Source organism: Bubalus kerabau, chromosome 17 (genome assembly GCF_029407905.1).
Source record: "Bubalus kerabau isolate K-KA32 ecotype Philippines breed swamp buffalo chromosome 17, PCC_UOA_SB_1v2, whole genome shotgun sequence".
In the NCBI taxonomy this organism is placed as follows: Eukaryota; Metazoa; Chordata; class Mammalia; order Artiodactyla; family Bovidae; genus Bubalus; species Bubalus kerabau.
In genome coordinates, this window is record NC_073640.1 from 36,124,653 (window position 1) to 36,268,831 (window position 144,179).

Below are 144,179 nucleotides of genomic sequence, written 5' to 3' on the forward strand. Positions count from 1 at the left end.
GCCATGCCCTTCTCCAAGCAATCTTCCCAACCCAGAGATCGAACCCAGGTCTCCCGCATTGCAGGCAGATTCTTTACCATCTGAGCCACCAGGGAAGCCCTGGTTTGATGACTGACAACCTTGGAGGCCTCATATAAATGGAATTGTGGCAGGAACTGGGGGAAGAGGGAAATGGGGAATGGTTGTTCAGTGGGTATAAAGTCTCGGTTGTGCAAGACGAGAATGTTCCAGAGATCTGCCCTACACTGTGCTTATAGTTACCACACTGTACTGTACACAAGAAAATTGGTTACACTGTTAAGCGGGTAGATCTCATGTTACATGTTTTTAATTAAAAGAGAATCTCTTGTTTTGTGTGGGTCAGATTTGGAGAGGTTTAGTGAAGGCCCTGCCCCTGCACCAGGTCTTCCCAGTGAGGACCACATGGCTACCTGCTGTTTTTCAAGAATGCCAGACAACCTCTCAGGACTCCTCCTGGGGGTAACCACTGTCTCTGACTGTGGAGACTGGCCTCCCTGCCCTCCACGCCTGGGCTGTCATTAAGGAACCATTCAGCATCTGCAGACGTGATCCCGCAGCCTCCAGACCCAGCTCTGGGCTCAGTCAGAGCTATGTGACACGCATGCACATGCATTTCCCGGGCCCCTTTGGCTTTCATTCTCCGTTTGAAGCCAGGGATTGAGAATTTTGTGGAGCTGACCCGTTGGTTTTTCAGCGACTCCATAGCTTGGTGTTAATACCCCAGGGCTCTCCTGGCTGTGTTTGTCATCACAGTTGCACCACCAAGGAAGAAGCAAGCAGAGTGGCTGTCGTTTCATACGAAAGAGCGGGAAAGTTATTTGCTTGTGTCCTAGAAGTGACATTGAAACCTCTGAAAGGGCAGAGGCTGCTCAGCTCTCGCCTTCTCTTCCTCTGCCGAGTTCCCTTTGGGTTTCCTGTAGGAGCAGCCGCTGTCGTGTGCAACTTCACCAGAATTTCTGTCCCCATCATCATACATCCAGCTCGCCTGTACTTAACCCCCTGAGGGGATGCACTCGGCTCCCCTCAAGGTGACCTTGAAGGCAGTGCTAATGATGGACTTGCACAATTTCACTCCTGACTTCCGAATACATTTTGGCTGCAGGACACCACGGGAGGGTGAGGGGCGGCGGTGGTCTGCAGCCAGCAACCAAGCTCTAACCCTGACTTCGTTTAAAGAGCCCTTAGCCTGGCTGCACTGGGGATTCTTAATGCCTGGCGATCTTGCACCTTGCTGGAGGAGCAGGCCAGAGCACGCACTAAGCAGCAATGGCTGCATTCACCACCCCGAACCTCTCACTTTCTAGCGCCCCGTCCTCCTTTATTTACCTTCCTAGCTCTCATTTGCTTAACGCAGTCCACATCTTTCCTGGTTGCCTGTCTCTTGTCCACTCTGAGATTTAAGGCAGTGTGCTTTCTTTCTTGCCTCCTGCTGTATTCCCAGTGCTGGGAACCTTGCCCGGTATATAGCAGGCCCTCAGTAAATATTTATGGAATAGATGGGCGGACTTGATGACACTGTGGGCTTGAGATTAAGCAGACCACAGGGACAATTCTGGGGCTAATAATGGAGGGCAGTCTGTTCCAGCTCCAACTCCTCCCTTCTAAGATCCTCAGTTTCAGCATCTATGCAAGGAGGGTCGTAAATACCCAGACCTCCCAGAAATCTCGTCAAGACTGCATGGGAGGCTGCAGGTGAAAGTGTTACTAAACAGCAATATACCTGCAATGTATGTGCGGTGTGATTTCTTTGGCCAGGTTTTAATGTTTTGGTGGCCTCTTTGTTTTTGCTCTAAGTTACAGTCCTTTTGAAAGCATGTGGAATATAAATGATATAGGTGGAAAAAGAAATTAGATAAGGATAGTTCACAAATGAGCATGTAGCATTAGCAGAAAATTCACAAAAGAAAAAAATGTATAAGTGGTAAAATTATATAAGAACAATGAGAATTAGCCCACTCATAAGAGATGCTACTTTAAGAATCAAACTGATGATAATTACACACACACACACTCACACACACACACACACACCCAGGGCAAGTAAAGGCCCCATGAGATGATACTCATATGTTCCTGGTACAACTATAAATTTTTTCTAAAAAATTATCATCAAGTACAAGAGCCTTAAAATGTTCATGTTTTTTGATTGACTAATCTGTTTGGAATTTATCCAGTGAATAAGTTGCAGGCAGTTAACATGTACAAGACTGTTGAACATTGTGTTGCTTATATTAGACAACTGTTGGTAATATCTGAAATCCCTGACAATAGGGGAAAATTCAGTAAATGTTTCAATAAAGAATAATGCGTCTAGAGTCATCCATGAAAGAGATTGTACTCTAAGAATATTTAATGTCAGAAGAAAATGCTCTCCATGTAATGTCAAGTTGTAAAAAAGAAATAAAATGTACATACATATATGCAGTTTCCCAAGTTTTCAAATAAAGCATATCTATATACAATAATTACATCAAAAGCATACAAACATAGAAGTAAAATTTTCACTATCCATAACTATGATAAATATTGAATATTTGCAAATCTTATATATATGTGTATATAGGTATATATATGTAATTCATTTTCTATTAATGTTTTTCGACTTCTTCATGTTCTTCCTAATAATGATGTATTACTTTTGAAATGAGAAACCACTGTTTTCATTGGCAAAATTTAATTTAAATTCTAATTTCCAATTTTCGTATTATACACTAGTAAACAAATATATCGGTCATATTATTAAACCAAGATACATAAATATGAGATTCGTTTTCAATGAATAAAGCATTTCTCAGCTGGAGAAAGACCTGAAATAACCAGCTGAGACCGCGTTATCCCTGCAGATGCTCTCATCACGTCCCGCCCAGCCCCTCCCCAAGCTGGTCTTCTTTCCCATGCCCTGAGAGCTGGACTGTCCATCTTCTGTCCTTTTCTATCTTCCCATCTCTACCTCTTTTGCCTTCTCTCCCCTCTCTCTTTCTTACAAAAGTCCCCCTGTTGAGAGAGCAGGGACATCAGGGAAGAATCCCAGATCAATTTTGAGCTGAAGTAACTGACCTGACTTGTGCCCTGTCCTTCTTGTGGAACTGAAAGGCCCCCAGAACCGCCTCCACCTGAGTCCCCCTCACACCCCTCAGCGATTCAGGCAGAACTCAGGTCACCATCTTGGCATTCCAGGGACTCACGCTGAGATTCCGGAATTGTTTCTCTTCCACCCAGGTGTAAACATTAGAAAGATTCAAGTCACATGGACTGAGGTCCATGTTAATTGGACAAATTAGACAAGAATGCTGGATATAGAATTCAAATTTCCAAGTATACTTGGATTATATAGACTCCAGTTCTCTATGCAGATGTATTCCACATCTACAGAAGAGAGGTGAGAATACAGACAGAGGCTTTAGAGAGATGAGATTGTGCATTCCCTTTCTGTTTTTCATGATTTTATTAGAAGTCCCTCTAATGTGGCTTACATGATATAATCATGTCATAAAAGGCTGATTCTTGGGACTTTCCTGGTGGTCCAGTGGCTGAGACTCCATGTTCCCAATGCAAGGGGCCTGGGTTTGATCCCTGGTCAGGGAACTAGATTCCACATGCCTCAACTAAGAGTTCACATGCTGCAACTAACACCCAGTATAGCCAAATACATAGAAATACATATTTTAAAAGGTGATTTTAAGTGTGGAAATGCATTCAGGGAGTTTTAGCAACTGCCACCCCACCTCAAACACACAGAAGGTAAGACACAGAGCTAGGATTCAAGTTAGGGCTCCTCTGACTCCACCGTCTTTCTAATCCCTGTGTGTGTGTGTGGGCACATACCCTCAGTCATGTCTGACTCTTTGTGCCCCCATGGACTGCAGCTTGCCAGGCTCCTCTGTCCATGGGATTTCCCAGGCAACAGTACTGAAGTGGGTTGCCATTTCCTCCTCCAGCGGATCTTTCCGACCCAGGGATTGAACTTCAATCTCCTGCAATGGCAGGCGGACTCTTTACCACGGGGCCATCTGGGAAGCCGTTCTAATCTCCACTTTATAGCATTCCTATGAAATGAGGTTAACCATCACAACATTCGGCACAAAGAATTTGTAAAAAATTTTTACTTAGAACCAGAAGACAGTATGTGAATGGGGGAATAGGAGGATATAAAAGAAAAAAATGAAGGAAAAAAATGAGTGCTGTGCTATAGATGATATTGATTTTGCTAAATCATGCCTTAGAAATTGTTCAGACTTGAGAGTCAGAAAACTTACTGCCCTCTACTTCCTATATTTTCTGTACTCTAATTCAAAGCCCCCCAATTAGTCATCCTCTTAATACTCCAAAAAATGACTTTATGGCATTTATCTCAGTTGCAATTTTACATTGATTTTTGTACTTACTCAGTGCATGTCTTATTTAGTGGCTTCCCTTGTGGTTCAGCAGTAAAGAATCCGCTTGCAATGCAGGAGACAGCCTGCAATGCAGTAGATGTGGGTTCAGTCCCTGGGTGAGGAAGATCCTCTGGAGAAGGAAATGGCAACCGACTTCAGTATTCTTGCCTCGGAAATCCATGGACAGAGGAGCCTGGTGGGCTACAGTTCATGTGGTCACTAGAGTCGGACACAACTAAGCGGCTAAACCACCACAGTGGCTGTCTCCCCAACTAGACCAAAAACCCCATAAGGGCAAAAATTATGTCTGCTTTTGTTTACTCTGTGTTCCTCAAGTTTAGAACTGAGTTTGGCATATAGATGATGCTCAATTAATGCTTGTTGGACAAATGGGTGGGTGATGACTTTCTGTCCATCCTGATGTTTGAGGTGCTTCCTCCAGTGTCTGTATTTCTCCTCCTTGGGTGTACTGAGAGCTGGAGAGCAGGTATCATCCATGCTCCATTCCCCTCACCCTTATATCCTCATGCTAAGCCTTATAGGAAGGTATCCTTCAATTCCTTGGCAGAAAAGTACAGGAAGCCTCCCCAGTGCTCCTTCTGCAGCCCCAGACCTGAGCCCCAAGAAACAACCCCAGGAGAAATGAGATTTTACCCACCTGCAGGCTCCTTGTGTGGAGCGCTCACCTTTGTCTACCTTAGCTTTGCAGCATTTGAAAACATTTACTTCTCTTTTCCTTTAGACTTAAGCTTCTTGACTTCAAGGTCTCTGTGTGCACATCACTCTGTGCCAGCATAAAGATCCACTCTCCTGTCCATCCCTTACTTATCACTTCTTCAGCAAGCTTCTATCAAGCATATTTTTCCCAGGCACTGGGCAGCAGGGGGTGGGGGTGGGGGGCGGTACAGAGACAACAGTGCCTAGTTTAGTCCAAAAAGCAGAGAAATTCTATTCCAAAGTCCCCAAGAATGAATGAGCCCCTGAAACCTCCCCCCATGATTCATGCTCGAGGGATATGCTAATAGATTAATTAGTACTGTTTCACGTGCAGAAGCTCCTATGTAAGATTTAAAAACTAAATAGAAGTGGTATCAGTGATATTTTTCCCATTTCAGGTACTTAACTGACATTTATTTTCCATTTACAGTCCCTTCCATAGAGTGTGACTGAGATGCTTTTGAATTTATGTTGCTTTGTTGCTGTTGGCATGCTTATTAAGAGGATTAAAGAGTGCGTCTAGTCCATCAGCCAAATATCTATTTCGCTTTGATTGTAGGGAACATGGTTGCCTACCACAGCCTTGGCCAATTATGGAATAATTAGAATGCTTTGTAATGTATATTTAACAAATTTTTAGAAGTATTTCTCAAGCCCCTTGTACACTTTTATTCATTTTAAGCCCTACTTTCCTGTTTTTCCTTATCTTTCAATATGATTGTCATCCAAAGGAATTAAATCTTGCATTCTCCAGTTTGAGAAATAAGGAAGCAGTTTATAGAGTGCAACTTTATATACTGTGATTCCTTATAAGAGGAATAGTGTCATAGTATAACTGCTTATAAGAAGAATCCCAAACCCAGCGTGGAGCCATTCCTACTAATCAATGATCTCGGTAAAAAGGGAATGCCAAAGTGGATACTGGCTGAGATCTTTAGATAAGAGATACACTAGACTTGAAGAACTGGGTGAGAGTTATTAAATGGTTCCATTACACTGAAAGTTAATCAATAACCTCAGATATGCAGATCACACCACCCTAACAGCAGAAAGGAAGGGGAACTAAAGAGCTTCTTGATGAAGGTGAAAGAGGAGAGTGAAAAACTGGCTTAAATTAACTCAACATTCAAAAAACTAAGATCATGACATCCGGTCCCATCAGTTTGTGTCTAATAGATGGGGAAAAAGTGGAAACAGTGACAGACTTTATTTTCTTGGGCTCCAAAATCACTGCAGATGATGACTGCAGCCATGAAATTAAAAGACGCTTGCTCCTTGGAAGAAAAGCTATGATAAACCTAGACAGTGTATTAAAAAACAGAGACATCACTTTGCTGACAAAGGTTCATATAGTCAAAGCTATGGTTTTTCTGGTAGTTATGTACAGATATGAGAATTGGTCCATAAAGAAGGCTGAGCACCAAAGAATTGGTGCTCTCAAATTGTATTGCTATAGAAGACCCTTGAAAGTCTCTTGGACTGCAAGGAGATCAAACCAGTCAATCCTAAAGGAAATCAGTTCTAATATTCATTGGAAGGACTGATACTGAAGCTGAGGCTCTAGTACTTTGGCCACCTGATGCAAAAAGCCAGCTCATTGGAAAAACCCAGATACTGGGAAAGATTGAGGGCAGGAGGAGAAGGGAGCAACAGGAGATGAGATGGTTGGACGGCATCATAAACTTAATGGACATGAATTTGAGCAAACTCTGGGAAATAGTGAAGGACAGGGAAGCTTGGCATGCTGCAGTCCATGGGAATGCAAAGAGTTGGACACAACTGAGTGATTGAACAATAACAACAATGATACTGAAAGTGGTGGGGAGGAGGCATCTTTGGAGAGAGCTATTGGTGTGTCATTCGAAGAGTTGACTCATTGGAAAAGACTCTGATGCTGGGAGGGATTGGGGGCAGGAGGAGAAGGGGACGACAAAGGATGAGATGGCTGGATGGCATCACTGACTCGATGCACATGAGTCTTAGTGAACTCCGGGAGTTGGTGATGGACAGGGAGGCCTGGCGTGCTGCGATTCATGGGGTCGCAAAGAGTCGGACACGACTAAGCGACTGATCTGATCTGATTGGTGTGTCATAAGTCTCTATAGCTCCCATGAATAGAAAGGGGAGAGGAATATTTCCTTCTTTCAAGTCTCCACAGTAGAAGGTCTTGGCAGGACTACTCTGAAAATATAGATGCCCTCTCTTGAAAGTTTGATGGCATAACAGCTTGGTGTGTGACACCTGCCTTGAACACAACAACAGAAACAATAAATGTTTATTAGAAGCTTCAGCAGTGGAGCAAAGGTGAGAACTGTGTGTTGAATGGCCTGTGCCCCTAGTGTTGACCCTGCAGCTGCAGAATGAGTATTTACCAGAATCTAGAAAAGCCATCCTGCTTTCCCACCACCACCACCACCCCACCCCCCATCACACACACGACAGAGAGAAAGATCTGGCATGGGATCTTCTTATGTTGCTTCCAAATAGAGTTGAACAGCTCTCAGCACATAATCTAGATATCTTAGGACTGAGGACAAGGTCAGTGTCCAACCACAGCAGGTAAGCATTGTGTCTGGCACAGGAGACTGGCTGAGAGAGTCCTACCAAAGAGCGCTGGGTGTCTTTGAAGGATCCACAAAGCTCTCGTGGAGAAATTCAGCTTCGAGTAGGCCATCACACGCTGTACCACTCTACAAGATTGGAAGTCAGACAGCATCTGGGCCATGCCCCTTTCCGTCATCCCCTCTTGGTGAGGCTCAGAATCCTCAGCGGGCAAGTTAAGGGAGAAGGAGTCCAAACAGTGGGAGGAGGAGAGTAGAGAGACTGGTGACCTGCTCATCTGAAACTCTAGTCTTCATGTCTGCACTGGGAGCAGCTGGGGAAGGAGAGAAATGGCTTAAAAAGCCATCAAGGTTTGATTATTCCACGGGACTGGATATTACACTTGCTAACATGAAATTGTATGTGTGTGTGTGTGAGAGAGAGAGAGAATTGGATTGACCTGGTAACTGTTTGCATGGGCTAACACCACCAAGAGAGACAGAGCTGTTTGTCATATTTATCCAATGTCAGAGAAAGAGGCTATGCAAAGGGTGACAGATTTGGAGGAACCAAGAGAGACAAAGGTGAAGGTCCCCTATGAGTCCTCCTCATTCTATGCAATGGCTGCACGTGACACAGAGTCAGTAGAGGATTTTCAGAGGGTGGGAAAAGGGTCTAATCTGACCTGAGGGGTCAGAGAAAGTGTCTTAGATGGAGAAATGCCTGAGATGAGTGTTGACAGATAAGTGAAGGTTGATAGACTGTTGAAATCTGATTGTTCTTAATACAGAAGCATTTGGAGCCCAAATTCTCGCCTCCTGAGATGACTCAGAAATCTGAGGCCAGGAACTTACAAATTTACTTGCACCCTTTTTTTCCATCTTGCCAGGTGGCAGTAGTGGTAAAGAATCCGCCTGCCAATGCAGAAGACACAAAGAGATGTGTGTTCGATCCCTGGGTCGGGAAGATCCCCTGGAGGAGGGCATGGCAACCCACTCCAATATTCTTGCCTGGAGAATCCCATGGACAGAGGAGCCTGGCAGGCTACAGTCTATGGGGCCACAAAGAGTTTGATGCTGCTGAGCATAAAATACTTGATATCTGCACTCATCATCTCTGCTTGATTCTCTCCTCTCCTTCTGCCTGAAAGCATTTCATATTCTCCATGACATTCAGCCCTCCCCTGTTTTCCCCAAAGGGTCAAGGAGGTTCATTCGAGCCATTGAAGATAATAAAGGAGGCCTGCCACATTGCTTTCCTTAGGTCCTGGCGTGAGACCCAGCAGGACTCTGCTTGCATCTAATCTTTCCCAGGTTCACCATTGCTGTCAGAGGCTGCTTTCCCCTGCAAAACCCTCTTGGCATTCTGTAATTTCCTGATATTGCAAGGAGACTGATATTGAGGAGCCTGTGAGGATTGCCTTGGGAAAAACACATCAAAAGACAACACTCAGCTGTCTTTACCTTGCCCCTCAGCTTAGGGGCAAACCTCACCTGGCAGAAACATGAGGAATCCATTCAGAGCCCTGGCCTGCCAGTCACTGGGAAGAACGCTGCATCCAGCTTCAATTCACTGAGCACCTCCTGTGAGTTGGATCTTTTGATTAAAAGTACTTTGTGTATAATATCTCTAAATTTCACCCCAAAATGGCAAGGGAGAGGTTATTGCTTGCATTCTGTGGGTGAGGAAGAATGAGAGAGAGAGAAGGGTTAAGTAGAAACCCTACTCTCCTTCAGCAAGACCTGGAGTAGCATTTCCACCAAGTACGTTTCAGCTCCAGGGCTGGTGCCCATTGCTGTTGTTTTATGTGGTGGGTAAGTCCATCTTTTAATTCTCGGAGCAGTCTTTCCAGTAGAGCTTTTTGAGACCCCTCCAAACGGTGCCCTACAGCCGTTTCCTTCCCTCGCTCCCAAAACCCATTGTCCAAATCTTGCAAATGGCACTTACCTTGATGCTGTAAGGGTTAATTATGTGCCTGTATTCCCATCAAACTGGAAGGTTCCCAAGTGCAGAGATGGAGCTCTTGCCTTCTGTTTTCACTAAATATCTAAGCCTGTTCTGCACACAGTGGGGCTTCTTTTCTTTAAAACAATAATTATTTACTTGTTTTGGGGTGTGCTGGGTTTTCCTTGCTGCATGGGCTTTTCTCTAGTTGAGAAGAGCAGGGGCTGCTCTCTAGTTGCGGTGCACACGGGCTTCTCATTGAGGTGGCTTCTTTTGTGGCAGAGCACGGCCTCTAGACTGCTCGGGCTTCAGTGGTCACAGAACGCAGGCTCAGTAGTTGTGGCACGTGGGCTTAGTCGCTCCATGGCATGTAGAATCTTCCTGGATCAGGGATTGGATGAGTGTCCCCTGCATTGGCAGGAAGACTCTTATCCACTGTGCCACCAGGGAAGTGCCCCCAGTAGAAACTTCTTAAAGTCATTGAGTGATCAGTGCATCATTATTTATACATAAGAAATAGGGGGGAACTCGGAAACATGATACAATAAGCAGAAGTCACGTAGCTGTCACTTTGAAATCAGAATCTGAAATCTCTCTCTCCTTACTGCAAATATATAGCTATTTTTCACTATATGGAAATGGAATTAATAACATTTTTATGATGCCTCTGAAGATATTACACTGGACTACCGAGGCAGACTCAGAAAGTTGTGTCTGTGTGTATGTGTGCATGTGTGCACATGCACATATGTAGAGAAATGCAGATTAATTTACCGTTAACATGGTATTTCTCCAACTAGCCTGCCTGATGATCCTGGTTCTCATTTCTTTTCTGAGATAACATTCCACCATTGCACAACTTTCATTCAACGAAGATTTATGGAGTGCTTATTACCATGTTGCAGGCAATGTCACAGATGGAGGGGATACACAAACATATAAATTTACTAATCTGAATTTCAGTGGTATGAAGAGTACAGTATGCTCCGAGAACAGGAGATAGAAAGCCTTGACCTGGGCTGGTCCTCCAGAGCGAGCGTCCCTGGAGGAGTGAAGGCAGATCTGAGAGCTAAAGGAGAGACAAGATTTATGTCTGAAGTAGATAGATGAGGGGCTAGGCGCCCATGGGACGTGCGTGGAACTGAAAGAGGGCTGACAATGCTGCAACCCAGGGATCAGGAGAAAGAGCTATGTGGCTCCCTCCAGACGTACAGTGGCCAGGTCACGCAGGACCCTGGGAAGATGATTGATATTCTGTCCCTTACTCTAAAAGCACTGTAAGGGCACTGACAAGTTTTAGCTGGAGACTCATATAGGCAGTCTCGAGCTTCTCTCCCTGTTGTGAGAGTGAGCTGGAAGGAGATAAGGATGGATGTTGGGAGGCCAGTTATGAACTCCTGATGTGGTCAGGGGAGAGATAACAGCATGTCTGAATATTCTGTAAATCACCAGAGTCATCTATTTTTGTCTCTCTCTAGAGAAAGGAGAAAGTTTAGTCAGTCTTCTGGTTTTGACCATAAATCATTAAAAATTTCTCTCCAAAGAATGTTGTTCTAATTGTCCTACAGAATCCTCCCAAGTGTCCTCTAAAGTTACACACTGTAGGAAAACTGGATGTGGGGCTTCTTAGGGTCTGTGTGTGTTGAAGAAAGTCTAGATGCTACAACACTTTTTTCCTCCACCAACCTCACATTTCCCTGTCTGTGCCCAAGCCTGTCCTCCGCAGAGCTGCTGATGACCTGAGTTTGAGAGGCCCATGTTTGGGAATCTCCTGAATGGCCAGTTGACTTAGCTACTGTCTGGAGCCTAGTGGAGACCCGATTCTCCACCTGGCTAGTGTCTCAGATAGAGGGCCAGGCTGCCTTCAACAGAAGTGTTTCTGTGGTTTGTCTTGCCTGCTCAACATGCAGAGCTGATGTGCAGGGAGGCCCCTCCTCTTCCTCCTCCATCTCCTCTACCACCACCAGCACACTCCTACTATCATGCAATGGAGCTAGAGACTGGAGTGGTGATTAAAGCAGTTAACCTTCATCTGTTAATACTGAATTGAAGAAAGGGGGAAAAAAAGACAGCAGAGCATCCTCTGATTTCTCTCCTAACCAGGGGTTGTGTATCACACCAGCAGAGAGAATGCCCAATTGATGGTTCTGCCAGCCTGATTAAGCCTTTTATCTTCTCTAAAACTTCAGAGGAGCAAAGGCCACCTCAGCCATCACTGCTCTGAACCAGAATCGAGCAGTAGAGTCCCATTCCCTTTTATCCTTCGAGCACTAGAGTCATTCCCTGGGGCTCACCTAGCATAGCTTCTTGCATTTTACAGTTGGGAAAGTTAATAAACAAAGAACACATTCATTCATTCATCCAAAAATCTGTACACAGCACCCTTTCTTTGTATCGTAGGCTTTGTGCTAAGTTAGGGAATCAGAGAAACATGAGTCAAGTCTTTGCTGCTGAGGAAGCTCTCTGTCTGGTAAGCAAGGGAATTAACCAGAGCCCGGGGAGAGCTCTAACCTTGCAAGGTACTGATAGCTCATAGGGAGAGAGTCCAGAGCAGCCTGGCCCTGGGCCCAAGGCTCTTAGAGAGGTTGAATCAAAAGTTCTATCTCTCTTACAAAGTATTTTTTCCAAAAGCATCTAACTTGGTCAGCCTTGGAGTTGAACACAATGTTTTCTCCCTATCTTGTGTTTTCAAGGCAGGAGTATTTCAACTAATACCGTATTAGGCAGATAAATATATATATTTTAGTGCTTTAATTTGGATCCAGGAAAAGATACTGCAACTAGTTACCATATTAAGTGCTGACGATGTGCCGGGAAATATCGGACTGTCTCCCCTCTTGGTTCTCAGTTACATATGGTGTCTGATGAGTTATGTACCAGCAGGCATAGTACAACTTAGAACACACTGTCACTGGAGATGTAGCAGTTGCGAGGGATGGCTTAGTGGAAGACAGAACCTTTGCCTCAGTCCTGGAAGAGTGGGCACAGTGTTGACAGAGGGCTGTGTGCTGCAGAATGTCCTGCCGCGTATCATCCTGGATAAGCTATTTGCCCTGTGGCCACTGAGTTTCCTCAACTATAAAGAAAGAGAGGTTAATTAATAAGACCTACCTACCTCATGCTGTGCCAAATGAAAGCTTTAATGCAAACCCAGTCCCTGTTGCATAGCAATAATGATGCTGCTGCTGCTGGTGGTGTTAATCCCAATATTGATGATGTAGATAAGGATGTTGGTGTAGTGGTGGTGATGATGATGGTGGAGGTGGTGATGATGGTGTTGAGACTGTGATGATGATGGTAGTGTTGGTGTTGGTGATGAGGAGTACACAGATAATGATTTTGTGGTAATGGTGGTGATGATGATGGCAACGCTGAACTACACCGTTTTTATAAACGTCATGATAACCTTCAAACATGCTCCAGAGTTCTAAAGTTACTCCACTCTTCTCTCCAGCCATTGATGTACACTGGTTAGAGTGACAATTTGCCCAAGGGATTGTCCAGTTATCCATGCAGTCCCAAATGATGGAGTGACAGTTCCCAGTTGGCTGAGCCACCCCAGCCCACAGGTGTTCCTGTCCAGCCACCCACAGGCAGAAGACAGACAGCTAACAGAGGGATTTGACATCCAAGACAAGAATCCTCTCTTGTCTTTTGGTAGAAAGCTGATTTTCTATGTGGAGAGTTTGATGGATATTTCTTATTTCTCTGTTTTCTGTACTAGGCAGTAAACAACACATTCCATTTCATTCTTTACAGAGTTTTTATCAATAACAAGATTGCCTCTCTCTGCCTTTCTTGTAAGTACCAGGATTCAGGGTCCTGTTTATAGCTTCTCTCATCGGAAGACTCCTTTTAGTCTGAGGAAGAGTAGCAGAGGGCCTGAGAGGAAGGGATCTCTAGAGTTTGAATGTTGTCTTCCTCATATATTTGCCCTATGGCCTTTGGTAAGCTTCTTGAAACTCTAAGTTCCATGATACCAGTGTCATGCTGTTTGTCTCCTTTCCTCCATCATCACGTCTTTCCTCTCTCTAGTCCAGTCTTTCTCGCATCAATGACAGTGATTTTAAGTCACCAGAGATGTTTCCAGTGAGCTCCCTTGGGATGCCTGTTGCTCTCCTTAGCTGGCTGAGAACAGCTCTGGGATGAAGGATGAGTTCTGATCGCACATGCTGGTGCATTCTAGCTGTAGAGATGCGGCTCTATTGTTGATAGGACAGGACTTTCAAGGGGCTCTGGATATGTCAGCAAGACACAGAGCAGACCATGTTGAGCAGTTTGTGGAGTTGTTCTTAGAAGTTGTTGTTTAGTCACTAAGTTGTGTCCCACTCTTTGTGACCCCAGAACATGTCTTAACAGCCCACAGCTCCCTCCTGCAGCCTGGCCTTCTCCCCTGCATTCTGATTCTGCTGTACTCTGTAATCAACAAGTGAAAGCAGGTACACCTAACCTTGACATAAAAGCTTTCTTAAAATAGAAAAGATAGTATTAAAAACTGAGTGCTCTCCAGAAAACAGAAATAGAAGACAAAGTAATGAGAACAGCAGTGAAAATAAAAATAACACCTAAGTGGTTGCACCTTTACTCAGCACCTAGTGTTTCACTAAACTCTTATGCGCATTATCTCATTTAATCCTTAGAAGGACCTCGTGGGGTTTGTGCTAATATTTCCCTAAATTTGCATATGAGAAAACTGAGTTATCAAGGGGGTAAGGCTCTCCCACAAGATGCACAGGTTGTAGGAAGCAGAGTCAGGATTTGCATTCAGCTCCTCTGCCTTATTCTTCTTTCCCAAGCACATGCTGATATCACAATATTTACTTCTCAGATCTCAGTTAGAATGCTGATGATGTAAAAGTGTCAGGGATGATAAAACGCAGACAAGTTGGACTTCCCTGGTGGTCCAGTAGTCAAGAATTTGCCTGCCAGTGCAGGGGACACAAGTCCCATCCCTGGCCCAAGAAGATTCTGCATGCCACAAGGCAACTGAGCCCATGTGCCGCAACTACTGAGCTCATGCACTGCAACGACTGAAGCCCCCAGGAAGCGGAGCCACCGCAATGAGAAGCCTGCGCGCCACAACTAGAGAGCAGAACTCACTTATCGCAACCAGAGAAAGCCCACACGCAGCAATGAAGACCCAGGGCAGCCAAGAGTAAATACACACACAAATAAATAAAATTTAAAAAAATGCAGACAAGCACCAGGAGTTCTAACTGGCAGCTGGAAGATGTCTTCGCCTATGCACTCTTGCAATTTGGGTTGGATACTTACTTCTCTGTTACAGTGGGCTTTTATACCCATCATAAGGTGTTTGTAGCATCCACTCTCCCACCTCCAGTGTAACAACCAAAAATGTCTCCAGACATGTCCCTTGGATGCAGATTTGTCCCAGTTGAGAGCCTAATATATTCTGTCCCTCCAGGCTTTGGTGTCCATCTCAGGACCAATCTGGACATTCTTTAGCTACTGGGCCTTCCTTCACGGTTTGTTTTCTTGTCAGTCTGACCTTTCCCCATTGCCAGCCATCACTCTTTGTCCTTGCTTGCGCAACAATAAAATGAAGAGAACACTTAGAGAAGTAATGTGACCTTCCTTATAAATGGTAATGTCAAATAGTACTTATTAAAGGACCTAGAACATGATGATACTTAACAAATGCTAGTTAACTTCCCTTTGCCCACCTCACCCACTGTACTAAAGAAACCAAAATTGAACTTTGTCTTCCTGCCTCCCATGAAAGAATCTAATAACCCACCCCACCCTCGTGAATCCATGGAATCTTTTTAAAAAGTCAGTCCCCAAATTTGACTGTTCTGTGTGTATATATTAAGTAGACATTTGGGAACATCTGGATAAAGAATGACTTTCCTTATTTTTTATCCATATGGCTGTGCCTCTCAGATACAACCTAACTGACTTTAGTTGATTATGAAAGCTAAATGGGCCCTGTATGGACTCAAATCTTCTGTTTAAAACAGTTCAGTTCAGTCTCAGTCCATCAAGTGCTTTATCTAAAATAAGACCATGGTGTCATAGATTTATATAACAATGCTTTAGATTTTGATGGGGAGTAGAATTTATTTCACATCCCTGACTCAGACTTTCCATTTTGACTGAAAAAAAGCAAGTTTTTTTCTGTGTGTATATGTGTGAATATGTTTATGTATATATGTATTTGTGTGTGAGCATATATTTATGTACGTGAATGTATATGTGTGTCTACATATCATGCACACGTGTGTGTATATAGATAATTTCATGTATCAGTGAGAAAAAATATGTGGCTGACATAAAGCCATATATATGCTGTGAAAGTAAAAAAGAAAATTTAACATATTGGCCAATCTGCATAGAACACACATACACAAATGCAGCCCATCTTGGAAGGCAAAAAAAAAAAGATACTTTCCTGCCTCTAATGGCTTGATAATAGCCATTATCGGCAACAATGCAAATGAAAAGAAAATAAAAAGAGGCATTTTTATGCACTGCCCATTAAAAGCAGCATACACATAAACTCATGAACTTGGAAAATAAATAAGCAGACTGGTTGCTAAACAAAAGCTTGGTTTAATTTCCAGTGCTATCGATGGATAGTTTGTCATTAAAAAGATAGAGCTGTTTAAGCTGTCCCAAGGGAAAGACTTAAAGTGGGATAAAAAAGAATCCAGTGGAGTATGCAGACCTGGGCCAATTTTAAATAATTGCCATCCCACCATGAGTCCAAAGAGATTGTGTTGAGACACGGCCCATCAACCACAGCGAGCAGGGCTTTCCTTTGGAAAAGGATCCACCAGGTTGCCCATGGAGCCCCATGGGGACAACCCTTGGACAACGATGGAGGCGTCTCTGCCTCCGCTCTGTGATAACATGGTTCTTAAAGGCCCGCCTGTCTGTTTTTCTTGCTAGTTTGTCATGTGTCCTCGTATATCTTTAGAATATTGTCTGTTAATTCTGGAATGGAACTCAAGAGGTCATTAGGTCCGGCTGCCTGCCTTAACCTCTCTAATCAATTTACCTCCATAAGTTACTTCAATATCAATCCATAAAAGGGTACTAACTTTATTTCTCGGTGCATTAACTCATTAAATGAGGTATGCACATGGAGTGTATAATAGTGGCTGGCACATAATACCTGCTCAGTATATGACCAGTTTCATTGTTTCTGTATTTACTATTTTTTGAAAGGCAGTTGATATAAAAGAAACTTTATCGAGTTCAGAATTAGACAGAATTATGTTCAAATCATCATTGCATGGTCTTAGTTAAGGATTTAGCATCCATGGGCCTTAGTACCCTCATTTAGAAAACATGGTTGATGATTCTTGGTATGTTTCTTGACTCTTATGAGAAATAAGTGAGGAAATACTTGCAGTGAGGGACATAGTAAATTCTCGGTAAGAATCAGGTACTATTATCAACACCTCTAGTGATACCATTTACATCTCAATGGAGGACAGTCATTTCTATTACTGAAATTGCCAACATCAATGGGATGGAAGATGAATGGTATTCTTCCTTATTACTTTTGCCTTGTAGTGATGTCACGTATTGAGTCATTTTCCTCTTGACAGTAGAGTTTTAAGGAGAATTTGAGGGTCCCTTGGACTGCATGGAGATCAAAGCAGTCAATCCTAAAGGAAATCAACTCTGAGTACTCACTGGAAGGACTGATGCTGAAGCTAAAGCTCCAGTACTTTGGCCACCTGATGCAAAGAGCCAACTCATTGGAAAAGACCCTGAAGCTGGGAAAGACTGAAGGCAAAAGGAGAAAGGGGTGGCAGTGGGTGAAATGTCTAGATACCATCACTCAATTCAATGGACATGAATTTGAGCAAACTCCAGGAGATAGAGAAGGTCAGGGAAGCCTGGCATGCTGCAATCCATGGGGTCTTGGGGAGTCGGACACGACTTAGTGACTGAACAGCAATGACAAAAAAGAGGAAAGAAAATAAAGAGTAAGAGGTTGGTGATAAAAACCCTACGTGTGGACCTCGGGTGAGAAGGGGAATCTGAGTAGCACTCATGGTTCCCTGGAGGGGTAAGAATGGAGGTCCGGGAGGATACATTTGAAGTCTCACTTCTGTACTGAACATGAACTGTGCTGGGGCTTGGGGGTGAAACAGCAAACAAGGCTGACATGGTGCCTGGTTAGGGAACATAAGGTCTAGTAGAGGAGAAAGTGGACCCTTAGAATACAGTGGTGGGTAGTAGGGTGAAGTAGAGATTCAGAGATCATGGCCCTCAACCCAGACCTGAAGCAACTGGGAGGACTTCCTGGAGGAAAGTACATCTTGGAAACTTCTAAAGGATTTATAAGATCAGATCAGATCAGTCGCTCAGTCGTGTCCAACTCTTTGCGACCCCATGAATCACAGCACTCCAGGCCTCCCTGTCCATCACCAACTCCCGGAGTTCACTCAGACTCATGTCCATCGAGTCAGTGATGCCATCCAGCCATCTTATCCTCTGTTGTCCCCTTCTCCTTTTGTCCCCAATCCCTCCCAGCATCAGAGTCTTTTCCAATGAGTCAACTCTTCACATGAGGTGGCCAAAGTACTGGAGTTTCAGCTTTAGCATCATTCCTTCCAAAGAAATCCCAGGGCTGATCTCCTTCAGAATGGACTGGTTGGATCTCCTTGCAGTCCAAGGGACTCTCAAGAGTCTTCTCCAACACCACAGTTCAAAAGCATCAATTCTTTGGTGCTCAGCCTTCTTCACAGTCCAACTCTCACATCCATACATGACCACAGGAAAAACCATAGCCTTGACTAGACGGACCTTTGTTGGCAAACTAATGTCTCTGCTTTTGAATATGCTATCTAGGTTGGTCATAACTTTCCTTCCAAGGAGTAAGCATCTTTTAATTTCATGGCTGCAGTCACCATCTGCAGTGATTTTGGAGCCCAGAAAAATAAAGTCTGACACTGTTTCCACTGTTTCCCCATCTATTTCCCATGAAGTGATGGGACCATGATCTTCGTTTTCTGAATGTTGAGTTTTAAGCCAACTTTTTCACTCTCCTCTTTCACTTTCATCAAGAGGCTTTTTAGTTCCTCCTCACTTTCTGCCATAAGGGTGGTGTCATCTGCATATCTGAGGTTATTGATATTTCTCCCCGCAATCTTGATTCCAGCTTGTGCTTCTTCCAGTCCAGCGTTTCTCATGATGTACTCTGCATATAAGTTAAATAAACAGGAGGACTCAGGAAAAGTTGGCAATTCCTCTGCCACTTATGAGCTACCTTGCTTAAACTTTTTGAACTTTGATCTCTTTTTCTGTAAAATATGGGTAAGATAGTATGGACTGTGATCATATACACATATTATATATTACACATGGAATTCTCCAGGCAAGAATACTGGAGTAGGTAGCTATTCCCTTCTCCAGGTGTTCTTCCCAACCCAGGGATTGAACCTGGGTCTCCTGCATTGCTTCCCTGGTGGCTCAGATGTTAAAGAATCTGCCTGCAATGCAGGAGAACTGGGTTCTATCCCTGTGTTGGGAAGATCCCCTGGAGAATGGAACAGCTACCCACTCCAGTCTTCTGGCCTGGAGAATTCCATGGACAGAGGATTGTGGCAGGCTACAGTCCATGGGGTCACAAAGGGTCAGACATGGCTGAGCAACTTTCACTCCTGCGTTGCAGTCAGATTCTTTACCATCTGAGCCACCACGGAAGTCCTATATTATATCATATGTATATTTGGTGGCTCAGGTGGCAAAGAATCTGCCTGCAATGCAGGAGACCCAGGTTCGATCCCTGGGTCAGGAAGATCCCCTGGAGAAGGAAATGGCAAACCACTCCAGTATTCTTGCCTGGAGAATCCCATGGACAGAGGAGGCTGGGGGGCTACAGTCCATGAGATCACAAAGAGTCAGACATGACTGAGCAACTAACACAGACAGATATTTTAATAGGTGATTCATATATATATATATATATATATATATTTTTTTTTTTTTCAGCCAGTTCCAGCTTTCATTGCCAAGCTGAGGAGTTTGAGCCAGTTACTCACCCACTCTGGTCTTTGCTTTGCAAACAGCAGTTCCTAAAATCCCGTTCTTATGCTTTACAGTCTGATGAACAGAGCAAGGCTTCTCTCTGACAAGCCTGCCTCCCTCCCTCCCTCTTTAGCTCCCTCTTGCTCTTGCCCACCACTCCCTCTCCTGCTGTCCAGCCCCTCCTTAAAAGGCCTCAAGTCCTGCTGAGAACAAGAGGGCATATTTTATGCTGGGCGCACACCCATTGGGGACCACTTCCCAGACCTCAGCTTCTCCCTTCGTAATTGAAGTGGAGGCTTTGAAATGTTCAGTGCGGCTTTCTCTGAAGTTGAAGCTGACCAGTTTCTCCTGCTGCCTCCCAAGCCTTTAATTTGTCAGTAAAATTGTTCAGTTTTCTTATGACCACTCGGGGTTTTTCATCCTCCTGTGGTTGCAGAAATGGAGCCTGGTGAGCGATGCCTATTTTTACAAGAACTCCTTTGCACAACACTGGCTGTCTCTGGGAGTGGCTCACAGAGAAATAGAGGAGTCATTTCCTTCAAGGGCACCTGGATACCTAGGGAATTTGAGTTTCACCTTTTATTTCCTTGAGGACTAAGGATGGATACTGCTTTCTCCTAAACAGGCACAGGGGAAGCACGATTCTAAGAAAGTGCATTTTTCTCTAAGCTAACATCAAATCCCATCTTTGCCCATGATGAGCTGTGTAACTTGGGTATCTTCTCTGAATTCCAACCCTGTTTCTTCATCTGTATAATAGGGATTAAAATGTGAGTAACAAGACTGATTTGAATGAAAATTACTGGCTTACTACATTTGCATCACTAACCTAGCTCTAGTACAGATGTCCGCACTCCCTTGCCTTCAAGCGGACTGCAATGTCATGAGAGTAGCTCAGGATCTCAATAGAGGGCACTCAAAGAGATGGGAAAACAATGGAAACAGTGATGGACTTTATTTTCTTGGGCTCCCAGATCACTGCAGATGGTGACTGCAGCCATGAAATTAAAAGGTTCTTGCTCATTGGAAGAAAAGTTATAACAAACCTAGACAGCATATTAAAAAGCAGAGACATTGCTTTGTCATAAAGGTTCCTCTAGTCAAAGCTATGATTTTTTCAGTAGTCATGTACAAGTATGAAAATTGGTCCATAAAGAAGGCTGAGCACCAAAAAATTGATGCTCTCAAATTGTGTTGCTCTAGAAGACTCTTAAGAGTCTCTTGGACTGTAAGGAGATCAAACCAGTCAATCCTAAAGGAAATCAACCCTGAATATTTACTGGAAGGACTGATCCTGACGCTGAAGCTCCAGTATTTTGGCCACCTGATTCAAAGACACTACTCATTTGAAAAGACCCTGATGCTGGGAAAGTTTGAAAGCAGGAGGAGAAGGGGACAACAGAGGATTAAATTGTTGGATAATGTCACTGACTCAATGAACATGAGTTAGGCAAGCTCTGGAAGATGGTGAAGGACAGGGAGGCTTGGCGTGCTGCAGTCCATGGGGTCGCAAAGAATTGGACACAGCTGAGCGACTGAACAACAACAACACTCACAGACATTATAAGGTGGTGAAGAATGAGGTAAAGAAATATTGAGGCAGCCTTAGGATCAGCCCCTGCTTAGGGAGAGGGCTCTGTGCCCTACAGTACCCATGGGACAAACTCGGATACTGGACACCATCCTTAGAGAAGTGGTGAGCAGAAAAAGTGAGGATTATAAATTCCAGCATCTGCCTGCTGGACTTTTTATCTCTACTTGGGGATAGGGTGTTTATTGAGGCAAGTAGCTTTGCAGTGATACATTAATATTAGTTTATGATATGTTCTGGGTGAGGACATTGTCTCTCGGGGAAAACAACAGCATCAAACCAGAACAGAGTTCCCCAGGAAAAAAAGAAAAAAGAACAAAAAGCTCCAGACCCAGATTATAGTCCATGTTGTTTTACTTTGAATTCCTAGAGAGTTTCTCCCACCTCACTGACTTTATGAATCTTTTGCCTTGAATTCAAACATTTTTGTTTGAGATTTCTTGCCAGCATAGATACTATCCTGATAACATTTGCAAAGTGTCTCCTCCTTTTGCTTTGTGGTAAGTTTAGAGGCTCACCTTATATAACTATCTACTGCCTTTCCCATGTAACCTGGTGAGACATTTGTCTTGGGTAAAGATTGGATATCTCTGAAGCAGTTCAGGTCATAGTGATCCCAGGAGATAAAAATGCTCTTATGCTGTCAAATCAAAACCTTTTAAAGTGAACTGAGGTACTGAAGAGATTATTGATTCCCAGTGCCCCTCTTTTACAGATGGGAAAAAGATGGAGTGTCATGGTAAAGGTCACCCAAGAAATTAGAGTTTTGAGAAGGGATAAGAGCATCAGGGTCTGAAACGATGATGCTCTCATATGCATTAGGGGATTACCATGATTCTGATTTTATGAATATGCAAATTATGTATGATCTTGAGGGTGTCATAAGCAAGAACATATCACTCATCCACTCAACACTAACTCTTTTCCACTAGCTGTCTGATTCTTGGAACATCTGTTGCAGGCATGATGCCTTTCATTCATTCACATTGGGAAAGCAAAATGTAGTTGAAATAACAATGTACTTAGAGCCCTACTGGCTATACATTCTTGCTGTCGTCCAGGGGAATATATTAATACTTAACCTCCTCAAGCTTTGGTTTCCTCACAGGTAAAGCATTTAATGACAGTAGTTTTCTCCAATTTAAGAGTTATTAGATTGATTCAAAAGTAATTGTGGTTTTGGACTGTGTATTTTAAATCATTATAACTAGGCTCAAACACATCTTCATTAATCAAAATAGGAACCATTACAATCAACACATTTTTGCCAGCGAGAAAGAAGTTTGCTTGTTCCTGTAGCATAAATATCCATGCTTTGGGATTCACTGAACTCTTGGAAAGCATTTCCTGCCTCCTGCTGGTTGTGGAAGCATTTTCTGTGCAAAAAGTTGTCAAGATGCTTGGAGAAGGGGTAGTCAGTTGGCGATAGGTCAGGTGAATATGGTGGGTGAGGAAGAACTTCATAGCCCAATTCATTCAACCTTTGAAGTGCTGGTTGTGTGACACGTAGACAGGCATTGTCATGGAGAAAGAATTGGCCCTTTTCTTTTGACGAGTGCTGGCTGGAGGCGTTGGCAGTTTTTGGTGCATCTCATTGATTTGCTGAGCATAATTCTCAGATGTAATGGCTTCATCAGGATTTAGAAAGCTATAATGGATCAGACAGGCAGCAGACCACCCAACAGTGACCATGACCCTTTTTTGGTGCACGTTTGGCCTTGGGAAGCATTTTGGAACTGCTTCTCAGTCTAACCACTGAACTGATGGTCACCGCTTATGGTATAAAACCCACTTCTCATTGCACATCACAATCTGATTTTAAAAATGGCTCATTGTTGTTGAGTAGCATAAGAGAAGACAATACTTCAAAACAAGGATTTTTTTATTTTATTTTATTTTCGGTCAGCTCATGAGGCACACACTTACCAAGCTTTCTCACCTTTACAATTTGCTTCAAATGTTGAACAGCCATAGAGTGGTCAATGGTGAGTGCTTCAGGAACTTCTCATTTAGCTGTAAGAGGATCAGCTTCGATGATCCTCTCAGTTGGTCGTTGTCAACTTCCAATGGCCGGCCACTGTACTTATCTTCAAGGGCCTTTTTTCCTTCTCAAAACTTCTTGAACCTCCACTGCACCGTACTTTCATTAGCAGTTCCTGGGCCAAATGCATTGTTGATGTTGCGAGTTGTCTCTTCTGCTTTAGGACCCATTTTGAACTTAAATAAGAAAACCACTCGAATTCATTTTTTGTCTTACATCATTTTTATAGTCTAAAATAAATATAAAATAAACAGCAAGTAATAAGTCATTAGCAAAACATATGAAGCAAGAAATATGCATTAAAATGATGTATAACATAACCACATTTATTGAGAAAGTATTCCAATATCAAACTGAAAATTTCAACAATGCAAAAACTGCAGTTACATTTGCACCGGCTTAATAATTTCACCTCTGTGATTCATTTAAGCAGTATGTATAGGATACCCACTATATACCTGGCAATACCTATGTGCTGTGACATACATAAAACAGGACGAAGCATCATCCCTCCAGCTCAGGACTTTGAGTCTTAGTGCTGGATCTGTTCGGATCAGGTTCTGGGTCCCTAATATTGTGTTTCCAGTGAGCTGAGAGTCTATGAACATGATAAAGAAGAGCTTTTCACCCTTGAGACAGCACTACTCAAGGATGCTGTGCCCAGTGCAGCCTGAGGAGTCAGATATCATCACCCAGTCTTAGCCTTTCTTTGTAGCAGGTATTAACAGACATGAGCTGCTTGGGGAGGGTTACCTGGTCAAATCTTTGCAACTATTAGAATTGCAGCATTCAGGCTACTACCTCCACTAACTTCTCTTCTTCCCACCTTCAAACATTTACTCTACAGTAGCCTTGACAAACCTAGATGCGTATTAAAATGCAGAGACATCCTCTGAGTTTTCAGTCAGGGAGGGTCTTGTCTGCCTTGGAGGGCTTGCGTTTCCTGAGAGGCTTCACGGGTGGCCCCCGGCCCAAAATTAAAAAAAATAAATAAATAAAATGCAGAGACATTACTTTGCCAATAAAGGTCTGTATAGTCAAAGCTATAGTTTTTCCGGTATTCATGTATGGATGTGAGAGCTGGAGCATAAAGAAGGCTGAGCGCTGAAGAATTGATGCTTTTGAACTGTGGTGTTGATGAAAACTCTTGAGAGTTAATTGGACTGCAAAGAGGTCAGAGCAGTCAATCCTAAAGGAAATCAGCCATGAATATTCATTGGAAGGACTTATGCTGAAGCTGAGGCTCTAGTACTTTGGCCACCTGATGCAAAGAGCCTACTCATTGGAAAAGACCCTGATTCTGGGGAAGATTGAGGGCAGGAGGAGAAGGGGGCGACAGAGGATGAGATGGTTGGATGGCATCACTGACTAGATGGAGATGGGTTTGGGTGGACTCCAGGAGTTGGTGATGGACAGGGAGGCCTGGCGTGCTGCAGTTCACGGGGTCTCAAAGAGTCAGACACGACTGAGCGACTGAATGACAACAAGCCTTGATTCAAGCATTTTAAGAGCTGCTAAGATGAACTGGCCTTTGTAGTCATGAAGTTCACGATCCTTGGGGCATTTGGGGAGGGAGGGACTTAGAGAGCATGGATGTTACCTAAATGTTGAGATCTTTAACAACCTGATAGAAGGGGTATCACCCTTTTTAAAGACAGCACTCTAAGATAGTAGATTATAATGGACCTGGCTGTAGTTAGGTTGTGATGGTTGAGGATATTTCTTATCTATGAAGATTTGTCACTTGATGAGTGATAAAACTTACTTGCCTAGAAGCCCATGTCTTAAAATAAGCTCTCTTCTAAAAGGTCCAGGTCTTAGATAAGACACACTTCCTGCTTGTGTATGTGTATGTAGATGTGTGGGTATGTGTTGTGGAGGCGTAGATTCATGGAGCATTGCCCTTTTTTCTGGAGCATGTTCCTAAACGTCCCCCTTCCCCTCACACACACACCTTTATCTGTCAGTAAGCACATGGTGTGCTCTTGTGAGATAATGCATCAAATGTTTACCTGGGACAGGGTCAATGTTCTCAGGGAAGGATATGTGTTAAGTAGAGAAGACAGTGAATTTATAAGGAGTTTGAGTAAAACATCCTTTGGTGGTTTTGATGACAGTCATTGTGAAAAGAAAATGGTCCAGCATGTCTTTTGGGGGGTCCTTGCATCACTGAGGGGGTTTATTTATAGGCTTGGGTCATCCTGCTTGAAAGCCAGCCTTGGGAGTCTCTTCTTTGTCTCAAAGAGGTTTTCTCCTCTCTCTGCTTCTTTCTTAAAGATCCAGGGAGCCAGTCCTCCCCCAATCTCCTCTACTTCGAAACTGCCACATCCCCATTGTCCCAGTTTCTCATGGCTAAGTTCATCACTACCTCTTTATTTCCCTTGTTCTCTTAGTTAAATTCATGGGCTCATTTTTTTGTTTCTTTATTTGTTTTTGAAGTTAAAATGGGCTTCCCTAGTGGCTAAAAACTCAGAGGAAGAGAAAACTTAACTATGATTAATTGATCTCAATTTTTTCAAATGACTAAAACATTCGTTGCTAAATCTCTTTGTATGAATTATTTTACTTATATTCCTAATAACTCTGTAAGTAAACATTATTTTATTCCTAATCTATCAAGTGAAGTACCAAAAGGGTGAATGAGTTGCCTAGTGTTACACAGCTATCAAGAAGTCAAGTTTTGTACACTTGATTGCTAACATGCATGAGGAAATAGGGGTGAATTAGCAACACAGCAAAGTCACAGAATTCTTCAGTGATCCTCATTAAACATCTTTGGGATTGGTCCCTTTGTCTTAAAGCTTTTCCATTTTTCTCTTTTTTATTATCTTTATGTCCCCATCCTTTACTCAAAGAAGGTCAAATTATGTCATTCTTTGGCAAAAGCTGTGCTGCTATAATTGTTTAGAAATGCATGATATAGTTAACTTCTCAAAATAGTTCAAAGTTTTAAAAATGAATCATGTTTCAAACAGTCATCCACGGCAGGCCAATTTGCCTGGCATTAAGTGGTTTCCTAGATGCAGAATTTACCAAATGATCTCACTTTGTTCCATCATTTATTCCTGACAGCATCTAAGAATCACAAAGGAACTAAGCATTTCTGGAGGAACACACAACACCAGTAAGCACGGTTGTCATTTGTCAAGCCCCTTCATGTGCCCGGCACTCTGTTCAGGCTATATACACACTACCGTACTTGACTATCACGGCAACGCTATGAAGTAGGGGTTACTATCACAAGCTTTTTTTTTTTTTTAGTATCTATTTGTGTTTTTAGCTGCGTTGGGTTTTAGTTGCGGCATGCGGGATCTTTCTTTGCAGTTCACTGGCTTCTTTCTAGTTGTAGCACACAGGCTTGTTTGCTGTGGGACATGTGGGATCTTAGTTCCCTGACCAGAGATCAAGCATGTGTCCCCTGCATTGGAAGGTAGATTTTTAACCACTGGACCACAGGGAAGTCCCTATCCCAAGCCTACTTAATGAGGATAATAAGGCTCAGGAAGGTTAGGTAATGTTCCTAAGGCTTTCCTGGCGGTCCACATGCCAATGCAGGAGATGTGGGTTAGATCCCTAGGTTGGGGAGATTCCCTGGAGAAGGGCATAGCTACCCACTTCAGTATTTTTGCCTGGAGAATCCCATGGACAGAGGAGCCTGGCAGGCTACAGTCCATGGGGTCACAAAGAGTTGGACACGACTGAGTGACTGAACAACACCAGCATTTTCAGGTTCTGAGCAGCTAGCCGCTGGGTCAGTCCGAGCAGATAGCCTTCCATTCTGGGAGGGCCACCACTAAGGAAATGCTCCCATATTCCAGACCAGAGGAGGGGGGCATGATGGCACCTGTTGGCTCCTCATCCATGTGAAGCACATCTCAGAACAGCTTAATACGGCCATTTTACAGAGCAGCAAAGTGAGGATTAGACGTAGCCATGCATTCTGCATGGTTTATCCTGAGTCTGAGATTCTGAACCTGCCTGCCTGCCTCCAAAACCGGTCTTCTCTTCCCAGCGGTGTTCTTGCCTCTCTGTTTCCATTTAGTGCACAGGGTCCTTTTGGTGTCCCAAGCCAGTGCAGAGTGGCTTTCCTCTGGCAAGCTGGGCGTAAACGCTGCAGAGCTCATTTTTACTCTCTGGGAGGAGTCCTCTCTTGGATCTCAGATGCATGGTTCCACCGCAAAGCTGGATCCATGTACGAGGGAGGCGGTAACGCTTCTGGGGGGTGGTGGGGAGTTCGTTGGTTAGACGCCAGCTGGCTCAGAGGATCGTCTCTTTTCCCTTTTCTGGAGTAAGTGATGTTGCGTCTGGCCATACTTGCCTGCTCTGGTGCCCAATTTCATAGCCATTTCCAGTCTTTCCTCTCCCCAAAATGAGCATTTACTCTCCCATGGATCACTCCTGTGATATTTCTAACCATGTAGCTCCAGCTTAAAAAACAAATCAGGAGTGGCATTCTGTATTTTCAGCTATAGCTCGTAATTTGGTGTAAAGCCTGTCATTGTCTAAGAAACATATCCCTGTGCAGGGAACCCATTGGACACCAGAATGAAATTGACTAAATAAAAGCAGTTTCATGGAACAATTTGCAAATATCACTGCTTCTTGCCAAGCCTTTTTGGCAAAACTGTCTTCAATGACTCGAGAGCTTTTCCAGCCAGAAAGAGATTTGGGTTACCTTATGCTTCCCTCTCTCATTTTTCTGATATAAATACTTTCATTAAAGCCACATAAGTCACAGACAATAGAAATGTCATTCAGGAAAACATTTGCATTTATTTTTCAGGAAACATTCAGTTTTTCCTTTTTGAAGGGAGGGGAGGGAACTTTTTTCAGAGTCCAAAGAAGTATTTGCAGGAGACAGGTCTGCACTGGTATTGAAGGGATATGTGTCTGTGTCTGTGTCTGAGTCTGTGTGTGAGAAAAAGAAAGAGAGAGAGAATGGGGAAGAAGGCATTACTGGAGCCACGTTTCTCTGTCTCTTGAAGACATTAAGATTATAGAAAGGATCTCTTTGAGATGGAAAAGAAATATGGCCCAAGAGACAATTATGAAGGCCTTGGTATGCACATCAGTGGCCATGGATTCTAGTCCAAATCTAACCAACAACTGGTAGCATGATCTTATAAATTCAATATATATGTGTGTGTAAAACAGTATGAAGTTAAAAATTGAGTGGAAAATTTTTTAAAAAGGAAAAGGAAAAACGACAAAAATAATATATCCCGTACAGAGCTTAGGCACGTCACCTAGTTTCTCTAAACCTTGGAGTTTTCAATCTACACAATTGGATGAAAAAGAAACAACCACCCAAATTGATACTTAGGTAGCCATGTGACAGACTGCAAAGGAAACTTAAGACAATTGTCATTAGCTCAGTCTTCTACCTGACAAAGTCAAAGCTTTTCCAGTTGAGACATATTAGTGACACCAAGAGAAGATGCCATTATGAAAGTGGCAGTCCCATCCCCATTCTTCATGGACCTTATAGTCTAGTGACTAAGTGTGCACGCATGGGGGCCAAGTCGCTTCTGTCGTGTCCGACTCTTTGTGACCCTATGGACTGTAGCCCACCAGTTTCCTCTCTCTGTGGGATTCTCCAGGCAAGAATTCTGGAGTGGGTTGCCATGCCTTTCTCCAGGGGATCTTCCCAACCCAGGGACTGAACCTGAGTCTCCTGCGACTCCTATATTGCAAGCGGAGTCTTTACTGCTGAGGCGCTGGGAAAGCCCTAATGACTGAGATCACACAGCCAAAATGTGTGCATCTGGACTGGGTATCCAGGACCCCTGGGACTGTAGTTTAGGCTCTTCCTGGTGTCCTCCTGTGTCCAGGACAGTCCCAGTTGACAGCTGATCTTCAAGCATAATTATTCATAGGTCATGTGCTAGTTTGGATGATAAATTATATGTTTACACCACCAATGATGCCCAGGGTTCTGTCTGAGACTTATAGCTGGATAATATTTTTAGGACACCCAGATGAAACCAGGTCAGGACATCTGCCAAAGCATTTTAGTCCAGCAGAGGCTTAACATTTTTTTCTGCAGTAAACTATTTGCTGACCCAAAGAGTTGTAATAGGAGATGGAAGTCATTACTCAGAGACATGGAAGGTTACGGCTTCTAAAGGGCTCTTAGGAGATGATCTGGGCCAGCCTTGTTTACAGATGAGAAGTGAGACCCAGGGAGAGGAGCTGACTCAAAGAAGGTTCAACTCGACATGAATAAAACAACAGATATGGGACAATAAGTTTTCTGGACTCCAGTCTTCTGTCTTCCTGCTATCTCTATGTAAGTGTGGTCCTCAAAGGGATGTGGTCCACCATAAAGGAAGAAAAGAGAAACCAGAGTAATAAAGGGGTTGATCTTGTAAGGTGGAGCTGTTGAGAGTTCAGAGGTGTTTGCAAGGAGAGAAAGAAGCAAATTTCCTGCTTTTAAGTTACTTTTCAATTCTTATTCTTTTTTCATATGCACAGTAAGATTTTTTTGATAGTATGATATAGACACATGTTTAACTATATAAATATATATAGTATATATCAAAACCCTAATTCCACCACTAACAGATAAGGACTAGTCTGATCAAACTCCCAGGGATAGAGCCTTCCAGATACTATCCATGCATACCTGTATTTTCTATGTTACTATAATAAGAGCAGACTGTTCATATTATTAGGTAGTCTGTTTTGTTTGTTTTATTTGTTTTAACCCACTTAACCATATGTCTAACCTTGCTGGTAAAAGTCTCTGGGTTTCGCAGAGGTGACTGGAGGAGAACAAAAGCGACTTTGTTCTCCTTGCAGCCTCAGAATATCCCTTCCCCATCTCCTGCCGATGCCAGGGACTCCATTAGGCAGCCGTGTTGCTGCGTGGATTAGCATGTAGATGCCCAGAGAGAGACATGACATGAGCCCTTTATCAGTAATTGAGATCGTAGCCCCAGCCCGCTGACTGGATCCTACTCTGCAGCAGACAGACAGGAGGTTTCTGGCAGGAGGGAGGAAGGACCAGGGAAAGGGCTGCAGTGTGTGTGTCTGGGGGAGGAAGGCGGGAAAGAAGAGAGCTCAACACTGCTCCTCCCAGGGGCAGGGGGCCAAGCAGGGAGAGGTGAGTGAGCTACAGGAAGGACTGAGCTCAGACGCTGGGGGAGGTGCAGCTGAGAGAATGGAGAGGAGAGAGAAAAAGGAAGCCACAAGACCCAGCTGGCCCCAAATGCTACCTTCCAGGCAGACCACTTGTTAGTGTTAAAAATGGGGTGATGATACTGCTGTTTGTATTTCCTTTCCTCCCATCCTTCCATCGCTCCCATCACTCTCTCTTTCCTCCCTCCCTCCCTCCCTTCTTTCGCTCTTCTTTCCTTTTTCTCCCTCCCTCCCTTCTTCCTTACTCTCTTTCTCTCTCTCCCCCTCCTTTCTCCCTTCCTTCTTTCCTGTCTTCCTGAAGATCTTTCTTTTGCCAGTTTTCGTTGCAGGCCTGCCATGTGCCAGGAGCTTCCCTGGTGCTTGCTTGTGATGATGACTCGGTCTTGTCCCCATGAAGTTGACAACCTAGTGGCAGAGTCAGACTTTTAACACGGAGATAATTACATAATTAAATCATGCATAAGTGCTAAGTGTAAAGGAGGAAAATAACAGTGTTCCATAAGAGAGAAGAACAGAGCAGGGATGGCCCATTGACACTGTGATATTTAAGGGAAATCTGAAGAGTGAGTAGGAACCAGGCTGTCAGGGAGACGAAGAAGGGATTCCAGTGGGCAGAGAATGTCATGAACAAAGACTGGAGGCTGGAGGGAGCAGAGTGCTTTGGAAGATCAGAAAGTCTGGTCCCTGTGGTTGGAGTTTCTCCCGCAGTTAGAGGGGTAGCCAGAGATGAAAGCCCTGTAGGATCTGTTAGGGACTTTACATGTTTGTAGAGTTTTATGCAGAAAAGTGTTATTTTCCTATTTATTTATTTTTCCAATCATTCCAGCTACTCTGTGGACAATTCAATATTTTAAATACTATTTTTTTTTCTTTTCTCTCTCTCTTTAACCCCTCTATAACCAAGATAAGAAAATAAACATCCACTAATTAAAAAAAAAAAAAACCCAGAATGCAGTGGTTGTCTGTCTGAGGTTAGAGTGGTCTGTATTCCATGGAAAATTTCTGAAGTTCAGAAAGGGTAGATCAATTCTTAACTAAGCCAGAGTTGTGCTTCTGACTAATAATGTCTCATATTCTTTAAGTACTTATTATCTGCCAGGCATTTCATCAAGAAATGTGTATAGGTATCACCTTTTTTCCTACTTAAGAAAGAAGCACCTAAATATTTATAGCAGCTTTATGCAGGAAATGCTGTGGCATTCCCTGGTGGCTCAGATAGTAAAGAATCTGCTTGCAATGCAGGAGACCCAGGTTCAGGATTGGGAAGATCCCCTGGAGAAGGAAATGGCAACCCACTCCAGTATTCTTGCCTGGGAAATCCCATGGATAGAGGAGCCTGGACGGCTACAGTGCATGGAGTCGGAAGCGTAGACACAACTAAGTAACTAATACTTCCCATTTGATGGACTAGGGTCATAACCGACTCACCCAACCCTCCCAATAAACCGAAATTGGTTCCCTTTGCCTGAAATCTGTGCTGGTGCTGAAAAACTGCCCAAGGGGTCTGCTGGCCCCCAAGTTCTCTCTCACAATCTACAATGGCTTAAATCTGGACCCAAATAGTTTGGGCTATGGATCAAATTGTGGCCCTTGAAAGACAGCTTTTCTCTTATAGTTTGGAAAAAGTACTTGAGCATGGAAGGAGAAATTTCTGAGAGCCTAGAAAATCTTATCAGGATGAGGAAGAAAAAACGTCTTATCAACCGCTTGTCTGCTGCTGCTTGGGCTCTGGTGACAACCAGTGTCTTAAAAGGGGAAAGTGTCCGCTGGTGATTCTCGCTGACAGCGTCAAGATTGGCAGAGCTGGGCTCTCGGACCTTGAGCTGCAGGGCCCTCCAAGGAGCAGCTGGTCCCGCCCTTTGCCTTCAGGCGGGGGCAGACCTCATCCATCAACCTGTCCCTCAACATACAGGTACCTGTTAAGGGGTTCAGGGTCTAGTCATGAGGTAGCATTTAGCTTTAAGATACAAAAGGAGAACGCTGTAGCTTTTGTTACATTGCAAAGCAAACATTTTTTGCAGGCCAAGAAAACCAACAGTTTATAATTTCTTTAATAATTAGAGAAACTACGAACTGATAATAGTGAATTGGAAAGCAACATAGGAAATTTCAAAAGGACAATATTTTTTTAAAGATTGCACAATGAAGTTTTAAAAAATATCTTATTTATTTGGCTATGCCAGGTCTTCATTGCAGCATGTGGAATCTAATTTCCTGACCAGGGTTGGAACCCAAGCCTCCTGAATTGGGAGAGTGAAGTCTTAGCCACTGGACCATCAGGGAAGTCCCCCAAAGGACAATTTTTAAGAAAGAATTTTCTTATGGTTTCCACAAGGTTGCTCTGTATTCCTTTACTTGTGCTCATGCTAATTTGCACATTAGCTCACTGGATCTCACGTTGACAGATGATCATTTTTTTTTTTCCCACTTCCAAAAGCTTATCCCCTTTTGTACACATTGGGTTTTGTAGACACATTAAACATATCGGTTTTTTGGGTGTTTACTTTTACAGATAACATTTATATGTATTCAGTTCAATTAAAGACAATAGGGAAACTACACATAAGCAGAAACAAACATCTCAAAACCCCAGGTGCCAAATTCAACAGACTTTGCTGTTATGAGAAATTGCAATTTCTTCTTCTTCATCTCCTTTTTAATCCTTTTTTTTTTCTTGGCTCAAATAAAATATTTATCTGTAAGTTGAAATAAGAGTTCAAGAATTAGTTTAAACTAATTAGTAAGTTGTTTAAAAATGCAAATAAGTAAAGCTGCTGAAAGTGTTGATATATTTGTTTCTAGCTCTAGGCATTGTTTAATGTGAACATTAAAATACTAGTGACTTTTAAGATATAGCCACTTCTCTTAATATTTTTTTATGTAGTCACTGTTCCATGTTATTACATTATCTTTTAATATCATTTTCATTACCTCATATTGTTTCATCAAGTAGATGACTCAGGGCTCTTTAACCACTCCCCTATTGCAGAAAATATAAGTAGCTCCTAAGTTTCCATGTTTACAAATAATTCTATGATGGTTATATTTCTATGGAAAATATTTTACACATATATTGCTTTCCAAGAGAAGTGTACCAGGAATAGAATTATTGTGAAGAGATGAATGAACATATTTAAATTATAGAAAGAGTTTCAAATTAATTTGCACGTGGATTTTACTGATTTATGACCAACAACTGTTAAAAGAATGACTTTTGTAAGACTTCCTAATAAGCACAGGATACTTCTTATTTTAAGAAGGTCAAAATGATTCACACTTCACTGACTGTTCTATTGAACTTTGCTTTCCATGTGCCTGTGTCCTGTTATTATTTTGGCAGTGCTGAACAGCTTGTAAGATCTTCGTTCTTTGACCAGAGTTGAACCTGCGCCCCCTGCAGTAGAAGCCCTGAGTCCTAACCACTGGACCACCTTTGTCCTCTTATTTTTAGCTAAATATTGTCTGTCCCTTTCCCTTGCTCATTTGTGTACCAGAGTCCTATTCTTTTCATTAGCTTACTTAAGGTATTTATGTGCTAAAATATGCACTCTTTGACCACTGTATATATTACAAAGGTTTTTCTTGCCTGAGTCTTGCTTTTATTTTTAATAAACTTTATTTTTACAGAAATTTTAGATTACAGATAAGTTGCAAAGATTGTAGGGTTCCCATATATCCTTAAATGGGTTCAGAACCCAATTCCAGTTTGTGGGGATATAGGTAGGATTTCTAAGCAATTATTTGGTACCAGCTGGGGTACCAAATCCTACAATTCAACTCAGTTGTCTGTGACAGTTTCTCAGACTTTCCTTGATTCTGATGATTTTGAGAGTATTGGGAAGTATTTTCAGGTATTTTCTGAAGTGATGCTCAACTGGAATTTGCCTAATTTTTTCTCATGACCCACCTGGAGTTATGGCCTTGGGGAGGAAGAACACAGAGATGAAGTGGCGTTTTCATCACATCATATCAAGGATACATACTGTTAATATGACTCAGCTTGTTGCTGTTGATGTGACTCTTGATCCTCCTGGTTGAGGTAGTGTTTGTGAGGTTGCTCCCCCTGTTGATTTATTGTCCTCCAAACCCTTGTCCATACCATATTCTGTGGAAGAATCACTATTCAACCCACAGTTAAGGGCTGGAGAGTTGTGCTTTATCCACCTCCCTGAAGTTGAAATATCTACAGAAATTATTTGGAATTGGTATGTATGAGAAACTTATGTCTTGCTTCCCATCTATTTACTTATTCAGACATTTATATCTGCTTGAACTAATGGATATTTGTTTTATGCTTTAGGTTATAATCTAATACTACTTTATGTTGTTGCTGAGTTTGTTCCAGCTTTGGCTGTTGGAGGCTCTTTCAGTTGGCTTATGTATATTTTTAATATATTTCCATCATTGTCAGTTTTCTTATTTTTTAACTTTGGCTATCTATCTGTGTACATGTCAGTGAATACAACTATTGTAATGTGTGTGTTTTAAGTTGTTATCTTATTAATGTTGATAATAGTTTAGACAGAAAAAAAGTATATAAGAAAGCCTAAAACAATTTGACATCAACTTTATTTGATGGGGAAAAAACCCTTTCCTTGAAATCAGACAGACCAGGGTTTCAAAATCGCTATGAGAGATTATCACCTTAATGACCTCAATAAATCACGTTTCCTAAGCTCCATGCCTTATGAAGATTACACCCCTTCACAGATAGAATCTAGGCTTGACAATGAACTTCTTTGGCTAATGGGGTGTAAGCTAACTTGATATAAGAAAGACTTGATAAGAGCTTGCACACAGGCTTGCAGTCTTGGAATTCTGTTTCCACTATGTAAGAACCTGGGGCTTTCCTGCTAAGAAGGACCTATGGAAGAAACCCACACCTAGCTGACAGCCGCAGCCCACTGGACATGCACGTGCAGCCATACTGAAGCAGCCAGCCTCCCCTGGGCCACCTGATGACCGTGCACACACGCATATACAGTCATGGACCCTTCTAGACCCTGGGAGAGTCTAAAAGAGGAACGACCCAGCTAAGCTCAGGCCAAAATGCAAAACTATGAGGGGAACAAAAAGTGCATTTATAATCTGATATATTTGGGATAGTTTCTTATGTTGAAAAAGATGACTCTTTATCAGATCTATACCAGAAGTTGGCTTCAAACCCATATGGATAATGTATATTAGTTTTTCAGCTTATTGTGTTAACTCCCTAAACTTCCATTATCCATCTACTGGGTGGGAAAAAATTGTACCTCTTTCTGCTCATCAAATTGATCATGACACCAAATGAGATTGTGCTGATTGAGAATCCCACCCAGGACTGGAAGACAGAACTGGCTTTCACCAAAGCTCCCTCTGCCTCACCCATTTTACTAAAGCAAAGTCACAGAATATTTATCCCTTTCTCCAACATGATGTTAGCTAAATAGAGTCCCTTTGCAATAAATAACATGGCTAAGTAGGCTCATTTGATCCAGTAGAAAGGGTATCATGAACCAGTGCTCCATCCTGAAGAACTCAGTCATGAGGTATACTGCCTAAGTGCTTGTTGGGACATTCTGATATGGCCTTCCAATGCCATTTAGATTTGGACTTATAAATACATAGGACTCTAGACATCAATTCGAAGCCAAATCTAGCTTTTCCCCTGGTTTCTCAGCACCTTGAAAGAATCCTGGATGTCCAACTGTGTTTTGTAGACAAGGCCAGAATGTAACTATGTGCCTTGGAAACAGGGATCTGTGCACATGGAGCGCAGAAAGCAGGCACTGCGGAAGAGTACACATGGCTGGGGCAGGGACAGAGGCCCAGAACGCTGCTCCTTCTGTTGGAAGACAAGTTGTGTAGAAAATTTCTGCGTTTAGTCTTGGGTGAATAAGAGCATTTAAGACAGGTTGGATCGGTACACTGTCATTGTTGATTAACCCTTAAATCTTTTCTCTCTCACACATGCTATTTAGATGTCACAGTTTCCAAACTGGCTAATTGAATGCAGCTCACTATGTATCATGACATATTGGGAAAATGGGATGGTTTTCAAATTCCGAGCCAATAGCAAAGTAATTATTTAGATTATCTGAGTTTCAGTGTTTCTTCGTCTGCCAAGTTGGGGTTAGGCAACTTCATTTCTTAAATTCCATTCAGAATTTTAACACTTACATGTGACACACACGTAAAGAAACAGAAATCCACCTGTATAAATAACCACACACAAATATATACCCAAGTACGCACGTAAACACACATCCACGTGCACCTTTACACATGCAAAACGCGTTCTCCACCATCACTGTCAGCACCACTATTGACTGAATTAATGAGTTTTTACACAGCCTTGTAACATCATTTTTAGCAGGACTCATCCCAGGGCTAAGACACACTGATAGGGCATTGCCGGGACACCCCAGTGGGTACACAGATGTAGGAGCGAGGGTGGTGAGCATCAGAACTGTGGGGGGAGAGTGTCAGCATGCATTGGGACCCACATACCCTTTTTTTCCTCCCTCAGTAGAAATGGCCACATTTCCTCTCAAAAGAAGGCAGTCAGAAAGACGTGGAAATCCTGTGTCCTGGTTCCACTTCTTCCCCATTGCCTTCCTCTGTGACCTTGTGCAAATCACTTCTCTTCCTGGAGCGTTAAGCCCTTGATTCTTCAAACAGAATGGGGGCTTCTAGTTTGAGCCAAGATGCAGTAAACTCATTATATCTCTATCTTTTCTACTGATTATAACTAAAATCTATAAATTGAATGCAAAAAGCCATACCTGAAATCTCCAAAAAGTAAAACCTTGCAGGTGGATTGGGGAGGGAAGTGAGAATTTGAGGAATACCAATATGGCAGTGAAACTTTTTCCCCCTTCATCTCTCAGCATTGACCTAAGGGCAGAACAGCATGTCAGGTGTTGACAGCAAAATTCTGAGATAAATTCTCTCTAGTTAGAAGAGGGTTCATACAGTGAACAAGAAAGTGTGGGGTCACTGTGAGCATCTTTTCCGCCTAGTTTTATTGAGATATTATTGACATATGATGATTTGATACATATAATGCAAAATGATTATCACAATGTTAGCACCTCTATCTCCTCACATAATTCTCATTTTTGTTGTAATGATACCATTTACAACTTCCTCTCCTAGCAACTTTCATTTACCTTTTCTCTCTCCTGGCTGTGCCCAGAGGTCAGCTTGTATTCTGCCTGATGGTGGCAGGAGGGCAGAGGTGTGGGCAGTTAAAGCCCCAAGAGCAAATCCCGTCTGTATGGTCACAGAACCTGCACTGTGAGGGCAGTGTGCTCGGGGCAGCCACATTGTTTTATTATTTTCTCTCTATTTTCTTTCTACTTTCTCTCACTGAGGTCAGCCCCAGGTGTACTGAAGTGGCCAACAGTAGATAAACTGAGAAAAATGTTTTTTCTTTCTGATCAGATGGAGAGGAACAGGAAAAGGGACTCTTGAGAGCTAAGGGTTAAAAGGGAATCCCAAGAAGAAGACAGCTGGAGAAGGACATTTCCTTGTTCTGGGTGTGTCAGAAATGCCAAGCTCACCCCGGAGCTGCACATATGCAGAACAGACCCAGAGAAGCAGAGCAAAGGCTTAGAGAACTAAACTAGAATAAGAACCATGACTCATGTTTGGTGAGGCTTGTATGTTCACACTAACTTCTGAGTGGGGCATGAGTGAAAATAAGGAGCATAGCAAGGACTTTGGAAGCTGAACTGATCTTGGCACCTCTGCTCAAAGAAGACAAGCCAAAACTTGTGATCCGTATCTAACTGAACCTGTTAAAATAAATGATATAACATCCATATTCTCCAGAGGATTGTAAGAGCCATCAGAGTCTCCCAGCATATTTCACCAGTCCAGGATACGATCCAAAGTGAATGACATAAAAAGAACCAGAAAACAGTGGCTGATTCTCCAGATAGGCATTGGCACACTGTGGTCCAGAGGCTAAATCTGCCCCACCACTGGTATCAGGAGCGCTCATAAAGTTGGAAGAGATTTTGCATTTATAAACAGTTGGCATAAAACAGATGAATATTTGTAAAATGTGAAGTTTTATATAATTCATAGTTGGCTCTCCATACTGAAAGTTTTATTAGAATATAGCCACACCCGTTCATTTCTCTGTTGTCTCTAGCAATTTTCATGCTGAGATGTCAGATGAGTCATTGCAACATAGAGCATAGGGCTAAGCCACAAAGCCTGAAACAATTATTGGCTGATCTTTACAGGAAAAAAAAAAAAATGTTCTGACTTCTGCTGAGGGAAAAGGCAATCCAAAGAAATACCAATTATTGAGATGACCTAGATGTTGGAATTATAAAACAAAGTCTTTTAAGGCAGATAATCGTAACCACTGTTAATAAGCTAAAGATTAGTACTCTTGAAATGAATGGAAAGATGTAAGTTCTCCAAAGAGAAACTGCAACTATAAAAATAAAACCAAATGGAAATTTTAGAACTGAAAAATACATCTGAAATAAAGAATTCCCTAGATGGACTTTGTAGCAGAATGGACATGACAGAGGAAATGTCACTGAACTTAAATATAAACCAATAAAATTATCTAAACTGAAGAACAGAGGAAAAGATTGGAAAGGGGAGAAACAGAGCCCCAGAAATCTATGAAATAAGCAAAAAGGTATAATACTTACGTCATTGGTATCCCAGAGGACAAGAGAAAGAGATTGGGTGCAAAAATAATTTTGAAAAAATAATGGCTGGAAATATCCCAAATGTGGTGAAAGACGTAAATTTACAGGTTTAAAAAGCTCTGGAAACATCTAACAGGATAAACTCAAATGAAGTTATGACCAAATGAATTATAATAAAATTCATGTAAACCAAAAATAAAAAGAATGGATTGTTGGTACAAAATAGTTACTAAAACCTCAATAAAGAATATAGTAAAATGAGAAAGAAGCCAATCACAGAAAGAGAAGTTTGAAACAAACATGGGTTGTAAGAAACTGTAAATCCTTTGGCACACTGAATATTGCCTCAAACACAATGTTTTTATCTCAGAAAAAAATGAAGCCCAGGAAGACTGATTTTTGCCAAAGTAACTCTCAGGCAAGTACTCTAAAGAAAAAAAAAAAAGGGGGACTGAAGTGAAAAGGAAGGATGGAAGGAAGGAGTGAGTGAGGGAAGGAAGAAAGGGAGAGAAAATATAAATTAAGAAAAGAAAGGAGAAAAAATAGTAATCTGTATTGATCACAGATCTTAACACTGACTCTTATTATTAATACCATATTTTTCCTTAGGGGTAAGAAGAAAATGGTGATTTTTTTTTTTTTTAATGAAATAAACTTTTTTTTTTTCTTTTCTTTTTTTTTTTTTTTGAGAAAGGAGTGCTCATTCAAACAATAGGGTCTGGGGACATCTAGGTTTCCATCCGGCAGTGGTAGAGATCACAAAGATGTACCAAATGCTTAAAAGTGAATGTAGAAAGTAGTCAATGAGATATTTTTCTTGGAGATTTTTACTGAAGTCCTGTTTAAAAGGGCAAGGAACAAGGGACAGTATCTTTTCTACACAAGGACAAAAACCATTGGAAAATCCAATCACAAAAATTAATCTTTTCTGTGCCAAGAAAATCAGATGAATTGTTTGTTGAAATTATGTATCCAGAGGAAAAAAAGTGAGACAATAGATTCTTGGCTAAACTTATAGATGCTTTAGCAGAGCATGGACACTATTTGTCCTTGTCTTCCTCTCCCTCTCCTCTCCCTCCTTCTCTTCCTCCATATGTTCCTTCTCCGCCTGTTCTTTCTCCCCGCCTTCCCTCTCCTTCCCCTCCTCCTTGTCCTTTTCCCCTATGTTTCTTTTAAACATAAACACACACCTTAGTAAAGATTCAAGGGGTGGGCCTTTCATCTTTTCCCTACCACTTTGGGAACTCTGACATGCAGAGATATCCAGAAAGGAATCCAGATATCATGAATATCTACCATTTCTTCTTGAAGACATGTTAAAGAAGCTCTTAAAACCACTATTCAGTCTTCTCCTATAGTTTCTTGATGGAGAAGGCAAGGTGATTTCATAATCTCTGGAGTCCAAGCACCCAGCATTAGAGTAAGTACTCAATGTATGTTTGATTGTGTTTTGTAATTTGAAGTTTGGAAAATAAAGTCACTGAGTATATATATGAAAACAATGACAACAAAGCCACTATTCATGACCTAAAACTTTGGCACATTAGATAATGAAACAGCAGAAATTTTCTTTGGAAGAACTCTGAGATACAGAAATACACTCTAAGACAAAGAATTGAAATCTTTTCAATTCCTGTATGGCAGGATATAGAGATAGTATGTATGTACGTATCCTGTATGTATGTATCCTATATATATGTAGACTGTATGTATATGTACACTGTATGTATATGCCTTGTATGTCAGTTTACATGCAGTTGACTTCCAATTCAGACCTGGAGTAATTTTTCTAAATTTCTTACGAAAGTTGAGCCAAAAAGCTGAAAAGTCACTGACACTTATTGCTGGGACTCACGCCTAGTGGTAGTGAGGAAAGGGACTCTTCAGACTCCGTCAGGTCAACATGAAAAGCCACGGGTGCCCCAAGGCTGGCACCAGCAGACATCACAGTGACAACTTACCCCCGAGTTGTCAGGTGGCCGGCACTGCTTTGTGCAGGGAGAACAAGAATACATGATGAGTAGGTAGAGGGTATTTCTAATAAAATCAGCCCAATAGAATGCTCCAGGATTCTCAGGTACTTCCAGGACAAAGACGGGACTTGGGATCCTTGAGATCCCTGAGATTTATCTCTGAACCAAGGTGGTACATGTAAGGTATAGTTTGGGCCGAGGCAGAAAAGAAGGAGAGATGATGGAGGTGGGTTACCTTTATTCAGGCAAGGAGGGGGCAACAGTCAGCCTAAGGACCAAGCTGAGCTCAAGAGGGATCAGGGAGGCTTCATATTTAAAGGGAGGTTTGTGGAAGCGATAAGGGAAATGTTAGTCAGGTGGGATGTTTTGGGTATTCTTTAATTGAGATGGCATTTGTAGTTGAACAGGGGGTGGGAGGTTTTGGGCAGGGAATGATAAGTCCCTGGCAGATGTAGTGGGTGGAAGGTTTCTGGACAGGGGGTGATAAGTCCCAGGTAGATGCAGCTGTCCTGGAGCATCAGGGCGGGACCTAAAGTTCGGTTTTGTTTTCCCCGAAGTTAGATGATTCAGCAAGGGCCTTTGAGACCATTGTTTTCTTTTCTAGGCCCAAAGACTCCTTCAATACAAATGACCATTGGTAGCCCTGTTATAAACCATAGACACATCTTGGATGCTGTTGCGGTCTAGGAGAGTCAGGGCCCTCCCTATGCCATTATTCCTTGCAAAGCAAAACTAGAACAGCATACCACATGGGATGCAAAGATATTTTGAACAAAACCAGCACTTCAGAAAAGTCCCTGCAACTTCTGCTGTTTTCCAAGCCTAGGTGGGTCTGGTCTAATCTTTCTGCATCTGACATATTCCTCTGTTCTGTCTTTTGTGTCTTCAGATTTAATATATTAAAAATATTGTTTTTTTAAAAAATAGAATGGATGGCTGACACGGAAAGGAGAGACCCCAGGGGATTTCTCGCAAAGGACAACAGTGGCCCAAGGATTGTTTTGAAAAGTCTGCTGTTCTGGCCCTTCAGGGCATAGACTGGGAGAGAGAGATTGAGATTTGGCAGGAAAAAAAAAAAAAAAAAATGCTAGCATATAGTCAGACACACTTGGTTAAAAAGATTTGTTTTCCCAATTTTATTTACCATTATTATTATTGCTGCAGAGAGCTGAACGGGAAAGACTTGCCTTGAGTAATAGTTACAGGCACAAAACAAGAGACCCCTCTAGGCACCTTCCAGTAAGAAGATAATCCTAGGTAATTGTTCTATTGACAGTGTTTTAAGAGAGGTGACTCTGAAGAATCAGCATATCTACAAATTATTAGGCATGCTTGCTTGCTGATTGGATGCTAATTCATTCTAAATAGGATGATGCGCTGCAGAGGAAGTTTGTGGGTACTCCACACCATTTCCTCAGTGTTGTGCTCAGTATTGAGTAAGGAGGATCCGACCCAGTGTCCTGGGAGGAAAGAGCCTTTCTGCACCACTGCAGTGGTCATGGGGAACGGGGTGGCCCCCGCTGACAGCTTAAGGGCACAGGGTGATTCTAGGGGCCCAACTGGTGAATAAGCAACTTTTCCACAGGTTGCAAGACTGCTGATGGGTGGAAGGGGAACAAGAATCCTGTTTTAAGTCCTAGGTCATAAAAATATGAACATCAGCAGTCCTTTTTGTAAAATAAATGAGGTGTCAGGGCTCACGTCTTGATAAATAATGAAGTGCTCCTCTCTCTTCCTCTCTTCATACATCCTCTCTTTATCCCCATTAACTTGCGAACTTTTTTCTGCCGAAGAAATCAGTAGAGATAGTAATGTTCATTTATTTAAGGCCATTTCACTGAATATTGTGTGTACGGCCATGGAGTGTTGGTGAGCTGAACAGGTGTGCATAGCTAAAGTAACTTTCAAGAGCCAGGTAAGCATTACCAGTTGGAATTTTTCAGAGGCTTATCTTCATTCACATCAGCAGAAAGTTTCTGTTTTCTTCATTAATAAGTGTAGTCACAAACTCTTGTCTTCTTTCCTTTCAATTTAAACCAAATACTGAATATTAATTAACTGCTGCTCTGTGCCAAGTAACTATGGCTGCTAAAAGAGAAGTAAAGTAGGTCATGCTCAAAAAAGATATGGTCTAGAGTAGAAGGTGGACATACAAAGGCATCATCATGTACAGTGAGAAGTATAGCCCTAGATCAATGTATTATGTATAGCAAAGAGAAAAATTTAGCTATATATAGTCATGGCATCACACAGGGAAGGCTATTTTAAATGCTTAAGATTTTAGCTCATTTTTGAAGAAGGGAAGAAAATTTGTTTGCAGTTTGAACAAAGAGGAAGCAGCAGCCACATTTGCAAGGCATGAAAGTGGGAAATGTCTGTCGTGTTATTAAAAAAAAATAGTTTGATATTGGTAGAACATAAATTTGTGTGTAAGCAAGCAGTGAAGTCAGCTCTGCAGAAAGCCAGCAACAGGATCTTCTCCTCCAAGAGAAGAAAACATGGCATTTGGTGCACTCCATCCTCAGTTAGCAGGAAGGACAGGAGCTCAGTGAAATTATCAAAAGATAAGGACCAAGGTGGGTAAAGACTCAGATTCCAGAATTTCTATTACTTTCCCATGCACAGTCATTACCCTGTTTGTTTCCTCAAAACAACAATCAGTGAGACCTTTACAGGAATGTGTAACTTTGAGCTTTTTTTGGTTTTTGTTTTTTTTCCAAGAGAAGTAAAAAACAAAGAAACTGTGGGGAGATCCTGCACAGGCTAAGATATGGACTTCCCTAGGGGAGAATGGGTCCAGGCACACCAAAATAAAAGATAAGCAGGCAAGCTATACAATGAAACTCATCAGAAGGCAAGAACAGGTGTGGTGTGTGAAATACCTTTTGGGGTCTGAGAAAGGGCCCAGGGATGTGGACTGAAGGGTTACTAGGAAGAGGTGTTTTTCTCTCACATATAAATCAAGCCAAGGCATGCCTCCCTCAGTTTGAAGATGAAGTCTCCTGTCCCCAGGAGAGCACATGAGGCTAGATTGAACACGCTGTCCCAAGGTCTGGAAGCATTAATGGACATGTGATTCTCTCTTCTTATTGATAAACCATCCTGACTCAAGAATCTTGTCTAAGAATGATGTGAGTTTATCTGTCTTGATGGCCAGGAGAATCAGCCATTTGAGGAGCTAAGTAAAAATATACAAGTTACTTTTTGAAAACAGGGTGGGTGGGGAATTGAAACACAACACAAAAGCATACATTCAGAATCATCAGATCTTGGGGATGAAACAGAGTACAGAGATCAGAGGCTAAATGCCGCTCAAGAAATTGAATCCTCTCCAGTATCTCCCCCACAAGCAGAAACATTAACGTATGGTAGGTCCAAATATGAGAAGAAGAGTTGGGATGCTTACTTGCAAAACAGGGTAACAGTGTTATATATCACATAGGGATCTGTTTACTGAAAACGTTTTCCTTCCCAAATATCTGACACCCAGTAACTTCTCCATATGTATGTTCTCTGAGTAACAGCTAAAGAATGTACAATGGCTAATGGGTTCCCTGTGGGGGTCTGGAGAATATCAAATCCATGTACTAGGTCTCTGTTTTTTTAAGCTCACAGTGTTGGAATGAATCAGTTTATTTCAGCAAGATGTACTGGCTAGAGGTGTGGGATGCTGCATATCTGTTGAATAATGAGTGTGTGCTGGGGATGGTAGAAGGAAGTCAAGTGGAGATTATTATCTCTTCTCAACATCAGCATTGAGATGTAGGTGTATTACTAGCCTCACAGATGAGTAAACTGAGTTTGATTAATTTTCCTAAGCTCCCGTTGCTACTGACAGCCAAAAGAAAAATCAATGGCCTGTGCTGTTGTTTATCAAAAAATCATGCTCTTTTCAAAAAATGGTGCAGGGACAACTGGATAGTTACAGGCTAAAGAATCAGCCTCCTACTTCACACCGCACACAAAAATCAACTCAAAACAGATCATGCTTACATGTAAGAGCTAAAACTATAAAGATCTTAGAAAATGTAAGAATCATTCTTCATAACTTTAAGGAAGGCAAAAGGGTGATTCTAGGAACCCACAGGTTAGGCAGTTGGTGATTCAGTTGGTAAAGAGTGTGCCTGCAATGCAGGAAACCCAGGTTTGATCCCTGAGCTGGGATGATTCCCTGAAGAAAGAAATGGCAACCCCCTCCAGTGTTCTTGCCTGGATAATCCCATGGATGGAGGGGCCTGGTGGGCTACAGTCCATGGGGTCACAAGAGTAGGGCAACTAAGCAACTCAACCTACCTACCTACATAGGTGATTTACAATGTTGTGTTGGTTTCAGGTGTACAATAAAGTGATTCAGTTATACATTTATCTGTATTCATTCTTTCTTATGTAGGTTATCACAGAATATCGAGTAGACTTCTGGGTGCTATATAGTAGGTCTTTGTTGATTGTCGATATCTTCTAACTAGTAGTGTGGGTATGTTCATCCCACCTCCTGATTTATCCCTCCTCCTACCATTTCTCCTTTGGTAATCGTAAGTTTGTTTTTGATATCTGTAAGTCTTTTTCTGTTTTGTAAATAAGTTCATTTGTATCATTTTCATTTTTTAAAAATCAGATTCAGCATGTAAGTGATATCATGTGATACTTGTCTTTCTATGTCTGACTCACTGCACTTAGTATGATAATCTCTGGGTCTATCCATATTGCTGCAGATGACATTATTTCATTCCTCTTTATGGCTGAGTAATATCCCATTATATATATATATATATATATATATTATATATATATAATATTCATATTTTAGTTTAGTTAAAGGCAATAGTTTATTATGACAGTAAAAGCACATGTGAAAAAATAGATAAATTGGATGACATCAAACTTAAAAATTTTTGTATTACCATTAAGTATGAGAAGACAGCTATGACTCAATAATAAAAAGACAGCCCATTGAAAAACAGGAAAAGGATTTGAATAGACATCTTTCCCAAAAGGTATATAAATGACTAATAAGCACATGAAAAGGTATTCAGTATTCTTAGTCATTCTGCTGCCGCTGCTAAGTTGCTTCAGTCGTGTCCGACTCTGTGCGACTCCATAGACGGCAGCCCATCAGGCTCCCCCATCCCTGAGATTCTCCAGGCAAGAACACTGGAGTGGGTTGCCATTTCCTTCTCCAGTGCATGAAAGTGAAAAGTGAAAGTGAAGTCGCTCAGTCCTGTCCAACTCTTAGTGACCCCATGGACTGCAGCCTACCAGGCTCCTCTGTCAGTGGGATTTTCCAGGCAAGAGTACTGGAGTGGGGTGCCATTGCCTTCTCCGTCTTAGTCATTAGGGCAATGCAAATCAAAATTACAATAGTTCCCACTTATCCATGGTTTTACTTTCTATGCTTTCAATTACTCACGGTCAACCTTGTTCCTAAAATATCAAAAGGAAAATTCTAGAAATAAACCAATTCATAAATTTTAAATTGCATGCTTTTCCAATTAGTATGATGAAATCTCTCACTGTCCCACTCCTTCCATTCCAGGAAGTGAATCATCCCTTTGTCTAGCATGTCTGTTAGTCGCTTAGTAGCCTTCTTGGTTATTAAATCAACTGTCAAGTTATCTCAGCACTTGTGTTCAAGTAACCCTTATTTTACTTAATGATGGCCCCAAAGTGCAAGAGCAGTGATGCTGACAGTTCAGATATGCCAAAGAGGAGCTGTAAAGTGCTTCCTTTCAGTGACAAGGTAAAAGTTCTCAACTTAATAAGGAAAGAAAAAAAAATGATATGTTGAATTTGCTAAGATCTATGGTAAGAAAGAATCTTCTATTTGTGAAATTGTGAAGAAAATAAAAGAAATCAATGCTAGTTTTGCTGCAGCACCTCAAGCTGTGAAAGTTATGGCTATAGTGCATGATAAATACTTAGTGAAGATGGAAAAGGCATTAAATTTATACAGTAAGGTATTTTGAGAGAAAAGGCAAGAGAGGGAGACCATATCCACTAAACTTATAATACATTGTTAAAATTGTTCTATTTTATTACTAGGTATTATTGTTAATCTCTAACAGTGCCTACTTTGTAAATCAACTTTTATAATAAATATTTATCAGTCAGTTCAATTTAGTTGCTCAGTCTTGTCTTACACTTTGAAACCCCATTGACTGAAGTATGCCAGGCTGCCCTGTCCATCACCATCACTTGGAGCTTGCTCAAGCTCATGTCCATCGAGTTGGTGATGCCATGCAACCATCTCATTCTCTGTCATCCCCTTCTCCTCCTGCCTTCAATCTTTCCCAGCATTAAGGGTCTTTACTAATGTGTCAGTTCTTCACATCAGGTGGCCAAAGTATTAGAGCTTCAGCATCAGTCCTTCCAATGAATATTCAGGACTGATTTCCTTTAGGATGGACTGGTTTGATCTCCTTGCAGTCCACGGGACTCTGAAGAGTCTTCTCCAACACCACAGTTCAAAAGCATCCATTTTTTGACACTAAGCTTTCTTTATGGTCCAATTCTCACATCAGTACATGACAAGTGAAAAAACCATAGCTTTGACTATACGGACCTTTGTCAGCAAAATAATGCCTCTACTTTTTAATATGCTGTCTAGGTTTGTCATAACTTTTTCTCCAAGCAGCAAGCATCTTTTAATTTCATGGCTGCAGTCACCATCTTCAATGATTTTGAAGCCCAAGAAAATAAAGTCCATCACTGCTTCCATTATTTCCCCATCTACTTGCCACGAAGTGATGGGACCCAGATGCCATGATCTTTGCTTTTTGAATGTTGAATTTTAAGCCAACTTTTTCACCTTCCCCTTTCACTTTGGTCAAGACGCTTTTTAGTTACTCTTCACTTTCTGCCATAAGGGTGGTATCATCTGCATATCTGAGGTTATTGATATTTCTCCTGGCAATCATGATTCCAGTTTGTGCTTCATCCAGCCCAGCATTTCACACGATGTACTCTGCATATAAGTTGAATAAGCAGGGTGACAATATACAGCCTAGAGGTACTCCTTTCCCAGTTTGGAACCAGTCCATTGTTTCATGTCCAGTTCTAACTGTTGCTTCTTGGGCTGCTTACAGATTTCTCAGGAGGCAGGTCAGGTGGTCTGGTATTCCCATATCTTTAAGAATTTTCCACAGTTTGTTGTGATCCACACAGTCAAAGGCTTTGGCATAGTCAATAAAGCAGAAATAGATGTTTTTCTGGAATTCTCTTGTTTTTTCTATGATCCAACAGATGTTGGCAACTTGATCTCTGGTTCCTCTGTCTTTTCTAAATCCAGCTTGAACATCTAGAAGTTCTCAGTTCATGTACTGTTGAAGCCTGGCTTAGAGAATTTTGAGTATCACTTTGCTAGCGTGTGAGATGAGTGCAATTGTGTGGTAGTTTGAACATTCTTTGGCATTGCCTTTCTTTGGGATTGGAATGAAAACGGACCTTTTCCAGTTCTGTGGCCACTGCTGAGTTTTCAAATTTGCTGACATATTGAGTGTGGCACTTTCACAGCATCATCTTTCAGGATTTGCAATAGCTCAATTGGAATTCCGTCACCTCCACTAGCTTTGTTCGTAGTGATGCTTCCTAAGGCTGACTTGACTTTGCACTCCAAGCTGTCTGGCTCTAGGTGAGTGACCACACTATCGAGGTTATCTGTGTCATTAAGATCTTTTTTGTAAGGTTCTTCTGTGTATTCTTGCCACCTATTCTTAATATCTTCTGCTTCCATGTATGTGTAGGAGAAAACATGGTATATATTTGGTATATATTTGATTCAGTGCTAGTCTGCAGTTTTAGGCATCCACAGAGGATCCACAGAGGAACTTATCCTCTGAGAATAAGGAGTGTTACTGTGCAATGAAATACCATTGCATACCCACTAGGATAATTCAAACTAAAAGGACAGAAAATAGTAAGTGTTGGAAAGAATGTAAAGAATTTGGAACCCTGATAACAATCCTGGAGCTTCCCAGGTGGTGCTAGTGGTAAAGAACCCGTCTGCCAATGCAGGAGATATAAGAAACTCTGGTTCAATCCCTGGGTTGGAAATACCCCGGAGGAGGGCATGGCAACCCACTCCAGTATTCTTGCCTGTGAGAATCCCATGGACAGAGGAGCCTGGTGGGCTTCAGTTCATAGGGTTGCAAAGAGTCGGACATGACTGAGGCAATTTAGTAGGCATGTAAAATGGCAGGGTCCCTTTGGGAAACAGTTTTAAAGTTCTTCAAAATGTTAAGCATAGAGTTTTCATATTACCCAACAATTCCACTCTTATGGATAACCTTAAGGAACAGAGAGCATATATATATATATACACACACACACAAGAGGACTTGGACATAAATGTATGTAGTAGCATTATTCATAATAGCCAAATGTGGGAAAAAACCCAAATACTTATCAGTTATAAATTGGATATATAAAATGTGGTATATCCATACAAAAGACTGTTACTTAGCAATAAAATTAACGAAGTACTGATACACATTACAACATAGGTGAATCTTGAAAGTGTTATCATCAACAAAGGTACTAGTCATGAAAGACCATCTGTGGTATGATCCTATTTATCTGAAATGTCCAGAATAGACTAATCAGTAGAGATAGAAGGTAAATAGTGGTTGCCTGTAACAGGCAGTTGAGAGGTGACTGGGATGTAGACTAACAGGTATAGGATTTCTTTTCAGAGGATATACATGCTTTAAAATTAGATTGTGGTTTTTCACAGGATTGGGTTTCCCTGTGAATTTACTAAAAACTTTAAATTTTATACTTTAAATGGTTTGGGTATAGCAAGTGAATTGTATGTCAATAAAACCATTTAGGGTCTTCCCTGGTGATTACCTCTATGACTTTTTGGGACCTTCTCTCTCTGTAAGCCTCACTGTTTCTCATCTGTAAAGTAGAACAAAGAGTCTTCATCTCATGGGATTGTCATGAGGATTAAAGGAGATAATGTATGTAAAATGCTTAGAGAGTGCCTGATATACCTAAGTGCTTTGTCAGACGTTGCTTTTCCCATCTCCCCCCAGTTCTCCCATTTACCAAAAAGTCTCCAGCTTTAGTCACTGCATCCATTTCCTAGTACCTGCCAGCAAGGCTCCCACCCGAGCAGTAGTCTCTGTGCTTTATGACTGTGTTTATTGTCCGTCCTCAGAGGGAAGGGCATGGACTTCTTCAAGACAGAGTTAGGTTCAAAGCCTGATTCTACCGTAATAGCTTATTAGTCAGCCCCTTCAGCATTCAGTTTTATTAATTGATCAATGATTAGTATTTTTGCCTGGAAGTGCTGTTATGAGAATTGAATGTTGTGAGTCATGATAATATGGAAAACACCAAGCCCGGTACTGGGCACTGTGAAGAGATATTCATCCAATATAAGCTGTCTTCTCTCCCCCACCCTTTCCGGCTTTCAGCCTCAATGAAATAAAATGATCTAATAAGAACAAAAATGCACTTGACATGAAGGAGGGAAAAAAAAAAAAAAACACCTTGGCTGATGGTTTTCTCTGCCAAAAAGATCTTACCCAGAGCTTCCTAAATGACTCCAATTAAGAGACATTTTTTGAAGGCATACACATGTATGCTGTTTTTATTCCCTCTTTCTCCAATGATCAGGTTAGATGGAAAGAAATAGACTACTTCAGTTTCACACAGAGTTTTATGAAAAATTTAAACTCTAACCATTCCTGCTCCCCAAATTGGCATTTATTAAAGTTATGAGGAGAGTTTGCAAGCAGGAACTACATCAAAAATATGCACAGGGCTCTTGGAGAGTTACTTTCTGCAAGTGATGATGTCTTACTGACAGTCTTTGAAAGAAATATCAAAAAGGTAATGTGAGCTGAAGCTTAAGATTTCTCAATATGTCCATTTGAGTTACAAAGGATTTTTATGCTCCATTTCAGACATTATTTAAACATTGTTATTCCTGCAAACATGCCACCCAGAGATAAGGTTTTGCTCTGAACCACATCGAAATGCAGATTGGTCTAGAAAGTCAGTTTCAAAGTGCCTTCTTGGAGGTAACTGTTTATTAAGCCTTGGAGGAATTTCAATTGCAAACTCTCAGTGGAAAGCAAGGGGAGCAGTAAGATTTGTAATATTCTCCTTAATCATGTGATTTGCACAACACTGGTACAGTTATAATCTAAATAAAGTTCCCAGAGCCATCAGGGCATTATACTGTAGCTGCTTCATTTAATCTAATGGCCCACATTTAGGTAATTTTCATGCATTTTAATCTATTTAATGATCACCTTTCTCAGGTGATTTACAGCAACTGGATGTCTGGGGCTCAGGTACCTAGGAGCCATGCACTGTACAATAAACCAGAAGATACTCCTGGAAAATGTATGTTTTGTTTAGATCTGCCCTCATTAAGCACCAGGATAATATTTGCTGAGGATGTCCTTCTGCCTAATGAGATTTAATGCTGTACATTGTATAGGCACCCAAAGAACATAATTAGTCTAAATAATGTAGAATGTATTGAAATACTGAACCCTTTAGTGGACCAATAGACCACTAAAGACCTAAGACCAGGCAGGATACCCCAGAATTTTCTATGAAAGATGATCTAATGTAGTAAGTAGCTCCTTTACACTATAAGAGATTTAGGGTTTATTTCATTCATTCAAGCCTCTGAAAAGTCCTGTAAAATGAAGATATATTTTGTTTGCTGTAATCTGTGCTTTCTAAACTTCAATCATAGAACCCATCCTACCTTGTAACACTTTTTTACATTCTTCAGAATATACCTCATGATAGAGAACATTAGCCTATATCCAATATCAGTTTTTCTTTGAAAAAACACAATATAAATTTGGAGACAGACACAATGAGGCTTCCGTCTGGCACTTGCAAACATTGAGCTCTCACAGCGTAAGCTATTTCAGCTCTCTGAGCCTTGCTTTTACTTTTTGAAAACATACGATTTCAATTGCTGAGGGGTTTAAGTGAGAACATATATGCGAAATTACCGGAGAGGTGTCTGGCACATAGTAGGTTTAAATCCATATTAGTGTCTTTCTTCTATTTTATGCAGTCTCTGGAAGGCTGGGCGTGCAGCCATAAATAAGATGGTTCCTACTTAGCACAATTGTAGATTTTTCCCAGTGAAAGGCTGGTCTCTGTTTTATGTGGCCTTCTGAACAGACATTTTGGGAAGCCTGTCATGGAGCTCTCACCTTAAATGAGGACTCACTATATGTCAGATGATGTACTTTGCTGTGCCTTGTTTCATCATCAGAGCAATCCCATGAAGTGAGCATTTCAAACGGGAGAACTAGGTCTGCTAGAGATAACTGTCTAAAATCACACATCCGGGGCTGGAGAAGTGGGCAATAAACTTAGTATTATCTCATTTAAAAAATCTGCCATTAATAACCACTAGGTTATTACTTATCGCTAAGAATATGTTCTTTTTAAACAATATTTATGTATTTGGATCTTTGAGCCTTGTGTGGCACACGGAATCTTTGTTGTGCCATGCGAGACCTTTCCTCATGGTGCTCCTGCTCTCTAGTTGAGGCCCATGGGCTCCAAAGCACATGTGTTTCAGCAGTTGCAGTGCATGGGCTTAGTTGCCCCTCGGCATGTGGGATATTCGTTTCCCAGCCAGGAACTGAAACCACGTCCCCTCCATTGCAAGGTGGATTCTTACCCACAGGACCACCAGGGAACTTGTTCTTGTCCTCAAGAACTTGTTCTTAAACTTCCAAGGACGGGATCAACAACCAGTCATGAAAAGAGAGCTTGAAAGGAAGAGAATGAGGAAAAAGGAAAATAAGTAGAAAGATAAATAGAAAAGCAAAAAAGGAGCCAGAATGTGAATGAGACTTGGGCCAAGTGGGCTGTGTCTGACAGCCAAGAAAGTTCTCAGGTGACTCTGTGGCGTCATTGTTTGGCAGAATTCTGCAAAGTGTTGTGAATCTGTCAGAGCCTGGCAAATGTCATGCCTCATTAGGCAATGCAAAGTTCACAGTGTTTAATATAGATTAAAATACTATTCTGTTTGCCAAGATTTTGTCTATCGTGTGTATACAAGAAATGGTAGAAATTCCCCTAGACTTTTGTCCCAGTAACATCAAAAGGTCCTCTCATTTTTCCATTGTGGGTTATAATTTAGACCTCTATGAAAATCTGTCAGTAAAGGTGAGAGGTTTACAAGAGCTGATTAACATTTAACTCATTATTGACTGGAGGATTTTTACAGAAATTAGGGCCTGTGACTGGCGATTTTTATTTTAGCTGGCCAAAAATTAATTCTGTTATTTCACTATCACTTTGCAGGTTATCACATTCAACTGTTACACTTGACACACCTGTAATGTCTTCTGATTTTTGTGAAATGTTGTCTTCAATCCTCTCTTCTGTGGAGACAAAGGAACATTCTCCAGCACCGTGAGTTTCATTTTCACTTTCTGTGTCAGAATCGGTCGCTAAGGACTCTTTGTCTTTTTGTTGGCCTAATATTCACATCATCTGAATCAGAACTACATTCTGAAGAACTACTCATCTTCTGAGACCCTAATACATATGCCACTTGGACAGTCATAGAAAGTATCTGCATAAAGTTCATCAAAAATTGTTATTCACTAAAAATTTCATGATGTGTTATTTTAAAAAATTTTATGTTTATAATACACACAAGGTTGGAACAAAAACCTGATGGAGCAATATGTGAATGACAGTGACAGTCATAGGTTGTGTAATGAACCCTTGATCAATCTTAAGCTCTAATAACTTTGCATGGTGATGTTTATTGTATCACTTTCTAAAAGCATATTAATATGTCTCTGGTCAGTAATATGTTAGGATATTCAAGTTGATGATGAGGAAATCATATTTTGACCACAGTTTGAAGTTGGGAATGATTTTAAATAAGAGATTTTGTGGACCTTGAGTTTAAATAATTTTGGAAAGTGACAAAATAGTTATCTTTGAATATTTGGAGTGGTGTCATGTTACATAGGAGAAGGCAATGGCAACCCATTCCAGTACTCTTGCCTGGAAAATCCCATGGACGGAGGAGCCTGGTAGGCTGCAGTCCATGGGGTCGCGGAGAGTCAGACATGACTGAGCAACTTCACTTTTTTACTTTTCACCTTCCTGCACTGGAGAAGGAAATGGCAACCCACTCCAGTGTTCTTGCCTGGAGAATCCCAGGGACGGCAGAGCCTGGTGGGCTGCCATCTATGGGGTCGCACAGAGTCGGACACGACTGAAGCGACTTAGCAGCAGCAGCAGTAGCACGTTACATAGGCAAGAAATCTGTATTTTGGACATCTTTATCCATAACTATAACAGGAAATAATCTGGAAAGTTGGTTTACATAAATGTACTACAGCTATGTTCATCTTATTTAATCAATTAACATATATTTATTCAACTTATGTCTACCATGTACGTACTGATGCCTGGAATTGGGACATATAAAGAAGATTATAAAGACAACAGGTCTAGGGAACTCCCTGGCAGTCCAGTGGTTAGGACGCCACCCTTTCACTGCTGAGGGCCAGGTCCAATCCCTGGTCAGGGAACTAAGATCCTACAAGCCACATGTTTTGGCCAAAAAAAAAGACAACAGACTTGGATGTCTGCATGAAGCTCACTGAAAGAAAGAAATGCAAAAGTCATACTAAGTAAAATGAGCTCCAAGAGAAGATCATTTGCATTGGGAGCCTAGGGAGAGAAAGTGCTAATTTTTATAGAGGAAGATAATTTGTATTAAAATTTCCAAAAGGATGTGATGTTCCAGTTAAATGTTGAGGGAGGGTAGGATTTTGACTGGGAGATGAAGGCAAGGAAAACCCAAAGCAGGGGGAACTTGCAGGGCAAAGCCAAGAAGGTGTGAGGTGGGTGATGTGCTCTATGGGGCACAGCCAGCTTAGAACGCTCAAAGCCACCTGTGTCCCTGGTGAGGCACCGTTTGAGCTGAACCTGTTGGGTACAGAGGAACCTGTCCTCATGGGCTTTGGATATTATCCCATGGGGAACAGAAATCCACAGAAGGACTTAAGCGAGACAAGAATGAATGCCCATCACATAGAAGACCACTTCAGCATCGCTGTGCCTGGGTAAACTATTTCATGAGATAAAGAGACATCACAGAGGAGTCAGAAAGGGTCCCTCAGGCATCCGCCTGCACATGCAGCCATCCTCACCGAAAACCCGCCCTCTGGGAAGAACGATGTGCTGTCCATTCAGTGAGAGAAAATCCACCACATAAAAACTTTGCATAACATCTCAGGTCCTTTAAGTAGAGTTTTGAGTCACACAAAATAGCACAGCTTGGGCAAACTTTAAGTTCTACATATTTTATAGGGCTATTTTGTATTGTCAGAAGTCTAAGATTAAAGAGGCATCAAAGATAATTTAATTTGATCTTTCAGCTGATGCTTGAATCACTTCTATAAAACTCCTGTCAAAGGTTGCTCAGTCTCTGATTATTTAGAGTGACAGGAAACTCACCTTCTGCCCAAATAAAAGTGCTAATCAAACCAGTGGGGACACATGAGGGATTGGAACGCAGTGATGGGCAAGTGTGTCCAGGTGGTTAAGTGACCGCTGCACTTGGAGCCTGGGGGACTTGTGAAGATCTCCCTTCATGGAGGGGTTTTGTGTCTTCACAGTGGGAGTCACATTCTGAGCAGAATCCACACTGGGATTCAGAGGCAAAAGCTAGGAAGTGAAGAAGTCAAGTGGTAGGATTCATGGGCTGGTTGAATCAGCATTATCTGAAGCACAGGGTAAGAATGGGGGCCGGTCACTGCAGATGGATCACAAGGGAAGATGGCAGGTACAGGACTGGTTCAGGGAAAAAGCTCAGGAAAAAGACCATGAAGCCGTGAGATTCATCAGAGCATGGTCTTATGAATGAGGTCTACAGAGTGAAGGCACAGGGTTTTAAAGAAACAAGTGAGCCTGGAGAAAGCCTGGATGAATCTGAGCCAGGAAGGATCATTTGGGTTCACAGTTCAACATTTGCTGAGTGGCTTCCTATGCAATGCAGTGGGCTCGGTGTCGGCCTTTCCCTACAGGGAGCTGACAGTTCCTGGCACCTTGGCTGACATTTGACTACACACAGGCCTTGGTTTGACTTTAAACCCCAAGGCAAATTCTTTCAGTGCGGAGGCCCCTCTTCTTTTCCTGCTACTGTTTTTCTTTTGAAAATGTTGAACATGTTAGACAAAAATCAGCTGATTATATGAAGGAAGTGCCTATTACCAGTGTGTGTGATGGGGGAAGGGTAGCCTTTCGTGTGCTGCAAGGAACATAGAGGGCAAAGAACATCCCTGAACTGATCTTTTTAGGAAATTGCAGAGTGAAAAACAAAGGACAGATTTTCAAACTAGGTTTCCTCTCTGAAAGAACATCCTGAGACATCGCTATTAGTCATAGATACATAATTTAAGGGTTCAAAAGAAGTGTCAGAAAACAATTTTCATGCCAATTTTTCAAACTCAAAATGGAGGGATGAAAAATATAGGAGGCGCTGAGGTCATGAACATGCATATCTTTCAGGCTTAATGTCCCACTGTGGCAATTAGAAAAATCAGGTAATTGGACAGTTACTTTGTCAAGATAACTGGTTAAATCAGCTGAGCAGGTGAAAATCTGGGAGCTTGGTTTTGAGCATAAACTCACTAAATAAGATTTTAAATGCATATTTAGGACAAGAAAATCAGATTCTTGTGTTGTGATTATAAAGCACAAGTTCATGAAAGAAAACCAGGACTGAAGCAAATCAACGTATATTGTCTCTCACTCTCTCTCTCTCTCTCTCTCTGTGTCTCCACATATAAACACACACAGATACACAACACACACACACACACACACACACACACTCCACACATGAACACATTACTGTCAGGAGAATATTTCAGCTTTGCTACGATAACTAGTCACCGAACACCAAGACCCATAGAAGGAAGCTAAAGGGTATTGTCCTACCTGGATCAACTAGTGAGCTCTTCAAACCCATCACCTCTAGGACTTAACTCATGTGTTCTCCCCTTGAAACTCTTTTCACTTCCTATTTCCCCAGATTTGGTAAATAGCACTAAATCCACCCCTATGTGCAGATCAGAGACCTGGGTATCATTCTTTATAACTATTTCCCTTCTCCCCTCTTTTAAAAGCAGTGTCTATATTCTGTGTGGTCCTGAATGATTTCCCAAATCTAACCACCACCCCCTCCCACTGCCACTACCCATGTCCAAGGTACCATTGTCACTAAACTGGACTGGCTGCCAACCATCCGTTATCACACATTCTTCTTGTTCCCAGTTGAATCCATATCCTCACAGGACAGCTGCCCAATGAGCCTTTTAAAATATAAACTTAATCATGAACCCCAACCCTGCCCCATTGCTTAAAAACTGTTAGCTTCTCACTGGGGCTTCCCTGATGGCTCAGTGGTAAAGAATCTGCCTGCCAATGCAGGAGACACGAGTTTGATCCTTGGGTCAGGAAGATAACCCTGGAGAAGGAAATGGCAACTCCCTCCAGTGTTCTTGCCTGGGAAATCCCATTGTCAGAGGAGTCTGGCAGGCTATAGTCCATGGGGTCACAAAAGGGTCAGACACGATTTAGTGACTAACCAACAACCACTTCTCATTGCTCTTGAAAAAAAACAAAATCCTGAATGGACCTGCATATTCCTTCATTAAACCCTGACTTATCCCTGGATTTATCTGTGTCTTTATTCCTATCTGCATTAGTATCTGTTCTATACATAGATCCTTCAGTTTGCCTCAAGCTTGCCTTCCCATATGTCTTTCCCATTATGTGGAACTCTATTCATTTCTTAAAACTCAAAGTGATTTCTGTATCACTTAGAACTTAAAGGTACATTCACAGGAAGTTTTCCCAGACCCCCTGGACTGAATCAGTCCCCTGCTTTAAGCCTTTTTGATGTCACTTTTATTGTTGTTGTTGAAATTAGTTGTTTAATAACTATTGACCCTGCTGGAACTGTAAGTTCCATTAATGCAAGAAAAGATGTGTGCTGTTAACCAGCATATCCCCAGAGATTGAAACAGCATCTCAAACTGAAAAAAAGTCCTAAAAAAAAGCATTTGTAAAATGACCCAATGAATTCCATGAGTGATCTTTGGTTTATTGGTGTCACAATGAGTGGTACTGATAAACCACATGGATCCAAAGTTAATATGAAATTCTGAGCCCACATCCTCAAAATCAACTTCCCATGAATATATGGAGGAAAGGGAACTGAAGATTCTGGTTAACTAGACATGTAATTAAAATAAAATACTCCTGGATGCAGTTGTTAAAGAAGTGATTTTGTAAAGAGAAGTAGATTATCTGGGACAAGAAACGTGGTACTTCTGTTCCACTCTGCACTGTGTAGAATATTCCTGCAATATTGTGGTCCGACCTGGGACTTGACGTATTTGAACAGTCCAGAGGTGAGAGAAGAGGATGCTGAGGAGGACGGGGAACCATGGTAACCAGGAGGTATTGTCAAAGTTCTTGGGGAAGTACTTGGGGAAGTACTCTGTTCAAAAATCTGAAGAACTCTCATGTTTGTGATGAAAATGTCCTACATGACCTAAAAGACAAAGAGCGGTGGGAATTCTTGGGTGAATTTCGGGTGGAACCAGATGATGGCTGTCTGTATGGAAAACAGTTTTGATTAAACATCCTGGACTGTAATATAGGCTCCACCCTAGATTGAAAGAGCGTGCAAGGTGTCAGCATTCTCAGGAGGTGGAATGGGAAAACCCAGAAAGTTGTAAGATGTCTGCCTCTTGATTTGGTCCAGTGTGGACTGGCTGGCCACATGGCGCTGACAGTCAAGGCTGGTTGGGAGTTGGCGTGTGGCCATAGCAGTTTCCTAGTTAACTGGCATTTATTTAAGGGGCTTTCCTGGTGGCTCAGATGGTAGAGAATCTGCCTGCAATTGGGGAGACCTGGATTCAGTTGCTGGGTTGGGAAGATTCCTTGGAGAAGGGAATGGCAACCCATTCCATTATTCTTGCCTGGAGAATCCCACAGGCTGCAGCCCATGGGGTCACAATGAGCTGGACACAACTGAGTGATTAACACTTTCACTTTTTTATTTGAGAAGACGCTGTGTGCCTGAAATTGTGCTGGGCTTGTTCACAAAGCTGACTTATTGGTGCCACACCACAGCTCCATAAGATACATAATACACTTCTGTAATCCTGTTTTGCAGGTAATGAAAGTGAAACTTAGAAAAGAAAAGAGACCTCTTCAAAATATGCTAATGATCCTTTTTCTAAAAGTTTTTTTTTTTTTTTTTACATTTATTTATTTACAATTTATTTGGCTGCATCAGGTCTTAGTTGTGGCACGTGGGATCTTTCACAGTAGCACAGGCAGGCTCATTGTTGCTGTTCTCCAGTTTCTTTTGTTGTGGAGCACGGGCTCTAGATGGCATGGGCTTAGTTGCCCCACGGCATGTGGGATCTTAGTTCCCTGATCAGGTATCGAACCTGCTTCCTCTGCATTGGAAGTCAGATTCTCAACCACTGGACCACCAGGGATGTCCTGGGAAATGATACTTGGCCAGTGGTTCTTCTTTTTCAAAATCCCACAGTCCTGTTTTGCTTTTTCAAAGTTACACTTTGAGGCCATTCCAGGGCTCATGAGCTCTAATTCTACCATACTGAGCTTGAGGCCAAAATGGCCAGCACACTTAGAAACCTGGGCACAGTGATGACCCCTGGCCACAACTGAACAAAAAGACAGAAGTCTTCAAACTGGGTCATTTCTAATGACCAGATGTAGCTGAGACTACAGAGAATGAAGTAGGGTAGTAATGTGTGAGTGTGCTCAGTAGCTGTGGTCATTTCCAACTTGCAGCCCTATGGACTATAGCCTGTCAGACTCCCCTGTCCATGGGATTTTCCAGGCAAGAATATTGGAGTGGGTTGCCATGCCCTCCTTCAGGGAATCTTCCTGATCTGTGGATCGAACCTGCATCTCCCATGTCTCCTGCAGGTGAATTCTTTACCACTGAGCCACCAGGGAAACCCAGAGTAATAATAGTGGCAGAATATTTGTAATATAGGGCTGGTTGGCTCTCTTAAGTATTTTATTCATGTTTCTTAGGGGTAGAAGTACCAGACTTAGCAACCAGGGGCTTATGACTCAAGCCATTGAAGGCAAAACCTGGAAAATCACAATTAAAACTTCATGATGCTCATAATTAGGCTAAAAATAAGAGCATATGGCAGCTGAGGGAAAACATGAGCTGCATATATTGGATTTCCAGTAGACAGAGTTGAAGAGGAATGGATATGGGAAGGCATATTATTGTAGGTGAAGACAGGAAAGAAATGGATGGAATTAATAACAATTCATCTGGAAAAGTAAGAGAGCTCTGCAGTGATAAATAGAAGTAGAAGAAAATAAGCAAATAAATAAAGCAAAGGATAAATAGCCAATAATGCGAAATACTAAAAGGCTAAGCTGCCATCAAAGACAATAAAAAATATGGGGATGGATATTTAAAAGATAAAAAAAGGCAAGAACAGAATGCATAAGGCAAAAGTGGGGATAAGAAATGTCTTTTTCAAACAATATAAGAAATCTCTTAATTAATGGGTGAGAGGCATGTAGCTCATAAAACTCTTATGAAAGTAGAGTGGAAATAAGGAAGCTCCTCCAAAAGCACTGGTTAGATATCCTGAGAAAGCTGGGGTGGTGCAGTAAAGTAGGAGAGAAAGAGGGAGGTGTTATAATGTAGGGATTTGTTTTTCTTCCCGCTGGAAAGTGGTGTGGGAAGAATGGGGAGGCATATCTGAAAGAGCACAGATGAATTTGGGGATCATACCATTGGGGTTAGAGTCTTGGCATTATACTGTGGAGACGATATGCCCTTTGTCACTTTTCCTAACCTCTATAACCTTATGTTTTCTCTGTTGAGCGGAAATTATTAGTCTTTACAACTGGTGTACTGTTGTGAGCATCTGATATGAAGAATGCGTGTCAGTGGCCTACAAAAGAGCCACCCGCATGACAGCTATTCTGACTGCAAAGTCAGATGGTGGAGTGGAAAGAGCCATCCCACAGATGAACAGGAGAGAAGGCAGGAAAGTCAGCTTGCTGAACCCTTGCAGTATTCTGGGCACATACACACATGAATACTCTGATTCCTCACAAGGACCTTATGACAATGACATTAACTTCCCCAAACTTCAGAAGCACAAATGGAGGTGCAGAAAGCTTAAATGAAATGTCTTAGGTCTCTCTGCTAATGATTGATCAATCTGGAAACCAAGCCCAAATTTCTGAACATGGAATTCTTATTCTTTGCATCACATCAGCCAATACCAATTCAATTATATGAACCATTCAGATCCGTCTAGCTCAGATGCCTAAAAGCTGTGACTTTTGGAGTCTTACTGTTTGGAGTCCTGTTTTCTCTCCTTAACTTCAAAGAGATTTGTTTTCACCTCCAATCCCTCGAGTGGGCAAAGGACCTTCAGTATACGAGGTGTCTTAGGAGTCCGTGAGTTTGAAAAATTACCTCAGCTCCACTTTCTCCATCCCAGTAAATATGCCAGCAGTAGAAGGCACACGGAAGACTTACAAAGACCCCCAAAAGCCAATGGCAGCAAAGCAGGAAAGGAAAGGACCAAAGACAGAGAGCCCTGAGGGGACTCCTGTGCTCCATCTTTCTATCAGCTCAGCCAGCAGACCTTTAATTTAGTTAGAAACGTCAGCCCCTATGGATGCGGGCAGTGCTTAGAAATGTGTTCTCAGCAAGGGAGGTGTCAGGGCGGATTCACCAGAGGTGTTTCATGCCTCACAAATCACCCTGAATATTTCATATACATTAAAAAATTAGTAGACAAAACTGGGGCCGTGGCATATAATTTACCTAGAGTTGCAAGATGTTTTTGATACAGGGCAGGGCAAAAGATTTATCTGTGGGCACATTAAGCCATGCTTGGAACACAGTGCATTGGCTCTGCGTTTGCACCCATCAGAGGGGGTAGCAGAGAAAGCTGTGTCATGAGGCAGTAAATATAGGCGTAGCGCAGAGAAATATTAGCTTCATTTTTCTTTCCCTTCTGCAGAGGGCTCTCCGAAGGACAGTATTGCCCCCTGTATGAATGAGTTTAAAAGGCATAAACAAGGGAGTCTGATGGCCTCATTCGGAGGGTCCAGCAGGGATCTACCTCCTTGCAGATAATGAGATTGTATTCAGAGTAGGTATGCCACCGTGTGAGAAAATGAATTTAATAGAAATATCACTGCTATTTACAACCAAAGGAACACAGGTGAAAATAAAAAATGAATTCATGGCCTGCAATGTCTTTTTTTTTAAACGTTTGGAAAAGCACTTAGTATGTGACCCTCATCCTGTGGATAAATGTACTCTGAGTTTATAGTCATTCAAACCTCTGAGTTATGTTTAGCTAAGGTTGAAAGAGTTTGAAAATTCAGCCTTGAGCTGGGTTTACTGGCAGAAGATCAGCGTCTTGTATTCACTTTCTGCCTCATTTCTGGATTCTAAAACTCTCAGAACTTGACTCCGGTCTCTTTTTCTTAACCAAGTATATTCCCCACAGTTGGGGCTACAAGGACACAGGTTTGCCCTTGACTCTGTAAACAGTAATTGTGTCTTGATCAGTGATGAAAAGACACACCATCTCTTCTGTTAACAGAAAATCATGCGACTGTGAATAAGTTTAATTTTTTTTTTCTTCCTTTTGGCCCATTGGCTCTCCTGAACACGGGTGTGTGTTTCCTCAGAGATCTCATGTTGGGAATGAGTTTAGAGGTCTTCAACTTGCAGAACACACAGATGCGTCTCTACAAATGAACCCAAGTTGTAGGAGGTGGTGTTTATGGACTAGCTTGGTGAAGCTAGTCTCCCTGGAATATAGTGACTTTGCAAACTGTAGGAACTGGAATATAGAGAAACCACTTCTATCTTAAGATGGCTAGAGAGTAGAGGAATGAGAATTGGTGAACCGGAAAGGAGAGGGGATAGGCAATGCTGATGATGGTCTTGCTGGTATATAATCATTTCTCAGTGCCTGAAGACGGTCTGTGTTTTTGAGTTACCCACCTTCCTGTGGCTCTTTTATAGGTGGTTTCATTTGAGTCATACCATGTACTTGCCATACCTCCATTTTTTAATTGAATTTCAGCATTTTCATGATTTTTTAAAGTCACGTCATCTTTGACTAGCAGAATTAGAGTATACATGCATGGTTGACAAGCCATTAGCCCAGGATTCTGGGGCTCAGGACCCTCTAAGAAGTGGATCTCTAGGTAGAGTCATGATCCATCAGAGAGGCTTCAAAATCAGCCCCTCCCTTCTGGCTACCTGATTTCCTCTCTCTTGCCTGATAAGAAACCCAGATTCCTTTTTATGGATGTGGGAAATAAAATGAGATGAATGAGTCGGAGACTTAAATTGTTATAAAACTATTAAAGAGATATCTGTCTTAAGTTATCACCTGAGGGGCCGGTAAAAATTGGTCGTCATAGAGGTGGATTTTTAAATAAAGGTTGAACAAAATTACACTCAGATCCCTAAGGATGCTTCTAAATGATCTTTTAAAACAGGGGGTTATGCAGGGAGGTGACCTTCCTGCCTCACTGCCTGCGAGTGTTATAGCAAGATACCGTGTGTCGAGCAAGGCTTAAAAGATCTGCACATCCTCAGAGTCCATGTGCCCCCTGGGCCTTCTATTATCTTGCCCAGACTGATGCACTACTCTTGGAAACAGGGCAGTCAGGGCTTCCTTCAAAACTGGGTACTCACCTGAAATTTCAACCCTTGAAAATTCAGGATCCTTTGGAGAATCTTTGACTTCTGCAAATATCTGCATACATAATGGTCTAGAGCCCCACCTCCACTATGTTGCTCCCTTGCTTAGAAAGCTGCCACGCTTGCCCTGGCTTTCATGGTGCCTTGCCCCATCATCAACACCACTCCTGACTCTGCATCATGTTCTAGGGGACTCCACCATACACAGGTGAGTAGAAACTTCCTCAACCATCACCTCCTGTGTTAAGAGTTTCTAAACCCAGTGTAACAGAGATAGGTTTTTGTTTCTTTGTGTCCTGTACCCACCCTGCCATCTACTCAGCACACAGGTTTGTAATTGCCTGCGACTGAGTCTGTAAGTCTGCAGTTACCTCCAAGACAGAGACAGTGGCTCAAGCAGCTCTTCCCCCGATGCTTCGAAGAGAGTTTGATCCACTTTAGGGAGGGAGTAAACATTTACTGAATGAAAAAAAATGAATGAATGGGTGAGTGGAGGGCTTATTCTGGAAAGGCCAGTGGAAGCTTTTCCGGTCTCCAAGGCACATCTGATCATTCCCAGCCCCCTGGCTGTTCCTCACACACTACTCACAGTTCAGATCCTTCAGATCTACAGTCCATCAGGAGCCCATCAGCCCATCCAACAGTGTGCTTCTTCTATGAACACATCTCCTCCAATAATGCCACCCGACAGCTGCATGGTCAGGGAGCCAATTTGTGTGGACGGTTTGGGGAGTGGTGGGAAAGAGAATAAGCTTCAGGGAAGTTTTGCTTTAGGGTGCAGTGGTTTAAGGGGGAGGGAAAAACCTTTTCTTCTTGATCTGATTTTCAGTCTTCTCGAGCAAGGTAAAAGATGGAGCAGAGTGGGAGTGGATGATGTCAGAAAGGAGACACAGGTTGGTGAGCTTCATCTCCCAAATGTGGGAATAGGGCTGTGGGTTCCAGCTAACTCTGTGCCAGATGTGTTTACCAGTTGAGGGGTTGGGGGAGACAGACCCATCCACCCATTTCAGAAGGGCACCTATTCTCAAGGATGCTTTTTCTCAAAGTGAGATGTTTAAGACCTACCTGAAATTGACACCTTTGGTGGCAGTAAGAGGCAACCACAGAGAAGAGCCCCTTATCAGCCACCATCCTCCTGGAGGTAGACATTTCACCTCCTGGAGAGTTTACACCACATGAAAACCACTTTCCAAAGCAGTTAGTCCAGGTATGCAGAGATGAATAAGACCCACTGCATCATGTGTCTGCACCTGCCTAAGAAGAACATTGTTTCTGGGCTTCAGACAGGATAATAGTTGTTAGTTGCAATACCACATTCTGTTAGGAGGGGGCTTTTGTTGATAGTTCTTTATGACCATGACTCCATTAAGCTTCCTTACACTCTCTAGTAGAGGAAACATCCTGCATCCTTTACAGATGGGCAAAAATGAGGCTTGGAGAAGTATGACACTTCTATGGAGGAAGCAGGTGTGGGACTTGGGAATGATTCCCTGCGTCCTGATTCCTAGCTTACCTGGCAGCCTGAGCTCAGCTTTTCTCTCTGTATCATCTAAAAATCTCCACAATCAGTCAAAAGATTTATATTTTCCTATTGCCTTAGCAGCTTCTTCCAAATAATTTTTTTCCCCTCAGCACAAGGAATGAATTTAAAGGAATATATTAAATTTAAAAATGGGCTTGCAAAGCAAGATTCTACTTTGACCCTAATGTCTCCCTCAGATTCCTTCCTGCAACGTGTACACTCTTATCAAACACAGTTCGCCTTCTGTGGAAACAGGATGAGATTGAAGTCATGGCCAAAGGCAGGAACGGAAGTGTGGGCATTACTGGCACAAATAACAAGCAAGTGGATGATGGCTATGAGGAATTTCAGGTGCTAGACCACTAATTGCTGATGTTTTCCAAGAGTAGAGGAATTAGAGCAGATTATAATTTTAGTACAATTATTTTGAAAAATGAATTTTAAAGATTGAGGTTGCTGATTTTTTTGTATTCTTTCCCATTAGACGGAATAAAACAATCTTATTAATGTAGCCTTATGCTAGACCATTCCCTTAGTGCCATGAGATTTCACACACAAGCTCACTGGACATCTGAAAAGCAGCTGCCTGAGCAACTTCAGAAATAAATACCTAGGAACTCCCCTGGTGGTCCGGTGGTTAAAACTCTGCTCTCCCAAAGCAGGGGATCCGGGTTCCATCCCTAGTCAGGAAACTAGATCCTACAAGCCCCGCCACTAAAATTCTGAGTGCCGCAATGAAGACCCAGCACAGTCAGGTAGATAGATAGATAGATACTTAAATGTCCACATCTGATGGGCACATGCTGCTTCTCTTAAAACATGGAATATGTTTCTTACGTGAGGTTGATCTCAAAGGAATGATATAGAAAAGATGATATAGTAGACTTTTTATGATACTCTAATTTGATTCAAAATCACACCCAATTCAAAATTTAAAAGTAACTTCTTTGAAAAAATTGCCTTTTTCCTCCCCCCTGATAAGAGTACACAGTCACTTTGAGGAATCTGGGGAACTAACGCAAAAAGCAAAGAAAACAAAAAACACACAGAATCTCACTTCTCAGAAGTAGTTGTTAATAATTTGGTAAATTCTCTCTTTATGTGTTAACTTCATTTATCATTTTTCCCACTTGTCAGGTATCATAGTGCCTGTAGAACTTTATATATGTTCTCATATTCCTTTTAAGACTCCCTGATACTTGCTTCCCCATGTTGATAAAAATCTTCATAAACATTTTCATAGCAATTCAGTGTTTTATGATAAAGCTACCTTTTTCCCTTATGTTGTGAATTTCGGTTCTTTGAATGCATTTCTTAATGAAAGCAGGATATAAGCAAAGTGAATTTGAATTTATTAATAATTTGCAAGAAGAATGTACAAAATCATAGAATTTTTTAAAAAGATGTGTTTTTTTTTTGCTTTTGGCTGTGGTGGTCTTCATCGTTGCACATGGGGTCTCTAGTTGCGGTGAGTGGGGGCGACTCTTCGTTGCAGTGTGTGGGCTTCTCCTGGTGGTGGAACTCGTTGCCGCACACAGGCTCAGGCACACAGGCTCAGTAGCTGCAGCGTGTGGGCTCTAGAGCACAGGCTCTGTAGTTGTGGTGCATGGGCTTAGTTGCTCTGAGGCATGTGGTTCTTCCCAGAGCAGGGATTGAACCCGTGTCATCCTCTGCATTGGCAGATGGATTTCTAACCACTGGACCACCAGAGAGGACCCCAAAATCATAGAATTTTTAAAGCTAAAAGACATTTGGAAGCTCAAGTGCCCAACCACCTTGTCTGTTTCAGAGATCCGAGAATCCCAATCCAGAGAGAGGAGACTTTTCTAGAGTGACACTGTGAATGAGCAGTGGAGGGAAGATTGGAACTAAATCCAGAGATCATCTCCCAGGTCTCACCCTTCCTTATGGAAGGCATTTTCCTTCCAGAAAGGCGATGCCCTGGTCTACTCTTTGAGAAGGATTACTTAGGGAACCAGCACCCAGGGCCCCACAAGAACTAAAGATGGGACTAAATGGTGAGCCAGCACAGGACACCTGTTGTTATTTCAGGCTTAAACAAGATCTTCTGCCAAACCGAATCAGAATGATGCTCTGAGAACACCTGGGATAATGGGCTTCAAAAAGTTTCAGGTGCCAACATCAGAGAGCATACCAGTGACCCCGTGTTCTGAAACATCCTCAACCTCTCATGCATCATACCTAAGAGTCCTCGCTGTGGTATTCAAGCAGAAAAACACACTTCCCAATCTTAAAACCTTTGTCAAGTGTGTAAGAGGGTAAGGAAAAGAGTTACTTGAAGAAGATCGTTGAGATGGGGAAGTGGCCAGGCTTTGGGGGGGGTGCCACAAAACACATCACTTTCCTCATCTGTGAAATAGAGATAATAGTGTGACTTTTTCTTAAGTTTATTTTAATACTAAATTGAGTGAAATAAAATATTTAGTATGATATTTAGCATTATGCAGGTTTCCCTTGTGGCTCAACTGGTAAAAAATCTGCCTGCAATGCGGGAGACCTGAATTCAATCCCTGGGTTGGAAAGACCCCCCTGGAGAAGGGAAAGGCTACCCAGTCCAGTATTCTGGCCTGGAGAATCCCATGGACTGTATAGTCCATGGGGTCACAAAGAGTCAGATACGACTGAGTGACTTTCACTTAACATTATGCATAAGATGTGCATGAGTCAGTGTTCTAGAGAGATATATTTTAAATAATTGGCTCACACAGTTATGGAGGACAGTGAGTCCTAAGACCAGCAGGATGCATCAGCAAGCTTGAGACCAAGGATTGTTGACTGTTTGGTTCAGTCTCAGTCTGAGGCCCAGGAGACCCAATGGCATAGTTCCCATCCAAAGACTAGCAGGCTTGAAGTGAAGGAAAAGCTGGTGTTTCAGTTGAGGTCCCATGTCAGGAAAAATAGAGGATGTCTCAGTCCAAAGGGAGTTGGACAGGAAGAGCTCTCTGTTACTCAGGGGACGGTCAGCCTTTTGTTCTACCTAGAGCTTCAACTGATTGGACAAGACCCACTCACATTAGGGAGAGCAATCTACTTTACTCAGTGTACTGATTTAAATGTTTATCTCATTGAAAAACATTCTTACAAATACATCCAGGTTACTGTTTGACCAAATATCTGGGTACCTTGTGGCCACTCAAGTTGCCACATAATATCAACACTCAGACACATTCTAAGAACTCTAAAATGGTGAATATTGAGTGTTCTTGTGATTTTTAATAGTTTAGATTATTTTATCTTGCTTCATACTTCCTTTAAGGAAAATACAAACAAACAAATTCTGAATTATGATGGAGAGGCATGGTTTTAATAATACCTTAATTGCAACCTGAAGTCTGGCCAGATTGAGTCTTGCAGGTTGCAACCTTGAAAGCTTAAACATTTTGTTGACTAAAATATCTGACAAGAAAAGTTTTGGAGAACTTTTATCATAAGACTCATCTAGGAGTGACCTGTAAAACACCCTTTTAAGGTGTTGGTAATACTCTCTATGTATCTCTATCTATAGACATGTAACTCCACATCTCAGTTCAGTTCAGTCACTCAGCCGTGTCCGACTCTTTGCAACCCCATGAATTGCAGCACACCAGGCCTCCCTGTCCATCACCGACTCCCAGAGTGCACCCAAACCCATGTCCATTGAGTATGTTATGCCATCCAACCATCTCATCCTCTGTTGTCCCCTTCTCCTCCTGCCCTCAATCTTTCCCAGCATCAGGGTCTTTTCAAATGAGTCATCTCTTTGCATCAGGTGGCCAAAGTATTGGAGTTTCAGCTTCAATATCAATCCTTCCAGTGAACACCCAGGACTGATCTCCTTTAGGATGGACTGGTTGGATCTCCTTGTAGTCCAGGGGACTCTCAAGAGTCTTCTCCAACACCACAGTTCAAAAGCATCAATTCTTCGGCACTCAGCCTTCTTCACAGTCCAACTCTCACATCCATACATGACTACTGGAAAAACCATAGCCTTGACTAGATGGACCTTTGTTGACAAAGTAATGTCTTTGCTTTTTAATATGCTGTCTAGGTTGGTCATAACTTTCCTTCCAAGGAGTAAACGTCTTTTAATTTCATGGCTGCAATCACCATCTGCAGTGATTTTGGAGCCCAGAAAAATAAAGTCAGCCACTGTTTCCCCATCTATTTCCCATGAAGTGAAGGGACTGGATGCCATGATCTTCGTTTTCTGAATGTTGAGCTTTAAGCCAACTTTTTCACTCTCCTCTTTCACTTTCATCAAGAGGCTCTTTAGTTCTTCTTCACCTTCTGCCATAAGGGTGGTGTCATCTGCATATCTGAGGTTATTGATATTTCTCCTAGCAATCTTGATTCCAGCTTGGGATTCCTCCAGCCCAGCGTTTCTCATGATGTACTCTGCATATAAGTTAAATAAGCAGGGTGACAATATACAGCCTTGACGTACTCCTTTTCCTATTTAGAACCAGTCTGTTGTTCCATGTCCAGTTCTAACTGTTGCTTCCTGACCTGCATATAGGTTTCTCAAGAGGCAGGTCAGGTGGTCTGGTATTCCCATCTCTTTCAGAATTTTCCACAGTTTTTTGTGATCCACACAGTCAAAGGCTTTGGCATAGTCAATAAAGCAGAAATAGATGTTTTTCCGGGACTATATTGCTTTTTCAATGATCCAATGGATGTTGGCCATTTGATCTCTGGTTCCTCTGCCTTTTCTAAAACCAGCTTGAACATCTGGAAGTTCACGGTTCATGTATTGCTGAAGCCTGGCTTGGAGAATTTTAAGTATCACTTTACTAGCGTGTGAGATGAGTGCAATTGTGCGGTAGTTTGAGCATTCTTTGGCATTGCCTTTCTTTGGGATTGGAATGAAAACTGACCTTTTCCAGTCCTGTGGCCAATGCTGAGTTTTCCAAATTTCTTGGCATATTGAGTGCAGCACTTTCACAGCGTCATCTTTCAGGATTTGAAAAAGCTCAACTGGAATTCCATCACCTCCACTAGCTTTGTTCATAGTGATGCTTCCTAAGGCCCACTTGATTTCACATTCCAGGATGTCTGGCTCTAGGTGAGTGATCACACCATCATGATTATCTATGTCATGAGGATCTTTTTTGTACAGTTCTTCTGTGTATTCTTGCCACCTTTTCTTAATATCTCTATCATTTCTGTCCTTTATTAAGCCCATCTTTGCATGAAATGTTCCCTTGGTATCTCTAATTTTCTTGAAGAGATCTCTAGTCTTTCCCTTTCTATTGTTTTCTTCTATTTCTTCGCATTGATCGCTGAGGAAGGCTTTCTTATGTCTCCTTGCTATTCTTTGGAACTCTGCATTCAAATGGGTATATCTTTCCTTTTCTCCTTTGCTTTTCACTTCCCTTCTTTTCACAGCTATTTGTAAGGCCTCCTCAGACAGCCATTTTGCTTTTTTGCATTTCCTTTTCTTGGGGATGGTCTTGATTCCTGTCTCCTGTACAATGTCATGACCCTCCATCCATAGTTCATCAGGCACTCTGTCAGATCTAGTCCCTTAAATCTATTTCTCACTTCCATTGTATAGTCATAAGGGATTTGCTTTAGGTCATACCTGAATGGTCTAATGGTTTTCTCTACTTTCTTCAATTTCAGTCTGAATTTGGCAAAAAGGAGTTCACGATCTGAGCCACAGTCAGCTCCTGGTCTTGTTTTTGCTGACTGTATAGAGCTTCTCCATCTTTGGCTGCAAAGAATATAATCAATCTGATTTCAGTGTCCACCATCTGGTGATGTCCATGTCTACATCTGGGCCTGTACAAATACTCATACACATGGACTCTAAAAGGCTTTTGATAAGTTTGTAATAATTTAGTCAACTTTATGAATTTAATTAAGCTTTCTCCACATGGCATGTTGGAAAAGACAGTAGTTTACACAAAGACCATAATCTAGAAAAAAATTATTTATTTTTCAGAATAGAAACCAGGTCAACAGGGCAACTGGGACATTTTGCTTGTCAGCAAAATAATTTTATTCTGAATTTATGAATTGATAATAAGCCACCTTCTCATAATGATTAATGGTAATTAACCTTTTAAAGCTCCATCGCTTCCCTGGGCAACTCTGGCTGACAGCCCTGGGAGACAGGACAGAATGCTGATGGGGAGCAGAGCCTTGTTTGGACTCCCGAGGCCCTGTTAGGTAGAGAACACCACTTCTGTGTGGAGCTGTCACAGATACGATGCAGCCCCAGAGAATCACAAACAAAGAAGAAAATGCATGCATGGGCCATCCTGGTGAGATGTTTTCACCCTAGTAGTGATTACTGCAAACCAGAGTCAGCCAGCTCTACTGCTTAAACCTGTGTGGCTTTGGTCAAGTCTTTACCCATGTGAACCCAACCAACTTCCTTCATCTTTAAAGTACATATCAGCAATTAATATTTTGAGTGAAGAGTCCTGTGGGCTAGTACAGGGCAAAAGGTGAGCTCTCTTATCACGCAGTCAGCATCACATAAAGCTGTCTTTCAGATGAGCCCTTCTTACACATCCTGACCCTAACCTAGATCCATGATGTTCCTTGCACTTTGCCTGTTCTAGTCCCATTGCCGTTGATGTTGACAGTATGAACCACAGAGATAGCTGGGGCGTGGTTTCTGGATTGGGATTTAGCATAAGCTTTATCAAGGGGTGCCCTTAGAACCAACTCATGTGGCAGAGAGGAGAAAGAAGCAGGAATCAGCAGGGAGAAAAGAAATGGAAAGCATGGTGACAGACGTGGCTGACCTGAAGTTGAGACTGGAGCTGAAGTGACCCCAGCAGAACAGTTCCGATTCAGGATCAGTGGCCAGTGTCCTTATGCCCCTGCAGTGACCAATCACAGGATGTGAGCTGCCCCAGGCAGTGTCATGACCTTGACCTGAGAGAATCCTTGAAGGGGCTGAGAGCTGAAGGTCATTGGCAGACAGCACTCCTAGCTGCAGTGGTCACCAGTCCTTCACTGAAGGGGGCACTGGGTGGCTGTCATATTTGTTGAGCCTTTACTCCATCCCAGACAAACTCTGCCGGGGCTGGTGTCTGCTTTATCACATTTGATCTTACTACAACCCTGTCAGATAGATGTTAGGATGCCTGTTAGTTACATCGTGAAAAGGAGTCTCAAAGTCTAAGAACCAGTAAGTTGTGCAACTGGCAATTGAGTTATTAATTTGCAAGAATTAATTTGCACGAATCTGAGGGTTTGCAGTGAGCTGAGAGTCAGCTGAAACAAACTATCCACTCTTTCTAGCTCTTTCCTGAAGAGCTAGCTCTTCCCTTTTTACTTGGGGATTGGTTCAACTTTCCTCCCTTGCAGATTCCATTTCTTGGTAGAATTCATTTTAGCCCATGACTAATGGAATTATTTGGGAAATAATCTTGACCTTATCTTTGTTCTCTGAGTGTCTGGCTAGCTCTGTGATCTAGAAGAAGTTATTTATCTTCACTCAGCCTCTGTTTTTCTCATCTGTAATATGGGGATGATAGTAACAGGAAAAACATCAAATTTCATAGGTATCACACTTACCTGCATTCCTGGTATATGATAAGGACTGAGTGTTTGCCAGTATATTATTTGCCTGTTCCTCTAATAAAATGCATGTTAGCAATATCATTGTTTTTGTCCATGTCCATTGATTCTCTTGTTTGTAAGCATCTGGTTTATAAGGATAAAGTAGTGTGATATTCACCTTAATATACTTAGGTCTTAGCATAATGCCTCATAGCAGCAGATTTCCAATAAAAGCCTGGTAAATTGAATTATATTTCAACAAAGATAACAAGTTTTATCAGTTGTAAGCCATTAATACCTTTCATATTTGTTTGTTCATCTCCATGTATCACCCTAGTTCAAGTTACCATTTCTTCCTTCTGATTTGAAATCAGACAGATCTGGGATCAAAGTCTGGCTGGCATTTGTTACTTAACTAGTTTAAACCCTTATTTCTATGTTGGTAAAATGGAAAGAGATAGAGTGCCTACCTCATGGGGTTGTAAAGAGAATTAAATAGGATAGGCAAATGGAGTAATTTATCCAGGACATGACACATAGCAAACCAACAGATGCTGGTTTCAATAATAGCAACAACAAGTACAGGCAGTTTCACCCTAGTCATTCTTGTTGAATTTGGTCTTGCTTCTTAGTCTTCCGTGGAGAGAAAAGCAGAAGTAGAATGACACAGTAGAAAGAGCATATACTTTGGAGCCTGATTACGTCAAAAACTGTCTCAACCTCTGAACAAGTTAACTGGTCTGCATCAGTCTTGCTTTTTTCATTTTGCAAATGGGAATAATAATAATGCATTTGTCTTAGAGTTTTCAAGGGTTAAATGGAGTAATGCACCTGAAGCATTTCCTATAGCTGCTAAGACCTCAGAAGCTCACATGAAATGTTAGCACTATGATTCATACAACTAGCACACATGTAAAACAACACATGTGAGCCTTGCAGAGTTACTGAGAGCGCTCGGGAACGCCCACGCCGGCACACAGTGGACCCTCCACACCCCTCAGTCTTTCCATTGTGGATTCTGTTCCACCCTGGGTGAGACAAGAGACTCCTCGGCCCCACATCCCACACAATGCTCCAGAGAATGTTAAATGGCAGGGAAAAAACTCTGACAAAATCTGTTTTAATGAGACATCCTGTTAGCACTGACTGCTCCCAGGTCAAGCTGCCTGTGTTGGAGCAAGAACGCTAATGGACTAGGTGGCCGTGCCTCTCTGTCAGTCTGGGCTCTGGATTTTTAATGAAGCAAGCAGGCCACACACCCAGATGGTTTTGGGGTGAGTGTATGTGTGTGCATGCACCTGTGTCTCCAATGACAAACGGTTTTCATCCTAAAAAGAGTGGAAAAAAATGAGAGAATGTGAAGGCTCACAACATTCCCTGATTTGCATCAGTCAGAGAAAAACTGACCAAGACCTTCCTACACATGCAGATGACCCTCACATGGGGCAGAGGATTAAAAACCACACTGCTTTTCCAGGGGGCCTAGCACACCCTTGAGAGCTCTAACAAAGGCTAGTGTCAGCTGCTTGACTTCTTAATGATGAATAATTCATATACATCAAAGCAGCCCTCAGAAATTATTTTTTCCTGCAGCCTCAAAGACAATGAAACAACAGCAAAAAGGCCAGAAAGGGAAAGCTGTTTCAAATCATATCATCTCTACTATTTTTCTTCTCTACTCTAATATCCATATTCTGAACTTGATTGAAATTAACTGCAGTTATTTTATAAAAATAGTTTAAAATCCTTTGATTTGCTTCTTCTCCCAGATAATGGCCAACTCCTATTCAGCCTTCAAAGCCCAGCCCAAAAGTCACCACATTTTGAAGTCAATTCTGCCAGCCACCTTCCCAACAGAGTCAATCTAAACTCACCCCTTATGTAAACACCCTTCCTTTATTGCCGTCATTCCTGGGATCTTACTCCTTTAAATCGCGGGCTCAGACTTAGAACTCCTTAAATTTAGGCACTCTGTCTCATGTTTCAGAACCACCAGCCCCTAACACAGAGCCTGAAATACAGTAGACATTCTATAAATGCTCATGGAATTGAAATGACTTGAATTCTTGAAATAAATAAAGGACATACTGAAAGTAAAGAATTGGATAGCATCACCAACACAATGGACATGAATCTGAGCAAGACCCAGGAGACAGTGAAGGGCAGGGAAGCCTGGTGTGCTGTCATCCATGGGGTCCCAAAGAGTTGGACTTGACTTAACAACTGAACAACAGCAGCAGCAATATGTATTAAATCTATGAAACCCAAAAGTAGATGAAAAGAGCATCCCCAAAACCTCAAAACCATCCTTCACTATTTGTTTTACCATTGGTATTTATTAAGAACCCAAATCAAAGGATTAGAAATGCAGGAAGTTGGGGGAATCTGTTTTGGGGGTTGGTTATCAGTATTCTTTAGGAAAGCAAGCATTTTAAAGAGAAGCATTCATCAGAACTGAGATAAAATTAAAAATGGCAGTATCACAATCTAGGTTATTTTTATAGTCTCTCTTAAAACATAAACTCCTTAAACTCCCTTTCTTTTTGATCATCATAAATGAAAATTTACTACAGGCATACACACATCAAAATGCAGATGTTACCCACTTTTTATATTTCTCAACTGGCTGCTGCTTCAACAAAATACCACTTCAATGTCAGAGGAGAACACATTTCTTTTGTGGAGTAAATTCTTGTTATCAAAGGAAAAAGATATATATTTTAAGCTAAAGTCTTTATTCACTGAATAAATTATAATGGTATTATGTTCCTGATAGCAGGGCAATAATAAAGGAAAAGTTTGAATTGTAAGATAGATCTCACACTCATGGACCTTCTAGTCCAGCAAAGGTGAAAGATGTAATGAGATAATTGTTTTAAAATACATATTTTTTAATCCTTAATGTATGAATAGAGTTACGATTTTGCAGAAGGTATGGTGACTGATTCTCTCTGTAAAGTTAGAATCCGCTTCAGGGAGGAGATGATTTTTAATCTGATTTTTAAGGGATACGTGAAGAGATATTTTTCCAGTGGCAGAAAGGCAGCTGGAGCTGATCAGAAGAATCTAGCAGTCATTTCAAGGATCTGGCGTTGTGGATGGCATTTATGGAAAATTCCATTCTGCTGGGTATCTAATTCACGGTGAGGGATAAAGTAGGTAAGACTAGAGAAACCGGAAGTACCTACTGCTAAGAACCTTACAATACAGGTTAAGTGTTTGTGTTGTAAGTTGATCCTATCAGCCTCTTGGGTAGTAGAATGGGGAGAGAGAGCACGGGGAGCTCTTAGTCATTTCTTTGCAATGAGTGAAATGATGAGAGTTTCAACTCACAGCTGTGGAATGGGATGTAGAAAGGTCAGTCTGTTGAAGGTGATCGACATCCTTCTGAGGTTGTTAAATGCATGAAAAGCTGGACAGGAGATTGAGGGTGAGGAGTAAAGGATGATTAAATAGGGTTAACACAGTTTTGCATGAAATTAGTTATGTAATTTCCCGAAAGCTGGGAACATAGCCCAGTTCATTTCAAATGGATACATTGAAACCAAAGATAATAGGATAATTACAAATTGACAGATAATAAATATGGGTTGAGGGGGTGTGGGTAGGGAAGATAGCCTGGGCTACAGGGACTGGAAACAAGATTGGTCTGCCTTTAACCATTGTTCCATCTATGTGCTGTCCAGTGTTTGCAGGAAAGTTATAATACAGCTTTTTAAATGAGCCTTGAATAATGAGGCGGGGGAAACTGCCTCTTAGTTGCTGTTGCTCAGTCACTAAGTCAAGTCTGACTCTTTTTGCAACCCCATAGATTATCGTCCACCAGGCTCCTTTGTCCATGGGATTTCCCAGGCAAGAATACTGGAGTGGGTTGCCATCCCCTTCTCCAAGGGATCTTCTCAACCCAGGGTTCAAACCCAGGTCTCCTGCATTGGCAGATGGATTCTTTGCCACTGAGCCACCAGGGAAGCCCCTGCCTCTTATGAAACACGTGTAAATACCTGCCACTGGTTGAACATAATGAATAAAGATTTCTAATTCTCATCAGAAAACTAAAAGTGTTCTGCTGCCGCTTCTGAAGCACGGCTGCTTGCTTTACATTCATTAATATGTTAGCAGTTATTTATTGAGTACCTACTGGGTGTCAGATGCTGACCATGACACTGAGGATACAAGAGAGCAAGCAAAAACAGACTTGACCCTTGTTCCCACGGAATTTATAGTCTACTGAGGAACGATAGACATTAATTGAATAATCACAAACTAAATAATGACTTGAAATTAGATCTCAAAAAGGACAGAACAGATTTCTGCAAGTGCATGTAACTTGCATATGTAACCTAGACTGAGGGGTGGGTAAGGCTCCCCCAAGAGAGTGAGACTTGAGTTGTGATCTAAAGTAGATGAGACTATGTTAGAGTCCCAGACAAAAAGAACCTTTGCCTGTGCAAACGTCCGATGGCCCAAAGTGCTAAAAATTTTCTCTTGCGGCTGAGAGTACAGAGAACAGGTAAAAGGGGAAAGGGTCATTACTTTGAGAAGAGGCTAAAATTCAAGAAAGGGGCTGTATAGAGTTCTTGCTAAGATTTTAGGCTTTTTCTTTCATTATCATTCTAAGAGCAGTGAGTTTCTGTTCACCAGTACGCTCCATGATTTTGTGTGGGTATTTTTGTTTTCTTTTTTTTTAATATTTATTTATTTGGCTACGCCAGGTGTTAGTTGCAGCACGTGGTATGTTTAGGTGCAGCATGTGGGATCTAGTTCCTGACAAGGGATCGAAACTGGGCTCCCCGTGTTGGGAGCGTGGAGTCATACAGCCCCTAAACCACCAGGGAAGTCCCTGTAATTTGTTGCTTCAGTGTGCATATTACTTTCATTTTCTAACACTTCACAACAATATTTTTTGATCAGAGCTACATATGTGAGTCTGAGGAGAAAGCCAGAGATAGAGAAATAAATTAGAGAGATTTGCAGCTCTCCAGAAACCTATGGTTTACAAGAGAGGCAAGTAACCAGATAATTATGAAACAGTGTTAACATTGGTAGGGGGAAAAAGCTGGAAGGGGCTAATAGGGATAGGCTCCTCACCAAACCTCAGGGGCGAGGACAGATTTCCAGGTGTATAACACCTGAGCCCAAAGGACAAGTGGAAGTTTCCTAAAATACATAGAATAACAGCTAATATATATTTAGTGCTTACTCTGTGCCAGGCACTCAGATAAGTGCTTTTCAAATATATTTAAGAAAACAAAAGCCATGCAAGGTATGTTCTATTATTCTCTTCCTTTGAATATTCATTGGAAGGACTGACACTGAGCTGGAATTTCAATACTTTGGCCACCTGATGTGAAGAGCTGACTCATTGGAAAAGACCCTGATGCTGGGAAAGATAGAAGGCAGGAGAAGGGGACGACAGAGGACAAGATGGTTGAAGGCATCACTGACTCAATGGACGTGAGTTTGAGCAAACTCTGGGAGATAGTGAAGGACAGGGAAGCCTGGTGTTTCCACAGTGTTGCAAAGAGCTGCACACAACTGAGTGACTGAACAATGAACAACAACAAAAGATGCAGAAACTGAGGATCAGGAAGCTTAAGCAATTTTTTTTTTTAAGATTATACACCTGGGACATGGGAGAGTCATGATTTGGACAAAATGCCCTGTGCTTTAGAGTAAGGGCTGGAGGCAGGGAGCTTAAATTGTAAATTTAATATTAAAATATTAAAACATGAGCTGTGTTGGTTTAGAATGATGACAACCTCTTTGAGAAACTTCTGAGGGCCCATAAGTGCAGCATCTTTGCCCAAATCTATGGATGAGACCATTAGCCAAAATAGCACTCCTCTCTGCTCTTAAAGCGGTGGAGCCTTTCGTGCAATGGCAGCATCAGAGAGGAGTAATGCATGTGCGTCAGAGAACACATCAGTACTTAGACAATCAGAAAGGACCTGTTTGTGTATCATTTGACTTTCCTTCTCTCCCCCTGTAATTACTTCATTTCAGCGAAATCACACTGTATTATGATTTAACAACTGAAACAGTCACTTAAGCATGGATATTTTGCAAGCACCTTCCCAGCTTCCGATCTGGACTCGTAAGGGAGAACAAGGGGGATCACTTAGGGGTCCAGATAAACCATGTGGATGTGCCCAGTGGTCAGTGTTGGAACTTTAGTCCTGCCCTGGTTAAGGGCCACCAGGCCCCTGTTAGCAAATTCTGAGGCAGAACAATCACTGAGTGAAGCAGGGAAGAGATTGTAGCTTTTAAAGCAGAGAGGTTGGCCATAGGTGGGGAGAGAGGGCAGGAATATTCTGACTTCAGGCTGCAACTTTACCTCTTCTTTTGAAATTCAGCCCTCCCCCTTAGGCCCTTCTCAAACAATGTAAACCTGTCTCTACCTAGTTACTACCAAATGAACAGACAAACACATCCTGAAACTGCATGACAAAATGCAGGACCCGAATTGTTCCCATGCTTCCTGCAGATGTGAAATTCCAGCCTGTGGCTCATTCCCATGTGTTTCTTGTTCACGCCACACATATGTAATCAATCAGAGGTATATGGCGGTCCATGAGCTTGCGTCTGTAAAACGCATCCCTACAAGGAGGTGGCAGAGCCCTGAGTACAAACAGTGACTTGTGAGGCAAAACTTCAGACGTTTAGCCTAGAAGCGATCTTGAAGACCATCCTCCAGGCCCTGTTGTTTTGATTCATAAGGGGTCTTGGGTCCAGATGGAGCGGGGAGGCATGTGAGGTGTCCACGCTTGCAGGATGAAAACACTGACTTCCAGACCTCAAGCCACTGTGGTTCCAGCTATGTAGCATTGATCTAAAATAGATTTGCATTTCATACTTAGGCTGTAGGTCCCCTTCCTTCCTCATCAAAGGCATAATCCATCATCATTTGCAAGGCACTCATTTTAAGAAGTAGGAAATGAAATTCCCCAATGTCATTACAATTTTAATTTGCCAGGAACCACAGATTTGGGAAGCAGAACCTCTAAAGAAAAAGGTCACCAAAATGCATGCTGGGAGTCAACCCTGCTTCTCAAACTCACAGTGAGTCTAGAGCAGTGGTCTGCAACCTTTTCTCTGTATAAGTCCAGAAGGTAAATATCTTAGGCTTTGTGACCTGTGTTACAGCAATGCCACAACCGTTGTTACAGCAAGAAAGCTGCCATAGACAACATGTAAAGGAGTGGCTGAGGCTACGTTCCCGTAGTGGTTTAGTTGCTAACTCGTGTCTGACTCTTGCAACCCCAGGGACTGTGGCCCACCAGGCTCCTCTGTCCATTGGATTTTCCAGGCAAGAATACTGGAGTGGATTGCCATTTCCCTCTCCAGGGGATCTTCCCAACCCGGGGATTGAACCTGGTTCTCTGAACTACAGGCAGATTCTTTACTGACTGTGTTACCAGGGAAGCCCATGTTCCAAAAGAACTATTCATAGACACTGAATTTGAATTTCATATACTTTTCACATGACAACAAAATCTTGTTATTTTTTTTTAAAGCAATTAAAGATGTAAAATTTTTCTTAGCTCACAGCTATCCAAAACCAGATGGTGGACTGGGTCTGTCCTTTGCGCCATAGCTGGTTGGTCCACGGTGCAGAGTGAGATGGCTATAAGTCTTCCTCAGTGTGGTTTGTGCTATTAGGAAATCTACATGTGGCTACTGAAGAATTCTTTTACGCACAAGTCCTGTTTTTCATTGGATTCCATGAAAAATAAAATCTAGATGTTCCCTTTTAGGGAAATCTCCAAAATATTTAAAGGTACAGAGTAAATGTCTTCTTTCCCTCCTAGATTATTTGCTTTTAGCTTCCAGTGACCTTGCACGTGTGCCAAGTCACTTCAGTCACGTTTGACTCTTTGCAACCCTCTGGACAGTAGCCCACAGGGCCCCTCTATCCATAGGATTTCCCAGGTATGAACAAACACTGGGGTGGGTTGCCGTGCACTTCTCCAGGTGATCTTCCCAACCCAGGGATCGAACCTGCGTCTGTTGCATCTCCTGCATTGGCAGACAGGTTCTTTACCACTAGCACCATCAGGGTCCTCTTCAAAAGAGTACCATGTTTTATTTGTCTTTAAATCACTGATATGTGGCAAACCACCAAGCCCATATAATCAGCATCTCATAAAGGATTCTTTGGGTGGATTCTTTATTCTTTGGGTAGAATAAATTCTTTTTCAATACCCTCTTTAGGATACTTAAGTCTTTCCCTCTCACTGTAGACTTTATGATTCCAAGCTTGGTTTCAGTGCTTTTGTAAATTTTCTTTCATTTCTTCATTCATTTAATAAATATCTTGTGAGCACCTCCAAGGTGGCATTCAAGGCTCTCTGTGGTCTGACATGTCGAGATAAGATCCTGGTCTCATCTTATGATGTGTGTCCATACACATTCATTCATCTGTTCAATGAATATTCCATGAATAGTAACAATCCAGAGTGTGCCAGTGGCCATCCCAGCTTCTGAGAATAAGTCAGTTAGAATTCCTATCTTTGTAGAGCTTTCAGCCTGGTGAGGATACTATTAAAAACACTCACAAACAATGAGTGACTTACATGTATGACAAAAGCTAGGAAGGTGTAGGGCAGAGCACTGTGGGTTGATGTTTGCTCTATACTCCAGTCACACTAGACATTATACAGGACCCAACACAGCTTTAGTTTCCCATGCTGAGCCCTCTGCCTGCTCCTCACATTCTGGTTGACTCCAGCTTCCCACACTTAATGGTCCCATGGGTGAGCCCTTTCCCTTAAAATTTGCCTCCAACTCCAGCTCCCCAAGCTGAGTTAGTTGTACTCACTGCCATGCTCCCCTGGTACACTGGTCTTCTCTGATTGCTATATTTACATCTCTATATTGTATAGAATTGGAGCCCTTTGGGTACTGGCACACTTTGTTCAGCATTCTCAGCCACCATTCCAGTTGCCCAGCACAGCGTCAGGCTCAGCAGATAAGCAACGCTGAACACACATATGAATAAATGAATAAGAGCATGCACACCTCATGGCTGTGGGCCGGGTTTACCATGCCTGGAAAGTTGCTCACAGGAAAGTTTATATTATGCATTAAAAGCAGGTCAGCCCTTTTCAGATATTTTCTACTCCTCCTCCCCAACCCCCACCCCCAGCACACTCACATCTCAGTTTCAAAGCAACATCATTTCCAATTTCTCCTTTATTTGAGAAAACTCACTATTATGGAGGCAGGTCAAGTTGTCTTGCTCTCATTATTTTAGTTAAGGACTCTGACATCCTCCCTTTTTTCTTCAGTCTGACTCTGCTTAGCAATTCCAGAAGGTAAGTCCTCTCTTATCTAAAAGGGGACAATGAAGGCAGCAACTTGCTGTGATTCAACCAATCTGCAGAGTCCAGCAGAATCCCCTTAAAAGATCACTCTCCATCAAGGGATGACACTGTTTAACCCCAAATAACCCATGTGTTAAGGTCAAGCCTTCTCGTTTACTAACATGAATCAAAACTTTATCAATTATGTAAATGCAAACCAATGACGTCCCTTGGCAATTTTTGGAATTAGTATTGAAATCCTGACGAGGGAGATGTCATCTGGACCCATATTATCCTCCTGGCAGGTGATCATATTTTGTTTTCTGTTCTCTGTTTTGTAAGATTCAATAAAAATCCCTCCATGGTTTACTGAAAGTGGGACAAAGACAAAATACATGTCTGGATTCTTCAAGTTGCCCCTTAGGGCTGTTTTTTTATGAAAAAATAGTGAAAAATCTTTAAGAGAGGATATATAAGCCACAAACCCTCCTATTTCTCAGTGGGAGTTTCCAGCCTGGAGAGAGCAGGCAACACACCCAGGGTTCCGTGGAAAATGGGAGGGTGGGCAGCAATCTGAGGGGCACAACTTTGAACTTGGATCTAAATGCAGGTCTATTTCTGTATAATCGCAAGGAATTTTGTTTTTGCTCCATTGCTAAGTCATGCCTGACTTTCTGCAACCCCATGCTGGCAACTACAGCATGCCAGGCTTCCCTGTCCTTTACTATCTCCCGGAGTTTTCTCAAACTGTTATCCACTGAGTTGCTGATGCCATCCAACCATCTCATCCTCTGTCACCCCTTCTCCTCCCACTCTCAATCTTTCCCAGCATCAGGGTCTTTTCAAATGAGTTGACTCTTCCCATCAGGTGGCCAAAGTATTGGAGCTTCAGCTTCAGTATCAATCCTTCCAGTGAATATTCAGGGTTGATTTCCTTTAGAATTGACTGGTTTGGTCTCCTTGCAGTCTAAGGGACTCTCAAGGGTCTTCTACAGCACCACAATTCAAAACCATCAATTCTTCAGCATTCAGCCTTCTTTATGGTTCAACTCTCACATTCATACATCAGTTCAGTTCAGTTCAGTTCAATCGCTCAGTCATGTCTGACTCTTTGCAACCCCATGAATTGCAGCACACCAGGCCTCCCTGTCCATCACCAACTCCTGGAGTTTACTCAAACTCATGTCCATCGAGTCGGTGATGCCATCCAGCCATCTCATCCTCTGTCGTCCACTTCTCCTCCTGCCCTCAATCTTTCCCAGCATCAGGGTCTTTTCCAATGAGTCAACTCTTTGCATGAGGTGGCCAAAGTACTGGAGTTTCAACTTTAGCATCAGTCCTTCCAATGAACACCCAGGACTGATCTCCTTTAAGATGGACTGGTTGGATCTCCTTGCAGTCCAAGGGATTCTCAAGAGTCTTCTCCAACACCACAGTTCAAAAGCATCAATTATTTGGTGCTCAGCTTTCTTCACAGTCCAACTCTCACATCCATACATGACCACTGGAAAAACCATAGCCTTGACTAGACAGACCTTTGTTGGCAAAGTAATGTCTCTGCTTTTTAATATGCTATCTAGGTTGGTCATAACTTTCATACATAGCTACTGGAAAAAACATAGCTTTGACTATACGGACCTTTGTAGGCACAGTGATGTCTCTGTTTTTTAACACACTGTCTAGGCTTGTCATGGGCTTCCCAGGTGGCTCACATGGTAAAGAATTTGCTTGTAATATAGGAGACCCAGGTTTGATCCCTGGATGAAGAAGATCCCCTGGAGAAGGGAATGGGCAACCCACTCCAATATTCTTGCCTGGAGAATTCCAGGAGGTTTGTCATAGCTTTTCTTCCAAGGAATTTACCTAGTCTCTAAAAGACTTGTCTTCTCCATGCATAAAATGGACACATGCCTTACTCCAGCAGAAACAATTGTGAATGTTACACAAAATGGTTGATAGTTTGATTCGGAGTGCTTGGTACCAGGAATAAAGGAAGCGCTCAGTAAATATTAGCTAACGTCATTTTCATTTCCACAGCCAGATTTTTCAGCATTTCATGATTTCCAGGCCAATTTCAGTGTTTCATGATTTCTAGTCCAGTTTCAGTACTCTTTTGAATTTTCTTTTTTTCCATTCGTTCATGTGTTCAATGCATGTTTGTTAAGCATCTACAAGCTGCATGGAGCTCTGCTACGTCACAGAGGAGGATGTGATGAATGGACAAAGCACAGCCCCTCTTCTTATGGAGCCTACCTTAACCCACCACAGACAAATACATCATTTTTCAATCTAGACATTCAAACAGTCTCAAGCTTTCTCTGATATGAGCAATTAGGCTGCCAAGAGTTCTCCTTCTGTGCTTGGCACATAATAGTTGCTCAGTAAATGCCAATTGAATGAGTAAATGTCAGTTGAATGCAGAGATGGTTAATGGCAACGCATGTCTCATATTCTCAAACACTGAGGGATGAGTCAGAGGCTGTAGGCCCTTTTTTAATGGTTTTTGAGAGATCGTGTTGTGTATGCATGCATGTGCTTTGCTTAATTTACTTTCAGTCAAAGAAAATATCCTGTGGAGATTTTAGCATGTTAGATTCAAATTCTGAAACTAAACTTTATACCCAGTTGTCATGGCAACTGTGTTATTGAGATAATTAGATACTAACCTGAGTGTTAGCAAGGGCCAGTCATTTCTAGAGAGGACTTCAATTGGAAAAAGAGATTGCTGTTGAACTTTAGATCCTCTCCCTCCCAGTCATCCCTTTCAGAAGGAGAGCCAGAACCCATCAGCCCTTCTGTATTAGTTTGTTAGCACTATCATAACAAAATACCACAAGCTTCGTGGCCTAAACACAACAGAAATGTATTGTCTTTTCTGGAAGCTTGATGTCCAAAGCCACAGTGTCAGCAAGCTGGGCTCTCTCTGCGGCCTGTGCGGGAAGGACTGCTGCCGGCCTCTCTCAGGTCTATCCCTGGTCATCCTGTGTCTCCATCACGTCTCCCTTCCGCCCTTGTCTGCAGCCTGTGTGCTGCTTGCTCAGTTGTGTCTGACTCTCTGCAACCCCATATGGACTGTAGCCCGCCAGGCTCCTCTGTCCGTGGGATTCTCCAGGCAAGAATTCTGCAGTGGGTAGCCACTTCCTCCTCCAGAGGATATTCCCGACCCAGGGATGGAACCTGCTTCTTCTGCCTCTCCTGCATTGGCAGGCAGATTCTTTACTGCTGAGTCACCTGGAAGCCCGCCCTCTATATGGGTCTCTGTCCAAATTCCAAGGATTTGGAACACAAGGATACCAGTCAGATTGGATTAGGGTCCACCCTCATGACTTCATTTTAACGTGATGACCTCTGTGAAGGCCTTATCTCCAAATCAGATCACATTCAGAGGTGATAGGGTAGGGCTTCAATGGGTGAATTTTAGGGGGAACACAGTTCAGTCTATAACCCCTTTTCACCACAAGGGAAACTGGATCTTTCTTAGCCCTGCTGTTTGTGACTCCTGAGGCATTAGAAAGATGTGGTCAGCAGTCCCACTGTGTATAGAAAAAAGAAGTGAGGCCCACAGAGGCGAAGCTACTTGCATCATGTCAGCCAACCGAGGGATTTGGGACATCTTCATTGCATAGGGTACCCCAAAATCCTAATGCCCGTTTTTATCCCATCATGTCTAGATGTTTCATGCTTGTTTCATAAGATGAGCAGAATCTCAAGCACAGGAAGAGCTTTGGTGATTTTAGTGCTCAATCCATTAGGGGTTGGGCAAAGTCTTCCAGATTCCCCCAATATTAACTTAAAATCAGTTTTGCGGAGCCCTGACAGACCCGGCAATAAAAGAGATCCAAGGCCTACTTACCTTCCAGGCAGTGAACCTATATGACTGCCAAAGCTGTCGTTTTCTTGCCTCCTGAAAATGAAATGTTAATTTCCCCACTAAGACCTTCCACAGGCTTAGTTTGTGAGGCTAATAACAGTTCACATAAGAACAAGGGGAATGTCATCTTGCTTTGATGTGTGAACACAAAAAAGGGCTATCTTTAAAATTCCCTTCAAAGGGGGTGATGTTTATGAGTCCACTTTCAGTGAGGGATATAAAGGGATTTGTCAAACCCTGATGCGACTTCAGTGATGCAGAAAAACCACAGCCCAGTTCACTGAGCCAGCGTCAAAGCACGCTCACGCAACGCACGGTGCTGCTCTCTGCCCATTGCGCCAGCCCTGGGGCTCAGAGCTGCCCTGGCCTCCTGGGTCTCGTAGGATGTCCAGGCCATCATTTCCTTCTCTTCTTGCTTATTAATTAATTGATTTGTTTGGCTCTTGTGGTCTTGGTTTGAAAAGTGAAGAATACAATGGGAGACTTCTCACCAACATTATCAATCACAGCCCTGGCTAGCCCTTCACACCAGAAATACCGAAGATATTGAGTAGCCTGGGATATCATTGGTGCTTTCCTTTCCAAATCAATGGAAAATAGGTGATTGGACTTGACTTCCTAATAAAGGCTGCCTTCAGAGCAGCTGGGTTTTGTCTGCAGAAAAAGTTGTCAGCATTAGAGTTTGTAACCACATCATTCAAAGGTAGGAGAAGAATAAAATGTCTTTGTTTTTATGTGCCAGTTACTGGTGGCCTAGGCATCCCTGGTGGCTCAGTTAGTAATGAATCCTCCCGCAGGGCACGAGACCTGGATTCAGTGCCTGGGTCTGGAAGATTTCTTGGAAAAGGGAATGGCAACCCACTCCAGTATTCTTGCCTGGGAAATCCCATGGACAGAGGAGCCTGATGGGCTACAGTCCATGGGATCACAAGAGTCAGACATGACTTAGCAACTGAGCATACACACTGGTGGCCTGATATATAGTTTGAGCTGTTTCATATTATATCTAGATTTTAAATTAGGTTTTGTATACCCATTTCACTGATGAGAAAATAGAGGCTCAGGGGAATTAAATAATTTTGTCTTAATTTGTGCAACTCATTTAGGCTCCAAAGCATAGATTCAAACCCAGACAGACAGATTTTTTCTACTCCACTGTGATCCCACTCATTAAAGGATGTTCATATTAACCTATACATATGCTTATTCATAGGTCTGGTGACTAGTTACTGCCTTTGTGCTTCTAAAATAATTTATTTTAACCATGATGAAATGGATCAGTTCTATTGAGAAACCTAGAAGAGATATAGTCCCAGAAGTTTGATGACTCTTTGTTACATTTTCCCTCATTCAGGATGAGGTTTACTGTTACTCACTTTAGACTCTTCAAGGAGAAGTTCTGTGAATGTAATCTTCTCCATGAAGAAAACTTGAAAATCCCACAACTAGAGTCTTATGGCCTTGGCTGGCATTTAGCTTCTGACAGAGAGTGGTGGGCTGGAAAAAGCACAGCCTGTGGATAGTGAAAGCTGAGCTCTGTGTTCTCCTCCAGTCTTTGCTTGTTTGTATGACCTTTAGTAACTCGCTCAAGTCACAAGATGCCGTTTGTAAAATGAGTAAAAAAAAAAAAAATGGGTATGCTATTTAAGAGCACATGAGTGAATGCACATGTAGAGCTAACGTTAATTGCTCAGTTAAATCTGACTCTTTGAGACCCCATGGACTGTAGCCCACCAGGCTCCTCTGTCCATGGGATTCTCCAGGCAAGGATACTAGAGTGGGTTGCCATTTCTTCCTCCAGGGGATCTTTCTGACCAGGAATCAAATCTGGGTCTCCTGCATTGCAGGTAGATTCTTTACAGTCTGAGCCACCAGGGAAGCCTGAATGCATGTGTGCCTCCCCCTATATGTTGTATAAGTATTAATAGGTTTAATTATTATGGTCAATAATTATTGGAACCCTATTAAAAATCAGCTTATGTCCTACAGCTCTTATGGACTTCAAGTACTAAAAGTATTCTTATTTAACAATTAAGATGATCGTATGTCACAGAGATTAAAAGAATTTCCATAGTTCCATAATGGGGAAGTTACAAATTTAGCTCATGAGTGTCTGACTTTAAATCCATATTCCTTCTACAATATATATCCCTCCGTCTAGGCTCATTTGGGGAGAAGGCAATGGCACCCCACTCCAGCACTCTTGCCTGGAAAATCCCATGGATGGAGGAGCCTGGTAGGCTGCAGTCCCTGGGGTCGCTAAGAGTCGGACATGACTGAGCAACTTCAGTTTCACTTTTCCCTTTCATGCATTGGAGAAGGAAATGGCAACCCACTCCAGTATTCTTGCCTGGAGAATCCCAGGGATGGGGGAGCCTGGTGGGCTGCCGTCTATGGGGTCGCACAGAGTTGGACACGACTGAAGTGACTTAGCAGCAGCAGCAGTAGCAGCAGGCTCATTTGAAAGATTTTACCATGATTCATATTGATGCAACATAAAACTTGAAGTTGAATCTAGAGGAAGCTCAGTAGATGATCCAGCCTTCTAATGGGGTCTCTGTAAAGGACAATTAAATTTCAGAGGTGCTTGTCTGTCACTGGTGTACACAGCCAGGCAAATGGATAGAGGTCTTGGGCTTCCAGGGGTTCCCTGAACTTGAAGGTGCCTAAGAAGAGTGGGACAAGCAGTCACCAGCTTCAGATACAGCATTTGTTTCCATTCTCATAAGTAGAATGAGGTAGTCCATCACCAACCATCCCACCTGCCTTGAAAATGTGGCTTGTTAGCCAGACACCTGCTACACAAATTTTCCAGCTCCCATTTGACTACAGCTCCACTTTTCTGACTCTGATTTCCTGCCAGGGAAGCCTGATGACTTGACCTAAGCAAACAATTGTGACCACTGTCTACCTTTGCTACACTGGGTTGAGTCCTCCTTTAAAAGGCAGGCTGTTTTTGGCATCCTCTTTTTGTTACTATATTCTATTTCTTTTCCTTTTTAGGCAAATCATTTATTGTAAAAGAAAACCAAACCGAAGCATCTCATACCCTTTTCTGGAAAGAGGAGGGCTCAAATAGTTTGTGAATAAATAAATGTGGGTTAAAGGTGGAGGATAGTTCCCATCACCAGATCAGAACCACTCACAGGAGTCTCTTCAAATGTTATTTCCATAATTCTAAAATTATCTCTCCCTATTTTCATGCGTGCTAGTCCTTGCCAGATGCATATACTCCCCATACAAGCTTGGTTTCATCACTGTCCTCATGCTCACTGTAAAACTCATTCTCACTCATAACCTTTGCTTTTGCTGCTGCTTTCACCTCACATGTCCTCCATCCAGCTGTCAATCCTTAAACTTCACTGAAGCCCTAGCTCTGGACTCAGCCCTTTCTAGATCTTCCCCCACTGAACTCATGAAATATCAGAGTTTTCTGAATCATCTGTGGTCACATGCACCCGAGTTTGGTAGTTTTCATTGCTCATCGCTGAGATGATGAGTAATACCATCCCCACTCAATATTCAGTAAAGAGTGACCCCAGTATTTTCAGGAAGGTGCACTCATTGTTGAATTAGTCTCATCTCTAGAAATTTCTTTTTGGGCATCCCAGTTAATTCTATCGAACAACGTTCCAACTGGTTCTGCTCCGCCTTGTGGAAGAGAAGAACAATGCTATCACATTTTCATCTTTTCGTCTCCTACCCTTCACATGACTGAAGGCAGCCATTCTTCTACCCTCATCATGTTGCTCGGATCTCTCCTCCACCCTGAATTTCTCAGTGCCTTCACTCCTCCTGGGGAAATGCTGGGCTCTCTGAGTGCTGCATTCACACACAGTACCCCAGGGCAGCATAGAAACCTCAGCACAGTCCTTTTTATAGAAGGTGGCTCATCTATTTCTCCTCTTCTTCTTTGACTGTACTATGCAGACTAAGTTCATAGTTGTGTTTTTTAAGTTATTTCCTTTTATCACTTCTGAGACCAAGATCACTGGAAGAGCCCACTCTTTCTGCAGAGACTGCCTCTTAGACAAACCCTCTCTAGCCAGTGCTTGAAGAGTAGAATTTAAACATGATCTACATAAGCCCATGCAGTTTCCACCCTGCCACGCTCTGCCTCCCCAGAATAGTTTGCCTGCTTCATTAGGGTTCTAAATGTTGAAAATTTCAAAAGCATGAGCAAAAATCACAGGTACTAAGAACTGGTCTGAAATATATAAACATCATCTGATTCCACTCAACCAAGCTGTCAGGAGTGCATTATGTTTTACATGTCAGCATAATAATAGTTAATAATGATGCTTTGTATTTATCCACTGTCTTTCCTTCACAGACGTTGGCAGAGGTAAAGTAAATCTAACATCGATATTAAAAAATAAACCCCTGAATTAACACCAGCATGACACCACCACCACCCCAAACCAGAAAGCCTAATACAAGGCTCTCTGACAGCCTGGAAATGAATGGTTTTGCAAAGCATGAAAATTTGGCCTGTAGAATGACAAGAAAGTAATATGTCACTGGCGACTAGTTCTACCTCCTACCCTCAGGGTGGGTGTTGGTTTAATTTTGACTTTGGAGAAAAGTAAAGAAGTGAAAGGCATAAAAAACAGTGAAGTTTGGGCAAGCTTGCCATCTGGGAGAAAAGAAGCTGAGAGCAGCAGGTTGGCTGCCTGAACAGAGGAGAAGGGACACATTGAAAGTGAATTTTGAGACTCAGCCTGCCTTCCTATGAGGGTGCAGAGCCATGGTGCAGCTCCTTTCTAAAGGTGCAGGTAATATAGACATCAGTCTCCAGGGCTTTGGACATAAAGTAATGATTTCTGGGGAGTGTAAACAGTTACCATGTCCCACAGATATCAGTGGAATCAGGTTAAGACTGAGGAAAACAGCAGGATTAAGGGAAGAGCTGACATCTGCAGAAGAGAGTTATTAGGCATAAATTAGTATATGTAAACACCTCGTCTGAAACACTGCATCAATTACCATAAAAGTAATTTATAGATGAGCCATTTTAAGGAGTAATCATGCCTTAAGCACAAGGAACAAAGTTCTAATGGTAACGTTTTAAACATAAACAGCAGACCAAACTGAGAGAAAATAAAGTATAGAACTTAATTATGTCTTTCTATCTATGCAAGTAAACCATGGAGTTATTGGTGCAAAAATAATATAATATATTAAAAAATTAACCACTATTCCTAAAGTCAGAAAATAAAATACGATTTTATTTTCTCCCTCACTCACTCTCAACCGCCCCAACTCCCAAATTTGTCTAGCACTTAAGTGAAGGGGCAGCATTAGGGAGCATCACCAACACAGTGAACATGAATATGGGCAAACTCTGGGAGATGGTGAAGGACAGGGAAGCCTAGTGTGCTCCAGTCCTTGGGGTCGCAAACAGTCGGACACGAGTTAGCAACTGAACAACAACAGCAACAAGTGTAGAAAGAAATAAACATACGATTCCTAAACAGTCTCTGCTGTCAAGGAACCGGTAGAATCATCAGGGAGATAATGCACCAACATCAATAATCAAAGTCTAAGGAGAAACGGGCCTGATGACACAATGTGAACATACAGGACTCTCTAGAGTCATTGGAAGGACAATCTCATTGGGGAGTGGGATCAATCAGGAACGAGATCTTGAAGATACAGAAAGAGCATCCTCAGCTATATAAACATCCACAGCAAAGATATCTGAAAAGAACAGAAGATAGAGTACTGCTGGTCTAGAATACAGGCAGTGTGACTACCACTGTTTAATGGCACATTCCATGGTAAATAATGTCAGTGTACTCATAGCTGTCTCTTTGAGTTTTAATCTTCACAATGATACTATCTGGCAATATTCAATCTGTCATTATAGCTAACTTTTATTAAGCAATTGCTGTATGGTCATGTTCGTGCTTAGTACTTTATACTTTGTCCTGGGTTGATCATAAATGCCGGCCTCAGTTATTGGCCTCCCCTTAGCCAGGTCCCTTTCTGTAAGTCTCAGACCCCCTTCTCTTTGACTTTGGGCTTGCTTTGTGGCAGAAGTGATGTTATACTCAGTCAGAGCCAAGGACTCAGTAGGTTTTGAGTCACTCTCTCTGCCCTTACCACTTTCCTTCTCGGGGCTCCCACTTCACTCTCTCTATTTGGTCTGTCTACTATGAAAACCAGTCCAGGAGAGCCTGCTGGGAAATAAGACACCATGAAGAAGAGAACCCAGTTGTTCCCGCCAACACCACACTAGACCAACCTTGAGCAATCTCTCGCATAGCACAGGGGAGAGCAACTTGCTGGCCCCAGTTCCTGTAAATATTTTTCTATTGTGCTGAATTAAGATTATTTTCATGGTCGGGGTCCTTGTGGAAGCAAAGGACATGAGAGGGTATGAAAGGACACAGCCAAGACCAGCAAAGCTTCCTACCCATCTTGTAGCATAATAATCAAGCATATGTGAGCCCAGCTAAGACAGAACTGCCCAGCTAACCTCGTGGGCTCATGAGCAATAATAAAGGGTTTCTATTTGAAGCCATTGAGTTTTGTTAGTTTGTTATACAGCAATGCTGCTACTGCTGCTGCTAAGTTGCTTCAGTCATGTCCAACTCTGTGCGGCCCCATAGACTGCATCCCACCAGGCTCTGCTGTCCCTGGGATTCTCCAGGCAAGAACACTGGAGTGGGTTGCCATTTCCTTCTCCAACGCATGAAAATGAAAAGTGAAAGTGAAGTCACTCAGTCATGTCCGACTCTTCATGACCCCATGGACTGCAGCCTACCAGGCTCCTCCATCCATGGGATTTCCCAGGCAAGACCACTGGAGTGGGTTGCCATTGCCTTCTCCACTTATTCCCCTGAATAAGCATCAATTAGCTGAGAAACTTCTATGTGGACCCTGGCAGAATATTCATAAACTCATATACCTGATGGTGGTGGGAGGAGTTCACTATGGTGGACAGAATTACTGGTCTGAGAGGCAGCAACACAGCCAATTCCCACACTTGCCAAAGTCACATGCAGAGTCTGTATTTCTGGAGACAAAGATCAGCGAGATTAGAAAAATCTGGGCTGAAGGAATCAGCACCCACAAAATTTAGTCAGTTAAAAAAGTCTACAAGCTAGTTGTATTTTTAAAATATATTGTAAGTTTATCTCTGGCCTTTCTGTTGTTTCATTGATCTATATTTCCATTTTTGTGTCTGTATCATTCTGTCTTGATTACTGTCGCTTTGTAGTATAGTCTTAAGTCAGGGAGCCTGATTCCTTAAGCTCCATTTTCCTTACTCAAGGTTGCCAAGGGGTCTATTTGGGGCCTTTTGTGGTTCCATACAAGTTGTAAATGTTTTGTTCTAGATCCGTGAAAAATGCCATTGGTAAGTTGATATACAGCAATAGTTATCTTATATGCACGTACTCTTCACAACAGACTGTGAAAACCAATACTTGTCTTCATCCCCATTTTACAGGTTACTGAACCTTGGAAAAATCACATTGCTTGTGCTAAGTCCCATAGAACAAGAAAGCATAAGAGCAAGGATTTACATTCAGACAGCCTTTTTCTAGAGCCAGAGCCCTTAACCATTTTGCTAGACTAGGCAGAGTTAAGCAGAGACTCAAGAACAGAAAGCAAGCTGCAAAGCCAGACCCACCTGACTACAGCCCTTTCACTCTTTCTGCCACACAGGCCCCTCCCACAAAGGAAAGCACAGAGACACACATCTTATGGTGCAGGAAGGTTGAGGTCAGAGCGTGCAGGCTTGTGGACATCAAGCCAAAAGAGCTTTACCTCTGTTCTGAGATGTTAAGCAGTTCCTACGATTATTTGAACAGGGAGCAGAGTGAGAGCAGGCGTCTCTGTCAGGAAGTTTAAGAAACAGCAGGGGTACTTTCAAATAAGCCATAACCCAAGAATGAATTTGGTATTTTGTGTTTTCTGCCAAGAAAAATATCTCTCTGCAGAAAATGGACCTCTCTTTAGCTTAAAAATAAATGCAGGATGAACTAACCTCAAAAACTTCAGGGCCTAGGTCAGAAAGGTCTCTCCCATGCAGAACATTAATACCAACTTTGTGGAAACTTGAAGTGTCCATATTTTTTAAAATCATAAAATATGCTGGCAAACTTCACTTCCACAAGGACCCCTACCATGAGAATAATCTTAATCCAGCACAAAAGAAAAATATTTACAGGAACTGAGGCCAGCAAGTTGCTCTCCCCTGTGCTATGTGATATACTGACTACCCTGATTATGTGACAGTTTGATGGGCATGGTAGGAAAAAAAAACTGCTTCAGAGTATAAATATTAATGCTTAGGCAGTGATTTGTGTAAACTGCACAGCAAAAACAAAAGTAGAGATATAAGTTTTTCACATATTTTGCCTTGTCCACAGGGTATATTATTTACCCCACATGTTTTCCATTTTTACAGCTCATTTGTGTGACTCGGAACCATATTTCTCAAGTCCTGAATTCTCATAGAAGTTTTTCTTTTTTGACTCAGAATAGAATTGAAGCTGGTTTGCAAACCGGCATCTCAGGCATTAAAATCAAGCTTTAAAGGGTTCTTTTGTGAATATTATGTAGTATCAAAAGGAATTCAGTGTGGCAATATCAAACAATGTCCGTGCATATCTAAAACTGTTTTTCAAGACCATTCCAAATGATGCAGTGTCCATGGAAGAAACAGTGTGTTCAAATTCCCTTCTGGACATCATCTGTAAGTTAGTAGGTAGTGGCCTCATTCCACTCTTCGAATTTGACAGCATTACCTTCAGTGTGACATGGGAAACGAAGGTCCTCTGTTGTTTGCGCGAGTTAGAAAAGAAGCTGAATTCTTGCTTCTATATCCTGCATGCCGTGCCCTTTTGTCCTTGAGCAGCACGTACATAATCTTCTGCTTCTTTTTGCCCCAGCCATATGTTCTTGGGGCTTCCCTGGTGGCTCAAATGGTAAAGAATCTGCCTGCAATGTGGGAGACCCGTGTTTGATCCCTGGGTGGAGAAGATCCCTTGGAGAAGAGAATGGCTATCCACTTCAGTATTTTTGTCTGGAGAATTCCATGGACAGAAGAGCCTGGTGGGCTAGTCCATGGGGTCACAAAGTGTCAGACACAACCGAGTGACTAACACTTTCACTTTTTTTTCATATGTTCTAAGTTGCATCATGTAGCCGTACTGAGAATGGACTTATTACGAGTTGATAGCTTTCTTGCCTGGCTGGTTGTGTTTAGCCCCAGTCAGGCTGAACTCCTGGCCAGGCTACAGCACTGATCATGGATGGTTGGTGACAGGAGAGGTCTGGGCTGTCGTAGTCCACCCTAGGATCCTTCATGCACCTGAACAACAGATACTTCCGGTGCGCCCGTCTGCTGCCTGACCGCACTCTTGGTGCTGGGGATGCAGCATTATGGAATGCAGCAAGACAGACATGGCCCGTGGAGACCATGGGAGAGCGACAGATGATAAGCCTGGACAAGGAATACCCGAACAAGGTGATTTTTTATTGTGATACATGCTCTCAAGGGAGTAAATATGGTGCTATGGTAGAGGGTTACTGGTGATACGATAGAGGGTTAGCGGTGGGGATCTATAAGGAGACGACACTGGAGTTGAACCCTGTATGATGAAGCAAAGCCAGTCATACAGGGGTGAGCAGAGTACCTTCCAGTGAGAAGGAAAAGGAAATGCAAGGGCCGTAAGATGAGGGGGAAGCTGGCATGGCTGAGGAACTGGAGCAGGTAGGAGAGTAGACAAGATCCGGATTACTTAGGCACCCGGCTGCTAAAATGAGGAGTGGGGAATTTGTGGAAGGCTGCACGCAGAGGTGAAATGTGGTCTAATTCATACTGAATCTCAAATCCATATCTGGATTAGGGCTTCCCTCTAACCTCTACTTTGTAGAGGAATTCCCCATCGAGGGATTCTCTACTTCCTTCCTGGGGCTGGAGCCTCATCCTCACCCCAGGGATTCTGCTTCCTGTCTGGGTACTTACTTGGTCACCCCTGCTTCCCTTGGACCTTGGTGATCATCACCATCTAGATGCCTCTTCTCAGTTACCCTCCCATCAGTTCAAACAAGCTCAGACAGTCACGCTGGCTGAGCCTGAATTCAGTGTGCTGTCTCTTTGCATGCTGGTGGTGGAACCACCGTGACTCAGCCCAGAGTCCAGATGGACCTCCATGCTCTTCCCATCTTGACCTGGACCACCATGTCCTAAACGTGCCTTCAGAGAGCTCAACTCGTGAGAAAGACTTTAATGCTTAACATCTCCAAATAGAAACAACGCACAGTAGAAGAGAGAAACATTGTGTGCGTTGTCTTGCTCTGGTCATCTGAATTGTTATAAATAGACAGGCTTTCCCAATCCCAATTCAGATCAGATCAGTCGCTCAGTTGTGTCCGACTCTTTGAGACCCCATGAATCGCAGCACGCCAGGCCTCCCTGTCCATCACCAACTCCCGGAGTTCACTCAGACTCACGTCCATCGAGTCAGTGATGCCATCCAGCCATCTCATCCTCTGTCGTCCCCTTCTCCTCTTGCCCCCAATCCCTCCCAGCATCAGAGTCTTTTCCAATGAGTCAATTCTTTGCATGCGGTGGCCAAAGTACTGGAGTTTCAGCTTTAGCATCATTCCTTCCAAAGAAATTCCAGGGCTGATCTCCTTCAGAATGGACTGGTTGGATCTCCTTGCAGTCCAAGGGACTCTCAAGAGTCTTCTCCAACACCACAGTTCAAAAGCATCAATTCTTCCACGCTCAGCCTTCGTCACAGTCCAACTCTCACATCCATACATGACCACAGGAAAAACCATAGCCTTGACTAGACGAACCTTTGTTGACAAAGTAATGTCTCTGCTTTTGAATATGCTATCTAGGTTGGTCATAACTTTCCTTCCAAGGAGTAAGCGTCTTTTAATTTCATGGCTGCATTCACCATCTACAGTGATTTTGGAGCCCAGAAAAATAAAGTCTGACACTGTTTCCACTGTTTCCCCATCTATTTCCCATGAAGTGATGGGACCGGATGCCATGATCTTCGTTTTCTGAATGTTGAGCTTTAAGCCAACTTTTTCACTCTCCACTTTCACTTTCATCAAGAGGCTTTTTAATTCCTCTTCACTTTTTGCCATAAGGGTGGCATCATCTGCATATCTGAGGTTATTGATATTTCTCCCGGCAATCTTGATTCCAGCTTGTGTTTCTTCCAGTCCAGCGTTTCTCATGATGTACTCTGCATATAAGTTAAATAAGCAGGGTGACAATATACAACCTTGACGTACTCCTTTTCCTATTTAGAACCAGTCTGTTGTTCCATGTCCAATCCTAACTGTTGCTTCCTGACCTGCATATAGGTTTCTCAAGAGGCAGATCAGGTGGTCTGGTATGCCCATCTCTTTCAGAATTTTCCACAGTTTATTGTGATCCACACAGTCAAAGGCTTTGGCATAGTCAATAAAGCAGAAATAGATGTTTTTCTGGAACTCTCTTGCTTTTTCCATGATCCAGCGGATGTTGGCAATTTGATCTCTGGTTTCTCTCTGCCTTTTCTAAAACCAGCTTGAACATCAGGAAGTTCACGGTTCACATATTGCTGAAGCCTGGCTTGGAGAATTTTGAGCATTACTTTACTAGCGTGTGAGATGAGTGCAACTGTGCAGTAGTTTGAGCATTCTTTGGCATTGCCTTTCTTTGGGATTGGAATGAAAACTGACTTTTTCCAGTCCTGTGGCCACTGCTGAGTTTTCCAAATTTGCTGGCATTATTGAGTGCAGCACTTTCACAGCATCATCTTTCAGGATTTGGAATAGCTCAACTGGAATTCCATCACCTCCACTAGCTTTGTTCGTAGTGATGCTTTCTAAGGCCCACTTGACTTCACATTCCAGGATGTCTGGCTCTAGGTCAGTGATCACACCATCGTGATTATCTGGGTCGTGAAGATCTTTTTTGTACAGTTCTTCTGTGTATTCTTGCCATCTCTGCTTAATATCTTCTGCTTCTGTTAGGTCCATACCATTTCTGTCCTTTATCGAGCCCATCTTGGCATGAAATTTTCCCTTGGTATCTCTGATTTTCTTGAAGAGACCCCTAGTCTTTCCCATTCTGTTGTTTGCCTCTATATCTTTGCATTGATCGCTGAAGAAGGCTTTCTTATCTCTTCTTGCTATTCTTTGAAACTCTGCATTCAGATGTTTATATCTTTCCTTTTCTCCTTTGCTTTTTGCTTCTCTTCTTTTCATAGCTATTTGTAAGGCCTCCCCAGACAGCCATTTTGCTTTTTTGCATTTCTTTTCTATGGGGATGGTCTTGATCCCTGTTTCCTGTACAATGTCATGAACCTCATTCCATAGTTCATCAGGCACTCTATCTATCAGATCTAGGCCCTTAAATCTATTTCTCACTTCCACTGTGTAATCATAAGGGATTTGATTTAGGTCATACCTGAATGGTCTAGTGATTTTCCCTACTTTCTTCAATTTCAGTCTGAATTTGACAATAAGGAGTTCACGATCTGAGCCACAGTCAGCTCCTGGTCTTGTTTTTGCTGACTGTATAGAGCTTCTCCATCTTTGGCTGCAAAGAATATAATCAATCTGATTTCTGTGTTGGCCATCTGGTGATGTCCATGTATAGAGTCTTCTCTTGTGTTGTTGGAAGAAATGGCTGCGCTTTGCTGGAGCAGCCATGAAGAGATACCCCATGCCCAAGGTAAGAGAAACCCAAGTAAGATGGTACGTGTTGCAAGAGGGCATCAGAGGGCAAACACACTGAAACCGTACTCACAGAAAACTAGTCAATCTAATCACATTAGGACCACAGCCTTGTCTAACTCAGTGAAACTAAGCCATGCCCATGGGGCAACCCAAGATGGGCAGGTCATGGTGGAGAGATCTGACAGAATGTGGTCCACTGGAGAAGGGAATGGCAAACCACTTCAGTATTCTTGCCTTGAGAACCCCATGAACAGTATGAGAAGGCAAAATGATAGGATACTGAAAGAGAAACTCCCCAGGTCAGTAGGGGCCCAATATGCTACTGGAGATCAGTGGACAAATAACTCCAGAAAGAATGAAGGGATGGAGCCAAAGCAAAAAGAATACCCAGTTGTGGATGTGACTGGTGATAGAAGCAAGGTTCGATGCTGTAAAGAGCAATATTGCATAGGAACCTGGAATATCAGGTCCATGAATCAAGGCAAACTGGAAGTGGTCAAACAAGAGATGGCAAGAGTGAATGTTGACATTCTAGGAATCAGCAAAGTGAAATGGACTGGAATGGGTGAATTTAACTCAGATGACCATTATATCTACTACTACGGGCAGGAATCCCTCAGAAGAAATGGAGTGGCCATCATGGTCAACAAAAGAGTCTGAAATGCAGTACTTGGATGCAGTCTCAAAAACGACAGAATGATCTCTGTTCATTTCCAAGGCAAACCATTCAATATCACAGTAATCCAAGTCTATGCCCCAACCAGTAACGCTGAAGAAGCTGAAGCTGAACGGTTCTATGAAGACCTATAAGACCTTTTAGAACTAACACCCAAAAAAGATGTCCTTTTCATTATAGGGGACTGGAATGCAAAAGTAGGAAGTCAAGAAACACCTGGAGTAACAGGCAAATTTGGCCTTGGAATATGGAATGAAGCAGGGCAAAGACTAATAAAGTTTTGCCAAGAAAATGCACTGGTCATAACAATCCCAATTAGAACATTAGTTCTTCCCTCCCTCCCTTCATTCCTTCCGTCCTTCCTTCCATACTTTTTTCTGTCCTTTCTGCCTTCTCTCCCGTCTTTACTCTTTCCATCCTTCCTACCTCGATATCTACAAGAAGAGTAGAATCCTTTAAGGGATTTATGAACATGATAATTCTAGTAATGATACCAATAATCATTATGATGATAATAAAATAATCATAGCTAGCATTTATTGAACATTTAAATGTGCCAGGCATTGAACCAAGCCCCTTTCATACATCTCATCTCATAAATCCTGACAACTCTAATGGGTAGTGTTAATATCTCCATTTTAAATGTGAAGAACTCGAAACCTTTTAAAGGTTAAGGCACTTGTCAAGGTTGCACAGGAAGGCAAAGAACAGAACTGGCTGGTCCGGATGCTGAAGCCATGTTCTTCCCCTCACTTATTGTGATGGTTTGTATTATTAAGCGTGACTGAACCTATATTCTGTACTGAGAACTTTGTAAAAGGCGCACGTGTAGAGACAAAGCATCTTTAACTCTTATTTGGAATGAGAATGGGTATAATTAAATACAGGGCTCCTGGATCTAGACAGACAGGGAGTTCTAATCTTGACCTCTCCTTCCTCCTCCCAGAGATGCTCATAGAAACCCTCAACCGCTGTGTTTGGTGGGAAAGGTCTGGCTCACTTGGAGAAAGCCAATGTGTGTGTAATGCGTGTGTGCACATTCACGTGTATCACTCTATGCCATGAGCACTGAGTCCCCCCAGACTCCTTGTCCTTCAGTCTGAAGTCAGATTGCATTAGTCAGGAGGTATCCCCATCAATTTCTGTTTGCCCACAAGATGCTGTACCTACTACTGGCTGCACTTCCTGGTGTCTTCAGAGGGACATCACTCTCCCTGCCGTGGTCCTGGTGGTGGTGGTGGTGAATGTGTGGGGAGAGGGTGGGGTCCATTTATTCTCACCACTGTGGCTTAAGGAGGGGCATTTTAAATCTTCTTCTGAGGGAACAGTTAATCCATTTGGAGGATTATGCCCAAACTAGATTATCCACTGGACGAATACAGCCACCATAACCTTTCTTTCCTCTTCAGCCTCATTAAATACCCCCTGTCACCAGGCTCAGCAGGTACCCTGCGGGTGTGACAATCTCATCACTGCATGCCCATTAGCGGGTTGGCTCAGTTGCAGCATTCCCTTTCAGAATAAGTACACCTCCGAGATGACTTCTTTATAAAAGAATGTAATTTAAACTGAAAAACAGAAGGTTTTGTATTTTAAGCTGTTGCTCACCAAAGAAATGGGTCCTGTTATCATTTACTTTCCTCTATCAAGGAAGACATCATTGCACAGAGGTGGGTATTTGACTAGGCAAAGTACATAGAGGCACACACACAAAATCATCATACACAATGGTCTCCAGGAAATTAGAGTCTGGGATGAAAGATGGTTATGCTTTAGGAAGTCTCTGTAGCCGAGAGAATCATTTCTCAAAAAGATACCAACTACCAATACTAAAGTAACAGCTACCAAGACACTTTGGGTTCTCCTAGGAGTTGTCACCTTTTAATACCTTTTTAATATGGTGATATTGCACGTGTCTGGTCAAGTTAGGGTGCGTGCTTTTCCTTGTAGGTGAATTCTCCAGATAACTGAGACAGCGTTTCCCCTATTGGGTACCTGTTTGTTTAAAGGGAAACCATTATTTAATGTATCACATTCCTCTTTGCTTTTTGAAGCAGAAAATATAGAAACCAGGTTAACCTTTCCTTAATGTCACAGACAAGCATTATCAACAGTTGTGACAGAGAGAGAAAGTACTGTATTTGAAATTATCTGATACGACATACATGTTTATACTCGGCTGCTCTTCACAAAGAATTGGAGGCAGTTTAGAAAATTATATGTAATACAAAAGGAAAAGAGAAAATAATTGAAGGAATCAAGCTGAAGGGAAAATAGGAAAGCCAGGGAAAAGATCCATGTGAGAGACCCTGTCTTCAGGTTCTGGTTGCAAGTGCTGGAAATCCAGTGTGGAGTTACTTGAGGACCAACATGGAAGTCACTGCTGTATTGAGATTTACTGCGGAGTGAGGAGTGGTGGAAGTGGCCTTGAGGTTGACCAGAATTAGCTCCCGAGTACTGTCAGAACCCTCTCTGTAGGTTTCTCATCTTTGTTTCTCTGTGTACCATGTAAAGGGGGTGTGGTGGTATGGCTTACAGGAAAGCATGCATTTCTCCACCTCTTCTGGTAGAAAAATCTTGGAACAGGACTCTGATTGGCCCAGCTTGGGTCACAGGAACATACTTGGACAAATCTCTCTTGCTAGGGGATTTTTATTATGATCAAACCAGTCTCACTCTATTGCCTATATGCTTGGGAAAATGAGTCTGTTATCCTTTATGGAAAAAAGGTTCTACTCACACAAAAGCAACAGTCACTACATGAACATTTCACATGAAATGTCATCCAGATTTTCACGTAGGCTTCACAGTGGCCAAAACAAAGCCGGAAACATGGCTGCTTATGTGATTCTCAAGTTCTGTAATACAACAGGAGGCGGGAAGACAGTAGGAAAGAAGAACCAGTGTTCTTTAAACTCAGGTTTCCTTTAAATTGATGCCAGACTTTTCTCTGACTTGGTGGTGTCTGAATCAGAGAACCACAGAATACCTGACTTGGAAGTGTAGAATTTTAAGGTGCTCTAGTCCCAACCTTCTGAAGTTAGACTCACGTTCCCCAGGCTGAGCACTCACACAGTTGTTTGTTTCTCTTCATCTCGCAATCATCAACTTGATTCCGCTGGGGTCTGGGCAGTCTGCCTTTGCCAGGATTCAGAACTAACAAGCAGCAATGAAAATAAACAAATGAAATGTCCCAGATCTCATACCCATAGCAGGGAACGGAGGTTCACACCCTCTCAGAGGAATACTTCGACAAGACAAAAGGGACTCTAAGAATCCAGAGATCTGAGCATGCCAAGGAAGCCATGTTCCCCAACTTGGGCTGCTGTTTCTAGGTGTATTTAAAAGAGCTCCTATTCATCTAAGTGCAAAGATATTCTTCCGGGTACATGTTCATGAAGCTGTGGATTGACTAGCATTCTTTTGCCAGGGAAAACATTAACTGGCCTTATGGGAGGCTCAGATTTGTAGTACATGCAGGGCATGCCCCTCTGTTCCTTGGTGACTCATCTCTTCTCCTGATAATTCCGTTCCAAACCACAACCTCGCAGGAAGTAGATCTTACTTCCTGAGTCGGAGATGCTGTTCCAAGGCCTGTGGGTACCGACTCAGCCAGGCTTGCATACTCCTCACCCTGCTGCCTGCCAGCTCTCTCTCTTGGGCCGATATTAACACCAATTGCAAAATTTCCTTGCCCGAGACTGTCACTTGTGTGTTTCTTTACCGCTGGTAGTTTGTGTGGTTGCTTTGGAGGACAGGGCTCCTGGTTCTTTGTATTTGGATCTTTCATTGAACTAGCAAGTGATCTGCTTTATCGCCTTCCCTGAGCCAACCAATAAATGGCACCTTTCTAATTGTCTCCTATAGGTTGGAAACCACATAAGCAGACTTATTAGAAACATGTACCAAGTTAGAGCCCGCTGAGTTCTAAAATGAGTGAGTGAGAGAAAGTGTGTATGTGTGTTTAAGGGGCTTTTGGAAAGCCATTCCTCGCTATCTAAGGCCTTCTCATTTATCTAATTTCAGGACTAAATTTTGGTTAAGTTACTAGAAGTCTGGCATCTGAGTAAATGGAGCATAACTGTTCTTAAAGAGACATCAAGTATCCTTGAACCCCTCATTCTGCATCTCTTCAGTGACTAGCAGATGTGTCTGGGGAACAGATTGGGGGCCCAAATGAGTTGTTCCTGCGTCCACGGAGAAGCGCATCCCCTCTTCTCTCACACAATGAATTATTTGCCAAAGAGAGATACAGCTGGCTCTTGTCTTTCAGAGGCACAAGGGTGTTCTGGGTGGATCTGGGGAGAAGAGCAACCTGCCCTCAGCTCATCATTGCTCAGATGAGCCGCCAGAGAGCCGGTGTGTTCTGAGGAGGGTGGCGGAGAGGCGCGGGTGGTTGCAGAGGGAGCTGGGGTGGGAGTCATCAAAGGAGGCAGCTGTCCCAGGGGCTCCAGACAGCGTCTCATCAAGACGCGCTGGAACTCACCCAGTTTGCTTCAGATGTTCCAGGCTCATTTTGGTACGTGCATTTACATCTTTTCTGCCTTCCTCGGGGGACGTGCTTTAAAGCCAGGGGATTGTGAATTTGAAGTTTCAGAGCTCAGCTGGCTAACACTGCACTAGAGGAAATCGTGTGGCAGAGTGACAGGATCACTCCCTGGGGTTTAAGGACAAGAAGACAAGCCTTCCTGCTCACCCCGCTCTCGGCCCCAACACACAGCACCACACGCACACACACACACAAACAGCAACACACACAGCACCACACACAAACAGCACCACACACACACACACACACACACTGTGAGACTTAAGGCAAATTGCTTAAGCATCTCAGATCTGTTTGCCTGCCCGTTGAAAGGATACGCATGGTGCTCAGCCTCCAGCCAGCTGGGGATTACCTGATCCAGAGTCGGCACTCAGTCTTTCTCTTTAAAAAAATAAGTAAGAACAGTAGTTGCATGCCTGGATACTGTAGGAGCCTGTGGAGACGGTCCTGTCTTCGTGAATGTCCATCTGGAAGTTGCTCGTTCTCCAGGGCTGTCTTTAGTGCTCTGCAGATCCCTGGGTGGACACAGCATTGGTTGACTTTGCATTTGTACTATTTGTATGTGTGGGTGTATGTATGCATACATGAGTGTGTATGTGTGTCCTGGTGACTGTGTGTACATCTGTACAGGCATCTGTGCTGCTTCTTGGACATTTTTCAGTCCTTAAATTGACTTGTCCCAGACAGGAAATGTGGCGTAATCTCTCTCTGTCTCCCCATGCTGTGTACACAGGAAGGCTTAATAATTTTGTGACAAGTTTATTTATTTACCACCATGTGAGAGCTATTATTCTGTTCCAGGCTACTTACTAGGTGCTTTATACTTGGTATTTTATTTAATCTCCATCACAGCACTAGGAGATGGGTTTTATTAACTGCATCCTTTTAATGACTATTTATATAGTCAATAAGATTATAATGACTTAGACCCCTACTGAGCAAGATAAGGATACCGAAGCTAGGAGGGATTGAGTGACTAGCTTGATGTCACAGAGCTACCATGTGGTAGATCTGGGACCCAAACCACTTTTCTGTGATTCTGACTCAAGCTCTGAAATATGATTAACCAATGGCTCTTAAAGTGTGACCCCATCAGCATGACGTTGGAGGTTGTTAGAAATGCAGGTTCTTGGGCCTCATCCCAGACCTGGAGTCAGAACTCTGGAGGTGGTCTCTGACAGTCTTTGTCTAACAAGCCAGTCCAGGTGACCTGTGTGCTTGCTCAGGTTGAGGACTCCTGCCCTGGAAGCCACAATGTCGTTCGTTGGGACCAGGAGGGAGCAATGGTGGGCTGCAGGAGCTCTGGCTCCCGACTGCCTGGGTTCAAAGCTGAGTGCCTCCACTTCCTAACCATGTGCCTCTGGGTACCGTATTAATCGTTTCTGTACCCCATTTCCCTTATGGATAAAGCAGGGATAATGACAGGACAAACTTCTAGTCACTGTGGAGACAGAAAATGATACAAGACATGATATTGATACATGGTACAAGACACTTAACTAATACCTGGCACTTAGTAGGGACTTGGTAAGTATTATTTGTCAGAGTGCATGCTCGGTCACTTCAGTCATGTCCCACCTTTTGTGATCCCATAGACCTTAGCTCGCCAGACTCTTCTGTCCATGGGATTCTCCAGACAAGAATACTGGAGTGGGTTGCCATGCTCTCCTCCAGGGGATCTTCCCAACTCAGGGATCAAACCCCAGTCTCCTGCATTGTAGGTGGATTCTTTACTACTAGCCACCAGGGGAGCCTTATTTGTCATTATTATTATTTTATTTGGCAAAACTAATACAATTATGTAAAGTTTAAAAATAAAATAAAATTAAAAAAAAAAACTAATAAAGCCTAAAAAAAAAAGAAAAAGAAAAATGGTAGAAAAAATTAAAAAAAAAATAAATAAAGTTTAAGATTGTTTTTTCACAATATTTCTTCACCTTCCTGCCCAAATTCTGAATGAGTTTGTTTGATTGATTTTTTAATTGAAGCATAGTTTATTTACAATGTTGTGTTAATTTCTGCAGTACGGCAGTGATGCAGCTGTCCACATACACACGTTTATGTTCTTTTCCGTTATGGCTTATCACAGGGTATTGAATGTAGCTCCATGTGCTGCACAGCAGGACATGGTTGTTTATCCATGCTGCGTGCGATAGTCTGCGTCTGCTAACCCCAGACTCCAGGTCCACGCCTCTCCCCCGCCGCCTCCCTCTTGGCCGCCGCAAGTCTGTTCTCTATGTCTGTGTATCTGTTTTACATAAGTTCGTTTGTGTCACACTTTTTAGATTCCACATGTCAGTGATATTATATGGCATTTGTCTTTCTTTTTCTGATTTTTTACTTAATATGATTATCTCTAGTTGCATCCATGTTGCTGCAAATGGCATTGTTTCACCCTATTTATGGCTCAGTAATATTCCATTGTATATCTTGCCGCATCTTCTTTATCCATTCCTCTTTCAGTGGACATTTAGATTGTTTCCATGTCTTGGTGATTGCAAATAGTGTCACTGAACAGTGGAGTGCCTGTATCTGTTCAAATTATAGTTTTCTCTGGATGCGTGTCCAGGAGTGGGATTGCTGGATCGTATGGAAACTCTATGTTTTAGTTTTTTTTTTAATAACCTGCATACAGTTTTCCATAGTTGCTGCACCAAGATTTTTCTCTAATAGAAGGGAAAAATCACTCAGGCCTGGCCTTGGTTAGGTTTCCAAATTGCCCTTCTTGTGCTACATCACTCTTCTGGGAATTGACAGTTGTCTTCTCCCGAATTGCCTCCCCTTTCCTGAAAGGTGTGTTCTTCCCCTGAAGAAGGATCTGCTACCTGGGGTGGGGTAGTAGATCTCAGGAGTAAGACTGGAATCTGTCTGCAAGCATGAGTCATATGACTGGGGTATGCTCCTTAACATCTGGAATCTTACTTTTCCTTATATGAGAAGGTGGAAAATCATCTGGGGAGGGGACAGTAATATTTACTGAGTACTTGCCGTGTCCCAGGCGTTATTCTAGGTGCTTCATGTGCATTACTCATATGGGCCTCAGTTACCTGCACGGTCGGGGGCAGCAGCATCTTCACAAGGGGCTGTCACAGAGCGCTCACTTCTTGGAAGTCACACAAATAGGTTTGGGATCCATAAAGTCTGAGCCCTCAAGCCGGTGTTCTTTTTTCTCTTTTTTATTGGGATATAGTTGATTTACAATGTTATGTTAGTTTTTGGTACTCAGCAAAGTGATTCAGTTATGTGTGTGTGCATGTGTATATTCTTTTCTAGATCCTTTGGATTACATTTTATTATAAGGTACTGAATATATCAATAATCTCCTGTGCTATACGGTAAGACCTTGTTTTTTATTTTATATGTAGTAGTTTTATATGTAGTAGTAGTTTATATGTAGTAGTAGTTTATTTTATATGTATGTGGTCTGCTAATCCCAAACTCCTAATTTATCCCCCCAACTTTCCTCTTTGGTAGTGGTAAGTTTTTTTTCTATATCTGTGAGTCTGCTTCTGTTTTATAAATTTATATCTTTTTTTTTTCTAGATTCTCCATTTAAGTGATATCATATGATACTTGTCTTTCTCTGTCAGACTTACTTCATAATCTCTGGGTCCATCCGTGTTCCTGAAAATGGCATTATTTCATTCCGTTTTATGTCCAAGTAATATTTCACATATATTTCACATATATGCCACATATTCTTTATACGTTCCTCTGTTGATGAAGAGTTAGATTACTTCCACATCTTGCCTGTTGTAAATAGTGCTGCCGTGAACATTGCGATGCATATATTTTTTGTTTTGTTTTGTTTTGTTTTTCTTTTTCTTTTTTTTCAGTTTTATTTTTTTCTTTTTTTAATTAATTTTATTTTATTTTTAAACTTTACATAACTGTATTAGTTTTGCCAAACATCAAAATGAATCCGCCACAGGTATACATGTGTTCCCCACCTTGAACCCTCCTCCCTCCTCCCTCCCCATACCCTCCCTCTGGGCCGTCCCAGTGCACCAGCCCCAAGCATCCAGTATCGTGCATCGAACCTGGACTGGCAACTCGTTTCATATATGATATTTTACAAGTTTCAATGCCATTCTCCCAAATCTTCCCACCCTCTCCCTCTCCCACAGAGTCCATAAGACTGTTCTATACATCAGTGTCTCTTTTGCTGTCTCATACACAGGGTTATTGTTACCATCTTTCTAAATTCCATATATATGCGTTAGTATACTGTATTGGTGTTTTTCTTTCTGGCTTACTTCACTCTGTATAATAGGCTCCAGTTCATCCACCTCATCAGAACTGATTCAAATGTATTCTTTTTAATGGCTGAGTAATACTCCATTGTGTATATGTACCACTGCTTTCTTATCCATTCATCTGCTGATGGACATCTAGGTTGCTTCCATGTCCTGGCTATTATACACAGGGCTGCGATGAACATTGGGGTACACGTGTCTCTTTCAATTCTGGTTTCTTCAGTGTGTATGCCCAGCAGTGGGATTGCTGGGTCATAAGGCAGTTCTATTTCCAGTTTTTTAAGGAATCTCCACACTGTTCTCCATAGTGGCTGTACTAGTTTGCATTCCCACCAACAGTGTAAGAGGGTTCCCTTTTCTCCACACCCTCTCCAGCATTTATTACTTGTAGACTTTTGGATCGCAGCCATTCTGACTGGTGTGAAATGGTACCTCATAGTGGTTTTGATTTGCATTTCTCTGATAATGAGTGATGTTGAGCATCTTTTCATGTGTTTGTTAGCCATCTGTATGTCTTCTTAGGAGAAATGTCTATTTAGTTCTTTGGCCCATTTTTTGATTGGGAGTTTTATTTATTTATTTATTTTTACTTTACAATATTGTATTGGTTTTGCCATACATTGACATGAATCTGCCATGGGTGTACATGTGTTCCCCATCCTGAACCTCCCTCCCACCTCCCTCCCCATCCCATCCCTCTGGATCATCCCAGTGCACCAGCCCCGAGCACCCTGTATCATGCATCAAACCTGGACTGGCAATTCATTTCACATATGATAATATACATGTTTTAATGCCATTCTTCCAAATCATCCCACCCTCGCCCTCTCCCACAGAGTCCAAAAGACTGTTCTATACATCTGTGTCTCTTTTGCTGCATCTTTTTGAATTAGAGTTTGCTCCATATTTGTGTCCAGGAGAGGGATTGCTGGATCATATGATAACTCTTTTTAGTTTTTTTAAGGAAACTCCCTATTGTTTTTCACAGTGACTATACCAAACTACATTTCCACAGTGTAGGATTCCCTTTCCACCATGCCCTCTCCAGCATTTATTATTGGTAGACATTTGGATGATGCCAAGCCAGCATCCTTAACCACAACTACCTCAATGAGTTGTTAAGAGAAATAAGTGAAATGATGAACATTAAACACAAAATGGTGCCTGACAGTTGGAATGTGGTAAACCAACTATAGTTTAATAAATTAATTTAAAAATAAAGTTCAAAATTAAAAAATAGCTGAAACTAATAATAATAAGTGAAAAAGAAGAAAGAGGAGGGGAAGAAGAGGAGGGGGAGGAAGAAGAGAAAGGAGAAGACATAATGCTAATAATATGCATGGAAGTTTTTCCGTTTGGTGCAGGTGGGATTTAATCTCCTGAGAACCAGGTAGAGAGACCTCTGTCCTGCCCGTGAGTTCAGTCACCCCTTGGAGAAGACGCCTTCTCTCTCTTGCCCCCGCTGAGCCCCTGGTGTCATTAGGAAACAGTTAGCACACATCATCTTTCTTCGCTATTTTTGCAGCCCGCCATCTGGAGTGCCTCAGCTCCCTGGGATGTGTTCACACTAAATCAGCAGAAGAAAGCATCAACTAATTTCTCCACTTCAGATCTGCTCATCTGGGTGACAGTGACCTTTAAGACTAGTCTCATCCACCTCATAGCCGTGCACCATATGTTGGATGTCAGTTAATAAAGCATATTTAAACTTAGCAGGCTCCGTAACACCTTATGGCTGCCTGGCGATTAATTAGTACCTTCCTTACCAGCATCTTCTGGGCTGAGGCTGACAAGGCGTTTTGTTTGCCACTTAGTGTCCGTTTGCCTTGGCACCTTTTCAAGCATCCTCCGGGGAGACTTCACTGCAGACTGAGCTTCCCATTCGCTCCTGGCATCTGGGACCAGCACATTTCCTCCCAAAGATACTTGTCCCCACACAGAGGAGCACACTAGGCATGGCTCCTTGTGCCCCACATTCTCCTTTACTGCTCACAGGAACCTCACAGGACAGGGGTTTTGGTTCCCATTTATGTCCACTTAGCAGAACAGGAGGGTGAGAATTGAAGAAGCCAAGCAGTTTGTCCTGTTTATGGAAGAATTTAGATTTGAACCTTACTCAGTGGCTCAACGGAGAAGGCAATGGCACCCCACTCCAGGACTCTTGCCTGGAAAATCCCATGGACGGAGGAGCCTGGTAGGCTACAGTCCACAGGGTCGCTAAGAGTCGGACACGACTGAGCGACTGAGCGACTTCACTTTTCACTTTCAAGCATTGGAGAAGGAAATGGCAACCCACTCCAGTGTTCTTGCCTGGAGAATCCCAGGGACAGCGGAGCCTGGTGGGCTGCCGTCTGTGGGGTTGCACAGGGTCGGACACGACTGAAGCGACTTAGCCGCAGCAGCGGCTCAAAATGCCATGACTTTATTTTCATATATGTTTGTTTTCACTGAAATGCAAGGTACTATGTTAGCTGTTTGGTTTTTGTCATGCTCAGGGAGTCAGACTCTGCTCTCATTTATGTTGGATCAGAATGGGAGGTTTTAAGTTAATCTCAGTATCTCATCCAGTCTCTTCCCAGTTCTACCCCTCCTGCCATCACCCTGCTGGTCCACACTGGGAGAAGTGAGCAGAGATTCTGACAGTCATCTTGCCCAGGACCCGTGTCTCCTCCTCCGTCTATTCATGAGCTCAACCCATAAGCATGGGTGGACTTTTCTGGGCCCCATGTGATTAACCAGAAATCTTAAATAACCTTGTTTTATTGACTATATATGAGAAACAAAAATTTAACCAAGTTACTCTTTCTGAATCTTCTATTTCTAAAGGGCTGTATTTGATCCCAGGGAAAGTAACTTCTGTTCTTTGGAAGAGATTTTCTAAAGAGATTACCTGGGAATGAAGGGGGCCAAGGGAACCCTCACTCACACCCAGCGGCCCATGGAGCCAGACACTCTATGACGCAGATAAAGCCAGTAGAATAGGAGAACCAGCAGACTCTCGCCCATGTCTTTAAACATTTAGTTAACCAGGGTTAGAAGGGAACTCTCAGGATCATAACCTGTTTGAGTTCAGTTGTAACACTGTGGACCTCAGTGTTATTTGCTACACAGGTCAAGATAAGAGAACCATGGAGGAGCTGGGGATGGTCAGACTAGCCAGGCAATAAAGTGTGGTTCCAACAATCCAAGTCCATGTGACATTAGTGGTAAAGAACCCACCTGCCAATGCAGGAAGCGTAAGATATGCAGGTTTGATCCCTGGGTTGGGAAGATCCCCTGGAGAAGGGTATGGCAGCCCAATCCAGTTTCTTGCCTGGAAAATCCCATGGACAGAGGAGCCTGGCGGGCTACAGTCCATAGGGTGGCAAAGAGTCGGTCACGACCAAAGCAACTTAGCGTGCACACACGCAGAGTGAAATGGGTCCAGCAAGCCCAGGTCACAGTATCCACAGGGGTGGGGCAGCCTGGGATTTGATTCCATTATTGTTAATGCTCAACAGATTTCTTTGATTTCCCAGATTTCTTCTCAGGTTAGAAAACATTATATGTGAAGACACAAAACAGGAGGGAAAGTATGGCACATACCTCTCCATTCTGAACTTTTCTTGACCAGCTGTAAAATAAATTCCCTATTGAAATGAATATGAGTATAGAAAGAAGTGGTAACGAAAATTGCATGAATCATTGGGGAGGGGGCAGAAAATGAGGCTTCAGAACACTTGGTCATTTCAGAGCCTGCTTCAGGATGCGATGTTGCCCACCTGCCCCTACAAACCCGGATGCAATTCTGTCAAAGGGCCCTATAGATTTTTTGGTTGTAGCATTTGTCACTATCTGCCTTTATATAGTGTACTGGTCTATTTACTTCATGGTTTGCTTCATGCAACTAAAGTGCAAACCCCCAGGAAAGCAGAGACCTTGCCCATCTTGTGCATGGAAACATGGAAACCGTTTTACCCACAATATGCCAGCCCATCCACTCATGTTGGAGTCCAGGTAAAGAGTCTCTGCTGTTGTCAGTCTTCTCAGCTCTGAAATGACATGGTCAAGGCCACTGAAAGCAGCAGAGATACTGGTGAGCATCAGACAGTGATAATGATTTTTAAAAAAGGTTAGCAGACATGGCGGGTGCGAGGCTCACATGCTGGGGTGTACTGGCCTCACCTGAGTGCAGTTCTCAGTGGTTTTCTCTGAGGATGGGCTTCGAGAGCAGGTGGGCCAAGGCATGCTTTAGGGAAGCTTCCTAATGTCTGTAGAGGGTATCCGGGGGATAAAAACAGAGTGACTAAGCATAGGCTGAGACCTGTCTGGAACTTGATAGGGTCAAGGGCATCTTGACAGTCAACAGGTATACCCATTCCACATTAAACCAGTTCATAAAAAGGAGTGCCACCTCACTTCTGGTGTGAGACCCTTCCTCTCCCTCGGTTCATGTGTACTATTTAATTAAATCCCATCATGTTGAAATGCTGTGTTTGAGAGTCCACTTTTCACTTACTTTCAGGTATATAAAGACACCCTGGGTTTTATTTAGTCAGATGTCTAACTAGAAATTGCACTTTTCAGAAAAGATAAAAAATAATGATCATCTAATTCCCCATTTTCCACAGAGCCACTTAACTTTCAAGTGCTCAGTGCTAATCAATAAAAGTCTTTCATCACACAACCCAATAAGCAAGATCAAATTCGAGGGAAATGCTCAAAAGAGAGCGGTGGTTGGCACCCAAACCATTTTGTGAGGTCAGAATCACTTTTCCACATGAAGTTAATTCCTTCTCATGGCCCAGAGCCATTCTATCTTCTGCTCTCTGATCTCTTACTTTTAAAATCTGAGTCCACTGGGTCTCCTGCTGAGAATCAAAAGGGTCTACTATGATCAGCATCCAGTAAAAACCCAAGACCAGAATTGACACCAGATATGTTGTGTTACCAGCTCAAAGCCCGGTTCAAGGGCTGCTTTGCATCCAGGAGACCTTGCCGGCATTGGTTTAGGGAGGTTAGCAGATATGAGAAACATGTGAAGAGTCAGTCTTGCTAATGATGTTCAGATGGTATTTGCACCCCAAGTTTCTGGGCTCATTCCCCAGACACCCTCCTTTTTCCGCACCCTGTCCAGGGACAGTGAACACATGGAAAACAGGAACAAAGGAAAGGGGAAGAGCCTTAATTGTCAGGTGGGCTTGAGCCCCAAATCTCAGCACAGAAAACGCGAGTGAGCAGGGTTGTGGTTCAGGGTTGATAATCAGCACTAAAGAGCTGACTTTCCTACCAAGTCCAAACCTAGCTTTTAATTTTTACCATCTTCCATTCAGCCGCATGGGAAGAAAAGACAGAAGAGTGAGAGAGAGATCATGACCTAGCTTCCTACTCTCCTCTCATGCATTTAAGAGGGAAGAGACAGACAGACAGACCTAATATAATTGCCCCATAAAACTAACAAATGTAGAATGATCAGTTAATTGAAATTTGCTAATGAAAATTTGCTAATTCAAACATTTTCATTATTTTAAATAATGAAATATTATTCAATATTTCCGTGAATAATATTGAAATATTGTATTATTTCAATATTTCATTGAAATAGTAGGTACCAGGACTCAACTATTACCTCTATGAAAGTAACTTTTCTGGAATATGGGTGGAACTTCAGTGCTGGTTAATGTGTGTGTGGTGGGGGTAGGGGGTGGGGAGGTGCAGCTCCAGGAAGAGAAAAGCAGAGAGACAGCTTGTTCATAATGGATACTACTATATTCTTCTCATACATTATTCCTTTTATAAATTCATTTACTTATTTATTTTTGGCTGTGCTGGGTCTTTGTTGCTGCACAGGCTTTTCTCTAGTTATGGCGAATGGAGGCTGCTCTCTTCTTGCAGCAAGCAGGCTTCTCACTGCAGTGGTCCCTGTTCCGGAGCACAGGCTCTAGGGAGTAAGGGCTTCAGTGATTGTGGTGTGAGGGCTTCAGCAATTGTGGCACCCGGGCTCCAGAGCACAGGCTCAGTAGTTGTGGGGGGCGGGGGGGCAGGGGCTTAGTTGCTCCGCGGCATGCAGGATCTTCCCAGACCAGGGATCAAACCCGTGTCTTCTGCATTGGCAGGTGGACTCTTTACCACTGAGCCACCAGGGAAGCCCTCATATGTTATTCTTAACCGAATTGGAAACACATCATCACAGTCTATTAATAATTCCTTGAAACATATGTATCCAAAAACACAGTTCATTATTAAATAGATTTTTCTTTCTTTTCTGTACTATATGTAAAAGATACTATTGAAGGTTGCAGAGCTCTGCTCTAAGAGACCTTATTATCTTTTAAAAAATAAAATTAAATTTAAAAAATAAAATAAAAATATACATAACAAGAAAAAAAATCTAACTTCATAAAACCTAAAAAAAAAAAGAGACCTTATTATCCATGCATATCCTCAAAAAAAGAAGTAGAAAAGTTGTTACAGTACAAATAGTATCAACAAATAAAACAGTCCATGGTTGAAAGTGAGATGCCAATATAATATTAAGAGCAATATAGATAGCTACATAGAGGAAAAATATTAAATATTTATTCCCATAGAACTCAAAAATAGGTTACTGTGAATTGCAATACAAAATACTTAAAAACTATAATAGTCCTTAGGCTGCTTGAAACAGTTTTCTTCTTCAAATAAGGTCTAGAAATCAAAGTAAAAGACAGTCACTCATGTCCAAAGACCTCATTCTCAAAGGCTCTGCGCGTTCAGGAGGTTGGGAGAGGCCGCTGACTTTGGGTCGGACTTACCTGTGTCAGTCCAGTCGGCCTTGAGCGGCTCTGTCCCTACTTAGGAGGCTGTGGGCTGTGTTTCAGTGCGCCTCTAAGATGATCAAAATATCCCTGATTCAGATCTAACGCAAGGAGCAAAGTCAGCTTGGAACCACTTCACTGCTTTCTCTCTAGAAATTTTGCCTTGTTGTTGCTGTTGTTCAGTTGCTAAGCTGTGTCCAACCCTTTGTGACCCCATGGACTGCAGCATGCCAGGCTCCTCTATCCTCCACTTCCAGAATGTGCTCAAATTCATGTCCATTGAGTCGGTGATGCTATCTAACCATCTCATCCTCTGCTGCCCTATTCTCCTCCTGCCTTCAGTCTTTCCCAGCATCAGGGTCTTTACCAATGAGTCAGCTCTTCACATCAGATGGCCAAAGTATTGGAGCTTCAGCTTCAGCATCAGTCCTTCCAGTGAGTATTCAGAGTTGGTTTCTTTTAGGATTGACTGGTTGGATCTCCTTATAGTCCAAGGGACTGTCAAGAGTCTTCTCCAATAGCATAGTTTGAAAGCATCAATTCTTTGGCACTCAGCTTTCTTTATAGTCCAGCTCTCACATCCTTACATGACTACCGGAAAAACCATAGCTTTGACTGTACAAACCTTTGTTGGCAAAATGATGTCTCCGTTTTGTATAACGCTGTGTATATGAACCAAGTAACTAACTTTTTTTTTTTTTAAACAAAATTGGTATTTCATAAGGGAGAGCTCAGGGAATTCCCCCCACAAGAAGTCAAAATATTGGGGCCTATCTTATTAGCATATTTATAATAGCAAGGTTGTAAGCTGTTTACTAATTGCAAACTTTCACCAGCCATCCCACTTCCAGACTGGATGTCCTCAGTCAGGGTTGCTCTCCTGACAAATGGTTGTGAAATTGGATCCTCCTGTGTTTAAAGAATGCCTCCATTCTCTGGCAGTGGGGACTTCGTCCTGTCATTTGCTGTATCCTCAGCTCCTTCCACGTATTAAGTTTGTAAAGCAAAAAAATAAGAGAATGAACTTGTGAATTCCCTTAAATTCAGTTGCAACGGTGGAAATTACAGAAACAAAAAATAAAGCAATTCTTTCTCTGAAAGGTTTAGGCATTTTTCTTTTGAAGGAGTTGGGACTGGATGACTTGGTTTTGTAACAGAGTTTCCATCATCCACTATAAAGAACTCCAGTTTCACCAGATCTTATTTTGACTCGAAATGTTTCATGACAGGTTTATGGCATTAATTTCCTCCTCTTGGGTGCATGGTCTTTATATGTGTTTTCTTCAGAGGATAAATCAACTTGGTAGGACAAGACAGACAGAGTACCCAATAGTCTTTGGCAAACAAACTCTGAGGGGATTGTAGCCCACTGTGGAGTGTACACTCATCAAGGTTTTAATGCTAAAAGCCACCAGAACGCAAGTAATCAGCTTTCAAAAGTAAAAGAGTTTTAATTAAATGATTTCTCCAAGTCGTATTGCTGACACTGTCACTTCTATGTCTAATGGATTTTTAGACTTGTTCAGAAGTTGATCCTGTTAATAAGATTCGATTTCTTTTTGCCTTAATAGTGCACTTTGAAATACTTACGATGAAGCCTGGGCATAGTTGGTGTGTAGGATTGTTGTGGGTCTCTGTGTAAAGTTGGCAAATGAGACTAAGAGAATGACTGGAGAGAGAAGGGAGGTAAAAAAGTGGAAAGACCGATGACGCCTCTGAAATTTAGAAAAGAAAATAGGTCGGCATTTCATTCTGTGAATCCAGTTCAATCTTGTGCATTATGATCAAGGGTTTTTAACCTGAAGGAGGCCAGCCAACTCCCTTTAAACAGTCTAACTGCTTAATAACTACATAAATGGCTATACACTTGATTAAAAAGAAAAACAATTTCCTGGCATAAATCAGAGCTGCCTATTCTCCAGATTTCCTTTTGGCAAAATTGCCCTAATGAGCTTTAATATTCTTTTATTTCTAAAACTTTTTTTTTGCCCACCTTAGAGCTATGAAATCTACAGTTCTTATATAGGCAGCAGAAACAAATTTATTTTATGCACTCTTTCATCATAGATAAAGTAGTAAGAACCTACTCTGTGCAAGACAAGGAGGAAAGAGGGACTTCCTTGGTGGTCCAGTGGTTGAGCTTCGCCTTCCAGTGCAGGGGGTTGGGGAGCTAGGAGCCCACAAGCCTCAAGGCCAAAAAACTGAAACGCAGAGCAGAAGCAATATTGTAGCAGATTCAATAAAGACTTTAAAAATAGTCCATATTAAAAAAAAAAATCTTAAAAAAAAAGACAGAGGAAAGTTCTTGAAGTCCAACCAAAATTTAATTTGGGTGTTAGAGAAAAATAATTGAAAGGAAAGGCATATCAATTGAGGGCTGCCTTAAATAAAGACTTGGACTTCCCTTGTGGCTCAGACAGTAAAGAACCTGCCTGTGCTGCAAGAGACCTGGTTTCCATCCCTGGATCAGGAAGATCCCCTGGAGAAGGAAATGGCTACCTACTCCAGTATTCTTGCCTGGAGAATTCCAAAGACAGAGGAGCTGGGTGGGCCACAGTCCATGGGGTCACAAAGAGTTGGACAGACTGAGTGAGTAACACTTTGACTTTTTTCACTTTCATTTTGAATAAAGACAGTGTGATGTCAAAGAGGAGGCAGGATCTGAGGATACGCCTGTCCTGAAAGATGCAGTGTTCACCAAGGGAAGTATTGGGAAAGCAGTTTAAAGTTCATCGAGAGCAGGAGGGGAAGGCTCTTGAATGCCAGGCAAGAAAGCATGGGCTTTATTCAGTAGACAATGAGAAATGGTGCCTATTGGTAGGGAGGGGAGTAGGAGAAACATACTGTCCAGGCTAATGCTTGAACATGCAGGCAAACATTTTGAATTAGGGAATATTTTCTTATACCTTAAAAATCCTGTTTCCCAAGTTTCCCTGCATTATAAAATCTGATTATTGTTGATGCTCTATTGAACTGAAAAATTTTATTAATATTTGTGGCTTCATTTTATAAAATTATCATAACTGATGGATTTACGGGTCTGAAACAGTAACCAAATGGTAATAATGAAGCCATTAATACATGCACCTAGGCTTGAGGGTATGGTATTTGTGACAATGGAATATTTGCTCTGAAAGCAGCAATCCCCAAACTAATATATTTATATCTCTGTGTAAGTTGCACAAATGTCTCCCCAGCTGGCAGCACATTGTGTCGTCTTGACAATCAGAGTTCTTCCACCAATGCTGGTGCTTTCTTCCGCTTCGCAGGGGGAAAAAAAAAGATGTTTGAAATATAAAAGAAATTAATTATCAAGATGATCTTGAGAGACTTAAAAAATAATTTAAGAAGGAATTTCAATTTGAAGAGCTCACTGTTCCTGGGGTTTCTCTGCAAAGGCTGTGGGGTGTATGTGTGGATTTGTTAAGACTCACAGCTGCATTTACATTTAAATGAAAATACAGACATATAGGTTTGACAAAGACCATCTACTTATGCCCCTGAAAACCATTTTTTTTTCCATAAAAGGAAAAAAAACCATCCTGTTACGCCAATCCACGGAGATACCAATTTATTCTTTGTGAAAAACAGTACATTGTTCAACAGTCTGTGTTATTTATTTATTTCATTAATTTTATTTATTTGTTATTTTCCTGGATCGATGTATATGTTGAGAATCAGCCTCCTAAAGAAATTAACGACCTTGGGTTGTGTTCTATTCATTACTGAGAGTGGAACCTCAGAGAAGCTTATCGTCTCCTCGGCTCCATTCTGCCCCCACCCCACTGCCGCCATTTCTGTTCTCATGAGCTTGAGACCCAGATGGTTCAGGTGACTTACCCTAAGTTGTGCACCCAATGACAGCCCTCGGGGAGCTCGGATGTCCTTGACTCCCCACCAAGTGCTCATTGTTGACTTGTTTCTGGCATAGACATCTAAGGTTCTTATTGGGAGAATGTCAGTAGCATCTGGAAAGGATCTTCCTCAGAAGAAGGTCTTACCTGTGCACTGTGTTCCTTTCTGTTCTCGGTCAACCACTGTCCTAGCCTGGGGGCTGACAGCAAATAGTACTGATATCAGAACTAATTCTGAAAAAGTCTGGGTGTGTCATAACTTTCCTAACGTGCACTCCTTTGTTCTAGTTATTCAACACAAGCAATAGTATCTGTATTATCATCTGTACTTTATGTCAGGTGAGACTTGGAGATGTCACATTGCTTGTGATATCACACAGTAGTGAGGTTCAGGCAGAGATTTGAAACCAAGTCATTCTAAGTCAAAGTCCATCACAGTCTTTATGATACCCTGATGCCTCTTCTGGCCCAAAGACCTATAGCCAGGATCTGCCCTAACAGTTCTGTTGACTTCCTCCCTCTGTACAGTATCCCTTCTGCTCTGAAGCCCATATTGATCAAATGCAATAACCAATCAGAATTTAAGGACCACATATGAAAGGAGAAACACTTATTTCCACTTGGAGCCTCTGGGTCTTCAATTTCAAGTATCAAAGCAAGATTTCTAGGCATTACACAAAGATCTCACTGAAATGACCAATGTTGTGATGTTGATATAAAGCACTTTGGGACACTTCCAAAGCTAAATTACTCTCCAGAGTCAAAAGCCAAACTTCTTTTCCAGGGCTGCTTAATTGTAATGGAGCAACTACTGAGTTCCAGCGCTTGGGGCCAAGTTCACCCAATCCATTTATTCTCCTAAGATGCAAAAAAAAAAAAAAAAAAAAAAAATTCCATGAACATGACTTGTTGCAGTTTTTGCTTATTCATGCATTTATTTATCTGCTTATTAAAACAAGTACAGCTGTGTACAAAACTGGAGAGGTGAATTCTTGGATGAGAGAAAGCTGCCTTTCTTAAAGTACTGGAACGGAGATAGATGGGAGATGTAAATGCGTTCCTGCTCCCTGTTCTGGGGGAGGCACAGGACAGACCAGATTCGAAAGAAAAGGATTTGAATTCTAGTTCAGCTGCTCACCCAGCTGAGATGCCAAGTGTCCTCAAACTGAAACCAGAGACTTGGCAAAAGTTAGTTTCAAAGGAGAAAGATCAAACATTGTAGCCATTATGCATTTAGAAGAGATGCTTAATAGGTACTCGTGGGTAACTTTTCTTATGAGAGGGGGAACTATCATGACTTATGGATGAGTCCATGACTGGTAGAGGCAAGATGGGGCAGAAGGGGATTGCCCCTGGTGACACTCACCAAGTTTTTGCAAGCAGGCTTGTTGCCACTGGCTCCTGTCTCCTTTGGGGCTGTCTTCAAGGCAACATTCAGAGTTTAAAATTGACTGACAGCCTTTTTTCTTTTTTTAAAGCACTATTTCCCTTCTAGGCTGTGAACTCTGCAAGGGCAGAGAGTAAATTTGTTTTGTTCCTGGTCACGCCCCAAACAGTTCATTGCTTGATACCTGGCAGGGAGGTCCTGGAGGTAATGGTTATGGTTATTACTGAAGTTATGACTGTTTTCCATATTCAGATTTCTGTAATAATTTCAGGTTTGTTTTTCTTTTTCAGTTTTATTCCACTCTACTGTCTTGGCTCCTAAGCTTGCATTTGTTTGGATCTTGTAGCTCCTTTTCAGTTGTCACTCATTTTTGTCTCACCATTCTTAACTTCTCTGGTGCAAAATTCTCCTTTCCTGTTCTGCACTCAAGTGTCTCAGCCTCATTTTCTTCCATTTTAAGATAGAAATAATCCAAAAGGGCTGGTTGACTATAGAAGAAAATGCATGTAAAGAATCCAGCCCAGTTTTCAAGAGATATTTATTTACCATTCTACCGCAAATCTTGTGACTAGCCTTGGGCTCAGTAAACCATACTGATGGGGCAAGAGCTATAGTTATCCTAACCTCAGCCTGGAGAAACGTGGTCTTGAAAAATAAACAGTGAAGTCAGGCTGAGTTGTGTAATTTTCCCACATTGTTTATAAAGGTGATTTCCAGAAATAAAGAGTTCTTTTGAAAACAGAGCAAAAATCTGTACATGCTGAAGTCCACATGCTGTACTCAGTTTACAGCTGAACAAAATTTCATTTGCATTTAAGAACAGAAAAATGAAACAGAGCTGAAATTTATTTCACTTAGGATTAAAAGAAAAAAAGAAGGTATTTGGACAGAGGTAGGCATAAGCAACAGCGTGTGTTCCCAGTGGCCATGATGCTGTGTGATTCATAAGGTCAAATTTTACAATTACAAATTTTGCATAGGTCACCCCTTTAGCTCGGGAGATAATTCTTTCCAAGACATGCTTTCTCTTCTCCCCTAGCTCTGTGTGGCCTGTCACACTCTTGAGGTGCAGCATTACAATTCAGCAGTGTAAGAGATTCTAAATTTGCCCTCAGCTTTGGCAAAATTAAATGTGCCCTAGATAACTCCAAATCAAAGTCAGTTTTCCACCAACCCTTTCAGATATTTGCCATTTTCAAGTAAAATGAATGTGGGAATGACTAAACTCATATATATACCACGAAATGGGCTAATCTCACCTACCTAAAGATCTGAACATAATTACAAATAGCCTTAAAAGTACATTACAAAAAAGTAAGCCATATGAAGAGAAATGTACAAAATCAAATTATATGCAATATGCATACATCAGTTCAATCCTTAGTAAAATGGCTGAATATACTTTCTGTGAAGTAGGATTTAGTCAAGCAATACAAACTTTTGCTCTGCAAAGACTAGACTAACCATATCATTAAATAAAGGGCTGGCCCAAAAGCTGAAAACGAAAGAGAGAGATTAAGAAAAGCGGGAAGAGAGTCTACTGGAAAGACGAGGGGAGCGTGCGTGTTCATGGGCAGTGGTTCATCAGTTCACTCTTGGCGCTGAGGTCAGAGTGACTTCGCTGGCATCTGGAATCATCTTGTAAGACAGTGGTCCCCGACATTTTTGGCCCCAGGGATTGGTTTCGTGGAGGGTGGTTTTTCCACGGACCAAGGAGGAATGGTTCTGGGATGACTTATTACATTTATTGTGCACTTTATTTTTATAGTTATTATGTCAGCTCACCTCAGATCATCAGGTATTAGATCCTGGAAGGCCTGGCTCAGTAACTTTCATTATTTCCTTATAACCTCAAAGGAAAGGCCAGCATGGGAACTAGACATTTGAGACCCTCCCCAGTCTGCCCCAGCCTCCCGATCCATGTTTGTTATTCATTCTTTCCCTTGAAAGTCTGGGACTCACTCAATTATTCTTTTTAAAAAATGTATTTATTTATCTATTTATTTGGCTGCATAGGGTCTTAGTTGCAGCATGAGGGATCTTCATTGTGTCTTGTAGGTCTTTTGATGTGGGGCACAGACTCTCTAGCTGTGGCATACGGGCTTATTTGCTCCGAGGCATGTGGGGTCTTAGTTCCCCAACCAGGGATCCAAGTCATGTTCCCTGCATTGCAAGGTGGATACTTTACCACTGGGCCACCAGGGAAGTCCCCATCCAATCATTCTTGAAACTTGTCTCCTACAAAACTGATCAAGGGGCTGCCTTCAGAGCTCAGTCAGTAAAGAATCTGCCTGCAACACAGGAGACCCAGGTTCAATCCCTGGGTCAGGAAGATCCCCCGGGAGAAGGAAATTGCAACCCACTCCAGTATTCTTGCCTGGAGAACCCAGTGGACAGAGGAGCCTGGCAGGCTACACTCCATGGGGTCGCAAGGGTCAGATACGACTTAGGGACAAAACCACCATCAAAGAACTAATTAAGTCTACTCCACTGCCTCTTCTCATCTTCTTGTCTATCTTAGCTCCTTATTAACTGTCCTCTAAGGCTCAGAACCAGCCCTCTGTAGTCTGAGACCTGTCTTGCCCTGGACCCTCCCAGCTGAAGGACTGGGACTCTGTGATTGTCACATATCTACGGAAGTCACACTCCACAGAAGTAGAGTGGCTGAATATCTGAGCTAAGGAGCCATCCACATCTGGCTCCTCCCTTTCTGCTATAGTGACCATGAGGGTGCTGACTATCCAGTATAACCTCAGTTCACACCTCTTGAATATGAGATGATGTTAATCTAAGTCTCACATCATAGTTGTGAAAATTAAAAGAGATATAAATAAAGACTCCTGGCAAGTGCTTAGTAGAAGGACTCATCGCTCTTTGTCCTGAGTTTACCTACTGATTCTAAAGGGAGGTTCCTCAGAATTCACTGATTCTTCTGACAAGCCCATCTGTGCTAACGAGAAATGCAGAGTGACTGGTTCACGGATCACCTCTCCAAGATACATTTTGTTGGGTTTCTTCTTAGGAGATGTGAGGATTGTATGGGAAGCTTACTGAAAAGGCAGCTTTTTCAACCCTTCATTTCCACTGGTAGTGTGTGTGTAAGTTGGAGTAGCCTAAGTCCAGGGATCTGTATTTTTAACAAAATTCTAGCTGATTCTGTTGCAGAAATCTAGGGACCACTCTTTGACAAACATGACCTAGTAGAGACAATCTTACATTCTAAGATTGGAAATTCAAGTCACCATATTTAGGATTGTGTGACATATACACTGTTATTATTGTACTGAATCTTTATATTTGTGTGTGATTGTATTGATGTGTAGCTCATATGAAGCAAAATGCACAAGCCTAAAATTTACATATATGTATATAAAATTATGTGTGTGTGCATGTCTAGCTACCACCCGGATCAAGACATAGAACATTTCCCTCAATCTGGAATGTTTCCGTATGCCTTTTTCTGGTAAAATCCATCTCATAGGTAACCACTAATTTCACATTTATTATCAGAGTCTAGTTTTTAACTGTTATTGGACTTCACATAAATGGAATAAAATGATACATATTCTCAACATTACATTTATGAGATTCATCCATGATGCTGTGATATGATGTGTTTCAGATCTCTCAAACATCCTTTCTCCCTTTTTCCCATGAAAGCTACCTTCCTAGGCAGTATCTGGAATCTCCTGGAGGGACCAGACTTTCTGATTCTTAACCACCACAGCACACAGTCCATGTTTTCCAAGCTAACTTACTGAACAAGTTTCAAATGTGACCTTTTTGAAACGACGCTGCTTCTGACACAAGCACAGGTTTTCCTATCTATAAGGCCAGTATTTTACATTCAGTACCAGGAGCTGGCATGGAGGGGGCAGGCATACATGTCCTGGGCAACATCTGTACTTAAAAATGACCTTTTTCTGAAGTTGGAAAATAAACAACAACCTGCAGAGTGAATCAGGGCAGAAAGCACCATGGATGACATTGGCATAAAGGAGCAACCCATTTCCAAATCATATACCCCTTGAATTACATTAGTAATTTAGTATGTCATCTGTTATTCAGCCAATTTTATAGGAATTATAGAGAAATTCATTCCTAATTAAGAATAGTCTGATGGTTGGGCTTGACCCAGTTAAATTCTTATCTTTATGACATCAATCTTTTATAATGCTTCCAGAAGCCTTGGCAAAGGCTCCAATTTTATAAGTAAAAATTAATTAATTGGGACATTAAATGTGAAAGATGCTTTTATCTTTTCCCTGGTTCATGCCTTCACAACAGAATGCAATAATTAACAGTTTTATTCAAATATATAAAATAATTCCTTGAAGATTTCTAACCACTTTAAGTTCTCCAAGAATCAAATGATGTGATGTCAAGATATCAGCAGACAAAGGAAAGTGGATTTTTTTGCAAATATTTTATCAAGAGAGGGTTCTCCATGGCAATCACTTCCACTGGGGTAAGACTAGGTGGCCTAGTATAAAACGGACTTGGGACCAAATTGTGCTGCCCCCCAAAACCCCAATATAATTTTTTGTTTAAAAAATTCCCTTTGTTCGGGATTTTTAAATCCTTTTTTCCCCCCAGGATTGTTTTTTTTTCTCTAAAAAATCTTCCTAGCTAAACTCATCTAATGTGACTATTCAGAAAATGGATTCTTAACCTGCATCTTGAATTTATGATTTGAATACAGCAGCATGAAGCTAGTGTTGAATGTGCTAATCCATGTCGGCTCCATCATTGCCTTGCCTGTCCCTTCCTTCCTCACTGCTTCCTGGACTATGGCACACGTGGAAGAGAATAATTAGGAAGACTTCACAAACTCCCAGGGGCTAGCTAGGATTCGCTGTGGACTGAGCAACTGCCTCAGAAGAGCGTGAGTTGGCCAGTTTAAAGAGAGGCCTCCAGTGGCGTGCCCCAGCCCTCTAACCTATCTGAAAGTTTTATCAAAAATTTGGGAGATGCTGGCAAGGATGAACTGATCATTTCCGATCAGCTGATTTATTCAGATAATATGAACTGAATAACAGTATGACACTGAATGGAGAGGAGGAAGCCAACTCACACGTCTGAGAGGTACCTTTTCAGAGATTCTACTCTTTCCCATCATAGAAAAGAGAAAGGAGGCATCTCCCTGGTAGTCCGGTGGTTGAGAGTCGGCCTTCCAATGCAGGGGCCATGGATGGGTTCAATCCCTAGGCAGGGAGCTCGTGCCCCACATGCCGTGGGGCAGCTAAGCCTGTGTGCCGCAGCTACAGAGAAGCCCGGCACTGCAGCAAAAGATAGCGCGTGCCTCGGTGAAGCTCCCACATGCCGCAGCTAAGACCCTGTGCAGCCAAAAACAAGAAATAAATAAAATGCTGCCTTTAAAAAACAAACGAAAAAAAAGGGTCAGGGGAGGGTTTAGGGTAGTAAAGCAACTTGCTCCAGATCATACAAAAGTACATATTAGAGCTGAACACCTTCCATGCTGGGTCTGCAGACCACAGATTCTTTGACACACCTTGTGTTGATAGGCAGGTCTATCTCCCACTTCCCACCTTGACTCTAGGCCAAGTGTAGTGAGCTGTCAGTTCATGCAGTGTAATGGAAGTGATACTACACAGCTCCCCAGGCTCAGTTAGGCAAGGCCCTGCACCCTCCATCTGGCCCCTCTGGGACACTCGCACTTGGAACCCAGTTATCATGTTGTGGTGAAACCAGAGAAGCTCATGGAGAAATACAGGTTGAGTAGAACTAGGGCCCCTGGCCCTGATCTGCGGCTCCAGCAGGGCTCTCAGCTAACAGCACCAATGTGCCAGCTATGTGAGCAAGCTGTCCTGAAAGTGGATTCTCCAATACCCTGTTGAATGTGCCCCACCAGAGGCACACGAAACAGATGAACTGTCCCTCCTGTGCCCTGCCCACATGGCAGATTCAGGAGCAAAATAAGTGATTGTTGTTGTTTTAAGCTGCTAAGTGTTGACATGGTTTGTCATACAGCATAGATAACTGGACATCAGCGCTGGTGCCCTTTCTGTATGTCCTATTGATTCCCAGAGAGACAGTGTGTTAAAGACAGGGTGGCCGCAGTTTTGAAGGATGGTTCACAGTGATGGGAGTGCATGTAAAGCCCTGAGAGTCCAGCGTCAATTCCCTGAGACTGAGCTCTAGGCAAACAGGGTTTGGGCCTTTTACTGGGATTTCTCAGTTGAGTCCACAGTTGTGATAGGTTAACTGGAATAACCCAGTGACTCCAGAGCATTTGTGATTGAAACCAACTGAAGAACAGTCTCAGCTGAACAGACACAAGGGTCTTCAAAGGCAAAGAGTGGAAACTCCGTCCCATTCCCACCACAGCTGGCGGATTTTGCTCAGTTTGCAGAGCCATGGTCAGGAAAACCATTGAAAAAGTTGACAGGTATCCTGCAAAGGTCAATTAAATGATGAATAGTCTGTAAGTCAGGTCCCATATGGAGGAGACTATGGTACTATTAACATCCAGCCAGCCAGAATCACGGAAGAAGGGACCAGAGGTTAAGGACAAGGACCAAGAACAAAGATGCAGTGACTGTGCATGGGAAATACATCCACTTTGAAGCCAGCAGGGCCGGCTGATAGGCTTAGCTGTGTGATCTCTGGAGAATCTTGCACTCCCAGAGCCTTCGCTCAGTTACAAAAGGTGAAAGGTAATCTCTAGCTCCCTCATGGAGAAGGCAATGGCACCCCACTCCAGTACTCTTGCCTGGAAAATCCCATGGATGGAGGAGCCTGGTAGGCTACAGTCCATGGGATTGCTAAGAGTCAGACACGACTGTGCAACTTCACTTTGACTTTTCACTTTCATGCATTGGAGAAGGAAATGGCAACCCACTCCAGTGTTCTTGCCTGGAGAATCCCAGGGGCAGGGGAGCCTGGTGAGCTGACATCTATGGGGTTGCACAGAGTCGGACACAACTGAAGTGACTTAGCTTAGCTTAGCTTAGCTCCCTCATAGGCTTATAGGCACAGTGTTAGGACTATTGAAGGTAATTTATATAAAAGCATGGTATACGTGAGACCCTCAGTACTTCTTTGCTGTTAAACTCAGGAGCATGGTATTAGGCTTTATTTTAAAAGGGGTTGTTGGACTTCCCTGGTGGTCCAGTGGTTAAGAATCCACTTGCCAATCCAGGGGATGTGGGTTCAATCCCTGGTCTGGGAAGATCTGTCATGCCTCAGAGCAACTAAGCCCATGTGCCACATCTACTGAAGCCCGTCTAGAGCCCGTGCTCTGCACCAAGAGAAGCCACCATGGTGAGAAACCTGCTCACTACCATGAGGAGTAGCCCCCACTCATCGTAACTGAAGAAAGCCCACACAGCAATGAAGACAGCACAGCCAGAAACGGACTAAAGACAGACATCTTAAAAGGGCTTTCTCATCAATAAAATGCTTGACTTTGGAAAACAGATCATCTTAAAGACTTCTTCCTTAGGCTGGATGATTACTTAAGAATGATGTTAGGGAGCATTCTACCATGTGTGGGAGGCTGGCCACAGTGACCTCTAACTTCCCTTTGATCCTTAAGGGATTGCACTTAGATCCCTGAGGGATCCTTCTGCAGAACCAGTCCTATCTCTTTTTAATTCCCTGTGTATCCTAGAAGCCCAGTAGGGCCCAGTTCTCACACCAGTAAGCATAAGCATTGCTTCAGCAGAGGACAGAACCTCATGAGTTAAGTGGCCCGCGGACCATTCACATTCAGACTCTGAAGTTTTGTGTTCAGCTCTCCAACATCATAGAGAATCTTGGTTGAGATTTAAAATATTTTTAGAATTCATATATGCAGAAAATGTTGTCTATCAGACAAATGCTTGTACATGAAAGGGACAGTGAACATTTAATATTCTACACCAATGTGAAGCCAAAATTCAAGGGCATTTTGTTCTTTGAATCAGAGATGTTGTCATGGTTCCTCCTTCTTCTTTTACTTTTGTGTCGAGAGTTACTGTTAAACAAGAAATAGGAGCTAACTGTAAAGGGCTTTTAGTTTGAATTTCAGCTTCATCCCTTATGAACTCTGCAACCTTGAGCAAGTCACTTAACCTCTCTGAACTTGAGTATCGGTATGCAAAATAGAAATAATAATAATTCCCTTTTCGGGCTGTTGTGAGAATTAAATAAGATAAACTGTGTGCTGGTGCCTGGAGCAAGTAGGAAATTAATACATACTTGTTTCTTTCCTGCTGGTTGATTTCTCTGGGCTGATTCCATGAAACTGAGGAGGAGGCATCATTTTTCTCTGTCTTTTTCTCTCTCCCTGAGATAGACGTCTGAATTGTGCCTGTCAGGAGAAATGGCATTCAGGGGCGTAAGTCTTTACAGAAGAGGGAAATACAACTCCATTCACTCGCATTGTTTTCCCACTCATGTTTACCCTGGATGCTGTGGCTGTGGGTTGTCCATCGCAAGGAGTAGTCTTTCTGAACTGCTTGATACTGAAACCCTGATTTTTTGAAGCATGAGAATAATTCCCCTCTTGGATAAAAAGGTGGCTGTAGTCAAGCACTGCCATGTGCTTATGCTCTGGCCAAAGAGGTGTGTGTGGAAGTGGTGTAGAATGGTCTGCACTTGAAAGAGTCAACTCAGTTAGGTGATTCCTCCAATTTGCCACCCTGCCTTCCTGCCTTCTTCCAGCCTGAAACTTGTCCTTGCAGCTGCGGAGTCAGTACCATTGTGGATCCTAAGGTGACCCTGACAATGAGATAGAGCAGAAATCTAAGACCCTTGGTCTCTATGGACCCAAAGGAAGGAGGCATCATGATATTTTGGACTCTCCAGTATCCATACATCTTTCACTTGGGAGATAAATAAGGCTCTTTCTTTTGTTAAGCCACTATTGTTTTTCCTTCTTTGTTGGTGTTCAGTCACTCAGTTGTGTCCGACTCTTTGCTACCCCATGGACTGCAGCACACCAGGCCTCCTTGTCCTTCACTATCTCCCAGAGTTTGCTCAAACTCATCTCCATTGAGTCAGTGATGCCATCCAACCATCTCATCCTCTGTTGCCCCTTCCTCCTCCTAACCTCAATAAGAAACGTAGGAAGGAACCCAGGGAGAAGGCTCTTGGAAAGGAGGGTTCCTGATAATCTCCCTCTGGAGGAGTCGGGCAGCTTCCCTCTAGGAGGTTACTGAGAGTGGAGTGTGGGACACACAGAAAGGTGGGGGTGTGCTGGTGCTTTAGTTCTGTGTCACAGAAAAGAACAAAAATTCCTGCTCGTAGGAGAGAAACTATGGGGCTTATTCAGAATTCTCTTCCTTCCAGTCTCCTTCTCTCCTTCGCAACCATCATTGAATACCTGCCATGTGACGGGTACCAGGATAGGAACCAAGGATTATGATCCTCTGTCTCAAGTTAACCCCTGGCTGATGGAAGCAGACAGCTCATCTATTCATCAGAAATTGTCACAGGGTGTGAAGAGCCCTGTGGATACCATCAGTGTGCAGATCTGGAGCAGTTACTCTAGCTTGAGTTTGAGAAAGGGAGTCAGGCAGACTTTGTGAGGAAAATGTCTTTGTTGGGTGTGGGAGGGTGACAGGCTTCAGGCATAGGAAGAAAGGATCTTCATTCCAAGGTCTGTGGCCCTGCCTGACATTTCCCACATCCCGTGGCTGAGGACCATGTCATCACTGACAACTTCTCTCTAGTCTCAGTGTTTATCCACATCTACCACAATCTAAATCTGACTCGAAGGCCACTCAGAATCCCAGTCCCTCAGTCCGTGTTGGGTACAAACAAATGAACACTTTGGAAATCTGCATGTGGTCATTACCCGTTTAATCTCAACAGCTTTGTTAACTGGGAAACATTCTTCCATGTAACTGGCAAATTGGCTGGAGAATTACTCCCATTCATCTCGTTGTGGGTGGGGGCAAATGCTTAGGACATAGTAACCAGGAGTGTCTCCAAGTGCCCCACTCCCCAAGATGGCAGCCCCATTGTCAACAGGCACAGAGAGAGGTTTTGTTTGTTTGTTTTTTCATTTACTTATTTTGGCTGCATCAGGTCTAGTTGTGGCACTCCATCTCTGTTGATTTGGTGTGTGGACTCTCTGGTTGTGGCCTCACGACATATGGGGTCTGTGTTCCCCAACCAAGGATTGAACCGGTGTCTTCTGCATTGAAAGACAGATTTTTAACCACTGTACCAGCAGGGAAGTTCCAGGCAGAGAGAGTCTGAACCTTGTAGCCAACAGGGCAGGAGCCGTGAGAGGTGCAAAAATGGGTGAGGTAGGTAATCAGCTGAGACTGCATCGGCTCGTGATATTCTGTTTGACTGCTTGCCTCGAGGGAATGAACAGAAACATCACGGGAGGAAAGAGTTGAAGTTGGTATTTATCGAGCACCTACTATATGCCAAACTATTATTTTAGGCTTTTAACATATGTTCTTATCTGATCTTCACATTAACACTTTAATATAGTTATATAATATGTATTGGAATCCACATTATATAAAGGAGAATGCAGAGGAGCTTCAGGAAATAACCCAGTTTGTCCAGGGTCTCACTAGCAGTCGAGGAGTCAGGATCCCACTCCAGTTCACACCTCACATTGCCCCCTCACACCAGAGCACATTCATACCAGACTCCAACTGGAACTGACTCTGCGAGGCATAAAGCACACTTTTATGAGTGAAAACAGGGCTGGCTGGGAGGCTAATAATGATGGTGGATCGGCTGTGTCTCTCCGTGTTTCTGTACCAGGAGCTGTGGACACTTTTCCCTAGTAGAGAACAGCTACCTGACCAGATATGTTTATTGGAAATGTTTTATATTCCCTTCCCGAAGGGACAAACATGACTTCTGGTCTCTAACTAGGAGAAATAATTATGTGTATTCCCTCTTTGTCCTCCACCCAATAACATTTGCCAAGCTGTTTGCTAATTACCCTAGAAACAATAGGTTCTCAACAGAAATAAAAAAGCAATCTATTTTCTCGGTACCTTTTCACTCTATCACTTCAGGTTAGAGCAGGAAAGAGAAACACACCATATATCCTCCCTTAATGGGCAACCAAACAGTCGACTTGGCAGAGAACAGGAGAAGGGACAAAAAATATCCTCTCGATGCCACAGGAAACACATAAACCAAAACAAAACTCAATATCATGTCAGATGCTCCGGGGGTGCTCCCTCGAAGGAATGAACTCACACTCCAGCTTTGACTGTGTGATAAACTTGAAAGCTTTCCTTCCTTCGCCCCTAAATTATCCAGAGCTGTTTCATCTCTCTTCTGCAGAATAATCTTTACAACCCCTTTGGCAGCTGGGAGACGGCTGGATACAGCAGGAGGAACATGGAATTTGAAATCATTAGATGCAAGATTAGATCTGGCCCTGCCACTTACTACTTCTGTAACCTCAGGCCAGGCATCCTTAGGAGTCGTACAAGACTGTTGAGAAGAACAAACAGGAAATATGTATGTGTAAGCATTTTGCAAACTCTCAGGCATTTCTCCATAGTTTAAAAGAAAAGAGTAAAAATGTTGGGTCGGTCATTAGGGTATAGAATGCGAAAGACACATTAGAATGTTGGTGTTCAGTAGAATCACACTCCACCTTCACTGAGCGCCTACTAATTCCTAGGTGAGGCCCGAAGTCTCACCTCCTTGCAGGGTGGTGGTGTTTCTTCTATTGATTCACTTACTTTTGGCTGCACTGTGTTTCTTGGTGGCACACAGGCGTTCTGTAGCTGCAGCAGGCAAAGGCTCCTCTTTAGTTTGCCATTCAGGGGCTTCTTAGTGCTGTGGCTTCTTCTGTTTCAAAGCACGGGCTGTAGAGCGTGCAGGCTCAGTAGCTGTGGTGCACAGGCACGTGGGATCTTCTGGGACCAGGGATCGAACCCATGTCCACTGTATTGGCAGGCATGTTCTTAACCACTGCACCACCAGGGAAGTCCAGGGAGGTGCTGTTTTGCATGCCCATTTCACAGATGAAGAGGCTACTGCTCAGATAAGGTGGTTTCCTCATGGTTGCAGAGCTGGTAAATATCAATTAGGATTCACATCTTAGTGGGTCTGACCCTGAGGAGACCCAAGCACCTTTCCAAAATACCACATTAGCATGTTCATACAAATTTGAATAGAAAGCAATGTCCCCTGACACTAGGGACTTATTATGAAGCAAACGATGCTGGGTGCTCCTGGCAGTGCTCAACAGCTGGCTCACTGCCTGACTGTGGCATTCCACTCAGACAGGGATTGGGATTGATCACCCTTGACTTGTCTGTCTCCTGTCTCATCGCCACCCTTTGCAGTGAGATCACCTCTGCTCACTGGACACTAACAAGGACATTGGACAAGGAAGGACAATTTCTGCTTGAATTCTAAACTTTCTTTCTTCCTACATGCCCTGCAAAGAGCTACATTAAAACCCTCAGGTGTAAAATGCATTCGTTATATATAAAGGCAAAATGAATCCATGTAAAACTTGGTGAAAGTTGAGTCAGGTCTATAGACTGGTTATTGTATTGTAACAATATCAGCTTCCTGGTTTTGATAATGAACAGTGGTTACAGAAGCTGCCACCATATGGGGAACTGGTTGAAGCACACATGAAGTCTCTCTGTTCTGTTTTTGAACCTAATAAGTACACTTCTGTTTCATGTTACATTTTCCCTCTTAAGACTGATCCCCTTACCCCTCTTATTATTATCTGAGTGTCCCAGCCCACTTCACCACTCTCATAGTACCCGATAGTTAATTTGGCGTTAGTACTTAAAGCACTCTTTTGGCTTCTTTGATTATCTGTACTTCCTATTGCTAGATTCTGAACTCATGGAAGGCACAGGCATTTCTTTATGTCAGTATATCCCAGGTAGTGTACAAAGTGTAGCTGATAAACTTTTGCTTAATATATAGACGAAAGGGCTCCCTAGGTGGCGCTAGTGGTAATGAGCCTGCCTGCCAGTGCAGGAGATGTAAGAGACGTGGGTTCCATCCCTGGGTCGGGAAGATCCCCTAGAGGAGGGCATGGCAACCCATTCCAATATTCTTGCCTGGAGAATCCCATGGACAGAGGAGCCTGGCCAGCTGCAGTCCATGGGGTCGAAAAGAGCTGGACTCAACTGAAGCGACTCAGATGTACATGCACGTAGAAGAATAGATGAGCAAGCTCTGATGAATATCTTGCTAGTTAGAAACGGTGGCTGATTCATCACGGAAACACAGAGAAGTGTTGCTCTGGTTTGCTATGTGATGCCCGGGGCTGTTCCCAGGGTCCCTTTCTGCAGGTTATTCCAGTTACCTGGCATGTCAGGTGCATAATGGGAAGTACAGATGGTAGGAGCAGAAAGTAAGTAAAAAGCCTTTCTAATACACATAGTTCCACCAGAGATTTGTGCAGCAATTTTCGAAGTGAAATAGAAGGGGGAAATTGATGAGATAAAATATAAAATTGGAGGGAAAAAAGTTTCCCTTTGTATCATGTGCACTGTGGGCAGTTAGTGTTATTGCCAAATGAATGTTCCCATTTTCTTGGAAGAGTCATGTGGCACTGGGCATGTCACCAAGGTACAATTTGAACAGAATGAAGTGATGCTATAGACTTTGGGGTCCAGAATGGAATTTTTTAGCAGGAACTGTAAAACAGTCATGATGGACCTTTTCTAACTTCATGAAGTGAAATATTGATCATGAAGTTGAAAATGTGGCTCCTGGCTCATCACTGAATAATCATCTAGGTCCAGAGTGATTAAAATAAGCCCAGCAGCTGATGAATCCCAAGTACATTCTATGTTATAGTTGTACTGTTTTTTAGCAATTCTCAGACACATTTGACTTACTTGTTTTTTATTTCACATGTTAACATCTCTGAAATCAGAATGCTATCAGTCTGGTAGGCAGAAATCTTGATATTAGCTGTCATTGCCTGTGCATATGTATTAAAAGTGGCAGGATAAGTATCTTTAGTTTAGGGGGGAATCCCCATTACAATAACAGTACCCTCTTTCAAGAAAGGCTATATCACCAGTGGTCTTGATATGGGAAAGACCAGCTGTTAATAGCTGTGAATTCACAAGTGACCCTGAAGATATTCTGTTTGAATATGAAGCAGTTTTATTAATACCTTGACCACGGTGGGTCAAATGGTAAAGAATATGCCTGCAATGCGGGAGACCTGGGTTTGATCCCTGGGTTGGGAAGATCCCCTGGAGGGAGGGCATAGCAACCCACTCCAGTATTCTTGCCTGGAGAAACCCCATGGACAAAGGATCCTAGTGGGCTACAGTCCATGGGGTCACAAAGGGTCAGACACGACTGAGTGACCAAGCCCACATGACCAATTTATTTCTCTTTATAAAAAAGTTTATTTTTAAAAGAGAAATTTTAACAAGAGTTCCATGTGACAAAAATCTGTGTCTAAATACATCTCAAAGTAGTTTTTAAAAACTCAGTCATAAAGAATCACTGTGTCATAGTTTAATTGGCAGCAATATTTCTTCTTTAGTATTACATGTAATAATGATACCCTTTAAAATGGATAGTTCCTGGATACAATGAGATAAATTGCATTCTAGATACAACTGTCAGAATTCAAGTTTATAAAACATTCCCAAATCAATTATGCAAAACCAATTAGGAGAATGACCTAAAACCCCTTTCTGCAAACAATTACTGTCAATATACAATATTTAGAGAGAAACTTTTAAGGTTTCATTGCTATAGAAAATAGAAATTCAAATGACATATGACAAAAAGGGAAATTACCTGTGTTACCTTGAAGATCCCAATAAAAAGCTAAATAGCTACCTGGTGAATACATCCCGCTTGTCCCCTGACCACGTGGATTTACCCCTCTTCTGGGAGAAATAGCAGGTGGCCCCATTAACTAGAGTTGGCTTTGAATCAGGTTTCAAAGGTGGAAGCGCACCTAAACAGAGCTCTCCATTTACAGAGGAAGCAACTGCCTCAAGGCTGGTTCTCATGCTTAAATCCACGTACATGGTTGTTTTCAGTCTAGGACTGTGCTTACACAAGCAGACACATGAAACAAAAAGATCTGAACATAAATATCAGCTGGATCATAGACCATCAAATACCCCTCAGTCCATTTCAGCGTCCACTGAGTGTCCTCTTGCCGCGAGAACCTCGTGTAAGCGAACACTCACAAGCCCTACTGCCCGACTTCACAGATGAGGAAACTGAAGCTGAAAGTTTACAGTACTCTGTCCGAGGTCACACAGCTAGTGGGGCAGGTGGGAGCTAAATCAAGTTCTGTGCGACCCACAGATTGCTCTCTTTCTGTCATAAGACATTATGTTGGGTACAACCATGGAGGAAATGGCATCATGCTCTTCCAAAACTGGTACTCTCAGGGAAAAGAACAATATAAAGACACATGGTCAAATGTAGTTGAAAGAGTGCTTCAGTGCAGATATGGGCCCTGGGGCTCTCTTGCCTGCACATGTCTGCCTGTGGCTGGATGGTCCTCTCCATAACCTCCTATCACTTTCTCTATGGTTGACTCCTATTCCTGAAGTAAGCTTCAGCATGGGCACTGGTACTTCCAGAAACATTCTAAGGCTGAATTCCTGGCTTCCTTCTCTCGGCTCCCCTAAGACCCCGTGCTTCTCTTTATCGTATCATTGCATCTTGGATTATCAGATGTGCCATCAGACAGAGAGCTCCCCAAGGCAGGAAACAGCTTTTTCATCATTAGATCCTCAAACCTAGCACTGATGCAGGTCTATTGACTGAACACATGGATCGTGTGGACTGCTAAGAATTATTTGTCTCCTCTGTAAGCAGAGAATCTTTACTTTTCTACATGAATAGCCACCATTGAAATATTTTAAGTGGAGGAGCATATGAGGAAGAAAGTAATGGAAGGCCCCTTTACTAAAACTTGCACAACTAATGCTCCAAACACTTAACAGAAGCAAGTTCAGGAACAGTCTGTGGAAGGCACTGCAAACCTGCATCAGTGTGGCATGCAGTATAAGGAAAAGAGAAATCAGGATTTCATAAACAGGTTTAGAAGTTCTTTTCTAAAGTTGTATACCCATCTATTGTTTGGTCAGTGCCTACACTTCTGCGCATCACTCTCTTATAGAATGTATCAGTATGGCAGAGTGGGCGCAGGCTCTAGAGACATTAAGGAATGTCTAGGGATTTGCAAATAAATGAATGAGAGTCAAGGACCCAGGGTCTTCTCATGTTCCTCTCCTGTTTCTTTCCAGTTTTCCCCAGTAGCCTAAGGTATACTTAAAAAACAAAAACCCTCAACACATCACCTCTAGCTGTTTGAACTTAGGATAAATTCCCCATAAGAAAGTACTTACCTGGCCTTGTAGGATTGCCCCCTGCCTGTTGCTCTGACTTCTTCCCACCACTTATCCCCTATGTGGCAACTCCCCAGGGAAGTTGTCTTTTTCACTCTTCTCTTTTCAGCACGTGATGTGGTGCCATGGATGCTCAACAATACTTGTTGGACAAAAGAAAAGGAATAAGTGAATGAATAAATGAATAATGATTCCTTGGTTTCTGCTTTGGAGATTAAACACATCCTGTAGAATACAAGATAACTAAACGTCCATCATTCTACCCTGCCCATCCTGCTAACTGTTTCCCCACCCTGCAGCTGCTTCCTCAAAGAATCCCCAGCTCTCTGCTCTTAAGTCGCGCATGCCTGCTGCTGGGAACACCCACAGATGCGCTCTGTACACACACACACAGCTCACTCTGAGTAATCATATTGATTCGGAATTAACGGCCATTCAGATACCTCATTGAAGATGCCATCTGGGATGTTATTGCACTTCAGAGGTAGATCATAGTCTGCGAAAATCTGTCAAAAATGTAGAAATAACTCATCAAAATGGCCATGTTAGAACCTAGCTGCTCTTCGTTGAGAAGCAGAGTCTGGTGATGCAGACCAGAGTGGAAGGAAATGAAGTAAGAGAAAGAAGGAGGAAGAGGTATTTCTTTCCTCTGTTTTCAAGAGTTGAGAGACATGGAAAGTTTAGGCATGTGCTGCTGCTGCTGCTGCTGCTAAGTCGCTTCAGTCATGTGCGACTCTGTGTGACCCCATAGACGGCAGCCCACCAGGCTCCCCCATCCCTGGGATTCTCCAGGCAAGCACACTGGAGTGGGTTGCCATTTCCTTCTCCAGTGCGTGAAAGTGAAAAGTAAAAGTGAAGTCGTTCAGTTGTGTCCGACTCTTAGCATGTGCAGAGGTTGGTAAGGGACTCCTTTGCTTAAAGCCATCTCACTGACAACAAATACTTCTCAAGATAATCTCTGGTCCAGAGGGTATGTGCTGAGGCAATGCTAGGTTTCAAGTCTTTCCTACTTACTGGAGAGTTTGCCAATTTCCCTGGTGTAAATATCCCTACATGTTCTGTTTCTGGCTACCAACAATTCAATGACTAGCTCCTAAAATGTTTCAGTGTGTAACGATTGAATCCTGTAAGACAATACAAGCTAGTTTCAACAAACTACAAGGAGGCATTCATATCCTAAATCTGCCCTCCTTCTGGGTTGGTGCCAGGCCTTGATTGTGCCTGGAGAAGCAGGAAACACAAACCTCAGGAGATGCCTGCCTCCTCCTCATTCATGTGGAATGCCTGGTGGTACCGCAGGTGCTCCCTGCTTCCACAGCATCCCTTCATCTCCACGGCAGACCTGCCCTCCGTGGGCAGCATACCATTGTCCTGCCAGCGAAATCCAGTATTATTCAGCAGGCACTTTTGAATTGAAAATAACATTTGAAAAGGATTATCCCAGGCAAAGTCATCAACTGCTGTGTACTCATTGAACTTAAAACAATGCAAGATTGATTACTTTTGTAGTCTATGCAAATTACAAATGGCATTGATATTAATCCTTAGTATTTGACTTCACCTCCCAGTGCTTCACAATTACTGTTCTTAATTCAAGAAGCTGGACTTTTCTTTTGTAAAATCAAGTTATGTGTGTGTGTGTAGGAAAAATAGTCACATCTGAAGTATACTAAAAATCCTAAAAGCTTATTAAAAAAAAAAAAGACAAAGTACTGTATGAAAGGACGTCAGTTCTCTGAGATTTCTGACCTCCCATGTTGTACTTATAATAAAATGTCATGCCCTTGGCGAGGTTCTCTTATCTCTAACTGAGGGTTTTACCTCTTTCTAGTACTGAGCTAAGTGTAACCCTCATTCACAGCCTGGCCTAGTGAATTGATCACCTTTGGACCCACTTGAGAGAATATCATGAATGGTGTTATTAATTTACCTAGTAGTCTTCCATCTGCACAAACGTTCCTTAACTATGTTAAGATGTATGACCTTGTGGTATGAGAGGGAAGGAACTATTTCTAGAATGGTTGGGTGGGGGCTGGCAGTGTGAATATTTGCATGGAACTTGTTGAATACCTAAACAGTATTCTGAGTATTCCATAAATTATCATGGTGCATTATCACAACATTTTAGAAGGACTTATTTCTCTCATTTAGGAAATGCAAAAACAAATGCAAAACAGTTAAGAAACCTTTCCAGAGTGGCACATCTGAAAATGGACAAGCAAGACTGGAAACTGAGTCCTTCTAGTTGCAAAAACCATTGCTTTCTCTGATCTATCACTCTGCCTTATGAGCCCACACCCCAAGAGCTGCCTGAAAGCTTGTCTCATTTCCTCCATCTATTTTGAGTCCAAAGCAAAGGCACCTTCTGTCGCCACCTTGTCTAAAACTTGAACTTGAGATGATGTCATGGGATAGTCAAATTAAATCAGTACAGATTTATCAAGGTCTTACCTCATTGGAAATGCCTCTCTGGGTGTAGAATAACTTCAGCGTCCTTCCCGGTGGGAAAGTTGACTCCTCTGCACAGAGAGAAGATTGGAAGCCTGATGAAACAGAACCTGATTACACCCAGACCTGAGCTCCTCCCTGCATCCCTTGCACCCTCCTTGCTCTGCTCACATCAGAGCCATCCTGTCTTCTTCTCTCCTCTTCTTCACTCCCCACTCAGTTCTCAAGTCATCTGGAGCTCACCTATGCCCTCCTTCTAGATCCGTCCATAACCGCTGTCATTTCCCCAGCACTGGGTTCTAGTATTTCTCTGTCTCTCTCTTTTTGGAAATATTTACCTATTTGTTTGGTTGTTTCAGGTTTCAGTTGTGGCACACGGGACCTTCCTTGTGGTATGCAAGTGAACTCTTAATTGAGGCATGTGGGATCTACTTCCCTGCGCAGGAATGGAACCCGGGCCCCCTGCATTGGGAGCATGGAGTCTTAGCCACTAGACCACCAGGGAAGTCCCAGGTTCCAGTGTCTCTTGCCTGGAGTACTTAAACAACTTTTAAGCTGGCTTTCCTCTTTATATCATCTTCTACTTACTTCCAGATTCACCTTGTGTTTATATGTTCAACTTTTATCATGATGTTCCAAATAATTTACAGACAAAAAATTATGAAAGTAATATTTTCTCCAAGCAAAACCTTACTTAGAAGCCTAGAAAATCAAATAGCTGAAAGCAGGTCATCTTTCACTTGGACTTTAGAAGTTTGGCAGGGGGGTACTTCGCCCCTTGGATTCCTCATGTCATGCCCCAGAGCACCCCCAAAGCTTCTCCATGGAACACGAGGGCAGCACAGAGCAATTTGAGATTGCCAGCCTGAAGAATAAATCCCAGATTATTAGCCCAGTGTTCAAGGCCCTTCACCCCTTCTGTCTGGTAGGCCTAAGAGTCATCCCATAAGACTTGGAGTCAATACACTCAAGGCACTTAGAGTACTCCCAGCACATGGTGAGTGCTCAGTAAGTGTAGTTTGTTTTACTTGTTATTTCCAATCCTTCACCCATTTATGAACCCTAAGCTTCAGTTTATGTGCGTGTCTATGCCCTATGTCTTCAATCTCCATCTGCCTCTCCATAGCCATATTCTTAAGCTCTTCCCTGTCAATCTCTGCATGTACACTAGGCACCTCTTCCAAGGCCCACTGCCTCTCGGCTTGTCATCTCAGCCAGGAGCCATCTCTCTCTCCCCCACCTCTGCACCCTTGTAGACTTGTACCTGGGCCTCATTTAGAATCCAGTGGCATCATTGTGTGACTCTCTTCCATCACTGCCACCCCAAGCAGCATGCTGAACCCAAGCCATTCTTGCCCCTGTCACTTTCTTTTTCTTATTTTCTAATAGTTTTATTTATTTATTCATGCTGCATTGGATCTTCATTGCTGTGTGGGCTTTTCTCTAGTTGTGGCGAGTGGGGGCTGCTCTCTAGTTGCAGTGTGCAGGCTTCTCATTATGGCAGCTTCTCCTGTTGCGGAGCACAGGCCCTGGGGCATGCGATCTTCAATAATTGCAGCACGTGGGCTCAGTAGTTTCGACTCCCAGGCTCTAGAACACAGGCTCAGTAGCTGTGGTGCACAGGCTTAGTTGTTCCACAGCATGTGGAATCTTCTTGGACCAGAGATGGGACCCCTGTTTCCTGCATTGGCAGACAGATTCTTTACCTGTGAGGCACCAGGGAAGTCCGCCCCATCACTGTCTCTAAACACCATAGTATGTCCTCTGTAGATGTTGAGTAATAAATACAACTCATATCTGATGTGGTGCCACCTCTTTGGCATTACTTACTGCTGAGTTAATTAAGGGTGTCTGTGAAATATCTCAGAATGTTACCTGGATGCTGATATGTCATGATAGTTGAAAAACCCTACTTCTCAAAATATTTCTGATTGAATTACTCTGTATGTATGTCAGCTTCCTTTAATTCCAGAGCATGTTTCATTTCTGCTGTTGACATGGAGTTTTCCTTTAGCAGAAGCTGACATTTCTACTATCATTGTCCCCGACAGTGGGTCATGACTCAATCGAAGGAAGACGCTCAGATAAGGGAAGCCACTGGTAGCTCTGAGCCTGCTTGCAGGAGAACCCCTACCACCTCAGCCATGCCTGGGCTCAGGCCCTTGCCTCTCTCAACTGGACTGTTGGGTCAGCCTTCTAAGAGACCCCTATGACTCAGCTCTTCTCTTCCAGGCCCTCTTTCCTGCCCCATAGAGATTTTATGAAAGAGGGATCTGATCACATTCTTCATGTTTCCTTTCTTAAAAGCCATAAATAGCCACATTTCCTGAAATGTGATCCACACGGTATCATCAGAAGCACTTGGAGTTCTTGCTAAAGTGGAACTCCTGAGCTCTGTCCTTGGACGTGAGGAGTCCCAGGAACCTGCACTTTGTAATAGCTTCAAGGGTGATTTCTATGCACACATTTAGACCTCAGTAAAGGCCAGTTGCCGATTTCAGCACTCCTTGGCGGCAGCAGCATCTTTCTTGTCTCTGTCTTTGCACATGCTGCTGCCTGTGAAGCCTCTTCTCTTCCGTGTCTGCATGCTCTTGGCCTACAAAATACCTTTGCTTTGCTCCTGCTGTCTCTTGGAAATGTCACCACTTCTAGAAAACCTCTTAGGTTTCTTAGGCATGTTCAGTCCCCCCTCACTCAGGGCCTCTTACCCCACATCCTGAAGTCCTGTTCTGTGAATGGTGATTTCCATGCCTTTTCCTCACTGTCACCTGCCTTCAAAAGCTGGACCCGTGCCCACATCTAAAGTCAGTGTAGTACTGGGCTGATGAGCTCAGATACACACAGTCTGCGTCCGCTTCCTGTGGCTTCCTCACTAAGTGACAGTGGACACCTGACCGCACCTCCTGGGCCTCAGTTTCCTCATCTAAAATGCTCAGGTGAGTACCTAACTCCGATTTGTTGGGATTAAATGTGATAACGCATGTGAACTGCTTAGAAGAGTATGGTATCAGCTACACCTTTGTTGTTATTAATATTATCGTATCTGTTATCTTGTTATCTCAAAGGTGAGACAGAACATCTGCCAACAGAGATGAGAAGTCATGCAGAACTTCTCTCTTTGTAACTCTATTGAGATAAGCTCAACACGCCTGGTAGAAAAAAAATAAATAAAGGAGCATTAGCTTTCTTTTCCCCACTCTTACCTTGTATCAGATACATGTCCAGACTTTGCTGCCTTATAAACCAGAGAAAATTCCCTTATGGGGCTCCTGCAATACAGGCAACCTCCGTGGTTGGTAGGTTACCTACCAACCATGGAGGTGGTAGGGCCATCATGTCTCAGCCCTGAAACAGGTTGCTCTGTGTTGTTCCCCACACACTAGAGACCAGGCTTACATGTGAAGACTTTCCTGGACACTGTGAGTAATAGAAGCAAAGAAAGAGAAATGTTAACGACAACTGACATTTACTGAGCATCTTTCTAAGTGCTTTATTCAGTCAGGAAACTTTTAGTAAGCACCTACTGTGGGCTAGGTACTGTGCTATGAGTAATACAAAAATAATTTATACTCATGATTAATCAAAAATCCTTGCATTTTGTTTACACTCCTGAGGGGAGAAAGAGATGGAAAAATGGCATAAAAAACTGTAGATTGTAACACGATATGTTCTGTAGTGAGAAGAAATAGAGCATAGTAAAGGAGACTTGAGTGTATTACCTAATACATTAAAAAAAAACACAGCATGGAGAGGTAAAGTGACTTGCCCAACTTGATCCAGTAGGGAAGGATCACATCAGAATGGGAATTCAGGCCAAATACTGTCAGAGTCCACGCTCTTAACCGAAGTGCATGGAGAACCATGGCACCAGCTGGCCACCTTGCCTTGCTTGAGTGCTGGAAGGACAAGGCAGCCCACCTGCTTCCATAAACAGTATCCTGAGCATGCTTGCCCTTCAGGGACCCAGGCCCCAAGTACAGTGAGGACCAGAGAGGTGAAAATGTCATGGTTGTCTAGTCTCATGGAGCTTAGAGTCACCTGCAGAATTGGAAACACATTAGAAAAGAATTGCACAACCTCCATACTTTGGTGTTAAATAATGTCACATTTTGCATCACAAAAAATTAAATCTGTGTTGAGTCACATCAACCCAGACATCTGAATTTCAGTTGACTTTATTTCAATGGAAAGAGGTTAATAAGCATGTGCCTACCTGTTCCTTAAAAAAAAAAACTTTTTTATTGTGTATTGAGGTATAACTGATTAACAAACAATGCTTGATAGTTTCGGGTGAATAGTGAAGGGACTTAGCCGTACATATACATGTATCTATTCTTTCCAAAACTCCCCACACATCCATGCGCCTACCTATTTTTGGTACAGTATTCTGTCTCTAGCAATAGATACCAAAGAAGACCACCCATAACTCTAAAGTAGATTCATTTATGTGTGTGTATATATATATATATATATATATATATATATGTATAATGAAAACATAATTTCCGCCCCCAGAGCTATGTGCAGAATAGTCAACTGCACAGGCTTGTAGAACTTACTCTCTGCCTAAATCACCTGCATTCAAGTAGGTCAGGGTTTCCATTTTCTCCAGGGACTTTGGGTGGAACTTTGTTCAATGTTTTAGTATCTAGGAAACCCTTGAAGTGATTTCCATGGAGAACGAGACACTCTTCTACAATGATAAATGCAAATTTAAGTCTGAGAGACAGAAAACAGTTTAAGGATTTCAAATGGCAATTTTCATGTTTCAGAAATCTTGAGAGACACTGTCAGCTCCAGGGTCCTCTGCGATAAGTGCTGCAACCAGGATGTCACAGGACTGCCTGAGATTGAGAGAATGTAAATGGCTGGTCCCATCCATCACCCCAGGACAGAAGAGAGTGAGGTCCTCGTCAGTGCCGAAGGCCGCTTCGGGAAATGCTGTGGGGTGACCCGGTTCCTATGCATCTCTCTCCACCCACAAGCGTCTTGCATCTGACTTCTCTGTGTTTGCGCCTGCTGTTCCCCTCGGAGATGGCCATCCTGCCGCTTTTCCGCTTCCTCACAGCCCATTCATGCATCACAGGAATGGGTTCCCCCTCCTCAAAGAAGCCCCCCTTCTCCGCTGGGGAGCCCTGCCCATCTCCAGTGCCCACAGACTGGGGCTGAGTGGTTCTCAAAATCTTAATGTATATATGCTTTCTCCC

At 42.5% G+C, this 144,179-nt stretch overlaps 1 long non-coding RNA gene across 3 annotated transcripts; it reads right to left on the reverse strand.

Moving 5' to 3' along the window:
* Positions 1–23,117: 23,117 nt before the first annotated feature.
* LOC129631943 (uncharacterized) lies at positions 23,118–100,674 on the reverse strand. 3 transcript variants are annotated; one of them, XR_008704237.1, is made up of 4 exons: positions 100,559–100,674; positions 92,925–93,032; positions 85,994–86,044; positions 84,407–85,335 (listed from the first exon to the last, which is right to left on the reverse strand). It is a non-coding gene; the product is annotated as an uncharacterized LOC129631943 (long non-coding RNA). The 3 variants fall into 3 exon arrangements; XR_008704239.1 differs by lacking the exons at positions 84,407–85,335; positions 85,994–86,044 and adding an exon at positions 23,118–23,415; XR_008704238.1 differs by lacking the exons at positions 84,407–85,335; positions 85,994–86,044 and adding an exon at positions 91,778–92,190.
* Positions 100,675–144,179: the final 43,505 nt, after the last annotated feature.